Source organism: Salmo salar, chromosome ssa06, assembly GCF_905237065.1.
Source record: "Salmo salar chromosome ssa06, Ssal_v3.1, whole genome shotgun sequence".
In the NCBI taxonomy this organism is placed as follows: domain Eukaryota; kingdom Metazoa; phylum Chordata; class Actinopteri; order Salmoniformes; family Salmonidae; genus Salmo; species Salmo salar.
This window is the reverse complement of record NC_059447.1, coordinates 28,615,280-28,756,876: the sequence shown is the minus strand read 5'-3', so window position 1 is coordinate 28,756,876 and position 141,597 is coordinate 28,615,280. Positions and strand designations below refer to the sequence as shown.

The 141,597-nt window shown below is 44.0% G+C and overlaps 10 protein-coding genes, 1 long non-coding RNA gene and 1 pseudogene across 19 annotated transcripts in view; 7 read left to right on the top strand and 5 right to left on the bottom strand.

Moving 5' to 3' along the window:
- Window positions 1-2,566, bottom strand: part of LOC106606859 (mitogen-activated protein kinase kinase kinase 3) — a 23,475-nt gene extending 20,909 nt beyond the window's left edge. The window contains exon 1 of the mRNA XM_045720135.1: window positions 977-2,566. The gene's annotated coding sequence lies outside the window, so the exon portion shown is untranslated. The remainder of the gene's footprint in view (window positions 1-976) is intronic.
- Window positions 2,567-3,883: 1,317 nt separating this feature from the next.
- Window positions 3,884-21,276, bottom strand: LOC106606870 (LIM domain-containing protein 2). 2 transcript variants are annotated; one of them, XM_045720133.1, is made up of 4 exons: window positions 20,751-21,276; window positions 8,122-8,166; window positions 7,664-7,800; window positions 3,884-7,589 (listed from the first exon to the last, which is right to left on the bottom strand). In XM_045720133.1, the coding sequence occupies exons 1-4, from the start codon at window positions 20,751-20,753 to the stop codon at window positions 7,430-7,432; spliced, it is 345 nt and encodes a 114-aa protein (XP_045576089.1). In that variant the 5' UTR covers window positions 20,754-21,276; the 3' UTR covers window positions 3,884-7,429. The 2 variants fall into 2 exon arrangements, with proteins under 2 accessions (XP_045576089.1, XP_045576090.1); XM_045720134.1 differs by lacking the exon at window positions 8,122-8,166.
- Window positions 21,277-32,046: 10,770 nt separating this feature from the next.
- Window positions 32,047-39,008, bottom strand: LOC106606756 (ATP-dependent RNA helicase DDX42). Its single transcript, XM_014203118.2, has 18 exons — window positions 38,897-39,008; window positions 38,230-38,463; window positions 37,945-38,092; window positions 37,734-37,795; window positions 37,203-37,239; window positions 36,435-36,587; window positions 36,206-36,310; window positions 35,927-36,046; window positions 35,647-35,823; window positions 35,426-35,554; window positions 35,208-35,307; window positions 35,044-35,091; window positions 34,853-34,950; window positions 34,423-34,699; window positions 34,011-34,237; window positions 33,798-33,908; window positions 33,577-33,675; window positions 32,047-33,462 (listed from the first exon to the last, which is right to left on the bottom strand). The coding sequence occupies exons 2-18, from the start codon at window positions 38,454-38,456 to the stop codon at window positions 32,800-32,802; spliced, it is 2,781 nt and encodes a 926-aa protein (XP_014058593.1). The 5' UTR covers window positions 38,457-38,463; window positions 38,897-39,008; the 3' UTR covers window positions 32,047-32,799.
- Window positions 39,009-39,038: 30 nt separating this feature from the next.
- Window positions 39,039-47,431, top strand: LOC106606872 (STE20-related kinase adapter protein alpha). Of its 6 annotated transcripts, XM_014203281.2 has the most exons (14): window positions 39,049-39,142; window positions 39,469-39,548; window positions 39,729-39,786; window positions 40,853-40,881; window positions 44,297-44,399; window positions 44,524-44,645; window positions 44,909-45,017; window positions 45,213-45,336; window positions 45,410-45,581; window positions 45,683-45,787; window positions 45,929-46,179; window positions 46,265-46,307; window positions 46,429-46,605; window positions 46,855-47,431. In XM_014203281.2, the coding sequence occupies exons 2-13, from the start codon at window positions 39,537-39,539 to the stop codon at window positions 46,582-46,584; spliced, it is 1,284 nt and encodes a 427-aa protein (XP_014058756.1). In that variant the 5' UTR covers window positions 39,049-39,142; window positions 39,469-39,536; the 3' UTR covers window positions 46,585-46,605; window positions 46,855-47,431. The 6 variants fall into 6 exon arrangements, with proteins under 6 accessions (XP_014058759.1, XP_014058758.1, XP_014058756.1 ...); XM_014203280.2 differs by having other exon boundaries at window positions 46,429-47,431; XM_014203284.2 differs by lacking the exon at window positions 40,853-40,881 and having other exon boundaries at window positions 39,039-39,142; window positions 46,429-47,431.
- Window positions 47,432-47,468: 37 nt separating this feature from the next.
- Window positions 47,469-50,374, bottom strand: LOC106606873 (E3 ubiquitin-protein ligase RNF113A). The gene is made up of 10 exons (XM_045720132.1): window positions 50,215-50,374; window positions 49,828-49,907; window positions 49,643-49,741; window positions 49,386-49,493; window positions 49,120-49,229; window positions 48,904-49,010; window positions 48,682-48,771; window positions 48,482-48,575; window positions 48,293-48,399; window positions 47,469-47,649 (listed from the first exon to the last, which is right to left on the bottom strand). Exons 1-10 carry the CDS (start codon window positions 50,315-50,317, stop codon window positions 47,582-47,584), a joined length of 966 nt encoding a protein of 321 aa, XP_045576088.1. The 5' UTR covers window positions 50,318-50,374; the 3' UTR covers window positions 47,469-47,581.
- A 325-nt stretch (window positions 50,375-50,699) lies between these two features.
- Window positions 50,700-65,678, top strand: LOC106601606 (RUN domain-containing protein 3A). The gene is made up of 11 exons (XM_045720130.1): window positions 50,700-50,955; window positions 60,385-60,500; window positions 60,816-60,949; window positions 61,086-61,171; window positions 61,275-61,364; window positions 61,454-61,534; window positions 61,649-61,814; window positions 63,203-63,360; window positions 63,500-63,619; window positions 64,072-64,163; window positions 64,468-65,678. Exons 1-11 carry the CDS (start codon window positions 50,849-50,851, stop codon window positions 64,608-64,610), a joined length of 1,293 nt encoding a protein of 430 aa, XP_045576086.1. The 5' UTR covers window positions 50,700-50,848; the 3' UTR covers window positions 64,611-65,678.
- On the bottom strand, window positions 53,151-57,410 carry LOC123743420 (uncharacterized). Its single transcript, XR_006770190.1, has 2 exons — window positions 57,233-57,410; window positions 53,151-56,486 (listed from the first exon to the last, which is right to left on the bottom strand). It is a non-coding gene; the product is annotated as an uncharacterized lncRNA (long non-coding RNA).
- A 1,566-nt stretch (window positions 65,679-67,244) lies between the features above and the next one.
- Window positions 67,245-70,534, top strand: LOC106601596 (glycoprotein-N-acetylgalactosamine 3-beta-galactosyltransferase 1-like; annotated as a pseudogene).
- A 4,055-nt stretch (window positions 70,535-74,589) lies between these two features.
- On the top strand, window positions 74,590-83,145 carry LOC106601598 (protein FAM117A). Of its 2 annotated transcripts, XM_014193929.2 has the most exons (8): window positions 74,590-75,125; window positions 78,419-78,564; window positions 80,643-80,738; window positions 80,985-81,098; window positions 81,593-81,700; window positions 81,874-82,057; window positions 82,138-82,294; window positions 82,377-83,145. In XM_014193929.2, the coding sequence occupies exons 1-8, from the start codon at window positions 75,008-75,010 to the stop codon at window positions 82,636-82,638; spliced, it is 1,185 nt and encodes a 394-aa protein (XP_014049404.2). In that variant the 5' UTR covers window positions 74,590-75,007; the 3' UTR covers window positions 82,639-83,145. The 2 variants fall into 2 exon arrangements, with proteins under 2 accessions (XP_014049404.2, XP_014049406.2); XM_014193931.2 differs by lacking the exons at window positions 74,590-75,125; window positions 78,419-78,564 and adding an exon at window positions 79,484-79,949.
- Window positions 83,146-97,998: 14,853 nt separating this feature from the next.
- LOC106601597 (solute carrier family 35 member B1) lies at window positions 97,999-103,191 on the top strand. The gene is made up of 9 exons (XM_014193928.2): window positions 97,999-98,648; window positions 99,170-99,273; window positions 99,432-99,562; window positions 99,666-99,696; window positions 100,596-100,753; window positions 100,900-101,026; window positions 101,645-101,751; window positions 101,964-102,117; window positions 102,420-103,191. The coding sequence occupies exons 1-9, from the start codon at window positions 98,527-98,529 to the stop codon at window positions 102,470-102,472; spliced, it is 987 nt and encodes a 328-aa protein (XP_014049403.1). The 5' UTR covers window positions 97,999-98,526; the 3' UTR covers window positions 102,473-103,191.
- Window positions 103,192-107,156: 3,965 nt separating this feature from the next.
- Window positions 107,157-111,174, top strand: ndua4 (NADH dehydrogenase 1 alpha subcomplex subunit 4; the record flags this gene model as incomplete). The annotated part of the gene is given in 4 exon segments (NM_001146612.1): window positions 107,157-107,287; window positions 110,121-110,206; window positions 110,424-110,484; window positions 110,906-111,174. Coding segments are annotated over 4 exon segments (246 nt in total). The 3' UTR covers window positions 110,963-111,174.
- Window positions 111,175-141,487: 30,313 nt separating this feature from the next.
- The window catches only part of spop (speckle-type POZ protein), a 113,981-nt gene continuing 113,871 nt past the window's right edge, over window positions 141,488-141,597 (top strand). Inside the window, exon 1 of one of the 2 annotated variants that reach the window (XM_045719452.1) lies at window positions 141,488-141,571. The gene's annotated coding sequence lies outside the window, so the exon portion shown is untranslated. 2 annotated transcript variants of the gene reach the window in all.

Sequence of the window (141,597 nt, the reverse complement as noted above, 5' to 3'; positions counted from 1 at the left end):
GTTGCTGAGAATTTTCCTGCACAGCAGGGAATGCAAACTTGCAGTGTATTTCAGTTTTAAAAAGTATTCTAAAGTTTGTAATTTCCACGTTGAAAGGTCAGACTTGTTTTGCCCTAACAAAAAATGTAACAACCACTACAGAAATGTCCATTAAAGGAGCAAGATGCAGAAATTGCTCAGCCATTTTTTGTTTTTTTAAATTCTGATAGTTCGCCTAATTTCAGTTTATGTGGCAAAACAAGCAATGTTTTAGAGAATCATTGTACCATCTAAACCAGTGTGAAATATATTTTCAATAACCAGAAATATTGTATTTTCAGCTGTTTGAAGCTGGTGTACAAAACCAAAAGTAAAGGAAACAAAACAAGAGAATGGGAAGCATAGAAATAGTGCACATAGAACAGATCTACCGCTTCTTAGAATTGCTTTCAATGAGAATGACAGATATATAACTCAGATTTCTATGTGAATTTGGTTGGGCCACCCAAAAAAGTTACATGTTGCAGCTTTATTTATAATCCACATAATAATTCACTTTGTCTGTTGCTGCAGGGTAATTTTCCTGCTGTAGCAAACTGGCTCAAATTAAGATCCTACATCTGTTTCATTCTAAACTCCAGTTCTTGTGGGCCACAGTGTCTGCTGGTTTTCATCATTGCTTTTTAGGGAGTAATTCACTTTGACTAGGGGGACCAGAACTGGGGACTGTCCAATTGATCAAGTAATGTCATGGAGGAAAGAGAGAAACCATAGGCTATGAGAATTACAGGTGATGTACAACTAGGCCTTAAGAGGCTTAAGGACACTTAACTATTCATTAATTTGATAAAAAATAAATGATATCACTTTGAGTGGAGCTTATTGAGTGGAGTCCTTTAGCCATATTCAGCATATAAGGGTGTGAGTGTTTCTATAGGTTGGATTCCTTTTGAAATTGTTCTGTGATGTGATGTGTTGAATATACATGAGCTCTCACCTGTGCTGTTGCCCTGATGATTAACCTCTGTCTGGAAGATGAGAGCCGTTCCTTCTAGGGGGGCCCTGATTCAACTGCTAACTGGGTCGCTCAGGAGAAATGCTGCAGCGTCAGTTTGAACCGTTATCTCCAGAGCATCATCCTCAGCTTTGATCCCCCGTCTTTGTTGTTGATTCACTCACACAACCACACCGAGATACAGAGGGATGAGGGTGCCATGGTGGGGTTGCCCCCAGGTGCGGGGGCACTAGTGCGCGCGCTGGTCCACGAGAGTTTGTTACACACTAGCCAGTAAATATAAATTCTAATGAGCAGTAGGCCTAGAAAACACAATGTCGTCACATCGAGATCGTCACTGTACATGCGTATATATTTGGATTTCTCTAATGCCACATTAATTTAACAGAAATATAGTCCAAAATCCGATACATTAGACTGCGCTCAGAAAGTGACCAAAAAGAAAAGTGTCAACCTTCCGTCACCACAAAAACGTTCGACAACTTGCCCATATTTCCAAACTTTATCAAAAAATAAAAACGTCCGATGGCATTTCATTGTGGAACAAGAAGCCCAACTTACAGGCTAGAATACAAAAAAACGAACATAGGCCATCATAATTCTCTCTATTCAATAATCAATATTTCCCAGTGACATTTTGTCAGCATGGAAAGGGTGAACTAACACAAAAGATGTAACAATAACCGTGTTGCCTTTATGAAATCCATTTGCAACAGTGTAATAGTACACCAAAGGAAAAGGACGAAGCGATTTCCGTGATTTTGATGGCCTCTTTTCCTGCTAAATTTGCAGATTTTTCCTTTTTGTTCTATGCCCTTTTTCTCTCCTAACTGTATTGTTCCATCTCTATACAGAATAATAATTATTAATCCATAAACTGCAAACAGGCACCAGACTTTTTATAACAAAGAAATCAGGTGAAAAAAATGTAATTCAACACACAACATGGTGGAGATGGGAGATGAAGATTCAACTACGAAAGCAGGCTATTATTTTCGGAATAATGATGTAAAATTATAGGACACAGATGCAACACATAGTTGACCACACACAATTAATACATTTGCATCGATAACAAGTTATGATCGGATGGTTTTATCGAAAAAATATATTGTGCGCATAACTGAACTTTTACCATCTCCGCGGTGCCCGATATGCAGTGGAAGAACTCCAAAAAAGTGGAAAAAACTGTGCTTTCTTTGTGCAATAGAAGTGATAAACATGCACCAACTGTTCAGAAGACTTGAACGAAAGATATTCCATAAATTCAGGTCCTGATGCTCACCGACATAAAGTAAAATGTATTTTTAATGCAACCAATTTCCTGACAGAAAAAACAATCCGTCACCGGAACCCCTATAGAACGCTTCTTACAAAACGAGAAAAATGTGTATATTCCCAATGCTTTGTAGGCGTATGATTCAATATTCTGAATGCAGTGGTTGGTCATGGGCAAAGGTGCATCATAATAACTCAGATTTGTGTTCCATTTGGGTAAACCATACAGTAACTAAAACGACTCCGTGCTTTTCTCGGGGGCGCGCTGTTCCTCTGTCGATTTCTTGCTCCTGGTAGCGCGCACAATATTAATGGCGCGCTCAAAACCAGACTTGCGACCATCCACACGTACATTGATGACGTAGGCTGCATGAAAAGTAAAAAATTTCACTTATGCGTTCTTCATCACATAAGGACTTTTTAGACAGAGCGCTGACAATAAATACCATGAGCAGATACCATTATGAAAACCAAATAGTACCCTTAATTAAAATGATATGGCATTTGACTTCAACTTGACTGAACTCATGAACTTCAGTGACATTTGACAGATTAAATTCAATATAGGGTCTAACAAATCTGCACCCAGGGCTGTAATATAGTTTGTGTGAGTGTAGATTATTCCATAGAAGTATAGGGTCAGCAAGACTTGATGAATGATGCCAAAAAAGCCATACCTTATAGTGTTTAATCCATAATCCATCCATCCAATAGCAAAAAACAACATGGCCTATAAAAAGTGAAAGAAACTACAGGTGTTCTATTTTATTTTGATCAGTCTGTTCTCTCAGAGAATTTTCCTGCATGGTAGGAAATGCAAACTTGTATGTATTCAAGGTTTAAAAAGGCTTCTAAGGTTTGTAATTTCCACTTTGAAATGTCAGACTTGATTTGCAATAACAAAACATTTACAGATGTAGAATCTTAATTTGAGCCTGTTTGCTACAGCAGGAACAGAATCCTGCAGCAACAGGAAATGTGAATTATAATTAATGGACATTTTTGTAGGGGTTGATACAGATGTAGGATCTTAATTTGATCACCCTGTTGGAGGATCAATTTAAAATGTGTAGTGTATTTGAGATTTTAAAAGGATTCTTAAGTTTGTCATTTCCACTATGAAATTTCAGCCTTGATTTTCCCTTATGAAAAATGTAATGTAAAATCAAGGCTGAAATTTCAAAGTGAAAATTACAAACTTCAGAATCATTTTAAAATCTCAAATACACTATAGGTTTAAAATGTCTCCTCCAACAGGGTGATCAAATTAAGATCCTATATATGTATCAACCCCTGCAAAAAATGTTCACTCATTATCATCCACTTAATAATAAAAATGTCCTGCTGTGATGGAACTTGACGAATTAAGATAACACATCTGTACCAGTAGGAGATAATATTGATGCTCTATTGTGTTTTCTTCAGGCACCTTCTTCAGGCAGCTCCTGTTGTTGAGCATCTGAAAGAGTCTAACAACAGTATATAATAAACACACTAGCTCCTATACATTTCATAAAAAAGGCCTACCATTTACCCAACAAATGACTAGTATCAAATATGAAAGATGTACTGCCTTTACTCATCATGTAATAAATACAACCACCTCACTTATCAACACCAGCATCTTCATTTATTTTTCCAAAAGCATGTAAAAAAAAATTAATAAACTACTGAAAGAAAATGATCAGATAAAATACATTTGATTGTGTGCATGTGTGGGTGGGGAGGGAGGGGACACAAATCACATTATCTATAATCATGTTCTTCTACAACACAATTTAACTGGAGTAATAATTCAAAAGAAGAGAGGAGAGGAGAGTAGAGGTGAAAGACGAGTAAGAGCCAAAACGTCCTTTTGCTTGTAAGGCCACCATCCACAGGTCAAGTTATACAGAATGTTTTTGTTTTTAAATGCATACATTTACATTTTGACAACAGTGACACCTGCATTGAAAAATAAATGTTAAGTCTACATCCAATTTTGCACACAACTACATGACTCGCAGAACACACAGTCACACAGCTCTCAGAGACCTGAGCCTCCTGGCACCAGTATGGAAGTGCACCTTCTTTCTTTTTGTCTCTATACAAAGAAAGTTTATTCACAGGATAACGCCATTGTACCTTGGCACACTCCTCACACATAACAGACGATATGGACACAGTGTTATTTGATATGATGTTCTTGGTTACAAAGCATTCTGGGTGGTCTCGAGGACCGTTACAAAATCTTAAAAACAAATAGATAACTTTACAACTTGAGGAAATGTAATGAAAAAATGAAAAGCATTCAGCAGAGAGTGGAGGATGAGCGGGTACATAAACTTCTGGCTGAGTGAAGCCACTCATATCCACCACACGGACTAAGTGGAAAACAAGCAGAAAGATTATTTTCATTCACAGGGGATAGGCTGGAACAGGGAGAAAGGTATGTGCACTCAAAAAAAATAACAAAATTGTTTTGAAAAAGCAATAATGTTAGAAATAAATGGCTAAAACCATGGCCTAAGGCTTTATTTTCTATTCTGCACAGCATGCTCTGATTAAGCAATGAAGCCCGAGGAGGTGTAGTATATGCCCAACATAGCACAAACCCCCAAGGCGCCTTATTGCTATTATAAACTGGTTCCCAATGTAATTAGATCAGTAAAAATAAATGATTTGTCATACCCGTGCTTTCAGCCAATCAGCATTCAGGGCTCGAACTACCCAGTTTATAATTCACAGTAAACTTTCCATCACAATATACATTGTGTCATTCAAGTGTTGTGGCATTGAATACTTTCCAAATGATGTAATTCAATGGCTTTAGTCTCATTCTAAAGCAAGAATGAAGAAAATAGAAATCTTGTCTATTGAGTTTGTTGGCCAAAGCAGGTGTCGCTGTAGAACAGGCCAACCTAAAAATACCTGTAGCACAACCCTTTCATCCCGAGGCCACTCCCACATCTTAAAAAGTGAATAAAAGCTATAAAGAAGAAATGACTGAGGGCAAACGTGTTCATTGACAATTGTGTGATATGTAATATCTCAAGCCTTTACTGGGTCTGGCTGAACTGACTCAAGCATTTCCTACCTCTTCTCCCACCAGGAGGCGCTACTCAGGTTCAGGGCACTAGGCCTGGGCTTTACTCACTGCGTAGGAATTCCCCTGAACATGCCCCAGGACCAACAACATTCCCTGTTAGCACCCACCCCTCATATAGTACTAGGTCCTGGAGCTCAAAATCAGAGATGAAGAAGCAGCGAGACATCCCACTCTATCTTTCTGGTTACATTAGTCAATAAAGTAGACCAGACCCAGCTGCTATCTATCACATTGGTGTCGATGGGAGATCCACCATGTTCAGCAGACTGAAACTGACAATTCCCCCCTCCCCCCAGTAAACGGCCTGAAGTGAACGCTCTTCATAAATCCACTACCTCTGCTCAGAATCACATGATGCAGTCGAGACAAGAAAGCCATGAGGTATTTATCCCCCCCCCCCCAATTTATATTAGATATATTTTCGCAGACGTGATGTCATTGGAGAAGCACAATAATTATTTTTTTTACATTATGTGATTTCACTTGTAGCCCCGTCAGGACATCCCAGTCCTATGTGAATTTCTGCCGCATTCAGAACACAGAATTCTCAGACTTTCGAGCATTCAAGACAACCGGGAACTCAGAAAAATAAAAAAAATCCCATCCGTTTTTTTTCCCCCCAAACGGTCACCCAACTCATAATTCTGCGTCAGGAACCCTGGCCTCTTTCTAATGCCGACTTTCCCAACTGGCAGATCACAGACATCAGGATTTGACATTGTTCCCCCACCAGAGTTCACAGTTGTCTTGAAAGATCCGAAAGTCCCGCTTAGTTTTACACACCAACTTAGTACATGAACAGACAGCTCTGCATGGACAGGAAGCAGCAAGGGATATTAGCGTGACACTTGTGGTTTCCTGTTAGGCTATGCTCCCTGTCAATCTAACATTGACTTGTCTGGTTGACATGCATGTTCATATGTGCACAGTATAGTGCGATATGTTCACTAAGCACAAGCTATGTACAAACACCTATGAGATACTTGTCATTTTCAGAATAAAGACAAAAAAGCCTCTACGAGGGAGAGCAACTTATCGCACGACAGTCAAACCCAGCAAATAATAGCAAAGAGTGCATTTTAAAACCAGTAAAGTGAAATTAAGAGTCAATGAAGCAGATTAGTTTTAAAAAGTCATCCAGAACACAGGAGGGCAGTACAGACCAAAGGTAATACAGCTAAAACTCGTACAGGACAAACATGCAGAACTGAATCCTAGCAGCCATTCAGATCATAGGAGCAAAAACACATTTGAACAATAAGACAGAGTTCAACTCAATGTACCCAGAGAGAGAGAGAGAACGTGTGACAGTTTTACTGTACCGTGTTTGTTTCTCAGATAAGTGAACCCTGACAAACTCACAAATTGTCTTCCGCCGGTGCTACCGCAATGCAGAGGACTGGTCTTTAAAAATTGGTGTTAGATTTAATTGACTATATGGAACTAAAGAGGTCATAAAATAGTACAAACTAGCTAATGAACCTAGCTCAGTATGGTTGACCTGAATATGCTCTACAGCGTAGAGTGAACTCCAGCTTCTCTAACCATATGTTCACCTGAGCATACGGTCCTTGCGCCTGTTGCGTCAAAAGGGTGCAAATTTATCCGAAAAATAAACAAGAAAACAATGATAATGTAGTCCTCAAAAGGACAGCAAAAACATACCACTGGTTTGTGAATAAGCAGTTTGGTCACAATCAACCATTTCAAAAGAGCAAATGTAAAATAAAAATGATACTAAAACCAAATGAAAGGAATAAACACCCCACTAAATAAAATGTCAAGCGGCAGGGGGCGTGACTGGCCGGTCATGTGTCTGTCTTCCGTGATGTGGAGCGAGCGTACAGGAGCGTTGACCACACCCCTCATGACATGTTGGAGGTGGAGAAGAGGCAGCTTTGGGGATGAGATGGGAAATACCAGGAGGATACTGCTGACCTGCAAAACTACCCAAAATCTAAAACTAACCCTGACCTTTACCAATTCTGAAAATAAAAGTCGGTTTGCAGGTCAGGAGTGTCCGTATAGCCTTTCCCGTGGGAGAACGGTTGGGACACAGACAGGCGTGGCTACGCAGTCTTTGTTATGTTCTCGCCCTCCTTGGAGGTCCAAAGCTCCTTGTGCTGCTTGCGGCCAAAGCCCTCATCATAGTTGCCTTTGCTCTTGAAGAGCTGCTGGAAGTGCGGCTTGCAGTAGAAATCACCCGAAAGGGCAGCAAATGTGCCCAGGCTGCAGGGAGGGAGGGGCAGAATATAAACAAAAGAACAACACAGTTTGATATAGAGTGAGAGAGAGAGTCTCACCTGAGTTTGGTGTTGCAGTGTTTGCAGCAGAAACAGGCCGAGTGGAATATCAGGTTGTTAGCCACCAATCTCTCCATGGGGTAGACGGTCTTCTCACATGACGAGCACACCTCCCTCGGTGTCTTGAAGCTGAAGGACTACGCACATGAACAAAAACCACACCGTTACTATGACTTCAAACATGTGTTTCAATGGAGAAATGAGGCATCATATCAACTTGCTCAGTTGTCGATAAGCAATCTATCGAAATGAGTTGCTGTTGAGAGTATGTGAAAACATATACTGGTATATAAACTGTAGTTCCATTATGGATGACATCTGAGTAAAGTTCAGTAGGGTGAGACACACTGGGCCAGACAGACAGGTAATGGAGAAGGATAGTGATTAAAAGATAATGTCCTACTGGGTTGAAACCGGGACAAAGGAGGAGGGGGGAGTGATAATGGAGGTATATTTACTTTGGAGCGCTGGACAGGTTTATCTTCAGGGGCATTTCTGTTGTCCTGGAATAAAATGAGTAAACCTCAGTACTTTCCTATTTAGTGTTATTACAACAGAAGTCTAAGCATTCAGGATTTCCCCTGTTTCCCCAATACCATGTCCATAATATCCCTCTCATCCCAGTAGTTTCCACACTCCCGCTCTCTCCCTCCCGACAGCTCCATCTGTCAGTGTACTGTACTCCCCAGAGGGCAGGTCAGCTACCTTCTGTCTGGACATGTGAGTAGGTACACTGAACACAATCATAGGGTAGCACAACCATTTCAAATATTAACCCCAAGCATGATATTACGGACATCCTTAGGATGCTCTCGACTTGCACACAGCACAGAGGTTTAAGAAAGCAACCAACGCCAGTGTTACACTACATCACTAATCTGGAATTCTGATGTACAACTTGAGTCAATAAAAAAACGAAAAAAACATTTGTTCACAAACCTTACAACAGTTGAGTGTGAGAGCTTGGCCTTAACAGAGAGCACCATTCAGGTCTATAGAACTAAAGGCTTTATGTAATGGAGGCCTGTCTCATTTCTCTACACGTGGCTCCAAAGCCCTACTCTCTGACAAACATCCATGGACTTCCTGCTTCAACTTGTCTCTACAGAGAGACCCTGAACACTCATTCCTATCCATGACAACTGCATTACACCGTACACAAACAAGTTACTTTCAACATACACAAACTCCTAGACCCTACTGTTGGCACGGACTCCCTGTCAAAACCCACGAGGGCAGGATAGGTATCATATTGTCTGCCATATTGCTAACAGATGTTTACCTAGCAGATCATTGTGGAGTTGCTTAGAGTCGGTTTGAAACTAGGCCACAAAAGTCTGAACGTCCACAGGGCAGAAATGGGTCAAGCAATTGGTGAAAGGCGCCTAGGTCTCAGCTGTCACACCTGACTCCAAACACACCTGGTGAAGAACTATACTTCAAAACTATGTGACCGACAGGCTTCAGCAATTTCTCCACATTGACGTCCACGCCCTGAAGCTGGACTAGCAGGTCAATTAGCAGACAGACCGACACACGACACACGAGTTTAGGCAGACGCACTGAAAAGGCTGTGTACGCTTGTGTGCAGGCCAGACTGCTCTCTGGGAAAGTCCACTGCAGACATCTAAACCCTGACTGTTATGTCAGGAGATTGGTGGTAGTAGTCAGAGGGGGGGCTCCTCATTTGACAGACAACTGTGCGCCGCCACATTCTCGCTACAGCCCTTCCATGAAGCCTGTGCAGCAGAAAGGGGGACATTTAGGCTACATTCACACACATTGAAGGGGAGTGGACACAGAGCGCTGATCCACAGGGATATGGGTTGTTCACTACAAATCCAGCTCCTCATTGGGTCTGCTCAGTTAGAACGCGATGGAACGGCCAGAAAAACTCCATTAAACTGAAATAATGAGCTGTTACAAGCGGTTGAGAGCGAAACCCATCAGCCACTGATTCAATCATGTTGCACTTCACAACTGGCAGCCATTAGGGTCAAAGAAGAGCTCCCCAAAAGCCCTTACACATCATCTAGCATGTGCACAGATGATAGTTACCACAGAGACTTTGGGAATCCATTTTGTTTTCTATTAAATTGGCTTAACTGTCGCCCACTCACTACTGAACCCTGATGTGAAAATCATGTCAGATATCTTTAAACTGAATGATTGAGGAAGCTGGGGTGTTGCCTTAGTTTGTGAGAACGGAATGTCTGATGGAGGGACTGCAACTTCCTGTAGATGCAATCGCCATCCTGACCATCTTCCTCCTCACCAAGTCTCCTTCATTCTCATATTTGGGTAGGGTACAGGGTGCACTGCTTGGTTGGCTGCATGGTAAACTCACTTCCTGTTGCAACAGGAGAGCAACCATGAGTAACACTCAACAGGAGCTTCATATTTCATAAGATAAATAACTGCTTCAAAAGGCAATGGTTTCCTGTTTTAGCACAGCATGCAACGTACAGTACCTTACAGCAAAGTGAATCACCAATTCAGGCTGCAGAATTGCCATAGTCACTAAAAGATAATGAAAACAGGAATAGATACCATGGCAGGCAAGCACACAGTCAGTCCTGGAAGGTGCCATCTGTCTTCTTTTGCCTTATTTGTACATGAAGACACGCCACTGACTGCCGACCATAAAATGACGCTGTGGCAGGAAGTAGTGACGACAGACTTTAAGACTCCCTGTACAGCTAACTGCCACCCCACTGGGTTTAGAGCACAGGCTGATTACAGCAGATAAGAACTACCACAAGGAATGATCTGTGCACAGACCAAACCTCTCCTTAAATGGTGAGAAGGACAATATGAACATTTTGGTGTGCCAACCGTGCACAAAACTAAAGGTGCTCAAAAACAGTAGGCTAGATGCAGGCTGCCCATTAGATTAACACATAGTAATTCAATTACAATTTGGTGTACCCATTTAGATTAGTTTGAAGTTGGAACCACTTACTAAAGTCTCCAGCCAGAGAGAAATGAGCACTTCACCGATTTTGCTAGATCAGACTCCCACCTTTAACATTAATATTCAGTCTGTTACCTGTCATTTATTCACACTAAGCGGAAGAGACACCGCATCTCTGTTTGAGTTTCAGGCAGGCTACACTTCATGTATGTGAGATTCTTCCATGCAGCCATTTGAAGAGTTAGGCCCTGCTGTGCTGCACCCACAGTCAAATCAGGTTGAGACTCTCCCTCTCTGAAGAGGAGCTCCTAATCCCATTACAATAACAAATCCCATTGCCTATTCCCCTGAAGCTCAGACCACCCCAACAATGGCAGGGGGTCTGGGGGTGACTGCACCCTGCCTCGAAGTAAGAGGAGGCCTTCACCAGGGGATGTCTGTTCAGGCCCAGGGAATCCACACTGGGGCTAGCTCTTCCCTAATAAAAGTATTTAGGGAAGGGTTCTGAGCATCAAGTGCCTGCTTGCACGGGTATGCATCGTCTATGAATTCCATTTACGACTTTGAAACGATCAGCGTTAGAAAGCATAAACCAGACCTCTGTCCAATATTTGGGTATGTTTATACAGAGATAACTAGCCTAAAAATCATCCCCTTTTAGAAAGGTTACAGCTACAGACAGGAATATTAACAGTCATGGGACATCAATGTTTCCATCTAGAGTAGAAAGGCTAAGGGACTTGGTGCTGGTAAGTTTACTTAAAACATTTCACACCAGGCTGTGTGACACACGCTGTTCTTATGGTAACGTACACATAGTGAAACTGGCCCTAGAAGTCAGTGGCCATTAATTTCATTTAGTCTCTCAGCGCATCTTATTTTTAGAACGCTGACCTGCACCCCTTGATGAGACAGAGGGATGGAAAATAAACAGTAAAAATGCACTGACTACACCAGCCTGTTAAAGGGCCACCCATTCTGAATGTTATATTCAGAATAGGTGAAAGGCGCCATGAAAAAAAATGGCAGACATTATACATTCCCCCAACCAATTGTGTTTTTTTGTTTGTTTGCTTGCTTTTTTTTTTTACACTTATTTTGTACATAATGTTCCCACTAGTCTCTTATGACTGAAAATAACTGGACATCAGGACCACGATTACTCAGCATGGATAGGCAGAATCCTTTTTTCCTTTAACGAGTCTAACAAGCCCGACGCAAACAATATACTGCTTTCTCGGGAACAGGCCCAGATCCCCGTGACTTGCATGAAGAGGAGGCAGAGAAAGTAGCCAAAGGGCGGACTGCCTTCTGAGAATTTGTAGGCGATCGAATAAACCCCCACTTCCTTCCATTCTGCTAGCAAACATGCAATCTTTGGAGAATAAAACAGAAGAGTTACGCTGAAAATTAAACTACCAACGGGACATTAAAAACGAACATCTTAAACTTCACGGAGTAGTGGCTGAACGACGACACCAACATACAGCTGGCTGGTTATACACTGTACCAGCAGGATAGAACAGTGGCGTCTGGTAAGACAAGGGGCGGCGGACTATGTATTTTTGTAAATAACAGCTGGTGCACGATGTCTAAGGAAGTCTCGAGCTAGTGCTTGCCTGAGGTTGAGTATCTCATGATAAGCTGTAGACCACACCATCTACCTAGTAGCTGTTTACATACCACCACAGTCAGAGGCTGGCACTAAGACAGCATTGAATGAGCTGTATTCCGTCATAAGCAAACAAGAAAACGCTCACCCAGAGGCGGCGCTCCTAGTAGCCGGAGACTAATGCAGGGTAACTTAAATCCGTTTTACCAAAATTTCTATCAGCATGTTAAATGTGCAACCAGAGGGGACAAAAATTCTGGACCATGTCTACTCCACACACAGAGACGCATACAAAGCACTCCCTCGCCCTCCATTTGGCAAATCTGACCATAATTCTATCCTCCTGATTCCTGCTTACAACCAAAAATTAAAGCACCAGTGACTAAATCAATAAAAATTTGAAAAGTGGTCAGATGAAGCAGATGCTAAGCTACAGGACTGTTTTGCTAGCACAGACTGGAATATGTTCCGGGATTCCTCCAATGGCATTGAAGAGTACACCACATCAGTCATTGGCTTCATCAATAAGTGCATCAATGACATCGTCCCCACAGTGACCGTAGGTACATACCCCAATCTGAAGCCATGGATTACAGGCAACATTCGCACTGAGCTAAACCTGCCACTTTCAAGGAGTGGGACTCTAACCCAGGAAGCTTATATGAAATCCTGCTATTCCCGACGACGAACCATCAAACAGGCAAAGCGTCAATACAGGACTACGATTGAATCGTAGTACACCGGCTCTGACGCTCGTCAGATGTGGCAGGGCTTCCAAACCATTACAAACTAAAAAGGGAAGCACAGCCGAGAGCTGCCCAGTGACACGAGCTAAACTACTTTATGCTCGCTTCGAGGCAAATGGCACTGAAACATGCATGAGAGCACCAGCTGTTCCGGAAGACTGTGCTCATGCTCTCCGCAGCTGATGTGAGTAAGACCTTTAGACAGGTCAACATTCACAAGGCCGCAGGGCCAGACAGATTACCAAGATGTGTACTGCGAGCATGTGCTGACCAACTGGCAAGTGTCTTCACTGACATTTTCAACCTTTCCCTGTCCGAGTCTGTAATACCAACATGTTTCAAGGAGACCACCATAGTCCCTGTGCCAAAGAACACTAGGTAACCTGCCTAAATGACTACCGACCAGTAGCACTCACATCTGTAGCCATGAAGTGCTTTGAAAGGCTGGGCATGGCTCACAACAACACCATTTTCCCAGAAACCCTAGACCCACTCCAATTTGCATACCGCCCCAACAGATGGCACAATCTCTATTGCACTCCACACTGCCCTTTCCCACCTGGACAAGAGGAACACCTATGTGAGAATGCTATTCATTGACTACAGCTCAGCGTCCAATACCATAGTGCCCTCAAAGCTCATCAATAAGCTAAGGATCCTGGGACTAAACACCTCCCTTTGCAACTGGATCCTGGACTTCCTGACGGGCCACCCCCAGGTAGTAAGGGTAGGTAACAACACATCCGCCACGCTGATCCACAGCACAGGGGCCGCTCAGGGGTGCGTGCTCAGTCCACTCCTGTACTCTTTATTCACTCATGACTGCATAAGCAGGCACGACTCCAACACCACCATTAAATTTGCCGATGACAACAGTGGTAGGCCTGATCACTGACAACAACGAGACTGGCTATAGGGAGAAGTCCAGAGATCTGGCCGTGTGGTACCAGGACAACAACCTCTCCCTCAACGTGATCAAGACAAAGGAGATAATTGTGGACTAGAGGAAAAGAATAACCGAGCACACTAGAGGTCGACCGATTAATCGGAATGGCCGATTAAATAGGGCCGATTTCAAGTTTTCATAACAATCTGTATTTTTGGCCACCGATTTGACGATTATTATTTATTTATATATATATTTGTTTTTTTACACCTTAATTTAACTAGGCAAGTCAGATTAAGCACACATTCTTATTTACAATGACGGCCTAGAAACGGGGGTTAACTGCCTTGTTCAGGGGGGGGATTCGTTTTTGCAACCTTCAGTTACCAGTCCAACGCTCTAACCACCTGCCTTACATTGCACTCCACAAGGATTAACAGGCTGACTACCTGTTACGCGAGGGCAGCAAGAAGCAAAGGTAAGTTGCTAGCTAGCATTAGACTTAAAAAACAATCAATCTTAACATAATCACTAGTTAACTACATATGGTTGATGATATTACTAGTTTATCTAACGTGTCCTGTGTTGCATATAATCGATGCGGTGCCTGTTAATTTTAATTGAATCACAGCCTGCTTCGACAAACGGGTGTTGATTTAACAAGCGCATTTGCGAAAAAAGTACTGTCGTTGCACCAATGTACCGAACCATAAACATCAATGCCTAACAGGAATATTTAGACTTAGCCACCCGTTAGATAAAATACGGAATGGTTCCGTATGTCACTGAAAGAAAAAAACGTTTTGTTTGAGATGATAGTTTACGGATTCGACCATATTAATGACCTAAGGCTCGTATTTCTGTGTTTATTATATTATAATTAAGTCTATGATTTGATAGAGCAGTCTGACTGAGCAGTGGTAGGCAGCAGCAGGCTTGTAAGCATTCATTCAAAGAGCCCTTCACTGTGCTTCAAGCATTGCGCTGTTTATGACTTCAACCAGGGTGGGTATAATTTGTGGAACGTTCCAACAGGAATCTATTCCAAAAACTTCGTAAATAACAAGGTTTCCAAAAAACAACGCATACAAAGTTGTATAGCGGCAGAATAAGATACCGGGTAGGGAGTGGTCTATTTCATTGCGTTTTTCACTCATCACGTTTATTCCGAAAAATGTCTGTCCTCACTCTGGTTGCCTATGGACAAACATTAAGAATAAGCTACGTGGTGAGTTGATGCCCATTTGGCAGCTAGTTAGCTAGGTTTGAATGCGTTGCTACTTTGTATGCGTTGTTGGTTGGCAACCTTTTACTTTAAGTTTTTTGGAACAGATTCCTGTTGGAACGTTCCACAAATTATACCCACCCCTTCAAGCCTGTCAACTCCCAAGATTAGGCTGGTGTAACCGATGTGAAATGGTTAGCTAGTTAGCCGGGTGCACGCTAATAGCGTTTCAAACGTCACTCGCTCTGAGACTTGGAGTAGTTGTTTCCCTTGCTCTGCATGGGTAACGCTGCTTCGAGGGTGGCTGTTGTCGATGTGTTCCTGGTTCGAGCCCAGGTAGCAGCGAGGAGAGGGACGGAAGCTATACTGTTACACTGGCAATACTAAAGTGCTTTTAAGAACATCCAATAGTCAAAAGGTATATGAAATACAAATCGTATAGAGAGAAATAGTCCTATAATTCCTATAATAACTACAACCTAAAACTTCTTACCTGGGAATATTGAAGACTCATGTTAAAAGGAACCACCAGCTTTCATATGTTCCCATGTTCTGAGCAAGGCACTTAAACGTTAGCTTTCTTACATGGCACATATTGCACTTTTACTTTCTTCTCCAACACCTTGTTTTTGCATTATTTCAACCAAATTGAACATGTTTCATTATTTAGTTAAGGCTAAATTCATTTTATTGATGTATTATATTAAGTTAAAATAAGTGTTCATTTAGTATTGTTGTAATTGTCATTATTACCAAAAAATTAATCGGCCGATTAAATCAGTATTGGCTTTTTTTCGGTCCTCCAATAATCGGTATCAGCGTTGAAAAATCATAATCGGTCGACCTCTAGAGCACACCCACCGTTCTCATCGATGGGACTGTAGTGGAGCAGGTCGAGAGCTTCAAGTTCCTTCGTGTCCATATCACCAACCAACTAACATGGTCCAAGCACATCAAGACAGTCGTGAAGAGGGCACGACAAAACCTACTCCCCCTCAGAAGACTGAAAATATTTGGCACGGGTCCTCAAAAGGTTCTACAGCTCCACCATCGAGAGCGTCCTGCCTGGTTGCATCACTGCCTGGTATGGCAACTGCTCGGCCTATGACCGCAAGGCACTACAGAGGGTAGTGTGTACGGCCCAGTATATCACCGGGGCCAAGCTTCCTGCCATCCAGAACCTCTATACCAGGCGGTGTCAGAGGAAGGCCCTAAAAATGGTCAAAGAGTCCAGCCACAATAGTCATAGACTGTTCTCTCTGCTACCGCACAGCAAGCAGTACCGGAGCACCAGGTCTAGGTCCAAGAGGCTTCTAAACAGCTTCTACCCCTAAGCCATTAGACTCGAACGCCTAATAAAATGGCTACCCAGACTACTTGCATTGCCCCCCCTCTTTTACACCGCTGCTACTCTCTGTTGTTATTTTCTATGCATAGTCACTTTAATAGCTCTACCTACATGTACATATTATCTCAACTAACCGGTACCCCCCCCCTGTATATTGTCTCGCTATTGCTCTTTAATTACTTGTTACTATTATTTGTTATCTGTACATTTTTTTTTTTTTTTTTAACAGCACTGTTGGTTAGGGGCTTGTAAGTAAGCATTTCACTCTAAGGTCTACACCTGTTGTATTCGGCGCATGTGACAAATACAATTTGATATTTGTGACCCGAGTGATGTTCTATCGATTCCCTGGATCATTTCATGTTTTCATATGCATCAGAGTTGATGGCGTTCAAGCAGGCAGAAATCCATCTGGTATGACGTAGCAGTGATAAAGTCTCACTACACTGGAAGTTAATAGGAATATGACTTTTAGATTTCGAAAACATCTATCATACATGTCAGATTTCAAAATTCAGGAGGACGTCTTCTCTCAAATGAGCCAGTCGTGCCAATTCATTTTTTTTTACTGGAGCCCAAAAGACTCCCAGTCACTCCTTGAAGGAGAGCGCTCCTTGTCCCAGAATCGGACGCGTGGCCCACTGACGTAGCATGGACAACTTTTGCACTGTACATCTGCCGTTGTGAATGTCAGTCTCCACTCTGAGGCACATCGATCTGCAGGTGGAACATGGTGAGATTGTAGACTCCTAAATTGATAGTGGAGTATGTTAAGGCGATTTCACAGCTACTAGCTAGAGATGGATGGTACTGGGGTGAGAAGGGAAAATCAGTGGACGTTTCTGGTCACAGGTGGATCTGTAACAAGGCCACCATGTCCAATGAACAAGCCTCAGCTAACAAATAAGTGAGGCAGTATCGAGGCTGTAAAACCACTAAATTAGCAAGTTTCTTTCCAACCTCTGTCAGTTGACAAGTCTTTCTTCACTTTCACACGTCAGGGGAGGCCATTTCCTGTGAGGCTGCGGTGAGAGATGTTGTCCTTATATGACTAGTGACAGAGAGCCTCAATGCCATAATCACGGATGCGAAACCTGTCTAGGGAGGCAACAGCTGAGACTGAAAAACAGGGGTCAGGATTGTCTAAGGAAAATTTCGGAATAACATCTACTCTCAGCTTTCACACATTCCCACTGGCATAACCGAACATTTTACGGAGATCCCATCTCAAAAAGGTGAACGAGAAATGTTTAATCTGAGATTTGAACCCACAACCTTTGGCTCGAGGTCAGCCTTTAACAATATTGCTCTCTATTGACTTTAGCATGTAGGGACCCAGCGAGAAGCCGCTGATCATGCATTTAATGAAGTCACTCAAAAAACAGCCCTCAGCGTCAAACCTCAGAACTGATACGACATATCGCACAGAGAAGAGAAGGTTGCGCAACCAAAGCCTGTGGAGGGACAGGAATTCATGGAAGACAGGTCCCATCGCGTTGACCAAAACACATGCAAATCTGAAGTCTACCATTCCATTGGAACTTCACAAAACATGGGAGATTTTACAACTACAGCGCAAGATACCTTCTGCCCCCTTTGCCTGTTGTGTCAGGCTGTGTGACAGCAGAGGCAGGAGACAAAAGCATGAACTTTTAAGCCTACGCATCCCAAGATATGAGAAGTGGGTGGTGTGATGCAGTAGGCATTCTTCAGTAAACCAGGATGCCCACAGTATATACTGCACATGTAGACACTTTGCTGCTGTCATTCTCACGTGAGGCGAGGTTGCTGTGGAAAATGTTGAATTTTTTACTGGGCAGTGTGCACAGTTCGTCCTTGGGTCCTCCCAATGTGATTGCAATTGCTTGGTACTAGGTTGTAAGAACAGCCATTTGGAAGGTTATTTAACCGATGGAAACATTTAAACGTCTTGTTGAGTTTGCATCTAAAAAAAATTATAATAATATTCACAACAAGCAACGATACAATAGAGCAGGTGTAAACAATGAACCGTTAGTGCCATTTAGGAAGTTTGTTTTCAAGAGGCTTCCATGTCACAATAATAAAGACAGGAGCGGAAAAGTTTGGGGCAGAAACGGCTGGGATAAATCCCATAATGCTGTGTGAATGAAGTCTTACATCCCTCCAGGGCATTAAAAACAATGATTATTGGATTATTTCTGACATGTTTCTTTCCCCGACTAAGGTTCATTGCTAGTTAACTATATTTGGGACTTCTACCCAAGTGTGCTACATAATGACTGAATCAAATTAAATGTTTCAAAAAAACATTAATTTTTAAAAAGCAATCTACAAGGGAATGGCATTTGTCATTATGCCATGTCTTAGTTTATCTTAGGTCAGGCTATTGTATTGTTCATTGATACCCTGACTTAAAGACTGAGGTATCAAAAACTATGAATAATTTAACTGCACCATTAGGCTAGCTAAAATGGCCATAACCAACTGGGCAGCTATGACTACCTACCTTTCCTCATTCATAGTCTACCTCCCACTCACACCCTCCATTGATCTGCACCTAAAACATACAGCACCTGACCGTTCTCTTTTTGCACTCCCTGTCCAATGACTAGTAAAGTACTGTCATCTACACCATCCCAACAGACCATCTCTGTGACCGTCTGTAAAAAAATTTATCTGACACCATGAGGACCCGCCAGCTATGGAGGAAAGCTCAATGAAGTGCATATGGAGCTGTTCACTCAAAAACAAGTGTAAACATTTCCCATAGTTGTATAAAGGAAACATGTGCACTATATGGTTACTTCAATTAGACCTGCAAGTAGTGTAATGAACACATTTTACATTGTGACTAAAGCCTCGCCTCAGCTCAGACAGACAGACGAGTCATTGGGCAATGGTGCATATGGCTGTACAATGGAAATGTTTCAAGGAAACTGTAGGTGCAATTCTCAATGCAGCCTAGGTGTCAATACAAGCAGACAGTCTTGGCGCGTTCAACGTAGACCAGCTTCTCTCCGCGCAGAAATCAATCACTCAGAACAAACGTCGTCTCGCCACAGAAGCTTGCCCCACAAATCCGCCAGCATTGACGTAAATCTGTCTTCAAACCATGTGTCAATTCTCGGCCAAAATTACAGACAGCACATCTACATATCCCCAGTCTGTACCCACAAAGTGGCGGTAAACGAAAGTGATCATATGCCAAGGCAGTAATTATAGAGATCGGCGTCTTGATTTGATAGAGAGCTGGTCTGGCAAGACCGCAGATAGCACAGTAAATGTGTTCTCCAAGGTCTCAACTTGGTGAACATTATGCGGGAATGGAAGAAAACACCATTTGAAACAGGTACTTTACCCACTCTGCTAGTGCTGGGCCATGCTGCTACTGTCATGAGCTCGCAGGGAGCCAGATAATTCCCAGGGGTGTTACAATAAATCAATATATGATATAATTGATGCATTTCTAGGCTAATACCGTTCACCATGACACAGTGTTGGCTTGCAATGATGCGGTCGGCTCATTGCCTTCCAGTTCTAACAACCGCCATGCGCCTACCACACCAGAATCCCTTCCACAGCCCTTTATGTAACAGGGGAGAGACGCCAGGTTCTGTGCACCAAATAATGGCTGGCATGATTAGGTAATAACAGTACGTAGACATTAAGATTGTCATCAGCCAGCCAGCGCTTCTGAAGCCAAACTGGGTGATGCATATGATTGGCAGGCGTTAACTTCATAAATGGTCAAAATAAAAACATTTATACTATGCACAGCCACAATCTGTTGAGAAAACCAACAAAGGCGATCGACATTGCACATTTCCTTCTGATTCTACATCAGAATGATCAAACTAAAGTTAAACAAGTGCACTTTATCCTAAAAAATGACAGACAATATGACTATTTAAAGCTTCACTTGAGGCAAAACATAAAACAAAGCCTCAACCAGTGAGAATAGTGTTCCGCTATTGCGCTAGCTCGCAAGCTAACGTAACCAGTAAATATGTATCGTTTGAGATAAGCTCATTTTGAGTGAAATGCTGGGAAGCTGCACAATGCCGTAGATAATGCCGGATTGATTATTAATTAGCGTGCAACAAAAAAATGATCAGAGATGGCAAGTTGGCACAGTGCAATAAAATAGCGTTACATTGCACGTTTTTGCCCTATTTAAAAACAGAACAGCAGGGTAAACATGAGCCATTCCGCAAAAAAACGGAATGGATGGCTAGCAACCTTGGTAGCTAGCGAGTTAGCATCGAGTGGACATCACCGCATCACAAAAAGAGAGGGAGGGGGAAGAGAGGGTATGCTGTCGCTAGCTAGCCATCTCTGTACAAGAAACGCGAGCAATGGTCGAGAAGCACTTACCATCTGTGTACTTTTGTCAACGTTTAAATAGAATGACAATTTGGTGCTCAATAGGCTGTGATCGATTGCTTTCTCATTCGTTTCCCCGATTTCTGTTGTCAGGATTCTTCCTACAGACCCGGCGAGTTACCTCAGCTTGGCTCCCCAGCTCTTGTTTTTCAAGAGTCGTTTTTTTTTTTTGTTCTTTATATTAGCAGGATGTTGCACGCTATTGGTTCCAGTCACCCCCCGGGTCTCTCCCCTCCACCCGGCTCTCTCCCCTTCACCCCACCCCGCTCTCTTACCCCACCTCCCTCCACTGAAACGGTAAAAAGGGATTCAAAAAAAGATTAACAGTGTAAATCAGTCCTAGGTTTAAAATTTAAAAAAGAAACTAACACAGATGAATATGCCTACATCACAACTAATTGTCATCCCTTTTGCTGACAGGGAAGAAAAAAAAGCACCCTTCGGCTCTTTAAAAAAAATTATTAACAAATCAATACAAGATGTACATGGGGGAAACACCTTTCGACTCTCATCTACACATAGTCTGACTGCACTGCCACTAATGTTTTGTGTGCTGCAGATGACAAAGAACCCAAAGTGCACTGTACATGTAACAAGTCTCAGCACATTTCTGTCCAAAGTCCAGTGACTGTTGAGGTTTATGTCTGGGTAGGTAGGTATGAACCACTCTTTGGCCTGTGGCCCAGCATAGAACAAGTTCCACATTTAAGAGGCTGAGAAATCCTGCCGAATTCAAATAATTTGTAACAGCTCGAAGAATAGCACCCTCAACCATTAATTCCTGCTCAGTTTAACTAACATTCACAGCACACGTCTGTTATGCCCAGTCTTGCCAACAGTTGGCTTTGTGATGGGAACCTGTGTTTAAATATGACATACATGCAAAAGTTGAGCATGATAATAGTAGCGCTTAATATACCATGAAAGCAATTGGTTGTGTATGATAATAAAAAAAAAAGACTAAAGAGTTAAGTGTGAAATGGCTGTGTCGTTTGCTGCTGATGTCTTCATTAACTGTTAGGTCCATGTAAGTGCATTTTGTGTGGAGTCAAGGGTGACCCAGAGTCCAGTTATTGAAAACAGATGTTGAGAGGCCTTCATCACACTAGAAGTAGAAGGGTGTGTGGGTCTAAGTGGGGGATGGTGTATAGGCTATTCTGTACTGAGAGAAAAGGGTTGGGGTAGTTACTCTTGAGACTGGAAAACACCTACCATCTAGTGGGGGGTTATTGTGATTGCATTATGGTTGTTGTTGGTGGTGTGGGATCATTTACCACATTACTTTCAGTATCAGACATACTGTACGCTTTAACTAACTGTTTTTTAGGAGACTCAAGTCTGAAGACCCTGCAGGTCTATGGCAATGCCTGCAATAGTATTGCATGTAACACATAAGGTCTTTGTAAACAAACACATGAATGTCACTTAGTAAATGCAGAAACAGCCCGTATCCACCACCTTTTCCTGTCATCCATCCAGCTAGTTTTTCACCCTGTATTTGAATACTGAGTACTGACATTAGTGCACCATTGACTATGAATCCTGCTAACCTTCAGAAAGCACGGCAGTGGGGTGTTTAGTTACTTCCGTGAGGAGTCTGTCACCAAGGGTTTTGCTGGAGCCATTCAGTGCCGTGAATGACTCACTACATACAGTGAGGGAAAAAAGTATTTGATCCCCTGCTGATTTTGCACGATTGCCCACTGACAAAGAAATGATCAGTCTATAATTTTAATGGTAGGTTTATTTGAACAGTGAGAGACAGAATAACAACTACAAAAAATCCAGAAAAACGCATGTCAAAAATGTTATGAAATGATTTGCATTTTAATGAGGGAAATAAGTATTTGACCCCTCTGCAAAACATGACTTAGTACTTGGTGGCAAAACCCTTGTTGGCAATCACAGAGGTCAGACGTTTCTTGTAGTTGGCCACCAGGTTTGCACACATCTCAGGAGGGATTTTGTCCCACTCCTCTTTGCAAATCTTCTCCAAGTCATTAAGGTTTCGAGGCTGACGTTTGGCAACTCGAACCTTCAGCTCCATCCACAGATTTTCTATGGGATTAAGGTCTGGAGACTGGCAAGGCCCCTCCAGGACCTTAATGTGCTTCTTCTTGAGCTACTCCTTTGTTGCCTTGGCCGTGTGTTTTGGGTCATTGTCATGCTGGAATACCAATCCATGACCCATTTTCAATGCCCTGGCTGAGGGAAGGGGGTTCTCACCCACGATTTGAAGGTACAAGGCCCCGTCCATCGTCCCTTTGATGCGGTGAAGTTGTCCTGTCCCCTTAGCAGAAAACCATCCCCAAAGCATAATGTTTCCACCTCCATGTTTGACGGTGGGGATGGTGTTCTTGGGGTCATAGGCAGCATTCCTCCTCCTCCAAACACGGTGAGTTGAGTTGATGCCAAAGAGCTCCATTTTGTTCTCATCTGACCACAACACTTTCACCCAGTTGTCCTCTGAATCATTCAGATGTTCATTGGCAAACTTCAGACGGGCATGTATATGTGCTTTCCTGAGCAGGGGGACCTTGCGGGCGCTGCAGGATTTCAGTCCTTCACGACGTAGTGTGTTACCAATTGTTTTCTTGGTGACTATGGTCCCAGCTGCCTTGAGATCATTGACAAGATCCTCCCGTGTAGTTCTGGGCTGATTCCTCACCGTTCTCATGATCATTGCAACTCCACGAGGTGAGATCTTGCATGAAGCCCCAGGCTGAGGGAGATTGACAGTTCTTTTGTGTTTCTTCCATTTGCGAATAATCGCACCAACTGTTGTCACCTTCTCACCAAGCTGCTTGGCGATGGTCTTGTAGCCCATTCCAGCCTTGTGTAGGTCTACAATCTTGTCCCTGACATCCTTGGAGAGCTCTTTGGTCTTGGCCATGGTGGAGAGTTTGGAATCTGATTGACTGATTGCTTCTGTGGACAGGTGTCTTTTATACAGGTAACAAGCTAAGATTAGGAGCACTTCCTTTAAGAGTGTGCTCCTAATCTCAGCTCGTTACCTGTATAAAAGACACCTGGGAGCCAGAAATCTTTCTGATTGAGAGGGGGTCAAATACTTATTTCCCTCATTAAAATGCAAATCAATTTATAACATTTTTGACATGCGTTTTTCTGGATTTTTTGTTGTTGTTATTCTGTCTCTTACTGTTCAAATAAACCTACCATTAAAATTATAGACTGATCATTTCTTTGTCAGTGGGCAAACGTACAAAATCAGCAGGGGATCAAATACTTTTTCCCTCACTGTAATCTGGTAGAATTTGCAGTCAGAAGAGCCATGGCTCTTACCTCTGTCTCCCTGCACCACACTGATGAGTCCACCAGAATATCTTTGGCCAACCTCTCAATCTCACGGAGCTGAACAAAAGAACTGAAAGGACAAGAGTGACGTTTAGGTTCATAGGATGGGGTTGTCTTTTCTAAATGCAAAATAAAAGGATGGGTGGGAGGTAACGCCATGGGTAGCTCTGCAAAGCTTATCGACATGGACACTAAATTAAATCCACTTGAACAAAAAGGGTTTAGATGTTACAATGCTATTCGATTAGCAAACGAGTAAAGTGCAAAAGTATGCACAGCAATAGGTTAAATCAGGGGTTCTCAAACTTTTTGGGGCCGTGGACCCCTAATATTAGCAAATTCATCAGGGATCCCCCACAATCTGAACACAACTCTAGTGAGATAACAATAGCATACAAGGAGGTTTACTATGACTTCGGGCAGTGAATGGCCAGACAACGCAAGTCTCAGGCCCATGGAAGGAAGATTTGAAAGGCCCATCTCTTGGCATCGGAGAGAACATTTAGCAGTTTAAGCTAATTTCCTGAAGTTCTACAGATTGTCATGTGGCAAAGAGATTTTGTTGTTGTTGCAGTTTTAAAACTAATATCCTGCAAGAGAGAGAACTTAGCAGTTTTAAAGCTAAAATTACAGTGCATTCATGTAAAAAAAAATGGGAGAAGGGGGAATACAAGTATTGAGTTGAAAAATGTACCTTTGGTGGAGAACTGTGGATTACCAATATTCCTGTGAGCCTCCCAGGCCCATGTTGCCCAGGGTTAAGTTAAAGTTAAGTTAAATTAATAATATTACATTGTATTACACCCTCAATTTATTCCGTGGATCCCTTGGCCAAAATTAGTTTAATCGGTTAGTAATATTCATAAAAAAATAAAGTACATTTTTGATATACACTGAACAAAAATAAACTCAACATGCAACAATTTCAAAGATTTCACTGAGTTACAGTTCATATAAGGATATCAGTTAATAGAAAATCATTAATTAGGCCCTAATCTATGGATTTCACATAATGGAAATCCATAGATTGTCCGTAGTTTATGCCTGCCCATACCATAACCACACCACCACTATGGGGCACTCTGTTCACAACGCTGACGTCAGCAAACCGCTCGCCCATACAACGCCAAATACACTGTCTAGCATCTGCCCGATACAGTTGAAACCGTGATTCTTCCTTGAAGAGCACACTTCTTCTTTGACGAAAGATCATGATCATTAGACTCCTCTTTAAATCTGCGTATTTCTCCAAAGCTCAGTTGTCCTGAGTCTGCACAACACTGCCAGGACCTATGATCAAGAGAGACACTCAAGTTTTTTAATACTATATCTCTTGACACATTGATGAAAATAGTCTTGGCCTCTAAACCTTCAAGCTGCATACTGGACCCTATTCCAACTAAACTACTGAAAGAGCTGCTTCCTGTGCTTGGCCCTCCTATGTTGAATATAATAAACGGCTCCCTATCCACCAGATGTGTACCAAACTCACTAAAAGTGGCCATAATAAAGCCTCTCTTGAAAAAGCCAAACCTTGACCCAGAAAATATTAAAAACTATTGGCCTTATAGAATCTCCCATTCCTCTCAAAAATGTTAGAAAAAGCTGTTGCGCAGCAACTCACTGCCTTCCTGAAGACAAACAATGTATATGAAACACATCAGTCTGGTTTTAGACCCCAATCATTGCACTAAGACTGCACTCGTGAAGGTGGTAAATTACCTTTTAATGGCGTCAGACAAAGGCTCTACATCTGTCCTCGTGCTCCTAGACCTTAGTGCTGCTTTTGATATCGTCGATCACCACATTCTTTTGGAGACATTGGAAACTCAAATTGGTCTACACGGACAAGTTCTGGCCTGGTTTAGATCTTATCTGTCGATGGTGGGTCTTCTGACAAATCAACTGTACATTTCGGTGTTCCTCAAGGTTCCGTTTTAGGTCCACTATTATTTTACCTCTTGGTGATGTCATTTGGAAACAATGTTAACTTTCACTGCTTTGCAGACGACTCGGCTGTACATATCGATGAAACATGGTGAAGCCCAAAACTTACCCACCCTGGAAGCCTGTGTTTCAGACATAAGGATGTGGACGGCGACAAAAGTTTTACTTTTAAACTCGGACAAAACAGAGATGCTAGTTCTCGGTCCCAAGAAACAAAGAGATCTTCTGTTGGATCTGACAATTAATCTTGATGGTTGTGCAGTCATCTCAAATAAAAATGTGAAGGACCTCGGCGTTACTCTGGACCCTAATCTCTCTTTTGATGAACATATCAAGAATATTTCAAGGACAGCTTTTTTCCATCTTCGATACATAGCAAAAATCCGAAACTTTGTCCAAAAATTATGCAGAAAAATTAATCCATGCTTTTGTCACATCTAGATTAGACTACTGCAATGCTCTACTTTCTGGCTACCCGGATAAAGCACTAAATAAACTTCAGTTAGTGCTAAACACGGCTGCTAGAATCTTGACTAGAACCAAAAAATGTGATCATATTGCTCCAGTGCTAGCCTCTCTACACTGGCTTTATTGAAGACTCATCTCTTCAGTAGGTCCTATGGTTGAGTGTAGTCTGGCCCAGGGGTGTGAAGGTGAACGGAAAGGCACTGGAGCGACGAACCGCCCTTGCTGTCTCTGCGTGGCCGGTTCCCCTCTCTCCACTGGGATTCTCTGCCTCTAACCCTATTACGGCGGCTGCATCACTGGCTTACTGGTGCTCTTCCATGCATCACTTGAGTGGGTTGAGTCATTGACGTGATCTTCCTGTCCGGGTTGGCGCCCCCCTCGGGTTCGTGCAGTGGGGAAGATCTTTGTGGGCTATACTTGGCGTTGTCTCAGGATGGTAAGTTGGTGGTTGAAGATATCCCTCTAGTGGTGTGGGGGCTTTGCTTTGACAAAGTGGGTGGGGATATATCCTGCCTGTTTGGCCCTGTCCAGGGGTATCGTCGGACAGGGCCAAGGTGTCTCCCAACCCCAACTGTCTCAGCCTCCAGTATTTATGCTGCAATAGTTTGTGTCGGGGGGCTAAGGTCAGTCTGTTATATCTGGAGTATTTCTAATGTCTCATCCGGTGTCCTATGTGAATTTAAGTATTCTCTCTCTCTCTCTCTCTCTCTCTCTCTCTCTCTCTCTCTCTCTCTCTCTCTCTCTCTCTCTCTCTCTCTCTCTCTCTCTCTCTCTCTCTCTCTCTCTCTCTCTCTCTCTCTCTCTCTCTCTCTCTCTCTCTCTCTCTCTCTCTCTCTCTCTCTCTCTCTCTCTCTCTCTCTCTCTCTCTCTCTCTCTCTCTCTCTCTCTCTCTCTCTCTCTCTCTCTCTCTCTCTCTCTCTCTCTCTCTCTCTCTCTCTCTCTCTCTCTCTCTCTCTCTCTCTCTCTCTCTCTCTCTCTCTCTCTCTCTCTCTCTCTCTCTCTCCCGTTTGAGAGAATTTGGCAATATGTCCAACCGGCCTTACAACCGCAGACCACGTGTATGACATTATGTGGGTGAGCAGTTTGCTGATGTCAACGTTGTGAACAGAGTACCCCATGGCGGCGGTGCGGTTGTGGTTTGGGCAGACATAACGAACACAATTGCATTTTATTGATGGCAATTTGAATGACAAACTCGAGGCCCATTGTTGTGCCATTCATCCGCCGCCATCACGTCATGTTTCAGCATGATAATACACGGCCCCATGTCGCAAGGATCTGTACACAATTCCTGGAAGCTTAAAATGTCCCAGTTCTTCCACAGCCTGCATACTCACCAGACATGTTGCCCATTGAGCATGTTTGGGATGCTCTGGATCAACCTGTATACTTTGGACGCTATCAATACACAGCAGTCACTGCAAAGATACAGGTGTCCTTCCCAATCAGTTGCCTGAGAGGAAGGAAACAGCTCAGAGATTTCACCATGAGGCCAACGGTGACTATACAACAGTTACAGAGTATAATGGGTGTGATAGAAGAAACCATAGATGGATCAACAACATTGTAGTTTCTCCACAATACTAACCTTAATTGACAATGAAGAGAAGGAAGCCTGTAGAGAATAAAACAATATTCCAAAACATGCATCCTGTTTGCAACAAGGCACTAAAGTAATACAGAAAAAAAGTGGCAAACTAATTAACTTTGTCATGAATAGAAAGCGTTATGTTTGAGGAAAATCCAATACTATACCAAGTACCACTCCACATGTTCAAGCATAGTGGTGGCTGCATCATCTTATGGGTATGCTTGTCATTGTGAGGATCGGACCCTTTTTTTACATTTTCACCTAAAATGACATACCCAAATCTAACTGCCTGTAGGTCTGGACCTGAAGCAAGGATATGCATATTCTTGATACCATTTCAAAGGAAACACTTTGAAGTTTGTGGAAATGTTAAATTAATGTAGGCGAATATAACACATTAGATCTGGTAAAAGATAATACAAAAAAATAAACATGCATTTAATTTTCTTTTTTTAACCATCATCTTTGAAATGCAAGAGAAAAACCATAATGTATTATTCCAGCCCAGGCATAATTTAGATTTTGGACACTAGATGGCAGCAGTATATGTGCAAAGTTTTAGACTGATCCAATGAACTATTGTATTTCTGTTCAAAATGTTGTATTAAGACTGCCCAAATGTGCCTAATTGTTTTTTTAATACATTTTCAAGTTCATAACTGTGCACTCTCCTCAAACAATAGTATGGTATTATTTCACTGTAATAGCTACAGTAAATTGGACAGTGTAGTTAGATTAACAATAATTCTGCCAATATCAGATATGTCTACGCCCTGGGAAATTCTCTTGTTACTAACAACCTCATGCTAATCACATTAGCCTACGTTAGCTCAACTGTCCCGCAGGCAGGACATCAATTTATAACTGAGCTAAGCACAGGTAAAATCCTAGAGGAAAATCTGGTTCAGTCTGCGTTCCACAAGACCTTGGGAGATGAATTCACCTTTCAGCAGGACAATAACCTAAAAACAAGGCCAAATCTACACTGGAGTTGCTTACCAATAAGACAGTGACTGTTCCGGAGTGGCCGAGTTAAAGTTTTGACTTAAATCTACTTGAAAATCTATGGCAAGACCTGAAAACTAATTTGACAGAGCTTGAAGAATTTTGAAGAGAATATAGGTAAATGTTGCACAATCCAGGTGTAGAAAGCTCTTAGGGACTCACTCAGAAAGACTCAGCTGTAGTCAGTGCCAAAGGTGCTTCTACAAAGTATTGACTCAGTGGTGTCAACAACTTACGCAAATTAGATTTCTATATTTCATTTTCAATTCATTTGCCAAAATAAATTTTTAATATTTTTTCCTTGTCATCATGAGGTATTATGTTTAGATGGTAGAAGAAAAAAAATCCTCACCTATTTTGAATAACAACAAAATGTGGAATAGGGTATGAAAACTTTCTGAATGTACTGTAGGCTGCGACTAGCTGGAGGAGGAGCACTCTGGGCGGTTTGGTACACTGACCACTGGAAGGAGAGCGCCTTGGCGGGGTGTAGCTGGTAGCCTGCGGCGAGGGGAGCAGGTAGCCTGCGGGTAGCCGATTGGCAGGTCATTTAGTAGACCATATGGTACGGCGCTTGTTAGGCCTCCTGCTTTATTGGCCACTTGGTAGGCCAGGGTGGCTGCGTGGTATGCTGCTACACTCCCCCCATTGTGTTACCATCCCAGGTTTTGGCACCATGAAAAATAGCTTAAAGTCTGATTCGGCCGGGTGGGAGTAAACACAACGGGTAGGTCTTCAAGAAAACAGGGAGATGGTAGCCTTTGGATATTTTAAAACAGGCTTGGTCTTCATGGCTTCATTTATGGGTAAGTGTTCCATGCTGGTTTGGTTTGAAAGGGGCTAGTTATCGCAGGTGGGGATATTTAAAGAGGTAGTCCCGCCTCTTTCAGGTGGACGTGATTTGGTTGATTACATTGACTGAGGTGTGTGGCTACCAATAAGTAGCAGACTCCCCTCCAGGTAGGGGAGATTTTGTACACAAAGGCTGCGTTGAGACAGGCAGCCCAATTATGATATTTTTTGCATTAATTGGTCTTTTAACCAATCACCAATCAAATATTTTCACATCAGGAGGCGAAAGAGGTGTCACACTCTGTCCTTTTGAATCAGTCTTTACCTGCCAAAGTCATGTTACGATATATCAGTTATCCTGTTAGAGCTTTTGTGCCGAATCCACTGCAGTGTTTCAGGTGCCACATTTATGGTCATGTCACACCAGTGTGTAGGAGGGAGATTCCAAGATGTGGGAAGTGTGCAGGAGGGCATGGGACAGAGGATTGTGTAGATTCTGTGGAAAAAGTTGTGTGTGCAACTGTAGGGGTGCCCATGTTGCTAGGGATCGGAAGTGTCCTGTGCGAGAGAGGCAGGTTGAGGTGGCCAGAGTCAGAGTAGTGTAGAAGGTGTCATACGCTGAGGCTGTGAAGAAAGTAGAGGAGGATGGGTCAAGGTTGAGGGATCCTGGCAGGATCCCTGTGAGTAGTAGATCTGTGCCAGCAAAGAGGGATATGCCAACAAGTGATATATACTTCAGTAACAAAAAATAGATGTTCTGGTGGCAGCTGCAGAGAAATATTTGGTTGTATGAGATTTGACTTCAGAAGAGTTACAGTGTGTGTTGAGTGGCGGTGTCCTGTCCTCTCAGGCCGTTGGCATGGTGTAGGAGCAGATAGGGTCAAAGTAGTGGAATGGGCTAGTGGGTTTTTAATGAGTGTAGGGTTAGTTGAAGGGTGTTTTTATTTTATTTAGTATTTTCTATCAGAAAGTATAATGGATTTATACTATAGTCCAGTTGGGGGCGGTAAGGCAACATATTGGATGCCAACTGCCGTTAAAACCCACCGAAGAGGAGGGGACGCGAGGAGTATGCAATTAAGATTCTTCCTTACACAGGCACATACTTACTCTGCCGATAAGGCTGGACATGGCGGGCGTTAGACCTCACTTGATACTCTGAAAAAGGATACCAAAAGAGTATATAAATAGGTGACAAAATACAGACCAGTCTTTGGTAAAGTAAAGGCAGTCAACTTACCAAAGCCCATATCAAACATGGGATCTGCCTCACAAACACCAGTAACCAGCAGAGTGTGTTAATCTAAACAGGAGGCCTGTCCTACTCTAGTTCAGCTGTAAGCAAGTGGGTCGGATCTGCTAGCTAAAACACCAGGAATATCACTCTCTTCCGGGTGGTGGCATTCTTTCTCACATGGTCAATCAGAAGAACATGGCCTTTTCTCAATTGCATACTCCTTATGCCCTCCCTCTTCCTCAAAACCCATTGGAAGAAAAGGTCAGCGGGGAGGGACCTCTGGATTTCTCATCCAATGGGTTTTGAGGAGGTGGCAAGGAGAGCGGATACAAGGAGATTGCAATTAAGATTCTCCATATGTGTGAGGAAAGAGATGCACCCAGAGTTGTGGCTGGCTCTGGATACCTTCTAAAAAAGGTACCCTACAAACCACCCAAAACCACATGATTTTATTAACAAAAATTAGACCATTGTTTTTTCACATGTATCTGCTCAGTCTTAACCCTATTGTCTATGGAAGTTACATGTACACCGAGGAGCAAAAATGCATCAAGGGTTAAATACAAAAAGGAATTGCCAATTATATCCTCACAATGACAGCTGTTCGTGTCACATCTTGTGTGCAGATTACAGATATAGAAAACATGAGAACCTCATGGGTATTTTCATGCCTAAGACTAGTCATTTTCAAGACAGAAGCCAATTCCAAAATGGAAGCTTTTGAAACAGAATGTTATGGAGTTTGAGTTCAGTTTTTCTCATATAACCACTTCTATAATAGCAGGTGTCAAAACGTAGTGAGTGGTGACAAATGTGGGACCAAGTGAATTTATGTTTATTATAGTTCAGAACTGCTGTGTCAGATGTAGCTAAGTTTAGAATGCACTGCCATTGACAAATTACAAACAAAAGGAAACTATAGACAAACAAAATAAACTGCCAAAGCCATTTTTTTAATCAAAAATACTTGACATCCTCCTGTGAATGAACTCAAGCGTAGCCTCACACAAAAATTAACAAATACATTTTACATACACGCCACTTTCAAAAGCATATACTTTACTAAGAAGTGAATACAAGATGCAAAGTTCACAAACACAGATCGATTCACAGGAAGTAGTACACATAAAAAAAGGAGATCTGTCATTAACGTGGGTTGATAATACACACTCACATTTAGTCCATTAGGGCTGTGTTGGGTTACTCGGGGCTAAGAGTTTAACTAGAACGACAGGGGGGTGTCCAGTGAGAAAGGACGTAAGAATACAACAGACATCTCAATCACAGGTGTTTTCTGTGGCTTCAGGACTGCACAACAGCTCCACTGCTCCCTTCTATTGACCAGAAAGATTGATCATCTCACTTATGGTGAGGTTAAAACTATCTGGATGGTATATTTACAGTAGATTTCTTTCTCCATGCACAGTAGATTGGAACTCTATCCAAAAACTCAACACTTCTTCAGACAAACTGACAATCAGGAGCCATGTTACTGAATCCCCAACCAATGCAGGATAGCATATCTTTCCCCGCGCATTTAGACCGCGCAGTAGGGTCGGTTCACACATTAACCCTTGATTTTCTGTGCATGTTTCAGCTGAAATGACCAGCTGTGCATCTACAGACTAGGCATGCTCATCTAAGAACAGTTGGTTGGTTGCTTTTCAGGTGATGTGTTTTGTGCTTTAGTTGTCCCACCTACTCTTTTTGCGTTTTGGTGGATCTGGGACTGCAAAGCTGTCTTCCTCTCGGTCTCCTCTCCCCTCAGCTCTGTCCCCCCTTCCTTCACTCCCTGCCCTGTCTCCACTCTCCCTGTCACCTCTGCAATCGTCTCGCTCCCTGTCCCTTCTACTTCCGTCTCCATTACGACTATCGCCATGGCGCCCGCTGCTGCCATGGCGATCCTTGTCCCCGTATCTGTCGCGGTCTGCGTGGCGGTCCCGCTCCCCATGGCGGTCCCGCTCTCCCCCGCCACTGTGCCGCTCGCTCCTGTCTCTCCTGTCACGATAGTGGCCATCTCCATGGCGACTCCTGTCATCACCATGTCTGTCACGGGGCCCTTCCCTGGGTGAGGCAGCATACCCCTGAGGAGCAGTGGCCTGGCTGTCTGACACAGAGCTCAGGGAGCCGGCGCTGGTGAAGCCTGCCATCTTGGTGCCCATGCCGAGGGCTGCTGGAGGGGCCATGGCTAAGGAGGGGGGCACACGAGGCCGGTCTGGGCCCTCAGGGGCCCCAGTGGGGACAGAGCTCAGACTTCCAGCGCTGGTCCAGCCTGAAGAGCTACTGGACTTTGTGGTGAGTTTAGGAACCATGCCGGATGCCGCCACAAAGTGGTTTTTATACTGAGACTGGGGAAAATAGACAACGATTAAAGAGAGACTTCAAGACGTACAGAAATAATTAATGAGAAAAATAGATAATTTAAAGCTAACAGAATAGATAGTGAGTGACAGTTTAGTTACCTGGAAGGCTGATTTCATTGCTGACATGCGGTCTCCCATGGCTCCGGTAGGCTTGCTGTAGCCCTCATAGTTACCCATGGCAGCACCACCACTACGCTCCTGGAGAAACAACTAACTGTCAACAATCACCAAGAGTTACACTATTATGCCACTGAACTACCAACAAGATAATACACTAAAAATAACACAATTAATGTTACAAATAGACATGGCCAACTCACAGAACTTTCAGCTCCCAATCCTGGCCTCTCTCTGTAGCCCAGACCACCTCCTCCAATGTTTAGCTTCTTCCCTTTGCCGCCCTTGAAGCGTGATTTCCTGAACCAGGGATTCTGAGAGGAATACGTCAAAGGAGGTCAGTAAAGACATCATATAAAATGGATCTTTCCATAGCCGTCCTCAACAGTCAGTCAGGGACATGTAGAATGTCTTACCTGCATTGCCAAGTCCATCAGTTCCTTAGAGACGCTTTGATTGGCTCCCTCCAGGTTACGCACAAGGTCTCCTGCAAATGATGTGTCTTTACTGGTGAGAAGGGTGTAGGCAACACCCTTTTCTCCAGCACGACCTGTTCGGCCAATTCGGTGTGTGTGTGTGTCGATGTCCCGAGCCACGTCATAGTTCACTACTGTGCGTATTGAAGGGATATCCAGACCACGGGCTAGGGAGGAAATGACAAAGAAGGAGTGAATGATAGAATGACAAGTATGTAGGAGCTCTGGAATTCAGGCAAAAACAATCAAATCATTGTCAGTGTCTGTGTAAACATAGACAGATCTCTGATGATTGGAATGTTGTGCCACATTCATTCCCCACCCCCTCGTCTGCAGCCCACCCCCACCTCACCTGCCACGTCGGTGGCCACCAGCACGGGCAGACTCTTCTTCTTGAAGTCAGCGATGACCTTGTTCCTCTCACTCTGGTCCATGTCTCCGTGCAGCAGGCCCAGGCTGTGGCCCTCCTGGGTCAGGTTGGTGGCCAGCTCTTCACAGTTGGCCTTCTTGGTGACGAAGATAAGTACAGAGCCAGAGGAGGTAAACTCCACCAGGCGGCGGGTCAGCCAGCCCCACTTCTCCACCCCACTGGGCATGATCTCCACTACCTGGGTCACATCCTCATTGGCCTGGGGAGGAAGGATGGAGGATTGAAGAGCTTTAGATGACTAAACTCCAGAAAATGTTCTGCTGCCAGCTGGTTGACTGTTCTGGCAATGTAGAACTTTAAACAAATGGTAGAAGTTGCAATCAGATGGTGTGAGAAGAGCCACGGGTCTTACCTCCCCGATGTCTCCCTGCACCACACGGATGGGGTCCACCAGGATATCTCTAGCCAGCCTCTCAATCTTCTTACGGAAGGTGGCGCTGAATAGAAGAGCTGTGAGGACAGGAGTAAAGTTAAGGTTCATAGGATGAGGTTGTCTTATCTAAAGCCTCTAACAAGTGTACATGCACACATACACACACTTACTCTGTCGATCAGGTCGGACATGGCTGGCAATGGATCTCACTTGATACTCTGAAAAAAGTTTCCAAAAGTATATGATATAAATAGGTGTCAAACCAACTTCAGTGAACAATCTTCTGGGCCTAGTGGTCATTGGGAACAAAATAAAGATGGGAAAGCCAACTTACCAAAGCCCATATCAAACATTCTATCTGCCTCATCAAACACCAGGTATGTCACTCTCTGCAGAGAGGTGGCCTTCTTTTTCACATGGTCAATCAGACGACCCTGTGTGAACAACAACATACACAACCCAATAAGTGAAATGACCTCAGGGAATTATTTTCCTCTAATACATTAAGACTAAACACAGTCTACCACAGTGATTGTCAACTAGAGCTCTTACCGGGGTGCACACAACTATCTCTGCCCCCTCCTGAAGAGCCTTGGCCTGCTCCCACATGCTGCCTCCTCCATACACCGCCACCGAGCGCAGGGAGTAGGCTTTCCCAAAACGCTTACACTCCGCGTGGATCTAGGGAGCACAACCATCATTTTTAGGGGCCCAATCATCATTTTGTCATGGAAATGTTTTGTTCCTGACCCATCTCTCCCTGGCTGTCTTACCTGCTGACAGAGCTCCCTGGTGGGGCACACGATGACTGCGATGGGCCCCTCTCCAGTCTCCAGTTCCTTCTGGTCCATGATGTGAACTAGCATGGGCCAGATGAAGGCTGCAGTCTTGCCACTACCAGTTTTCGCAATGCCAATCATGTCACGTCCACTCAGGGCAATGGGAACTCCCTACAGGACAGATGGGGAAGAAAATACAGGTGAGGCCTATTTGCTACTAAAGGAATATATAAGTACCAAAAAGAAAGACCTAGGAAACAAGCTACTTAGGTACCTGGCACTGAATAGGTGTTGGCTGAGTGTACTCCGACTTGCGGATTATGTGCATCAGCTGCTCGTCAAACCCAAAGTGGGCGAAGCTGGTGGAGAGTTTAGGAGGGGCGGCACCAGACACCTGCCAAAGTCAATGAAGCAAAATAAATAGACAAGAGGCTTTCGGTTAAAGACACAATGGGATCATACAACAGTTGTCTGTAAGTGGTATGTTGGCTAGGATTGTGTGGTTGGGTTTAGATGTGGTTGTATGTGTGCGTTTCCTTCTCCGGACACTTACCCGCAGGTTGAGTTTATGTCTCAGCTCAAACACCTCTGTGCCTGTCAGGCTGAGAAGCTCCTCATGCTCGTTGTAGAAGTTCCTCTCAAAAGGTGGGTAGTCAATCTATAAAGGGGATGATATAAATGTAGGACCTCAGTCACTAAAATAAAATGAAAAACTCCACTTGACAAGATAACATATGACTTCTTGCCTCTTGGCTCAGATAGGTGCAGTATGCAGCTGTTACCTCAGAGTGGTCCATCGGGGGCAGGGGCATGATGATCTTCTTAGTGGTGGGGGCAATGGGATTCCCATCACTGTCGTAGTCTATGTTCTCATCCTCATCCTCTGCGGTCAGCCCAGCTGTGGGATTCTCTGCCATGTAGCGGAAGTAGGCTTCCTGCACAGAGCACAGCCGCATGAGTCAACCAGAGTCAGCTTAAACGCCTAATGTAGCACACATTCATGCAGGCACTCTTACCACTCTCATAACCGGGGGATATACATTCAAATACAGTCAATGACAAAATGCTCTGATGATCGCCCATATCGATGTCGGAGTCTAAGCCATGTTATGTTTTAACACTCAGTTTAAACCAGTCTTTACGTTATTCGGGCTGAAATTGATCAGTGTCAGATTTTATAACCCCCTCTTCACAAAGTAGTAAGAACAGCACCAGTTAATAGTAAACATTCATTACAGTATGGCATATTTGAAAAGAGATGATAAACTATTAATCAACATGCTTAGTTTAGGCATGGGTATATTTAAAGAATATATAGAATTGACACCACAAGTATGCATGTAGATATCCAAGTAGGATAGGGTGAAGGATTCAACCTGCAATTGGGTTTGTTAGCATAGTGTGAGAGAGCGAGAGAGTAAAAGAGAGAAAAAAAGAGTGAGAGATGTGGTAGGTGGTGAGACTTGGCCATAGATGGGTCGGGAGGGGAGGTTGGGGTCTGGAGGCTCTCTGATCAGTAGTAAATTAGGAACGTTGGATGGATCACTTACTTGTTCATCTTCCTCTTCAATGTCATCACGTATACCCCTGTAAAAACAAGCGGAGAAAAAAAAACTTCCCTGCGACTCGTTTGTTCACCCATGATTCCCCACAACCTGTCTAATGTCACGCTTATCCCCTCCCTACAAAGTCGCCATGCAAGGCAGGCTTGATTAGTTACCTACAGTATGGACCAACTGGGGAAATTTAAGGTAATTGAACGGCAAGACAGATTATTTCAAATGAGACATATCTTTGCTCCACAGTGGTGAATGATTGCAGTTGAAGTGGGAACTTTATATCTACAGTATCTTAATAACACGCTAGAGTTTTGGGATGAGAATAGATTAATAATTTGGACACTTGACTAATTACCATGGAATACGTGCAAATCAATACACAGGTGCATGGGAAGAATGTACTACACCTGCCTGCCTGGTGGCCTTGAATAGGGCCTTTGCTAATAATATTTTTGCTTATATTATTGACAAGGTAATTTTGAAGGCCCTAAGCTTAAGGGGTAGAAATTGAAGGGATCTTACTTTTCAACCTTCTTTTCCTTCTCTTTTTCCTCCAGTTTCTTCATGTCTTTAGCTGCTTGGTCCTAAAGCAGACAAGAGTGTGAACAATATACCCCTCTGCAATATTTCCCAAAAGCTCTGACAATAACCCCTGATTTTAAACAGACGAACTACGGAGAAAATGTGTATCTTCCTACATGATCCAGGTCTAAGAGGGGAATCCTTGACTCACCTCCACTTGGGCCATGAAGGCATCCAGAGGATCATCCTCACTGTCTGAGCCCCCTCCAGACTGGAATTGTTGCCGTGTGGGGGAGTTCTCAGCTGGGATATATGGCAAATCTGTGATGCTTGACTCCTCTTCATCATCTTCAAAATACCTGGAAATGAGTTAGGAAAGTTATCACCAGTCAAATGTCATTGAAATCAATGTAATACATCCTGCATAACTGGTTGATCATACAGCATACGAAGCACACCAAACCCAACCCTAAAGGAAAGATAAGTCTATACTCACGCATTCTCTTCATCAAAATTTGCTCTTTTTGTTCCTATCTTGTAGAATGCAGGGAGTTGCTGGTTATTGCCATAACCTCCAGCTGTCCCTGCGCCTCCGAAGGACGTGTGGGATTTCTGAGGCACGCGCAGTTCTTCTTTCTTTCCTCCTCCTCCACCACCACCAAGGGAAAATCCTCCAAACCCGAACCCTCGCTTACCACTTGGGCCACCCTTGCTCCAGTTCATAGCTGTCCTACAGAAGTAAGGGGAAAATAAAGATAATCACATTTGGTATTTGACTGTGTACATTGCTGTTGCATTCCAGTCCATTCATCGCAGGCCTTGTGTGTCACCCACAAACGTCTGCTAAATGCTAATCATCTCGTAAATCAATGTCTGTGGGATGTCAAAGATTATCTGTGGCTTCTGGCAAATGAAGATATCAAATATTGCATTAATCTGTGTCTAGCTAATGTTTGGATCTCATTAATTGGCTAAATTAAACTAGCTAACGTTAGCATGCTACGCTTCTCTAGGGCCGCAGCAGCACGGCGAAGAAGTGGGTGTGTGACAAATGATTGACTGAGCAAATATGGCTTGTCAAAGGATATTTGCAAAAGCAGTTAAATCTAGTATACGTTATACACTATAAACTAACCTCCTGGTTTCATGATCTGTTTATTTACCTGTTTTCACCACCAAGAAAGATATGTTTACCACTGCCAAATCTCACAGCGCGACTCGAAAGTGTTTTGCGTCATTACCGTGTGTAGACGTAGATTACGCGCGACGGATTGCTTCTCACAACAACCAACGCAAACATGTGACATTAGTTACCGCCCCTTTTCGATAATAGTTGTTTGTTGAAAACGGTAGCTAACAAACTCGTTCCACCAGATACTAGCTAGCTATTTTTTCAAGTTAACATACAGGTAGGTTACTAGCTATCGTGGTTTATATAGCTACCTAGCTAATCTGTGTTGTTTAATGTAATGAAAAAGATAGCGTAAGCTAGCCACGCTAACGTTCGTTTATTTTATTACATAGCTATATGTTACTGTAGCTTGCTAACGTTAGCTAGTAGTCCTGCTAATAACATGTTTTTGGGCCTATCTATTATACTATTTGTGAAATGGTTTTCACATTAGCATTACAACTTAAATTATTATTTAGGCAATAGGTAGGTTATAGTAAGCTACATGTCTTGTTCATAGCGAAGTAACGTTAACGTGTTACCTTTCCTCTGTTACTGTGTTAGTATTTATTTTGGAGGAATTTTTTCCGGATGGGGTTTCAGCGGTTCTAGCTGCCACAATCGACAGATCCATGTCTTTTCTTGTGAGTGAACTCTGTTAGCGCTCCCCTCCCTGTTTGGCGTTAGAGCTCAGTCTAGGACATGTATAAAATACTTGTGCTGAATCCTTACCAGTCAGTGTCACAGCAATGATCAGTTATTGGAGAAGTGATTGACCTGAGGGCAGATACCAATCTGTCTCTTTCTCCCTCTCTCAATCCCAGCGTTGGGTCTCAGAGAAATTGAGTGTGGAGAGCCTGAGGGATTTTGAGTTTTTTGGAGGTAAGGTCAAAGGTTATGCTGAAAAGGCTTCCCCAATCAACTGCTGCTTACACACAAGACCTATCATCAGCTATGAAGTTGCCCAACCCTCATACAGAACCTGCTAGCTATATCCTAAGTGCAGCTTTGTTTTCAAAACAAGATATTGCATTGCGCAGTTTTAAAAAAACAACACACTCTAACAAACAATTGGCATAATACAATTTAAACCTACAGGAATCCAATTGGTTCTTTGGCAATATGTGGCTGGAAACCTCTGTCTCCCATATAGATTCAGGACACATAAGAGCTACTGCTTGCTTCAATGCTCTGCAGGTGTCAAATGTCTCACTGTACCTTACATGTGTGCCATGAAGAGAGTTTGTTCCAGTGTGATGTCTCCTTGTCTGGCAGACTTGATCAATGCAGTAAATGTGCAGCCTCAGAATACTGCATGTCAGATTAATATTCTGTTGCGCTGTCGGTCTTTGTAGTATATATGAAGTTGAAATGATACCTAGGTCAAATATTTATTAAGGAAATCATATTTTAAGGGTAACAAGTACGGCAGGTTCAAAGAGATGTTTCTACAGTATGTGGGTCTTATTAGACACTAACATGAGGACAGGAAAGCACTGTCAATTTATCAGTGGTTGAAGAATCGGTTTACATAGAGAAACTGAATAGCTGGGGGTCTTCACTATCAAGCTTTGCATTATCTTCATATTTCTGTGTGATCAGCTCACATTGCATAATTGTTCTGTGTTTGTTCATACGCTTGATTTCAAGTTTGATTTTGGCTGCTTCCTGTTCCCATGGCAATGCATAATCACTCAATCCCGCTAGACTGAATCCTCAGATTCCTGATTTAACAGATGCATCAGCGGTATCTAATTAGCCTAAACTGAATCCTCCTTGTTATGGGAGCCAGCTAGCAGCATTGATCTGACTCCTGCAACAAACACCACATGCTATACTTTACACTTACAGTGTACCTAATGGTTCCTGAGCTGCTCTAAACACAGATCCTTCTCTTGTGTGTGTGTGTGTGTGTGTGTTTGTCATTGATGTGGTTTCTCTACCACAGAGCAAGCTCAGGGAAGCTCTCACAGGAAAGTAAGTGTGGTACTCCAGTCATGGCTCTCGATTGTTCCATCTGCCTGTGTGAGGGTGGAGCCAAAGTGAATGAATTCACAAGCCCTGTGTGCTTTTGTGCATGGGCATCTGATTCACAATGCTGTGCTGTATGTGCTTTGTATTTTGAGGCCCATCCTACTTCACCCACCAGGGTTTCCTATTGGGGGAGTTCGGAGATTGGTGGAGCTTACAGTAGTGATGTCCTCTTGATGAGACATGGTTGGGTTGGAGAGAGCAACTGAGGTTGTCAAGTCTGATTGAAAAAATGATGTGATCAGTATAAGTGCATAATACTACTTGTTACCTGATGGCTCCATCGGTTCCTCCAGAGATCAAAACAGTCCTTCATGATTCATAAAGTTGACCACAGTTTGTGTCTTTTAGAGTGGGCAATGACGGGTCATCTGTAATTACCAGGCTTAATTGACCTGCACTTGTCTTTTACGGCTGTCACGGAAACGGCTGTTTGGTCTCAGCTGACAGATAATCTCCCTGTAAAGCCGGCCTTAATGGGCCCTTAGGAACCTCAGTGTGGTCTTAACATGGTGTTACTATTTGATTTATGGTTTCTGTTGTTCTTCACTGAAAGTCCTCACTAATTTTGACCAAGCCTGTTTCATGTTTGTGAAGTAGTTTAAGTCTGAAGTGTGGACACTGTCTGTTGCCTGTGTTCACTGTAGTTCTCCCTTACTAGAAAGCAGAGGGCATGTAGGTGGGTGGTGGGAGGGTATGAGCAACTGGTTATTTGTTCATGTCAAATGTGTCACTGTTGTGGAAATCTCTGGATCCACCAATGGTTGTGAACTGGAGTTGAATGGAATGGATCGAGTTCCATGTGTTCCATTTTTGGCAATGCATGGCAACCTGTCTGAGTGATTTAATGTGAAGGGCATCTACCTCGCAATGCTGGCTGGAAATTGGTAGAGAAATGGTTATTAAGCTGTTAATGCATTTTTAAAAAATTAATAATGTAATACAGTTGAAGTCGGAAGTTTACATACACCTTAGCCAAATACATTTAAACTCAGTTTTTCACAATTCTTGACATTTAATCCAAGTAAAAATTCCCTGTCTTAGGCCAGTTAGCATCACCACTTTATTTTAAGAATGTGATGTCAGAATAATAGTAAAAAGTGATTTATTTCAGCTTTTATTTCTTTCATCACATCCCCAGTGGGTCAGAAGTTTACATACACTCAATTAGTATTTGGTAGCATTGCCTTTAAATTATTTAACTTGGGTCAAACATTTTGGGTAGCCTTCCACAAGCTTTCCAAAACATGTTGGGTGCATTTTGGCCCTTTCCTCCTGACAGAGCTGGTGTAACTGAGTCAGGTTTGTAGGCCTCCTTGCTCGCACACGCTTTTTCAGTTCTGCCCACAAATACCTTGACTTTGTTGTCCTTAAGCCATTTTGCCACAACTTTGTAAGTATGCTTGGGGTCATTGTCCATTTGGAAGACCCATTTGCGACCCAGCTTTAACTTCCTGACTGATGTCTTGAGATGTTGCTTCCATATAGACACATCATTTTCCTACCTCATGATGCCATCTATTTTGTGAAGTGCACACCAGTCCCTCCTGCAGCAAAGCACCCCCACAACATGATGCTGCCCCCCCCTGTGCTTCACAGTTGGGATGGTGTTCTTAGGCTTGCAAGCCTCCCCCTTTTTCCTCCAAACATAACGATGGTCATTATGGCCAAACAGTTCTATTTTTGTTTCATTAGACCAGAGGACATTTCTCCAAAAAGTACGATCTTTGTCTCCATGTGCAGTTGCAAACCGTAGTCTGGCTTTTTTATGGCAGTTTTGGAGCACTGGCTTCTTCCTTGCTGAGCGGCCTTTCAGGTTATGTCAATATAGGACTCGTTTTACTGTGGATATAGATACTTTTGTACCCGTTTCCTCCAGCACTGTAACAAGGTCCTTTGCTGTTGTTCTGGGATTGATTTGCACTTTTCATACCAAAGTACGTTCATCTCCAGGAGACAGAACGCGTCTCCTTCCTGAACGGTATGACGGCTGCGTGGTCCCATGGTGTTTATACTTGCGTACTATTGTTTGTACAGATGAACGTGGTACCTTCAGGTGTTTGGAAATTGCTCCCAAGGATGAACCAGACTTGTGGAGGTCTACAATTGTTTTTCTGAGGTCTTGGCTGATTTTCTTTTGATTTTCCCATGATTTCAAGCAGAGGCACTGAGTTTGAAGGTAGGCCTTGAAATACATCCACAGGTACACCTCCAATTGACTCAAATTATGTCAATTAGCTTATCAGAAGCTTCTAAAGCCATGACATCATTTTATGTAATTTTCCAAGCTGTTTAAAGGCACAGTCAACTTAGTGTATGTAAACTTCTGACCCACTGGAATTGTGATACAGTGAAATAATCTCTAAACAATTGTTGGAAAAATGACTTGTCATGCACAAAGTAGATGTCATAACCGACTTGCCAAAACTATAGTTTGTTAACAAGGAATTTGTGGTGAGGTTGAAAAATGAGTTTTAATGACTGCAACCTAAGTGTATGTAAACTTCCGACTTCAACTGTATGTTTAGGACAACACCCCATACCAGGGCTCTACAGTGGTACTATTTTGGTCACATATGCATCAAAATATTTTACTGTTACCTGGAAAAAATTTTGGAGGGGGAAACTGCCCCTTGGGGGGAAAAAACAACTATTTTGTAATTGTTGGCAATTCCTGCCATTGTGCCCCTACATTTCTATGTGCTCCTTGTTAAAAAATCTTTGTATAGAGCCCTGCATACATTTTTGTCCAGTCAAACATTTTGACAGTGAAAATAGTTTTATTTCTGAGCGTCTTTTAAGACTGTTATTGGATCCCTATTTTGTCTTTTGAGATGATACACGAGATGTTCACGTCTCCGCCCAACAATGGGAGTCATTGTTCCAAAGGTGGGAAGGCAGGAAACAAGCCTAAGCCCATAGAAACGCATTGGGCTTATTTTGGACACATTTTGGCAATAGTGCAACCTCTTGCTTCGCCTCTTCCGCTCTGAACACATATTATTATTTTGGGGTACCCACTCTGCATGTATCTTACCATGAGTGTTAATATTTCAAGCACTATGGTGTGATGAGGTTTACAGAAGGCATGATTCATAAATGATGTAGCTTCTTGCTTATAATTTGCCACCAACAGAATTCAAACCTGAAGTTAGATCTTCTCCACTCAGGTTCCACAAGTACTGCTCGTACACACTCCGTTCTGTAGTCTGACTGTATATGATTTAGCATTAACCATCACGTCTGACCAAGCCTTTGCAGGCCACTCTCACAATGCCACTAGTAACGCCCAACACTAAGGGCCAATATATGCTATCATTTCCACTGCTAACTCCTTCCCTGCTGCCGCCTCTCCCCCCAGGCCCATGAAGACAGCCACGAGAGCCTGACCTCACTCCCACGGCGGGACACCATGGGAAGCTTCCTCCCTGACAGCAGCGCCTATGAGCTCCTGACCATCATAGGTCAGTCAGTCTCAGGCTTCCAACCCCAGTGACTTGGCTGCCACGGCTCTTGTGTGTTTGTTGTTGAATACATTGTTTGTGCGCCTGTCTCGAGTCTAATTTGGTGTGTTTTTTGCTGTGCTAGGTCGAGGCCTGGAGGACTTGATGACCGTCAACCTTGCCAGATACAGACCCACAGGGGAACACGTAGCAATCCGTCGGATTGACCTGGAGTCCTGCACCAATGAAATGGTCAACTACCTGCAGGTCTGGACCTGTCACCATCCATCTATCATTCTACAATCCATCTGTCACATTTCCCTTTGCCAGGCAGACAGACATCAGTCAAATCATCTTTATATCCCTCTTTCACTCCTCCCCACTGAATGCATTCATCCCTTGCTTTGACATCACCTGTTATGAAATCCAACCTCCCATCTGTCTGTCTAATTTGTATCTATTAGATTACATTGAGTTATCTCCCTCTCTGTCCATTAAACCTAACCCAGTCTAATCTGTCTCTCTCTCAGGCTGAGCTCCATGTATCTAAGCTGTTCCACCACTCCAGCATCCTGCCCTACAGGAGCATCTTCATAGCAGAGAATGAGCTGTGGGTCATCTCTCCCTTCATGGCCTATGGTGAGGATTCACAGACAGGAGAGCACTGACTGTAAGACTACACCACTCTGGTCCTAGTCAAATGTAGTCAAAAGCTAAATGTAGACCAGAGGACTCTAGTTACCATTCCCACACTAAGGTAATTTGTCTCCACCTAACCCTACTATTCAGTCCTCTGCTTTCTCAATGACTAATGTAGTGTCTAACATGTCCTAGGGTCGGCCAGAGACCTGATCAGCAGCCACTTCACTGATGGGATGAATGAGCTGGCCATCGCCTACATCCTATTGGGCATGCTCAAAGCCCTGGACTACATCCACCACATGGGCTATGTACACCGGTAAGTAGAAAGTACACACAGGCCCAGGGCTTTTCATGCAGGTTTGTGACATGGTGTCTAATTGTGTGTTTAGGAGTGTGAAGGCCAGCCACGTGTTGATCTCGGTAGACGGTCAGGTGTGTATGTCTGGTCTGCGGAGCATCATCAGTCTGATCCGTCACGGCCAGCGGGCGAGAGTGGTCCATGACTTCCCCCAGTACAGCATCAAGGTGCTGCCCTGGCTCAGCCCAGAGGTGTTGCAGCAGGTAACTCCATACCACACCTGGCTAACATGCAATACCTTGCTTTTAAACTATAATACCTTGGTTTGTTTCTATCGGTCAACCCTGGTGTGTGTGCATGTCAGAATCTGCAGGGATACGACTTCCGGTCAGACATCTACAGTCTTGGCATCACAGCCTGTGAGCTAGCCAATGGACATGTGCCCTTCAAAGACATGCCAGCCACACAGGTGACTAGTGGCCTGATCGCCTGATCAACCCCTTACCCTATTTTGATTCTGAAAGATCTATATTATGCTCCTCACTTGATTGGCATCTCTCTCCATTCCTCTTCCTCCCCTCTGTCCTATTCGTGGTCCTCTGTCTTTTAGATGTTGCTGGAGAAGCTGAATGGGACAGTCCCCTGTCTGTTGGACACCACCACCATCCCCCCAGAGGAGCTGACCATGAAGCCCTCCCGCTCTGGGGCTGACTCTGGGATCTGTGAGGGCCCCAGCACCGGAGGGGCCCACCACTCTAACGGAGAGCCCTCCTCCTCGGGGAGCCACCCCTACAGTCGTACCTTCTCTCCCCACTTCCATGCTTTTGTGGAGCTGTGTCTACAGAGGGACCCAGAGAAGAGGTGAGCCACTCCAAGCTAGGCTGCTGGTCCTCACATTGATCGTCTTATGAATTTTAGCTCATTTAATTGTTTATTCCCCCCCCAGACCCTCAGCCAGTGCTCTCATTGGTCATTCCTTCTTCAAACAGGTCAGTAGGATCGAGTTCCTCCCCCCTCAACATCAATGTACAACATTTAAGTCATAATGGCTTCATTCAGTCACACATTTGATTATTAGAATCCCAATGATTTCTTTCCTTTCTTCCCTAGATCAAGCGTCGGCCATCGGAGGCTCTGCCTGAGCTGTTCCGGCCCGTAACGCCCATCACGGGCTTTGAGAGTACCCAGCCTCAGGACGCTGCCTCTGGACTGGCCAGCCTGGAGTCTGGCCTCAGCCACATGGATGTGGATGACTGGGACTTCTGACCACAGAGGAACAGGAGAGAGGTGTGTGTGTAGTAACCTAGAGGTTAACAGGAGATGCTCTGAGAAGACTTCGGACTGGATTTACGCTTTGTTCTTATTAAATGGCCCATGTAAATAATTCAAACTAAGCAGTTTCTCTTCCCTTTGACTGGGTTTAAAAGCCAGCTGCCATCTCACCTCCTTGCTATCGCTCTAGTCTGAAAGATGCATGAGCAGATAGACCCTTGCACTGACTGACACCCAATTCCTCTCACGCACACATCTCTCCAGATTCTACTAAAGCTCTGGACCCATCGAAGAACCGTATGGGGGAGTATGTCCAGTCAGCTCTTTCACTTGCCAATGGAGATGTTCCATTACAGCTAGAGCAGAGAGACTCTACCTCTTATTTGATCTGAGCTGTACTTGACCCTATCTAGAGCCATCTGTTGACATTACCAAGACCAGGAACTGACCGCATTACCAAGGGTTGATCCAATCAGCCATCTAGCCAGCACAACAGATGGAAGATTCCAGAAGTTTGTCCAAGGCTATCACGAACCAGACAGTGTTTGTATTTCCTCACAGCTGAGAAGAGGCTCTCATACTGAACCATCAGTTTTACAGGAGAGGGAAGAAAAAAATCTGTTTCTACCTGAAACCCTGAACTGAAGATGGCAAAGCAAGTTAACACTAGACTGTGCCAACTGAGGTCCATGTATTTGATTAACCTTCCTGTTATTTGCCATTTGTCCTGCAAAAAAGTGAATGTTACAATGGTGCTTGTTTCAGAGTTTGTCTGGGTTTCACGAAGGGAAAGTGTTGGGAGTGTCAACTATTTTACTTGATAATAAATACCTTTCACCTCGTGGCTCTCACTGTATTGTAAATAATCACTCAAAAGCTATTTAAAAATCGAGTTTTATTCCAGAAGGCTTGACATTGACAATGAAACAACACAGTGGTGAGGAGACAGACACTGATGGAATTGGACAGGTACTGTATTTACAGTAGATTGCTAATCTTCTTCATCAGAGGGTGGCTGGTCTAGCATGGCTTGGTGTTTGGCGATCTTGGCTGCCAACTCTGTAGAGAGAGAACACTTAGGGCTACTGCCTGGAGCTCAATAACTCCACTCTGCCTTACACAGCCTCGGGCATGAATATTCAAGGAGCAGTGAGCTTTTTCTATTTGACTGACTAGAGACTAGTCCTTTACCCGATGTGCATAAGCTCTTGCCTGTCTACCAAAACTCCTTGCTCCGGCCAAACTCCACGCCAATGGACATGAGTTTCTGGAGCCGAGTACCTCCCCTAAGATTTCTAGAATGGAAATACATTCTAGACTGTCTGATTGGACCCAGAAACCTATGATTGGGCCAGAACACACGTGGGTAAAGCAACATTTAGAAAATGTGTCATTGATACTCTGATTGGTAAGAGATTATCCAATTGCTGATGACCTTGTTTTGTACAACACCACTCATTTTAACGTCACCACAAACGACTTCAATGATTGTGGTCTCAGACTGAAGTATGTAGCGAACGATAGAGGAATTCAGCTTGAGGAGTCAGGCAACATAAGCTCCATGGTCAACAACAAACTACTGTAGCTTTAGTTTTGTTTTCTTCGCTCAAAGTGATGCTTTGGTGGACCATCCATGGCCATTCCCTAATGTACATGCCATACCACTATGCTGACCATGGTAATTGAGATGCATTATCCTCACCTTTAGCTGGGTTGAAGACGCCGTTGGTCTGGACGTTACACACATAGCAGCGCTGGGACTTGCGGTAGTGCTGAAGCGCGCAGGTCTCACAGAAGTAGTGCCGACACCTGCGGGAGACAAGACATGAGTGGTTTGATTAGCTGGAAGTTTCTCTACACACAATGGAGTTCTTAAGGAGCATTGTCTTACTTGGTGATGACGGGGTTCTTAAAGGACTCCCGGCAGATGAAGCATTTGAAGGGCATGTCCTCCTCGTCACTGCTCACCTCGTAGTTCTCATCATCTACATACAGACCACACATTACTGAACAGCTGTATCACATCAATTCTCTAATCTGATGAATCTTAAATCTACACAGCCCTGTGTTTCTCCCCTGTTGTGAACGCACCGTTGGCCCCATAGCGCCCCTCGTCCAGCTCCCTCTCAATCTGCCAGCCATGTTTGTAGTCTGAGCGGTCATGGAGGAACTTGCAGCTGTCTAAGAGGGGAAAAGAAACACACAAAGGAGACTTTCAGAGACTTCCACAGATGATTAATTCATGTTGGGAAAGGAGGACCTATGCAAAGCTCGACATTGGGGGAGGCAACCTTCCAGCAAAGTCCCACTCACCTCCAAAGCCACAGAAGCCAGTCTCTTTGTAGTCCTTGCAGATGTCTGGCTGGTAGTCCCACCTCACTGTAGCCCTCAGGTGCTCTGGGGCCCGGATTGGGCCCTTCCTGACAAAAGAAAAGAGAAAACACAGATGATGCAAATACATAGCAAAAACAATTTAACCTTTCCCCAAGACATTTCAACTTTACTCTGTCACATAACATGCATCCACACCTGACCATGCCAGAGGATGCATTTCCCATGGTGGAGTCTTTGGGCTTGATGTGCTTTTTGTAGTTGTTCATTCCTCTGTAGATCTTATCATCCTCTTTACCGGTCAGCTCCTGGTGAGGGAGAGGATATAGACCCTAATTAAGCATTTGCGGACCAACGCTGTCCCAATTTACAACAAAACTGGGGGAAGAATGCAAATGATAAAATACTAAGATGTAGATACACGAAGGAAACAAAGTTCCTCCAACAAGGGACAGATGTCTTGCCTCCTGGATCTTCTGACTCCTCTCAAAGATGGCCTGAGCATCATTGTCCTTTGCTGTGTCCAGCTCATAGATTGCAGTTGCTCCCATGTCATCTGGCCCCTCTGGTTTCTATACACAGCGAAGGGAGGAGGACGAGATTGATAGCTTTATACGGGGCTGAGCAATAAAGGGGTAGGTAGGGTATAAATACAAAACATTGTTAATAGATTAATTAATGAATAGATTAATGGGTAGAGGTCTTTTTCAAAATAACTCACCGCTGACCGTGTGGACTTGTAAGCGACAGTGACTTTTTTTCTTTCTTTCTCCTCGTCACTTTCAGCAGATGACAGCTCCTCTCTCTCTACTTTTTTGGTCTGGGGAGAAGAGAAGAATGATTTCACACTATAAAAAATGTTTCGTATAAAGACTGATTCGTTTGTAGTCAGTCATGCGTCGTTACCCTTTGAATCATAGGGTTTGCTGAACCCGTCTTTTTTTCTTTTCTGACGACGGCATTCTTGTCTTCGTCACTGTTGCCATCTGACAATGGAGGATGCAATGAGGCAAACATCAGCATGTGAGTGGGACATTTCCGTGTTTACAGTACTCGGCCACCTGCACAATCATTTCCATGGCTTGGGTGTTTTATAGTTGGCAGTAGTTTTGCTTTTACTTAGCCCAATCTTAACGCCTGACTAAATAAACTTCAAATGTTAGCTAACTAGGTTAGTTAGCTACTATAGCTAGCTCAATGACTATTACTAATAGCCATTGTTTTCATGCACAATGCAGTCTTTTGGTTAGCTTTTGAAACAACACTGAGCTGGACTCAAACACTGTAGCTCACCTTTGTCGCTGTCACTGGCTTTTCTCTTCCGAGCGTTGCATTTTTTGGTAGATTTTTTAAATAGAAAAGTACATGTTGCCTTGGGTTCCCCTGACTCCGCCATCTTTCATTCTGTTTACAAAAACATGGTGACGTAACGACTTTAGAGCGACCTCTAGCGTAGAGGAGCCACAGTATTCCACCCTGTGGCCACTTATCTACAGCACAACATATACAATTAACTAGACTACATTAGCATTTATTTCATGCCAATTTCTAATTGTTTTCATACATATTATTTGTAGATATGTTGTGGCGCAACTAAATAATATCCTATATAGTCAGTTATATTTTTCTATAGTGTTATAAAACCGCAAAGCACATTATGATAAAATGTAGGATTATTAAATGATGGGATATTTTATGTAGGCTAATTCAACATTATGTGCATTGGGTATCTTGATGCAGAGGGTATTTTAATTATATTCTCTGTCTATTCACCCTGCACAACTCCATCGTTGGTAGTTGAGAGAGCCCACTAATTAAGCATCTGCTTCTCGCGGAGAACTGAGGACAGCGGAATATATGGCATAGGCCTGCGGAGGGAGGGGTCTTGGTGGTGCTGGACTACCGGAAGGCTCCGTACCGCCGCTGAATGGAATCCGGCTGTGTCCGAAAAGCAATGGCTATGGGTTTGACATCGAAAAAGGCATCTTCTCGGAGCGTCGGCGTGGAGCGAAGAAATCTCATCACCGTATGCAGGTAAACACAGGGGAGCAGAGGTTTCGTGTGGTTGGCACGTCATGTTAACCACACATATTAGTGAATGCATGCATGGAGATACATGTGTAATGGTTTAGGCTGCAATGTATGAAGCGTTCGAATAATTTGCTGCTGCAATAGTTAAGCGTTAGTGCCAGCTCTGTCCTGTGTTGTTTGTTCCCAATCATACATTCTCATAAAAAAACGAAAAGAAAAACAAAAGGCAACATATTTCACAGATATGGGCACTGTGGTAGCCTATACATTAGGCTACTTGTGGAAATTTAAATGGATAAATGTTTAACGTTTTTTTTATCTTGGTAAATAACGGTGAGAGAGAACCAGATCGCCTTATACATTAACAGCCACATATGCGGTTTCACCTTGGTGGACACCCCGCTGTCTCCGCCGCTATGTCGGCCTATTTGAAAGGAAAGTGGATTAAAAGGGGTGTGTGAGGCCTATGTTGGAGAGGGCATTGGTCCACCGGAATTCCCCAGGTCGGTGATGTAGCAACGACGACAACCTTCTTGGAACGAGGACATTATTTACCGCTTATAGAAATGCTGCTCCGAGATAATGACATCACAGTGAAATCGGATGTTTATTATGGTCATTGAATGCTGCTGTGCTGTACTCATTATGCACTAAACACACCCAGAGGAATTTCACCCGGTGGCCTGAGAGAGCTCTCAGAAAAAAGTATAGGCCTACAACATTTTTGCCAGCTCATCTATACCAGAGTAACTGATACCTACAGCTGATACTGCTGATAATATAATTGCATAGCAGTCATACACCTGTGTCTGGTTGTCATGGGAATGCTATTTGATAACTTCTCCTTCACCAAGTTATGTTTTATCCAATGTAGGCTAATGTATCATCAGTGCTCCATCCTAGAATATTCCTATTTGTAAAGGCATAATTAATGTGAATACTTCATGATGATAAACATTTGTCATGTAAATTAATATAATACTATATTCAATTGTATGTATGTATATATTTTGCAAAAATACATATGCACTCTTGAATTATTTCAAGAGTGCATATGTATTTTTGCAAAATACCCAAATGTGTCTTATCTCTGAGTCCTTATGCATCTATACTGTAAGCTTCCTCTTCACTGTGTGTCTTCATGTCCGTTGTGTGTTAACATGTACCATGGTGAGTCATCATGGTTTATATCCCTGTCTTCATGTCCGTTGTGTGTTAACATGTACCATGGTGAGTCATCATGGTTTATATCCCTGTCTTCATGTCCGTTGTGTGTTAACATGTACCATGGTGATTCATCATGGTTTATATCCCTGTCTTCATGTCCGTTGTGTGTTAACATGTACCATGGTGAGTCATCATGGTTTATATCCCTGTCTTCATGTCCGTTGTGTGTTAACATGTACCATGGTGAGTCATCATGGTTTATATCCCTGTCTTCATGTCCGTTGTGTGTTAACATGTACCATGGTGAGTCATCATGGTTTATATCCCTGTCTTCATGTCCGTTGTGTGTTAACATGTACCATGGTGAGTCATCATGGTTTATATCCCTGTCTTCATGTCCGTTGTGTGTTAACATGTACCATGGTGAGTCATCATGGTTTATATCCCTGTCTTCATGTCCGTTGTGTGTTAACATGTACCATGGTGAGTCATCATGGTTTATATCCCTGTCTTCATATAAGGAGCTCCAGTAGGAACATCAACTGGATTGTTGCCTCAGAAACGTGTGGGTCTGTGGCTTGTAGCTTGTATGTTAGCGATGTGAATATATTATCTGTGGGCACCCTCATGATGAGACGTGAACCTATCAGATGAGGCATGTATGTGTCCAGTGTGTGCTGTCACTCTGAGCGGCCAGGAGACCCATTGTCTTGCCGTCAGGGACACATTTTATCTCCTGAGGGAGGCATTGTTTGACAGAGGACCAACGGGAGTGACATCACTCAAGCTCCTGGTGCTCTCACTAAATAATTTCTAGACAAAGAAATTAGCAGAAAAGGAGTTACGCATTCTATGTGTAGTGTTGGTAGGCTTATATGGTTCATGACATTGTTTCTAATCATGGATATCTTGCCATCCTTCCAATCCGATGACATCGACATTGGCCACATCCTCATGATATGACATGTTGAGTTTAGTGTTTGTTTGCTGCTTGGATAGAAGAATAAAGAGACAAATGAAAACTCCAGGAACACGATCAAGCACTTTTAATTACAGCACCTCTCTGTCAAGGGTTCTGTCTGCATTTAGTGGAACACAGTGTAATGGAACACATAGAACAGACATAGATCATGACCAGAAATAAAGAATGTTTTCAAAGACAGACTTCAGACTCCAAGAAGGATTAGTGAGAGAACAAAGAGACATTTGTTGCAGTTCGGTCATTTTTCAGACACAGACCGTGCCAAGAACATTTAATCCAAGACATTTAAAGACACAGGCACAGGACACAAAACAAACCAAAAAATGTTCACAACAGTTTTTCATCAGTAATGCTAATCATACAGTTTTCTCCACTGGGAAAGACATGAATTACTTTTCAATGAGAGCTATGAATTAAGTTTAATGCAAGGGTAATACATGTATTCCCCAGGCTTTGAATATCTGAAAGCATCTGTGTCGATGTCAAGTCTACCTTTTGTATTGTGCAGTCTAAGATGGGCTGTAAGTCATAGAGGCCTCTTTTCCTGCCAGACAGATGTGTACCACTTCCATGTTTCAGCCAATGACAGCCCTTGTCCCAGGTGGTGTTCAAGTTGACAAAGGTTGTGAATGTTTGTGACCTCAGGACCTCTGGCTGTGCATAGAGTCAGGCTGATGTTGTGTGTGTCTCATTGTATAGGCAGGGCTACCAGCAGGACAGAGCAGGGCAGCCTTGGGGCAAAGAATAGAGGGTGGATCTGTGCTCCAGACTAATGCCAAGAGTAACGGAGGGAGTCATGAAAAAGGTTTGACTGATATGGACACAGTTATCTTCAGATCATTAGCCATCCCTCCCAACGAAGCCCAAATTAGTGTTCAGTTAGCACACCAGCCCAAGCATGATCCTTCTTCTAACACTAATGCACGTGTACATATTCAATTTGAATACAAAACATTTCCTCCACTATCACAACATACACATTTACCAGACATCGACACACATAGATTAACATGTTTGGACTTCCTATTTTTCATTTTTTGGAAGTAAATCCTTGTCTTGAGGCCTATTTGTGAATGCTCTATTATCATACAGAGTTGTTCTTGATTACTGAATTTGAATCCGTTTACTGTGTCATTGACCCTTGGTGAAATGCTGGACCCAGAGCTTCATCCCCATGTCAATTTGTCATCAGGGATCATAATTGATTTTGCCAAACTGGCATCACACTCCCATTCAAAGCTCTTCCTCCAAGTCATTAACATGGTTGTTTTAGTGCTATACTGATATAGTAGGGCTCAGTAATACTAGTAGACCTACTCTGTGATGGCACATCTCATGGGTTGGCCCTGTTTTTGACACCAAAGCCAAGATATAGTGACTTCTAAAATGCAGTGATCTGATGTGTCAAAGTGACCTCCCCATTACATCATGTTTCATCGACTGAACTTATTTTGATGACAGAGATTTCCATGCACAGCAATAGACAGTACAGTGACAGAAATCTGGAAATACTCTCAACATCACAGGGAACTATTGTTGCTTCCCTGGGTCAAAGGTCTTAGGTCAATAGTTAAGTCAGCAGAGGTCATAGATATATAGTATGGTCCAGCTGGTACTCTCCAAGTGGAAAAGTCTCATGTATTCATGTACTAATTTGATGTGTGTTTGAAAATGACTGAAGAAATCTCAGTTGGAACTTGGCACCATCAACTTTTCAAGTCCTGAGAAAAAATTACTTTTGAAGGAGATACCACTCATGCCTTAAGCTGGCTTTCATTTATAAGTATTTACCATGGCCAGAATAATAATAAAATGTCAAGAATAAAATAAGTCTTACATAATAGTATAGCTGTTGCTATGGGCTACATATGTTTTTAAAACATGGCGGGACCAGAGTGTCATCTGTACTTGGTTCATCTGAGAGAAACAGACTGTACCAATAGCTGCTATTTTACCTTATTGAAAAGAGGCCAAACCAGGAGAAACAGCTATCACTAGGGAATGTTGTTACAGGCCAGTTGATATATTACTTTGTTGTTGCATATTCTGGCCTAAGAGCTCTCATGACGAGGTCCATGACTGGATGAACACTGTTGGTGCCAACACGTTGAACCTAAGAAAACATAAATAAGATGGTTAAAGATTTGGAGGTCCTACCCTCTTGCTCGCTGTAAATAAAAGTGGGTGAGATGAGAAGGAAGAGCAAGTCATCTTTTGTCTGTTGAAGCCTTTAATTGTTTTGGGTGTGGCTGGGGAGAATGTGCCATTACTGTCTCTGTTGCAATATCCCGAGGAGGACATATAAAGTGGAACCAGCTGCACAATGATTGTAAAGTATTTTAAATTTGAATGTGTGTTCTGTGAGGGACTGTACAGTATGGTTCTTCACTCTGAGTGTGTCCTTTCTTGTGTTAAACAATGGCAAAGCACCACAAATGGTCCCACTCTTCACCCCTCTCTCTCTGCCCCTCTCTCTGCCCCTCTCTCTACCTACCTCTCTCTGCCCCTCTCTCTACCTCAGCCTCTCTCTCTGCCCCTCTCTCTCTCAGCCTCAGGGTTCCACTGCTCTACTTTTTTCCTCATAAAAACCCTTCTCATCCACTCAGAAGTGGCTGTCCCATTGTTCATTGTGCACATTAAAGCAGCACTTGGAGCCTGCCATCCTAGAATAACAAATTATGATCGTAATATTGGTGTTTTTTCAGCCTAATTATCCTCTTGTTTCCCTCTTGTTTTCACATATTTCTAGCATATTATTGCACAGATGACCTCTGCCTTACTAAACATAAGCAAGGTTCATTGGCATTGCAATGTGAACGTTACCAGCAGGACCAACCACTTCACATTACAGTATATATACACTATTATACAAGTTCAGATGTCACTTGAACCTTTCCCCACCTTCCTCCTCTCCTATTACCATATCTACTGTCTCTGTGACATACTATATCCTTCATATCACATCCCCTCATCATGTTCATTATTATGAATTATGCCTTCAGTTCTTCCCAGCACCTCTATTTTTCTACTTTTTGTACTCCTCCAAATTCACATTCACTTCACTGAGATGTGAGGCACACCCTTCCATCTATCGATATTGCTTGATGTGACACATTATTTTGGTCATAACGTTTGTAATCTCTCCGTCAGAGCAAATAAGTCAACTAATACTATCTCCTCCCATGATATTGCATGGTGCATAGACACAGGGCTTGCATCTCCTCCCCTGGCTGAGCTCATCTCCCCTATGGGAGGGATCCTCCAGGTGCACACACACCCAGTAGAGAATCTGAAACACAGCATCACACCAACAGTGTTCACTTCACATGGCCGTGGCCAGGGAGGAATCCTCCAGTGTCAGCTGATCCTGCTGGTTAGGCCAAGACTGGAGAGGGAGAGAGGAGAGGAGAGGAGAGGAGGGGGCGATGAGGGAGAGAGTTAGTCAGAGAAAGTGGGGAAGAGATAAAATTGTGATTGAGAGCTGTCAATCCTAATCTTCTGAGATTATTTTGGACAAATTAGAGAACCCTGATCCTAAATTGTATTGTAAATGAAGCACAACTGAACGTAAGTACAGTAGGAAAGGTAGCAAAAAGAACAAGAGGACGTTTGAAGAGAGCTGAGACTGGGTTTGGCTGAGATCCAAGAGGAGTGAGAGGAGGCACAAAAGATGTTTGTTTTAAGGCCGGGCAGTTGTTTTTCAGTGTCAAATCGTACCAAGTGTATCTTGCTGTGGCACTCAATCCATTATCATTTAAGGCATATCAGTTATTACCGCTCTAACTCCACATCCAGAGACATTATCAATTTCTAATCATTCAACTACAGTATTAGATTCTGATGTTGTAATCACAAACTGATTTTACTGATAATCAGAGATGACCATCTTGCTAACTACTGATTTCCTTGACATATCAGGACTGCAGAAATACCTAAAGTGCCTAATTGTCATAGAGTATTGCAACAATGTAGCAGGCCAAATGTTCTCAAAGTTTTGTTCTAGGCAACTGAATAGGGTGTCCAACAGTAACATGTACAACAGACATTGACTTCTGCACAACCCATAACTCAAAGACTCACCTGGAATCATGGGTAGAGTAGAACACATCTATGAATTCTAAAACCACTGACCTGTTTCCTTGATAAAATCCTGTTTGATCAAAAAAGTAAAATGGTCCAAAGCAAAATAATCCAGTGTTTTAGAAGTCAGTTTAGATATAGCCTGTGTAGATGTTGCGGTGATGTCCTTATGTCCCCTGTGATGGTGTTGTATGTTGTCTTTATGTTTTGTTGAGTTAGCCACCAGTCCCTCCACCCAATGATGTCCCTTCTCATCTAGAGGGTCTTGCGTTTGGCGAAAAAGGCTTTTCGAAACGAGGTGGTGGTGGTGCCCCTGCTGAAGGAGGCATTGCCCATAGTGAGCTTGGTCTTGGCACTGGCGATGGTGGAGGCGCCCAGAGAAGTGGTCTTCTTGCCCCTGGTGATAGACGAGTTGCCCACGGTGAGCTTGGTCTTGCCCCTCTTGATAGTGGTGTTTCCCAGGGAGAGGGCCGTCTTCCCCTCGGTGATGCTGGTGTTGCCCATTGAGAAGAAGGTTGAATTTCTGACCCTGCTGAGGTGGTGGATTTTGGGGTTCACTCGGCGCGACACATCTCACGCTCATGCAGCACACCCCGCTCAGTAAAGCTTGGGTGTGATAGTAACAGTAACGAGAGTCCAGAGTAGACCAGAATGCTAAGTGTGGATAGTGCTACCCCCGTGTCACATAATGCCTTCGTTGAGCTTGTAGACGTGGGCTCTGGAAGGCCACATACCACCCATGTGTCCCTGTGAATGGACAGAGGCAGCCGTAGGTGGCTGTAGCCTATCTGAGGGCTTGGTACAGTGGAACGATTGTCCCATCACCACCACGACGCGGCTGAAGGAGACATTGTTGCCCAGAGGACAATATGTGGTGACATCACTTGATCCTGCAGCATTCTTGCCTATATCCCCTGATTGTAAATCCTTGGTTCTATGTGAAGCTGTATGGATCATGTGCATCATGAAACATATAATGTGAGACATTATTATATAGGCAAGGATGTTGACGTAAGTTCATGTTTTCCATCAATGGCCTATGTCTGCTCTTCTCAAATGTGCAATGTGCATCTTGGCTTCGGTCTCCAATATGGGTGTGGCTCTTAGGATTTTTCCAAGTGTCTGTGTCCGTAAAATTGTTTATTCCATGTAGAGATGATCAGATAATCTTATATTGCATTTGTCTATGGTCCTTTAGTATGAAAATAATTCATTATTCCACTTCAGGACAGTACATATCATTTGTTTCCTACTACTTGTATGTTATATAATAAGTCAAATTTGCAAACAAACAAAATCAAGCCAAGCAGTGTTGAAGCAGTTATTTTATAAGCATCAGGTTACATCAATCAATCAGTTATGACAGACACATTTCCTAGTTTAAGACTGTCCTTATAAACTGAACATAGCATAGTTATTGTAATGTGTTCAACTTTGAAACAGACCAATTTAATCAGCATGCAATTGTTGTTTTATAACAAATGGGGACATTTAAACTGTATTTTTGCTTCAGAGAATTACCGTTGAGGTTCTCTGTTGAACAGCACACTGATGACACATGCTCTGTCCAGTGTCTCCACATACACCACACACAGCTGTGTCCTCCTGCCTCCCTGCCAACACACCACCAACCTCATCTCCTCTGTCACACATCTGAATATCTCATTTCAAGCCTGTTAGATCCGTAACACATCCTAACAATAGTCTCATCATGTGGAATTCATTTTGAAAGACATGCTAAATGTTTTTCTTTGAAAACATGAACGCTTCATTGACACTCGAGCTGCAGAATGCTGCACATTGATCAGACACATGGAATAACTGATTACAGATGGACATGATTTAAGCTACTACTGACCTGCTAAAACTGACCAGATAAAAGTCCCTCTGTTTTGAGTGTAACCGTATACAATAATCACAGATGGAAATCCCAGTAGATGTTCCGTGTAGTTTGTCTGCCCCTAGTGAGGCTGGATTTGACCACAGACACAGACTTCTCTCCATGGGTGAAGGTCAGAGTGGTCAGAGAGCTGGTGGTCTGGTCTCGTGTCACGGAGGTCTTTCCCATGGTCACAGTGATCTTTCCCAGGGTAACGGTGGTTCTGCTCCACGAGACAGAGGACTTGCCCCAGGAGATGGCGTACTTAGTCTTCAGAATCAAGATCCTGCCCTTAGTGAAGCTAGTCTTGCTGGACAGGAAGGTGACTTTCCACTCCTCCTCTTCAGTCAAGTCTTTTTTTGACGTCCTGGTTGCTTTGGGAGTCTTGGCCCTGGCGTCTGAGCTCCTGTCCATTTATTCTAGGTGGTCCTGCGCTTTGGCATCAGAGCCTTCCGGAAGGAGGTGGTGGTGGTTCCCCTGGTGAAACTAGCTCGGCCAAGAGCTACTGTGGTCTTCTCCCTACTGATGGTGGAGTCCCCCATGGAGGTGGTGGTCACTCCTCTGGAGACGGAGGTGTTGCCCATCGCGACCGTGGTCTTGCCCCTGGCTATGGAAGTTTTGCCCACTGCCAGGGCAGTCTTGCCCTCGGTGATGCTAGTGTTTCCCATGGAACAAGAGGCAGTCAGCCCTAGTCTGTGCCTGGACTCTCAGCTTACACTCAGCAGGCACAGCATAGCCTCTAGCGCTTAGCTCTCAGTGGGATGTGCAGTGGAATCTCGAGGTCATCAGCCAAACTAAATCAGTGGCTTCAGCTGTCCTAAATAGATCAGACCACCGTGTATAGAGGGGGGGGGGTCGTATTTGGTCATACTCTGATGTCGGCTGGTTCCTTACAGGGAACAGACCAAGGGACGGACAGGACCTGGGAGCCCATACTGAACAAAGGCTGCCACGCCGACAACCGTGTCATCTGCCATTGGTTGAGACAAGGGGGTTAATTGTGTTGTTGTCACGGACACTTTGCGGAGCATCTGAAGGGGGACATTGTGTTGCACACAAGACAATTGGGGGTGACCTCAGATGCATTCGATGGCATTGCTCCCAAAGAACTCCTCTCAGCTATTGTTTAGCACAAGTCAAGTACAGTAGTACATTTGTCTCTGCCTGTCTGCTTCTAGTGTTGTTTTTTACATGATTTCTTTACTTTCAACATACTGTACCTATTTGCTACTTGGATTTTTATTCCATATATAATAGTTTCGCAAATACGTACGTAGTTATCTTGTTTCTCATTCCTCTGTCTCTCTCTTCTCCTCTCTTTTAGATTCTCGGTGAAGACACTCCTGGAAAAGTACACAGCTGAGCCCATCGATGACTCGTCCGAGGAGTTTGTCAACTTCGCTGCAATCTTGGAACACATCCTCAGCCACCGCTTCAAAGGTAACATGGCAGGTACAGGACATGGAAGTGTCCATCAGTCTCTCGGTCTTCTAATTCAGGATACGGAAGCCTCAAGGCTTACCCTAGTTTCAAATGTTACTATTTACTTATTTACATAATAAATAAATATATATATATATATATATTAGGCAAATGTAATGATTTTTACATGAGCTCATGGCATGCCCATCTGTTTTGACTGAGTTAAAGTGCTGGATGCAAAGCCAATCTGCTGTGGTGCGTTGAGCGACAGGGACACTGTGTGGGCTGTTGTAGGAGATGGGAGTCATTGTCAGTGTTTTATCTTTGGACCAGGTCCAGGAAGCTGGTTCATCTCAGATGGACAGCGAAGTTTCTGGGACTACATCCGGCTGGCATGCAGCAAAGTGCAGAACAACTGCATCACCAGCATCGAAAACATTGAGAACATCAGCACCTCACGAGCCAAGGCAAGGACGGGGATCATCTGTGTGTGTGTGTCTCACCAGAGCTTCAGAGTAAAAAATCCCTTAGCTGGCACTCACGTTCTCATTCCCACTGACTCCCCCTTTCTCTCTCTTTCTCTCCTTCCATTGTTTCCTGCAGGGTCGGGCATGGATCCGTGTGGCGCTGATGGAGAAGCGTCTGTCTGAGTATGTGGCCACGGCCCTGAGGGACACACGGACAACCAGGTCAGATATACCACAAAATAGTATCCCATCTAGCCTATTAACTACCAAGCTACCTTAGAAACAACATGCAAAACATAACTAATCATAAGGCTTTGCACTGCAGGAGGTTCTATGATGACGGAGCCATCATACTGAGAGAGGAGGCCACTGTTCTGACAGGCATGCTCATTGGCCTCAGTGCCATAGACTTCAGGTGAGGCAGCATTACTCAGGCCTGCATAATCATAGCATTATTATTTGTTACATTGTTATCTTAAAGTTCACAATTCTTTCTCTGTCCAGTTTTTGCTTGAAGGGGGAGGCGCTGGATGGGAAGTCCCCTGCAGTGATTGACTTCACACCTTACCTGAAGTTCACTCAAAGGTGAGACAACCACATGCCCACTTCGTGAATATATGTCATACTAGTCAGTAGCTTAGCCATAGATATGACTACAAGCAGTGTGTAACTCCCCTGCTATATGTCCCCTGCTTACAGCTATGACTACCTGAGTGATGAGGATGACCGGTGCAGTGTGGACAGCAGTGCCAGTGACGAAAGTGTCCCAGAACACCCCTACATCCCCCTGGTCACCGACGAGGAGAGCTGGAGGAACAAGTGTCGCAAGATGGAGCAGAGGTTTAAGATTGTGTACGCCCAGAAGGTGACCTTTTGACCTCCTGATAACCTTACATTCCTAAAGACATGAGGCATAGAATCTCTTCCAGCTTTTCAGGTCTCTCCAGAGATGTTCCATCGGGTTCAAGTCCAGGCTCTGGCTGGGACACTCAAGGACATTTCAAGACTTGTCCCCGAAGCCACTCCTGTATTGTCTTGGCTGTGTGCTTAGGGTTGTTGTCCTGTTGGAAGGTGAACCTCCACCCCAGTCTGAGGTCCTGAGCACTCTGTAGCAGGTTTTCATCAAGGATCTCTCTGTACTTTGCTCTGCTCATCTTTCCCTCAAACCTGACCAGTCTCCCAGTCCCTGCTGCTGAAAAACATACCCACAACAGGATGCTGCCACCACCATGCTTCACCGTAGGGATGGTGCCAGGTTTCCTCCAGACGTAACGCTTGGCATTCAGGCCAAATAGTTCAATCTTGGTTTCATCAGACCAGATAATCTTGTTTCTCATGGTCTGAGAGTCTTTAGGTGACTTTTGGCAAATTCCAAGTGGACTCTCATGTGCCTTTTACTGAGGAGTGGCTTCCATCTGGCCACTCAACCATAATGGCCTGATTGGTGGAGTGCTGCAGAGATGGTTGTCCTTCTGGAAGGTTCTATCTTCACAGAGGAACTCTAGAGCTCTGTCAGAGTGACCATTGGGTTCTTGGTCACCTCCATAACCAAGGCCCTTCTCCCTCGATTGCTCAGTTTGGCCGGGCGGGCAGCTCAGGGAAGAGTCTTGGTGGTTCTAAACTTCTTCAATTTAAGAATGATGGAAACCACTGTGTTTTTGGGGGCCTTTAAAGCTGCAGACATGTTTTGGTACCCTTCCCCAGATCTTTGCCTCGGCACAGTCCTGTCTCTGAGCTCTACGGACAATTCCTTCGACCTCATGGCTTGGTTTTTGCTCTGCACTGTCAACTGTGGGACCTTACGTAGACAGGTGTGAGCCTTTCTAAATCATGTCCAATCAATTTAATTTACGACAGGTGGAAACCAATCAAGTTGTAGAAACATCTCAAGGATGATCAATGGGAACAGGATACATCTGAGCTCAATTTCGAGTTTCATAGTAAAGGGTCTGAATATTTATGTAAATAAGGTATTTCAGTTTTTAAGATTGCCTACATTTTCTAAAATGTGTCATTATGGTGTATTGGGTGTAGATTGATGAGGAATTTATTTGATTTTAACCATTTTAGAATAAGGCTGTAACGTCACAATGTGGAAAAAGTCAAAGGGTCTGAATACTTTCCAAAGGCACTGTATATAGAGTAATAACTTTATGTACTTTTGGGGTATGCAGAACACAGTCTGTGTGCACTCCAGTCCCATCTTCTAACTGTGTGTCTGTGTCTGGGTCTGTGCCTGTGTCTGTGATGCAGGGCTACCTGGAGGAGCTGGTGCGTCTGCGGGAGTCCCAGCTGAAGAACGTGGAGACGGAGAACAAGAAGCTGAGTGCCAGGCTAGAGGAGCTCAGAGTCCAGAGCCTGCAGGAGAAGAAGGAGCTGGAGTCCATTGTACTGGAGCTGCAGGCACAACTGTGAGAGCAGTATACAAATGCACACACACTAGTATACATTGACGGGGACACATACAAACATCATAAACAGACACACACAAATGCAGTACATAACATATCAGATGATGTTAAGAGTTAATCACAAGCGTGTTCCTTCCAGCACTGCCCTCATCCCCTGTGATTCCTCCCACCTGACTAAGGATCTGTCCATCCCTCTGGTCAACCAGTGGCCCTCCATACGAGGCTACAACAACCAGGGGGACGTCAAGCTCTTCCGCAGGTATATCTACTGTATGAGTGTGTGTATATGTGCATGTGTGTGATTTTGTGATACTGTACATTTTAAAGCTGCAATATGTAACTTTTTGGGCGACCCAACCAAATTCACATAGAAATGTGTGATATAGACATGTCATTCTCATTGAAAAGAAGTATAAGAAGTGTTTATCTGTTCTATGTGTGGTATTTCTATGCTTCCCGTTCTTAAGTTTCATTTTTGCATCTTTTACTTTCGGTTTTGTACAGCATATTCAACCAGCTGGTTTTGGTTATGGAAAATATATTTCACTGCAGTTTAGATGGTACAATGATTCTCTACACTATACTTGCTTGTTTTGTCACATAAACTAAAATTAGGCAAACTATTATAATTTTAGCAAACAGGAAATGTCGACGCAATTTCTACACAGATGTTATTGTAACAGTATTTCATGATGTCACTCATCCTTTCAGGAGAAGCTTCCACAGTTTGGAGCAGCTCTCAGCTGACGTCAGTCTGAACTCTGATTCCCAGAAGACAGATGGGCAACAGAACGGAGATACAGGTTGGTGCTCGACAGATAAATGTACATTATACAAACACATTTGTAGACGCACAGCAATGCATACTGATAATGCAGAAATATGTGAACCGAGTCACCCACTGTCATACGTGCACCAACACAAAACCACACAGAAACAGAAACCCACTTAGAAGAATGCATCCACATGTCCTCACAAACACACACATACAAAGGCATGTTTGAACAGTGTCTATGGTGTATTTTGTGTGGGTGTTTAAGTTATGCTGATAGCCAAAGTGTGCTTTAGGGACAGAGTTGTATTGTGTTTTGTCTATTCTCTCTGTAGGAAAAGACTACACCCCTTCTATGATAGGTCTCTGTGGCTCTCTGGCCTCTCTCCCCAGCTGCAAGTCCATGTCCAGCCTCAAGTCCAGTGAGTGTCTGGTCAACATCAGCATGGAACCCAGCCCTGCACTCTCCCCCAGCTAGGGGGCGCCATGCCAACAGAGCTCTGTCTGCCCAGCGCAAAGCCAACAACCAACCAACCCCACCCGCCTGCCTCAACCTGGAGACACTCAATAGATCATGAACATCTACCTACCTACTGTCACTATTAACACAGTTACCAACAAAACCCTTTTTCAACCAAACCCTTCTCCAACCAACTCCACTCAACCCACTGCTTCATGTCTGCAAAGATTAGAGGGGGAAAAGCTCTTTAATATTTCTGGATTTTTGTGTGGATTAAATTAAAGTTATAATGAAACTTAAAGGATCCTAGTTCTTCTGTGCCCCTCCTCACCCACACCCTCTCTCATATCCTCACACTGTCCATCCTACTCTTTCACTGTGTGTGTGTGAATTCCTATGTCAAAATGTTGGCCTGTATTTAATGCCTTTTGGACACATCTAACTAGCGCAATTCAAAGCTACAAAACTATCCAAAAGCATGTATTTATTTATCTATTTAAATTCTCCTCTCCTCTAGATCTCCTTATCTAACTCTTTCTCTGCACCTGACACATCTGGTCATTGTACTGTCTGTGTGTCCCAGCCCTGCCTCAGCCTATACAATCCTCCTGCCTGCCTGTCAAAATGACAGACAAACTGGAATGACGCACTTGCGATTAAGTCAGAACACTTGGAGGAGAAGGCTGAACTGAATTCTAACAACAACATCAGCTATTCTTAGGTGTTTGTGAGTGGATGCAGGTTGAGTGTTGCTAACATAGTGGCTAGATGTGTATTTGATGCATGTGGCTGAATGATATTGGCATTGTTCCTCCATTATACTGGGTTTTGGATGGCCTGAATCTCCAAATCATTGACCTGCTTGAGCAGTCAGACATTACTGTTTCAGTATGTGTTCATGTGTGCAGCAATTGGTTACGTCTGTCTATCAACAGTTTTATTGTCACTTTGCTTTTTATATTTTGTTGATGAATCTGATTTTATAAATCAAGTGTTCTGTTATTTTTACACGTGCATATTTGGTTATTTTTGTTCAATGACCTATGCTATTAGTTGCAATAAACAGCCTTATTTTTGTTATGTCAATCCCTTTACAGTGAGTATTTTTTTCTCTGCAAGGTGCGTAAATGTTATTAAAGTATGTTTACCCTCAACTAATCCACTGATTTCAACAGTATACATCTGTAATACTATGATTTTCTACTAATGAAAGGATTCCATTTAAGCAGACCTTGATTAGTTGAGACAAGTGTGTTAGTAAGCTATTGGGCCAAGAAAAAAGTAATTGATTTCAGTACATTGTGCTGCAAACCTGCAGGACCATCGCCCAGATTTTGCCTATCGGCTTTGATTAAATGCACAGAAATAGAATAAATAGAATGGACAAATCATTACCTTGAATGTGGATACCTTTCCATTCAATATATTTCTATGCATTTAATCCTGTACAAAAGGTGAAATCCAGATGGATCAATTTTGATAAACTAAGCCCAGGTTTGAATGTTTACAAGGTGCTCTATGGCACCATCTAGTGGTCCATTTACTAATGTGTCCCCAATCAATCAATTGGTGGGCAGTGTGTCTGCAGGGGGGGGGTGTCCAATTAACAGTCACATCAGGTCATTGTTCTGTTTCTGGAAGGCAGAGGGCTGGTATGTTTGATAGAACTTTGTAAAACCAAATGTAAGATTTAGGATTGATTTGTAGGTCTATGCATGTTGGTAATGGGACATTTAGATCACTAAAGTTCATATTTAGTTTAGAGGGATTAACACTATGTTTAGCATATTTATATTTTCCCTTTCGTAATACACATGACTTCCAGTGTTTGTGACACTCAAGGTGTGGGTTGATGGTCAATAGACTGTTATGTTATGGATTACTATCATATCTGTTGATAGTGGGTGATGCCAGACGATGTACAAGGACACACTTATTATTCACTCTAGTATTGTATTTATAACACTGTGTGATTCTGTAGCAGCTGACCAAGTCACTGCCTTCTGTTTTGACGAACTACAAGCTTCTTGGGCTGGTGTTTCCATAGCTTAATAAATCAGACTTTGATACCAATTCTTGGTATACAGTCTGAAGCAAAGCACTGCAGAATCATGTACATCCATCTCGTGTGTTCAGTCATGAGCAAACACATCTTGATTGCCACACACGGAGCCATGTTTTGAAGTCTGTTTAATACTTTCCTGTGGATATTTTGTAATATTCTGACTAGCTGAACGACCAACACCCAATCATCAGAGTACGTTCCAATAATTGTATTCAACATTCGTGACAGACGAGGGACGTTTAGTTTTTTTTTCTTCTGTGTGTGTGGTATTGCCTACACAATTGAATGCCCACGTTTGTGACTCGAACATTTGGTGCTGTCTGATTAGTATATAAAGGGCCAGTCTCCAAGATGTCAGTTAGACATTTTCTGTGCTGGATGTGTCTCCTTGTTGCAACTTCTTATAAACCAGATTGGTTTTTGTTTGACTTAGTCTGCGAATGCTCTTTTTTGTAAACCTAGACATTACTTTTACAATATGATTTTGTCTTGTGCAGATGATTATGTCAAAGTCCACTTCAAAGCCTTCCAGGCTCTTGGATTTTACGTTCTGTGCTGGCTTTGTGTTGGGGTTCTGTCTCTGTTTCATGGCCATTGCTTACTACAGAGCTTATCAGATCTCTCAGGAGACAGTGCCCTTGCCCTCACGGACCAGCAGCCTCTTGGGTGAGCTCCCTTCAGGTAAATTGGAGCTACAGTATTTTTTACACCTCTCTGAATATCTCCAATACACTCAGCCACATGATCATATTTCTCTCTCTCTCTCTCTCTCTCAGTACACGACTCTGCTGTTGCCACTAATGCCTCAGTCCTCTCGCCATTGCCCCCCTCCCCCTCTTCGGGTTGACTGCTCTGCTGGGTGTTTACCTCACCCCAGACTCTGTGGACCAGAGCTAAACACATAGTGAACACCTGGGGGCCTCACTGTGACACACTGCTCTTCATGAGCTCTAAGCCGGACCTCCTGTTCCCTGGGACCGTGCTGGGTCTGGCAACAGAGGAGGGACGGGCCAACCTGTACAATAAGACCATGGCCACTTACAACTAATTGCATGACGGGCAATGCTCCCACAACACCAGTATGTTCTCCTAATCTCTCTCACATTGATGGAGGACATGATTCTGGTGGTCTAGTGGTATCCATGTGATATGGGAGATCTACAGTGCATTTGGAAAGTATTCAGACCTTTTACATTTTTCCACATTTTGTTCTGTAACAGCTGTATTCTAAAATTGATTAAATTAAATATACACACAATATCCTATAATGACAAAGTGAAAACAGGTTTTTTAGAAATGTTTGCAAATACCTTAAACTGAAACACCTTATTTACAAAAGTATTCAGACCCTTTGCTATGAGACTCGAAATTGAGCTCAGGTGCATCCTGTTTTCATTGATTATCCTTGAGATGTTTCTACAACTTAATTGGAGTCCACCTGTGGTACATTCAATTGATTGGGCATGATTTGGAAAGCCACACACCTGTCTATATAAGGTCCCACAGTTGACAGTGCATGTCAGAGCAAAACCAAGCTATGAGCTCGTAGGAATTGTCCGTAGAGCTCTGAAATGGGATTGTGTTGAGGCACAGATCTGAGAAAGGGTCACAACATTTCTGCAGCATTGAAGATCCCCAAGAACACAGTGGCCTCTATCTTTCTTAAATGGAAGAAGTTTTGAACCACCAAGACTCTCACTAGAGCTAGCCGCCTGGCCAAACTGAGCATTCGGGGGAGGTGACCATGAACCCGATGGTCACTCTGACAGAGCTCCAGAGTTTCTCTGTGGAGGTGGGAGAATCTTCCAGAAGGACAACCATCTCTGCAGCACTCCACCAATCAGTTATTTATGGTTGAGTGGCCAGATGGAAACCACTCCTCAGTAAAACACACATGACAGCTCGCTTGAAGTTTTCCAAAAGACACCTAAAGGACTCTCAGACCATGAGAAACTAGATTCTCTGGTCTGATGAAACCAAGATTGAACTCTTTGGCCTGAATGCCAAGCTTCACGTCTGATGGAAGCATCATGCTGTGGGGATTTTTTTCAGTGACAGGGAGACTAGTCAGTATCGAGGGAAAGGAAAGATGAACGGCGCAAAGTACAGAGAGATCCTTGATGAAAACCTGCTCCAGAGTGCTCAGGACCTCAGACTTGGTCGAAGGTTCACCTTCCAACAGGACAAAGACCCTGAGCACACAGCCAAGGCATTGCAGGAGTGGCTTCGGGACAGGGTCTCAATGTTCTTAAGTGGCCTAGCCAGATCCCAGGCTTTAACCTGATCGAACATGAATATAGCTGTGCAGCGACGCTCCTCATCCAACCTGACAGCTTGAGAGGATCTGCAGAGAAGAATGTGAGAAACTCCCCAAATACAGGTTTGCCAAGCTTTTAGCGTCATACCCAAGAAGACTCGAGGCTGTAATTGCTGCCAAAGGTGCTTCAACAAAGGGTCTAAATACTTATGCAAATGTAATATTTCAGTTTATATTTTATACATTTGCAAATATTTATAAAAATCTGTTTTTGTTTTGTGATGGAGTATTGTGTGTAGATTGATGAAGAAAATAAACTATTTAATCAATTTTAGAATAAGGCTGTAACGTATGAAAAAGTGAAGGGGTCTGAATACTTTCTAAATGCACTGAATGTATGTAGTGCAATGTGGATGGATGGGCTGATGACAGACTGTCAGTCAGGTGACCTATGTAAAGATGCTCTTTTTTTGGTCACCCATCTACACACAATGTCACATAAATTTGCAAACATTTCTAAAGACATTATCTCGTTTCCATGAGTAGTCACACACCGGAGTCAATACATGTTAGAATCATATTTGGCAGTGATTACAGCTGTGAGTTTTTCTGGGTAAGTCTCTAAGGACTTTGTACACCTGGATTGTACAATATTTGTACATGATTCTTTTTAAAGATCTTTAAGTTTTGTTGATTGTTGATCATTGCTAGACAGCCATTATGCCATTAAGTCTTGTCATAGATTTCTAAAAATATAATTCCACTAAAACATTATGGTGTTGTGTGTAAACCAGTAACACACAATCTCAAATTAATCCATTTTAAATTCAGGCTGTAACACAACAAAATGTTGGAAAGGTCAAGGGGTGTGAATGTGTTCTGAAACCACTATGTGTATTTGTATGTGCTGGTGAAGGAGACAAACTCTACCTTCTGTCTTTGACCGCTCCTCTTTCCCTCCATTTCCAGATACCTAGACAAGGCTGACTGGTTCCTCAAAGCTGATGATGACACCTATGTAATAGTGGAAAACTTGCGTCTGCTCCTGTCTCGGTTCAGCCCAGACCAGCCTGTGTATCTGGGCAGACGTTTTCGCCGCTTTGTCTCTCAAGGCTACATGAGTGGTGGTGCTGAGCCGCGAGTCTGTGAGCCGCTATGTCAGGGCCCTGCATCATGGAACCTGCAGCCAGTCCACCTCTGCAGAGGACCTACTGCTGGGCTTCTGCCTCCAGAAGCTGGGAGTCCCAGCAGGGGACTCTAGAGACCTCCAGCACAGGGAAACCTTCCACCCCCTGTGGCTGGGTAAACTTCTCTGTACCAAAGACACACTGCCCAAATGGTTCCACCAGTACAACTATTACCCTTCCAAAGTGGTAAGTAGGTCTACACTCTCAGTACAACACATATCAAATGACCTCCCTTCAGTGCCATTGAGCTTCCTGCTCATCTGTTTTTAATTTCTTTCTCCCTCTCTGTCAGGGTCCAGACTGTTGCTCCAATTCAACTGTATCCTTCCATTACGTCGAGCCAGTCAGAATGTGCATGCTAGATTACTTCCTGTACCATCTCAGTCCAGTTGGTGGCCACAGCCCAAAGCTGGGTGAGACCAGAGAGGGATAAGCAGAGACCCCTTTCTATGGATTTGACAGTGACATCCCTGATAATAAATAATAATATACATGCTCACACTGTAATTAATGATGTCATTCTCTTGTAAAGAGGTGTCTTGCAAACATTAAAACCAATATTGTTACTAAAGTCTTTGATAAGGTCCATGCTAGTTCAAACCAATTCATCATGATCTAGTCTGGATATTTGCCTAGTTACAGTATGTATTCATACATTGAGTCTGTCATTAAAGGCATAGAGATCCTATTAAATACTATTCTAATTCCTAATTATATGGTTAAAATACTGTCTTCCAGCGACATACTACGTTAGCTGAGGTTACAAATTGGTTTGTGCGATTTAAAAAAAGATGATATACACTGCTCAAAAAAATAAAGGGAACACTTAAACAACACAATGTAACTCCAAGTCAATCGCACTTCTGTGAAATCAAACTGTCCACTTAGGAAGCAACACTGATTGACAATAAATTTCACATGCTGTTGTGCAAATGGAATAGACAACAGTTGGAAATTATAGGCAATTAGCAAGACACCCCCAATAAAGGAGTGGTTCTGCAGGTGGGGACCACAGACCACTTCGCAGTTCCTATGCTTCCTGGCTGATGTTTTGGTCACTTTTGAATGCTGGCGGTGCTTTCACTCTAGTGGTAGCATGAGACGGAGTCTACAACCCACACAAGTGGCTCAGGTAGTGCAGCTCATCCAGGATGGCACATCAATGCGAGCTGTGGCAAGAAGGTTTGCTGTGTCTGTCAGTGTAGTGTCCAGAGCATGGAGGCACTACCAGGAGACAGGCCAGTACATCAGGAGACGTGGAGGAGGCCGTAGGAGGGCAACAACCCAGCAGAAGGACCGCTACCTCCGCCTTTGTGCAAGGAGGAGCAGGAGAAGCACTGCCAGAGCCCTGCAAAATGACCAACCGGCAGGCCACAAATGTGCATGTGTCTGCTCAAACGGTCAGAAACAGACTCCATGAGGGTGGTATGAGGGCCCGACGTCCACAGGTGGGGGTTGTGCTTACAGCCCAACACCGTGCAGGACGTTTGGCATTAGCCAGAGAACACCAAGATTGGCAAATTCGCCACTGGCGCCCTGTGCTCTTCACAGATGAAAGCAGGTTCACACTGAGCACATGTGACAGACGTGACAGAGTCTGGAGACGCCGTGGAGAACGTTCTGCTGCCTGCAACATCCTCCAGCATGACCGGTTTGGTGGTGGGTCAGTCATGGTGTGAGGTGGCATTTCTTTGGGGGGCCGCACAGCCCTCCATGTGCTCGCCAGTGGTAGCCTGACTGCCATTAGGTACCGAGATGAGATCCTCAGACCCCTTGTGAGACCATATGCTGGTGCGGTTGGCCCTGGGTTCCTCCTAATGCAAGACAATGCTAGACCTCATGTGGCTGGAGTGTGTCAGCAGTTCCTGCAAGAGGAAGGCATTGATGCTATGGACTGGCCCGCCCGTTCCCCAGACCTGAATCCAATTGAGCACATCTGGGACATCATGTCTCGCTCCATCCACCAACGCCACGTTGCACCACAGACTGTCCAGGAGTTGGCGGATGCTTTAGTCCAGGTCTGGGAGGAGATCTCTCAGGAGACCATCTGCCACCTCATCAGGAGCATGCCCAGGTGTTGTAGGGAGGTCATACAGGCACGTGGAGGCCACACACACTACTGAGCCTCATTTTGACTTGTTTTAAGGACATTACATCAAAGTTGGATCAGCCTGTAGTGTGGTTTTCCACTTTAATTTTGAGTGTGATTCCAAATCCAGACCTCCATGGGTTGATAAATTGGATTTCCATTGATTCTTTTTGTGTGATTTTGTTGTCAGCACAATCAACTATGTAAAGAAAAAAGTATTTAATAAGATTATTTCTTTCATTCAGATCTAGGATGTGTTGTTTAAGTGTTCCCTTTATTTTTTTGAGCAGTGTATATATATATATATATATATTATTATTATTATTATTTATTTAAAAAAAAAAAAAATTAATCTCAACCCGGGTAGTTTGAACTGTATAAGAGGCCCTTTGGAGCCCACAGATCACTGAAGCGTTACTGGGCATTTGATTTTCATTTTCTTCTCCAACGCAGGTCTTTTGCGTCATGTTTTTTCAGAATATATGATAAGAGCTCTGATTTTCAATGTCTTACTTCAGCAGCATCAGCTAACATAAATTGGTAGATCTATGGGCAAGTTGCAAGATCTGAACAGAACTCCAAATCAGGTCATGAACATTCTGGCTTGTATATAGGCCTTTTTAACACTCAAGTTGATCCAATATTGACAATGTCTTGATAAATTATATACAAAACAAAAATATAAATGCAACATGTAAAGTGTTGGTCCCATGTTTCATTAGCTGAAATAAAAGATCCCAGACATTTTCCATATGCACAAAAAAACTTCTCTCTCTCAAATGTTGTGCACAAATGTGTTTACGTCCCTGTTAGTGAGAATTTCTCCTTTTCCAAGATATGCCACACCTGTCAGGTGGATGATTATCAAGAAGCTTATTAAACAACATGATCATTATACAGGTGCACCTTGTATGGGGACAATAAAATGCCATTCTAAAATGTGCAGATTTTACACACAACGCAATGCCACACATGTCTCAAGTTTTGAGGGAGCGTGCAATTGCCATGCATACTGCAGGAATGTCCACCAGAGCTGTGCCAGAGAATTTAATGTTCATTTCTTTACTATTACCCACCTCAACGTCGTCTTAGAGAATTTGGCAGTATGTCCAACCGGCTTCACAACCACAGACCACGTGTAACCACACCAACCCAGGACCTCCACATTCGGCTTCTTCACCTGCGGGCTCGTCTTAGACCAACCAACCGGACAGCTGATGAAACTGGATTTGCCCAACCGAAGAATTTCTGCTCAAACTGTCAGAAACCATCTCGGGAAGTTCATCTGCGTGCTCGTCGTCCACACCAGGGTCGTGACCTGACTGCAGTTTGGTTTCGTAACCGACTTCAGTGGATAAATGCTCACCTTCGATGGCCATTGGCACGCTGGAGAAGTGTGCTCGTCATGGATGAATCCCGGTTTCAGTTGTACCGTGCAGACGGCATGTATGACGTTGTGTGGGTGAACGGTTTGCTGATGTCTATGTTGTGAACAGAATATCCCATGATGGCGGTGGGGTTATGGTATGGGAAGGCATAAGCTAAGGACAACAAACACATTTGCATTTTATCGATGGCAATTTGAATGCACAGCTATACCGTGACGAGATCCTGAGGCCCATTGTCGTGCCGTTCATCTGCTGCCACCACCACCTCATATTTCATCATGATAATGCATGGCCCTATGTTGCAAGGATCTGCACACAATTCCTGGATGCTGAAACTGTCTCAGTTCTTCCATGGCCTGCATACTCACCAGACATGTCACCCATTGAGCATGTTTGGTATGCTCTGGATCGACGTATACGGCAGTGTGTTCCAGTTCCCGCCAATATCCAGAAACTTTGCACAGCCATTGAAGAGGAGTAGGGTAACAGGCCTGATCAATTATATGCGAAGGAGATGTGTCACTCTGTGTGAGGGAAATGGTCACACCAGATATTGACTGGTTTTCTGATCCACACCCCACCCTTTTTTTTAAGGTATCTGTGAACAACAAATGCATATCTGTATTCCCAGTCATGTGGCATCAATAGATTAGGGCCTAATTCATTTATTTCAATTGACTGATTTCCTTATATGAACTAACAAACTAAAATCTTTGAAATTGTTGCATGTTGCTTTTATATTTTTTTTTATCAGTGTTGATAAGGATTAAATCCATAATGTTCGAACATTAAAGAGGAATGTGTGTGAATGTATTGTGTGGGCGAAGGTAGGAGTGGGAGGCCCTGGTGTACGCTGCTGGTTTGAGATTTAATAAACTGGGAGGGAACATTATGACTTTCGAGGGCAGACCCTTGATAGATAGATAGATAGAGAGTTTATGACCAATAGAAATTAAGTCGTATTTTTCAGTACCCAACCAGATCAAGAATGTGTCATTCGCCTCGCCCACTTGTAAGTAAATTGGACACGAGAATTTAGCTGTTGTCAGTTTCAGATACAAGATTTGGCAATATTTTGTCAACTGTGTAGCCTGATAGTTTACATAAAGTAAAGTTATAATAGCCAACGGTGGATGATCAGGTTGGGCATTTAATAGTTTAATTGTGAACTAAATGCAGGGCTAATATTTTAGAGATTATTTATTTATTTTAGTTCGAGAGAAAAGTTGGAGGAAATCATGGTCATCACAAAAGAAGGCTGGCTGCTAGCGAGAAGCTAACCATGTTGGATACTTACCATAAATAAATATTGAAATACTGGCCAATTTAAACTGAAGAAGAGGTCGCTAAAACTACTGATTGTGAGCTTTGATACGGTTGCCTGTTGAAGTCGAAGTGTTTTCGGCTGCTTCATTTTACACTTGGGGGGATGTCGTGCAGAAGTGAAGCGGCTCGGGGGGGCACCCCTTGTCTACAACCACTTCGAGCCACTGTCCCATTCCAGCTTCACAACAAAGCACAACCGCGCTGCAAAGATTCCAAGACTGGTAAATAAAAATTCTCATTTTGGTGCCAAATAATGTCACTTGCCAAATATTACACTATGGTGGGAATGTCGCTAGAGTTTGCATTGTTATTGCTGTCTATCACTAGTCTAACGAGTATGTGGACTATCTATTATGATTAACTGTTATAGTATCTTACGGCTTAGCTACATGGGTCTAGTTTACGTGCAGGAGCCTCTAGCCTCAATTTTTCTAAACAGACCACCGACTTTCAGTGAATATAGCCTAATTTCCACCATGCGTCAGCCATCCCCCATCCTGCTCAAGCATGTGTTTTGATGTGGTTCTCTGTAGGACCCTATAAAAGCAGAAATGTGCTACTTAATTTGAGAATACTGTCATGTTTTTTCCAATTCATTATTACAGTTCCACCACAACTGGAACATCCTCATATAAAGAGTTCTCAGTCAGTTACATCCATGTTTTATTACATCACAAATGATTGGAATGGCATCAAAAAGAGTTCTCAGTAAAAGGAACACCTATGTGAGAATGCTATTCATTGACTACAGCTCAGCGTTAAATACCGTAGTGCCCTCAAAGCTCATCACTAAGCTAAGGACCCTGGGACTAAACACCTTCCTCTGCAACTGGATCCTGGACTTCCTGACGGGCCACCCCCAGGTGGTAAGGGTAGGTAACAACACATCCGCCACGCTGATCCTCAACACAGGGGACCCTCAGGGGTGCATGTTCAGTCCACTCCTGTACTCCTGTTCACGCATGACCAGGCACGACTCCAACACCACCATTACATTTTCCGATGACACATCAATGGTAGGCCTGATCACTGACAACGATGAGACAGCCTATAGGGAGGAGGTCAGAGACCTGGCCGTGTGGTGCCAGGACAACAACCTCTCAACGTGATCAAGACAAAGGGGATGATTGTGGACTACAGGTAAAAAGAGGACTGAGCACGCCCCCATTCTCATCGACGGGGCTGCAGTGGAGCAAGTTGAGTGCTTCAAGTTCCTTGGTGTCCACATCCCTAACAAACTAACATGGTCCACACACACCAAGACCGTCGTGAAGAGGGCACAACAAAACCTATTCCACCTCAGGAGACATGGGTCCTCAGATCCTCAAAAGGATCTACAGCTGTGCCATCGAGAGCATCCTGACTGGCTGCATCACTGCCTGGTATTGCAACTGCTCGGCCTCCGACCGCAAGGCACTTCAGAGGGTAGTACGAACGGCCCAGTACATCACTGGGGCCAAGCTTCCTGCCATCCAGTACCTCTATACCAGGCGGTGTCAGAGGAAGACTCCAGCCACTCTAGTCATAGACTGTTCTCTCTGCTACTGCACGGCAAGCGGTACCGGAGCGCCAAGTCTAGGTCCAAGAGGCTTCTAAACAGCTTCTACCCCCAAGCCATAAGACTCCTGAACAGCTAATCAAATGGCTACCCAGACTATTTGCACCCCCCCCCTTACACTGCTGCTACTCTCTGTTGTTATCGTCTATGCGTAGTCACTTTAATAACTCTACCTACATGTGCATATTACCTTGACTAACCGGCACACCCGCAAATTGACTCTGTACCGGTACCCCCCTGTGTATAATCTCGCTATTGTTATTTTACTGCTGCTCTTTAATTACTTGTTACTTTTATTTCTTATTCTTATTTTTCTTAACTGCATTGTTGGTTAAGGACTTGTAAGAAAGCATTTCACTGTGAGGTCTACACCTGTTGTATTCGGCTCATGTGACTAATACGATTTGATTAACCACTTTTCCATCCACAGTATTAATGCGACTAAAGTAGTACCATAAAAAATAATAAGTCACTACAGGTTGTTTCGGTACAATTTTATAAATGCCGACAGGTTATTTGTTCGTTCGACATGGTGGGATCTTTTTGTCAGTAAAATGTATTATGAGAGAAATACTGGTTGAAATGCCTTTATTAGCAAATATTGATATAATAACCACAGTGGAGGCTGGTGGGAGGTGCTGTAGGAGGACGGTCTCATTGTAAAGACTGGAATGGTATAAATGGAACAGTATCATACACATCAAATATATGGAAACTACATGTATGACTCTGTTCCATTCATTCCGTTACAGCCATTACAATGAGCCCGTCCTCCTATATCTCCTCCCACCAGCCTCCACTCAATAACCATCATATTGAAGTGAACTTGGAGTCGAGATGATATGTTGTGTGGTCCTCCCATTATTACTCGGGGAAACCATAGTTTATTAGGCTACAGATGGAATAAGTTCTGAACTTCACAAGGTGATGGAAGTGCATGGTGATCTTGATCCTCCATTCCAGTAGATAGAGGATTTTATTCTGGTGACGTGATTGATGCTTGGCTGCCGTTTGACAAATACAAATATTCTCGCTCTTATCCATTTTAATCCCATTGTGTAGACCACCCTACCCGCACTGTATCTTTGAGCTGTTGGCTAGAGCCAGAGTAAGCACATTTTCTATTTAACGCATCAGTTTTGGTGACACCTATCAAACATCGCATATATTTTGTATAGAATACTTATCGTGATTATTTTAATCAGTAAAATATCCTTGATAAGTGGTCAGTGTTATTTTTCTTTTTATTTCCCCAGCTCTAATTGTTCCTGAACTCTCTAAAGGTGTTTTAAGAGTGTAATATTTTATTACACTACCTACCTCTGTGCCCTCTCATGTGCCAATGTCAATAGAGGTTTAAAGGGACCTTTGTTTTGGGCCCTGTGGCCTGTAATTCCACAGTGTGTTTCAACAGAACACTGTAATGATGCACCAGTAACTCGAGTGCTTGTTCTGTGGTGTTTATTTATACATCCTGTCTGCCCTGGGAAGTGGGGTGGAGGGAAGTGGTATGAGTTGGGGAATAGGTTTCAGCAGTAGAATCATTGCCAGTCTTGTGCAACATGTCTTTGGAGGGCTTTGCTGTAGGCTCAGTGGCTTGGCTCACACCTGCCAGAGATTACTTACAAAGAGCTGCCAATACACACCTACTTGTACTACGAGCTTACCAAACCTCTGCAAGGGGGGGCATTTTATGAACTCCTGCTGGTGCTAAAGTAGTTTTGAGCCTCCTTTATGTTGTGACTATTTGTTCCAACTACGTTGCACCGGTAGCCTGAGCGTTGAGTTTGTCAGACCAATATGCTGTCAAACTGGGGCACCGTCGCACAAAACAGCCCTCCATACAAGATTAGCATCTGTCTTCTGTTACAAATATTGACCTCATCACACACTCACAGTATAAAGCAGACACGTTTCATATCAGTAAATGTGATGTCTTTTGGCTGTTTCCTTAAGGCGACAGGAGCAAGTCTCGCCCCCCAAAGCCGACCATTCGTCGCACCCTGTCCCTGGATACAATTGTTGGACCATATCTGCAGGGCCGGTGGCCCAAGGAGGCAGAGAGCCAAGGAGTCACCTGTGTCAATGACAAGGCCACGCAGGTAAACTCACCGGACTCAGTCACAGCCCAAATGTGAATTTAACATTAACAGCCATTAACTCCCATAGATCTGAAACAGAGAGGAATATACTCTTGTCAAGCCTGTATTGATATTGCTTAAAAGCCGTTTGTTGCTCCCCATTCAATTTGTCACCGTTGTTGCTTACAATGGCCAGACTTCTAATCTATGAAAATGTGTGTTATAAACACTGTTGTCCTATTGTGTAATATAAAGACCAAGTGAGCTATCTGAGGCTGGTGCTGCAGGTGTCTAGCAGTTCCATTCTGAAGCTGAGGAGCAGTGGAAGGCAGCCAACTGGAAACAGTTGTTTTGTTCTCTTCATCCTCTGCTGTCTCTTCAACCTCCCCCCTACTGTATCCACCCCTCATCTAGTGCACAAAGCCTGGGCTAACCTAACCACACTCCACCACTGTGCCCTCAATCTTGACACAGTTTTATACTGAACAACCCCCCTGTCCTCTATTGTACAGAACAGACCCCTCCCCCCCTTATTGCTTTATTTAAGATGATATAACTGTCTTCTATTGTCTGCCATTATCTCCTTTCTTCAGTAATGAAACTGTCACTTTTTCCCCATACAACCAGCTTCTTGTGGATTTGGGGGAGTTCCCCTCTGCCACAAACACACAGACTTAAGAGATACCCAATCTAAAGAATTTGTAGTAACAGGTTCAAAACCCCTTTGTAATATTTAAAAGTAAATATACATCAAATCAAACACAAGGCTGAACTGGCATTCAAAGCGTTAGACACCCAGAACATTCCATCACCTTTTGACCGGATCTTTTTATAGCCTTGTGTCCCGTGATCTCTCCGGTCATGTTTGGTGGAGGGGGAGGGGGGGGGGGGGTTTAGGGAGCAGTAACACTACACCGACAAGGTTGGGTAACTGTCTGTCCCTCCGTGACACATTTAGCCACGGTGTCTGACCACGGCTCCACCAGATAGGGCGGAAGATGGCGTCAAGGTTTTTTGTCGTTTATAGCCCGGGACCGACTCTGTTACACTACTGTGTGTCATGACATCAGTGTGGAACTCTGTGAGAGGATTGAGAGCTCTAGGAGACTAGACCCAGAGAGAAGACTGCATTTTGGGGAAACGTGACCTGGAGAGGAACCTGCATTTGGAGGAGAGGAGACCCAGAGAAAATAGCTAAGTTAGGGGGAGGCAGAACAGAAAAAAGAAATTGATGTTGAGAAATTGGGCATCAGCAAGAGGATCCTGTCCAGGCTGTGTGTGAAGCAGGAGTGTGGAGACGAGGGAGGGCAGCTCAGCAGATAGACCGCCACACACCCACATCCTCCCGTCTGCCAGCAACGCTCACCCCAGGGCTTGTGGGCATTAGAGGAGTGGGGCCTATGTCGGTAGGAACGCTCCACTGTCCTCTCTTCTTCCTCCTCCTCAGGCATGTGAAGACATGGAGCTCAGTTGTGATGAATGAAGGAGGGACAGCACAGGATGTCACCATGTTGATTACCCAAACTCTGTGGCGGTCTCCTATTCTGTGTGAATACAGCTGTCACCACATGTTTTGTGTTAAACTGTGTCTGTGCTGTTGTAGTCATTTTTGCTGTAGCTGTTGTGTGATACTTGTGTATTTGCATTGCTGTGGTTCTTGTTTTACTCATTTGTAGGGGGTGTTCTCAGCAACAGTGGTTTACTCCTCGCCTGCATGTCTGCCTCTGCACAGCTGTGTGACTGGCAGGTGTGCCTGACAGCTGTAGGGCACCGCTTCTGTACTCTAGTCAAATCATGTAGCTCGGGTGCTGTTTAACTTCCATAGGTGTAAATTGTACTGTGAGAGAAGAGTAAAACGGGTTCACTGCTCTGTAATGTTCTATTGAAAGGTCAATCTTAGAACTCGTAGATAAAGTTACCAGTTGTGTAGTTAAATGATCGACAAGAACATAATGCTGTCTGACTTCAATCCAATCAGCAAAGTTTCCACAGCAAAAAACTATTTTCAAGTCAGTTTAGTTTTTCAGAAAGTGTGTTGTGTGCAGAGTTGTATAAGAAAGGTGTGGCTGGTTACTAGAACAACCCTGCTCCTTCCATAGACTCCCAGCTCCTGGGCAGAGGAGACTCGGGGAAGAAGAAGTGTTGGCGGACACAAACGCTCAGCATCATGGGGCAGCGCGGAACACTTGAGGGATGTGAGTACTTCCTTTGAATGTAAATGTTTACTAAAAAAGGTCCTTTAACCAGGAGCTTGTCAATCAAACATCATTCTCACAATACACCAGTAAAACTCAGATGGGACTATTTTTACTCTCCTGTTGTCCGCGGTGACTCGGCCAGTCACACCCCTCAATCCCAGTTGAATTATTCCTCCCCTCATTCTTTCCTCTGAAAGACAAGCGTCTCTTCTAAGTCCTTTCCCCTCTATGACTTGGCCTCAGGTGGTTAAGCTCAAGCACCAGCTGCAGAAGCGCTCCCGACACGCCCCTCCCTCTGGGGGATATGAGCGTCCCCACCACCCCCTACCTGGAGGCCATGTACCAGGCGCTACACAGGTACGTCCTATACAGCCCTCCCCATAATACTGTGGATTTGATTTGCACTCTGAACCCGTCCTTATTGATACTGCAACTTGTTTACTTGAATTGAAAATGTTATTTTTGAATTTGAATGTCCCCTGGATGACTGTAACGTAAGGTCATGTATGCAGACAGTGGGACCCAGGAGGTGTTCAGAGTATTTACTGACACAGAACACTGATGGTTGGCCTTCTGAGTTTCTCAGGCAGAGTAGAGAGACGTTAGCAACAGGGCTAGAAAAACAGCACTGCTTTTCTTAGGAGCTGGTGTCATCAAGCTGCCTGGTTGCACCATCGCCACGCTATGACAGGAATGCACATTGACAGGAATACACTCGTACTCATACACGTAGCTACATGGCCTTTGGTACATACGCTTACACTCAAGCCCCTTTGTGTGGAACAGATCAAATCAGACCATACACACTCCTGTGCTCCATTTTCATGTGTCTTGGGTGACCCCCCCCCCAGACGGTGCCCCTGAGCAGGTTGGCCCCTCGGCTGCGGCGCAGTGTGGAAGGTCTGAACCTGGAGCTGGAGGGGGTCTTTGTGTCAGAGACACCTGAGGACCAGCACAAGGTGAGCATGTTTAAATACAGCCAATCTGCTTGGGTACCGGCTGGCTTAGTTTCATTATCTCAACCCTCTATGGATCCACTGGATTCCCCTATTGACCGCCAGTTAGCCCATATTTCTCTCCAGTGGCCAGTGTCCCATAGCCTCACCGTACCCTCTCCCTGTTCCCCTGTTAGATCCTGGATGTCCCAGATGGCCACAGAGCCCCAGTTCCTGCCCAGAGGTGCAGCAGTGGTACCCAGAGTGAGCCCTCCCCTGCATCGTTCGACTCTGCTTTGCTCTCTCCATCTGAGTCTCCCTGTGCCCTGAACACAGCTCTACTCTCCCCATCTCAGTCTCCCTGCCCCATGGGAGAGCCAGGTGAGTAAATGGATGGTTTGTTGAATGACTTAAATACCGTAGTGGACCTTTTTAAATCATGTTTTTTCCTCTCTGTGCAGACCCTGTGGACTGTGAGACCGTGTGCCCCTCTCCAGTTGTTCTGGACCCCTCTCTGTTGCAGCCCTCCTCCTCCCCTCGTCCCAACAAGACCTACTCCTTCCAGAGGGAGCCTCCTGAAGGCTGTGAGCGAGTACGCGTAGTGTGTGAAGAGACTATGTGAGTGTTGAAACGCACACAGACTTTGTGTAATTAGAAATGATTTGGGCTAATCGTCTCTCTTTCTGTCCTTCAACCCCAGGTCTCCCTGTCAGAGAGAGCCTCTCCTCCAGGTATCCTGCCCTGACCCCAACAAGGTGAATTTCACTCCCCATGGAGGCTCTGCCTTCTGCCCTGTCAGTCTGCTCAAGCCCCTGCTGCCCTCCATGGACCTCCTGTTCCGCGGCCTGTCAGTCTCGCCTGTCACAGGCTGCTCAGGTCAAGGCTCTGCCCCCTACCAGACAGTTGGGCATTCGGTTGGTGGCTACATGAGTGGACCCCTCCAGGACACAACCACCATGTGACTGTGGAGATGGGGTTGTTCTCAGACTAATGAGGATGGATTTATCCTAATAGGAGATTAAATCAAGATGGCTGCCACCACCTTGTCTGGGACTGTTATGACAAGCCTCCAGATCTATTCACCTAAGATCAACAAAAAGAGAGACCTCTATAGTGGGTTCTCTGTGGGATCAGGATCAAATCTGTCATTGGTGTTCTATCCCGATTCTCAGAGGGACTTGCTGCTCTGGGTACAGTGATAGTCACTTGCCCCCTTGGTTAGGGGGGGGAAATAAGTTGTACAAATGTTTGTGTGTGACATTATTTTTATTCTACACAACTTGGCCTTGCTCTGATACTCTTAGATTTGTTATAGCTAGAGCTTGGAGTCAGAGATGTACTAATTAGTGATGCCCGGATTGACTCATAACCTGCGGTTATATCCGCGGGGTGGACGGGTTTAGAGTCATTAAATATTGTGTGGCGGGTGGGTGGCAGGCTGGTTGAATAAAGAGAAACAATACCTTAAATCCATAAATGTGTAATTATTGTGCAATTTATAAAGGCTACATTGAGGTTCATCTTTCATTATTTTAGGCTATCTGGTATTAGTGCATAAACCTAATCTTCAGTGCTTAACTGTAGGCACGCCAAATAGCCCACACAGCCAATCACCAAATAATACTTTTGGGAACAGGCAGAAAAAGTTAACATCAATCCACGGAGGCAAAAAGGACATTGTTGAAGTTCAAATTCAATAAGACAAAAGCTACGACAGGACAGTTGAAAACAAAGAGAAGGGAGGGCCAGAAAAGTAATGTTTGGAAAATATTTGGTTAAGTGGTAAAAGAGGATGACAGGGGTGTTATGTGTGATTGTGAGGGTCATTACAAGACAGGACTTCAAATAGGCCTATGGCATGTCAAGGGAACTGTGAAATCTGGGCACTGACTTGTAGGTCTATAACCTCTCACATAGCCTTAATAATAACTCCTGCAGAATTAAGCATTTCTTGCAGTAAAATTATACACTAAATGTAGGGCTAAATTTGGAACAGGAGTGCAGAAATATGATTTATTAATGCATCTTGAGAGAATGCAATGCTCAGATAACATCTGTAGAGGTGCTGTCTTCATCATAAAAGCTGATAGTATTTCAACTACATAAAAAATGCATCAAAGCCGAACTGAAATCTTATCAGAAACACGGGTCGTTTTCACAGCTTTTTTCCCATGCAGCTGGTCAAACTGATGTCATTTGGACGGAAAATCTTTCCCTTATAATTTTTTTGTTGCGTTATTGTATTTTCTCCCCAGTCCCTAAATGTCTTTTCTCCGCGAAAGATGACAGAGAACTGTACCAATGTCAACTAGATTGAAGCATTCATTCTATCGATCTATTACATTATTCTGTTGAGCAAGGGTTTATTTAGTCTTCTAGGGCAACATAAACTCAGCAAAAAGAAACGTCCTCTCACTGTCAACTGCGTTTATTTTCAGCAAACTTAACATGTGTAAATATTTGTATGAACATAAGATTCAACAACTGAGACACAAACTGAACAAGTTCCACAGACATGTGACTAACAGAAATGGAACAATGTGTCCCTGAACAAAAGGGGAGTCAAGATCAAAAGTAACAGTCAGTATCTGGTGTGGCCACCAGCTGCATTAAGTACTGCAGTGCATCTCCTCATTGACTGCACCGGATTTGCCAGTTCTTGCTGTGAGATGTTACCCCACTCTTCTATCAAGGCACCGACAAGTTCCCAGACATTTCTGGGGGGAATGGCCCTAGCCCTCACCCTCCGATCCAACAGGTCCCAGACGTGCTCAATGGGATTGAGATCTGGGGTCTTCACTGGCCATGGCAGAACACTGACATTCCTGTCTTGCTGGAAATCATGCACAGAACGAGCAGTATGGCTGGTGGCTTTGTCATGCTGGAGGGTCATGTCAGGATGAGCCTGCAGGAAGGGTACCACATGAGGGAGGAGGATGTCTTCCCTGTAACGCACAGCGTTAAGATTGCCTGCAATGACAACAAGCTCAGTCCGATGATGCTGTGACACACTGACCCCAGACGGACCCTCCACCTCCAAATCAATCCCACTCCAGAGTACAGGCCTCGGTGTAACGCTCATTCCTTCAACGATAAATGCAAATCTGACCACCCCTGGTGAGACAAATCAGTGAAGAGCACTTTTTGCCAGTCCTATCTGGTCCAGCGACGGTGGGTTTGTGCCCATAGACGACGTTGTTGCCGGTGAGGACCTGCCTTACAACAGGCCTACAAGCCCTCAGTCCAGCCTCTCTCAGCCTATTGCGGACAGTCTGAGCACTGATGGAGGGATTGTGCGTTCCTGGTGTAACTCGGGCAGTTGTTGTTGCCATCCTGTACCTGTCCCGCAGGTGTGATATTCGGATGTTCTGATCCTGTACAGGTGTTGATACACGTGGTCTGCCACTGCCAGGACCATCAGCTATCCGTCCTGTCTCCCTGTAGCGCTGTCTTAGGCGTCTCACAGTACGGACATTGCAATTTATTGCCCTGGCCACACCTGCAGTCCTCATGCCTCATTGCAGCATGCCTAAGGCACGTTCACGCAGATGAGCAGGGACCCTGGGCATCTTTCTTTTGGTGTTTTTCAGAGTCCGTAGAAAGGCCTCTTTAGTGTCCTAAGTTTTCAGAACTGTGACCTTAATTGCCTACCGCCTGTAAGCTGTTAGTGTCTTAACGACCGTTCCACAGGTGCATGTTCGTTCATTGTTTATGGTTCATTGAACAAGCATGGGAAACAGTGTTTAAACCCTTTACAATGAAGATCTATGAAGTTATTTGGATTTTTACATATTATCTTTGAAAGACAGGGTCCTGAAAAAGGGACGTTTCTTTTTTTGCTGAGTTTATAATGACCAAAGAGAAGCTACATGTATCTAATTATAGACAAGTTGACTAACAAATAGCTTACCAAAATGTCGGAAATTATAAGCAGAAACACACTATATATACAAAAGTATATGGGCACCCCTTCAAATTAGTGGATTCGGCTATTTCAGCCACACCCGTTGCTGACAGGTGTATAAAATCGAGCACACAGCCATGCAATGTCCATAGTCAAACATTGGCAGTAGAATGACCTTATTGACGAGCTCAGTGACTTTCAACATGGCACTGTCATAAGATGCCACCTTTACAACAATTCAGTTCATCACATTTCTGACCTGCTAGAGCTGCCCTGGTCAACTGTATGTGCTGTTATTGTGAAGTAGAAACTAAGAGCATCAACGGCTCAGCCGCGAAGTGGTAGGCCACACAAGCTCAAAGAACGGGACCTCTGAAGCACGTAAAAAAACATCTGTCCTCGGTTGCAACACTCACTACACAGTTCCAAACTGCCTCTGGAAGCAACGTCAGCACAAGAACTGTTCATTGGGAGCTTCATGAAATGGGTTTCCATGGCCAAGCAGCTGCACATAAGTCTATGATTACCATGTGCAATGCCAAACGTTGACTGGAGTGGTGTAAAGCTCGCAGCCTTCTCTGGAGTGATGAATCACTCTTCACCATCTGTCAGTCCGACGGACGAATCTTGCTTTGGTGGATGCCAGGAGAACACTACCTGCCCCAATGCATAGTGCCAACTGTAAAGTTTGGTGGAGGAGGAATAATGGTCTGGGGCTGTTTTTCATGGTTCAGGCCCCTTAGTTCCAGTGAAGGAAAAACATAACGCTACAGCATACAATGACATTCTAGACGATTCTGTGCTTCCAACTTTTTGGTAAGTTTGGGGAAGGCCCTTTCCTGTTTCAGCGTAACAATGCCCCTGTGCACAAAGCGAGGTCCATACAGAAATGGTTTGTCGAGATCTATGTGGAGGAACTTGATTGGCCTGCACAGAGCCCTGACCTCAACTCCATAGAACACCTGTGGGATGAATTGGAACGCCGACTGTGAGCCAGGCCTTATCGCCCAACATCAGTGACTGACCTCACTAATGGTCTTGTGGCTGAATGGAAGCAAGTCCCTGCAGCAATGTTACAACATCTAGTGGAAAGCCTTCCCAGAAGAGTGGAGGCTGTTATAGCAGAAAATAGGGGACCAATTCCATATTAATCCCCATGATTTTGGAATGGGATTTTCGACTATCAAGTGTCCACATACTTTTGTTCATGTAGTGTATCTATCTAAATCAGGCAAAAAAGAATCCTGCACCAACTGACAAAAAATCGTTCTGCCATGTTTGACTGTGGCCTATAGTGTGTTTTCTGTATTTGCGGGTTGAGTACGAGCCTCAGAATTTCCCTCTACATGATCGGTGGGTCCGGTTGAGCAAATGTAGGCTAATGTGATTAGCATGAGGTTGTAAGTAACAAGAACATTTCCCGTGACATAGACATATCTGATATTGGCAGAAAGCTTAAATTGTTGTTAATCTAACTGCACTGTCCAATTTACAGTAGCTATTACAGTGAAAGAATACCCTGCTATTGTTTGAGGAGAGTGCACAGTTTTGAACTTTAAAAAGTTATTAATAAACCAATTAGGCACATTTGGGCAGTCTTGATAAAACATTTTGAACAGAAATGCAATGGTTCATTGGATCAGTCTAAAACTTTGCACATACACTGCTGCCATTTAGTGGCCAAAATCTAAATTGCGCTGGGCTGGAATAATTCATTTGTGGCCAAAAGTTTTGAGAATGACACAAATATTAATTTTCACGAAGTCTGCTGCCTCAGTTTGTATGATGGCAATTTGCATATACTCCAGAATGTTATGACGAGTGATCAGACGAATTGCAATTAATTGCAAAGTCCCTCTTTGCCTTTATGGATATGTTAATGTTCTCGTTGTCATGCATGCGCCCATAAATGTTTAAAAAGCATGGTGGTGGCTGTTTAAAGCAAACCTAATTAACACTGCGTGTATGGTGATGGAATCCATGTCTGGAAGTTTCCCCCTGTTTGTTACGAGAGAGAGAGGAGCGATGTGCAAGTCTGTTTAAAGTGCTTCCATACTGGGCCTATTGACAGAGGAGTAGGAGGGGCATAGCAGCTACTACAGAGCTGTGGGGGGTGAGGTGTGTGACTGCGTGTACTGTGTGTGTATGCACATGTGCCTGTGTATGTGAGAGAGGCTTGGCATAGAGAGTACTTCCAACACAGCCCTCCCCAGTGGTGTTAGGCTGCTGGTTGGTTATAGTCCTGGGTGGCTGCCCCTCTCTTCTGTAAATCTCTGGTAATTACACCAGCTCCATTCATGAGGAAACCCATGTGGATTTGGCTGGGCGGTACACTGTATTTTACTACACTGCTCAAAAAAATAAAGGGAACACTAAAATAACACATCCTAGATCTGAATGAATGAAATAATCTTATTAAATACTTTTTTCTTTACATAGTTGAATGTGCTGACAACAAAATCACACAAAAAGAATCAATGGAAATCCAATTTATCAACCCATGGAGGTCTGGATTTGGAGTCACACCCAAAATTAAAGTGGAAAACCACACTACAGGCTGATCCAACTTTGATGTAATGTCCTTAAAACAAGTCAAAATGAGGCTCAGTAGTGTGTGTGGCCTCCACGTGCCTGTATGACCTCCCTACAACGCCTGGGCATGCTCCCGATGAGGTGGCGGATGGTCTCCTGAGGGATCTCCTCCCAGACCTGGACTAAAGCATCCGCCAACTCCTGGACAGTCTGTGGTGCAACGTGGCGTTGGTGGATGGAGCGAGACATGATGTCCCAGATGTGCTCAATTGGATTCAGGTCTGGGGAACGGGCGGGCCAGTCCATCGCATCAATGCCTTCCTCTTGCAGGAACTGCTGACACACTCCAGCCACATGAGGTCTAGCATTGTCTTCCATTAGGAGGAACCCATGGCCAACTGCACCAGCATATGGTCTCACAAGGGGACTGAGGATCTCATCTCGGTACCTAATGGCAGTCAGGCTACCTCTGGCGAGCACATGGAGGGCTGTGCGGCCCCCCAAAGAAATGCCACCCCACACCATGACTGACCCACCGCCAAACCGGTCATGCTGGAGGATGTTGCAGGCAGCAGAATGTTCTCCACAGCGTCTCCAGACTCTGTCACGTCTGTCACATGTGCTCAGTGTGAACCTGCTTTCATCTGTGAAGAGCACAGGGCGCCAGTGGCGAATTTGCCAATCTTGGTGTTCTCTGGCAAATGCCAAACGTCCTGCACGGTGTTGGGCTGTAAGCAAAACCCCCACCTGTGGATGTCGGGCCCTCATATCACCCTCATGGAGTCTTTCTGACCGTTTGAGCAGACACATGCACATTTGTGGCCTGCTGGAGGACATTTTGCAGGGCTCTGGCAGTGCTCCTCCCGCTCCTCCTTGCACAAAGGCGGAGGTAGCAGCCCTGCTGCTGGGTTGTTGCCCTCCTACGGCCTCCTCCACGTCTCCTGATGTACTGGCCTGTCTCCTGGTAGTGCCTCCATGCTCTGGACACTACGCTGACAGACACAGCAAACCTTCTTGCCACAGCTCGCATTGATGTGCCATCCTGGATGAGCTGCACTACCTGAGCCATTTGTGTGGGTTGTAGACTCCGTCTCATGCTACCACTAGAGTGAAAGCACCGCCAGCATTCAAAAGTGACCAAAACATCAGCCAGGAAGCATAGGAACTGAGAAGTGGTCTGTGGTCCACCCGCAGAACCACTCCTTTACTGGGGGTGTCTTGCTATATGCCTATAATTTCCACCTGTTGTCTATTCCATTTGCACAACAGCATGTGAAATGTATTGTCAATCAGTGTTGCTTCCTAAGTGGACAGTTTGATTTCACAGAAGTGTGATTGACTTGGAGTTACATTGTGTTGTTTGAGTGTTCCCTTTATTTTTTTTGAGCAGTGTATATATTGATTACAATTGTTCCCGAATGAGTGAGCGTTCATGTGCAAAGGCTTAGCATATCAATTGTTAATATTTATCAACTCTATAGTGTCTTCTCAGCTGCCCTTTATGACCCGTGGAGACGCCGTGGAGAACGTTCTGCTGCCTGCAACATCCTCCAGCATGACCGGTTTGGCGGTGGGTCAGTCATGGTGTAGGGTGGAATTTCTTTGGGGGGCCGCACAGCCCTCCATATGCTCGCCCGAGGTAGCCTGACTGCCATTAGGTACCGAGATGAGATCCTCAGACCCCTTGTGAGACCATATGCTGGTGCGGTTGGCCCTGGGTTCCTCCTAATGCAAGACAATGCTAGACCTCATGTTGCTGGAGTGTGTCAGCAGTTCCTGCAAGAGGAAGGCATTGATGCTATGGACTGGCCCGCCCGTTCCCCAGACCTGAATCCAATTGAGCACATCTGGGACATCATGTCTCGCTCCATCCACCAACGCCACGTTGCACCACAGACTGTCCAGGAGTTGGCGGATGCTTTAGTCCAGGTCTGGGAGGAGATCCCCAGGAGACCATCCGCCACCTCATCAGGAGCATGCCCAGGCGTTGTAGGGAGGTCATACAGGCACGTGGAGGCCACACACACTACTGAGCCTCATTTTGACTTGTTTTAAGGACATTACATCAAAGTTGGATCAGCCTGTAGTGTGGTTTTCCACTTTAATTTTGAGTGTGACTCCAAATCCAGACCTCCATGGGTTGATAAATTGGATTTCCATTGATTATTTTTGTGTGATTTTGTTGTCAGCACATTCAACTATGTAAAGAAAAAAGTATTAAATAAGATTATTTATTTCATTCAGATCTAGGATGTGTTGTTTAAGTGTTCCCTTTATTTTTTTGAGCAGTATATTTATGCTCAGTGTGTCGTCGGGATCCTTGTTGGAGAGTTTTTGTCCTGTTCTCTCTCTCTCTCTCTCGGTTAGGATGGATCTTTCAAAGCGACATTCATTAATGTCGTTATAGAATGGATATTTCGGCGGTCTTCGCGTTCAATGATATAATTTACTTAGCTGCCGACTAATAAATAATATCAAAGACTTGTTCTTATTCTGTCGGTCTCGATAGTCTAAAAGTTAACTTTCAGTAGAGGAATTGGATGGTCAAACCTATTGGCCAACTCGCAATGGAGTGGAGGCCTGGTCTGATGAAAGAAAATCAGGGTGGGGGTTTTATACGTGAACATAGAACAGGCTTGTCACATGATGCCTGGTCCTGTCTGTGTCCCTGGGGGCGTGCCGATGACTGATTTAAGCTTTGAACAGAAATACATTCTATCACATTAACATCAGTACATAGCATCTCAACGTATTCCAAATAGCTTTATCCTTATTAATACATTTTATACAACCATTTAGATGCAAGTCCCATAGCTGAGGCTATTATATAAACAGTTTTATGGTAATATGGCTATATTGTCTCTTCTGAGTATCACAAAATTGTACCAAGCGGACCAGTTTGTAGCTGGATTCTTCACCGATCTTTTATACCTTCTCCAGAACATAAATGTCGTTCGGTTCCCCAATTCTGGGAGTTGGAAGAATTTCCTTGGTCTCTCTATGAAACCCCTCTGTGTCTCAACTGGGCCAGGCGGCAGGACATTCTCCTTTAGAATTTTACGACCGTTTTCACAGGGCCTGGGTAGGGAGAGGTAGGCAGGGGGATGGTGCAAGGGGGAGGGGGTCAACTGTGCTCCCTGTTCCCAGAGAGAGGGCAACGTCATGACACTCTACATACATGCACACACACTCACATACAATCATAAACAGAGTAGCAGCAGTGTAAACGATCATACACTGAGTATACAAAACATTAAGGACACCTGCTCTTTCCATGACAGACTGACGAGGTGAATCCAGGTGAAAGCTATGATCCCTTATTGATGTCACTTGTTAAATCCACTTCAATCAGTGTGGATGAAGAGGAGGAGACAGGTTAAAGAAGGATTTTTAAGCCTTGAGACAATTAAGACGTGTGTGTGTGTGTGACATCATTTTTAAGTGCCTTTGAACAGGTTATGGTAGTAGGTGCCAAGCGCACCGGTTTGTGTCAAGAACTGCAACGCGGTTGGGTTTTTCACGCTCAACAGTTTCCTGTGTGTATCAAGAATGGTCCACCACCCAAAGGACATCCAGCCAACGTGACACAACTGTGGCAAGCATTTAGGTCTACATGGGCCAGAATCCCTGTGGAACTCTTTCAACACCTTGTAAAGTCCATGCCCGATGAATTCAGGCTGTTCTGAGGGCGAAAGGGGCAGAGCGGGGGCGCTACTCAATAATTAGGAAGAGGTTTCTGATGTTGGGTATACTCTGTGCATATCCTATGCCTAGTCACCTTACCCCTATACAGTTGAAGTCGGAAGTTTACATACACCTTAGCCAAATACATTTAAACTCAGTTTCACAATTCCTGACTTTTAATCCTGGTAAAAAATTCCCTGTCTTAGGTCAGTTAGGATCCCCACTTTATTTTAAGAACGTGAAATGTCAGAATAATAGTAGAGAGAGAGAGTGATTTATTTCAGCTTTTATTTCTTTCATCACATTCCCAGTGGGTCAGAAGTGTACATGCACTCAATTAGTATTTGGTAGCATTGCCTTTTAAATTGTTTAACTTGGGTCAAACGTTTCGGGTAGCCTTCCACAAGCTTCCCACAGTAAGTTGGGTGAATTTTGGCCCATTCCTCCTGACCGAGCTGGTGGAACTGAGACAGGTTTGTAAGCCTCCTTACTCGCACACGCTTTTTCAGTTCTGCCCACAAATTTTCTATAGGATTGAGGTCAGGGCTTTGTGACAGCCATTCCAATACCTTGACTTTGTTGCCCTTAAGCCATTTTGCCACAACTTTGGAAGTATGCTTGGGGTCATTCTTCATTTGGAAGACCCATTTGCGACCAAGCTTTAACTTCCTGACTTCCAGAGTGATTCTCTCGTTAACACAGATGTGAGTGTTGACGAGGACAAGGCTGGAGATCACTCTGTCCCCTCCTGCAGCAAAGCACCCCCACAACATGATGCTGCCACCCCCGTGCTTCACGTTATGGATGGGGTTCTTCGGCTTGCAAGCCTCCCCCTTTTACCACCAAACATAACGATGTTCATTATGGCCAGACAGTTCTATTTTTGTTTCATCAGACCAGAGGACATTTCTCCAAAAAGTACGATCTTTGTCCCCATGTGCAGTTGCAAACCGTAGTCTGGCTTTTTTATGGCGGTTTTGGAGCAGGGGCTACTTCCTTGCTGAGCGGCCTTTCAGGTTATGTCAATATAGGACTCGTTTTACTGTGGATATAGATACTTTTGTACCTGTTTCCTCCAGCATCTTGATTTTCACTTTTCGCACCAAAGTACGTTCATCTCTAGGAGACAGAACATGTCTCCTTCCTGAGCGGTATGACGGCTGCGTGGTCCCATGGTGTTTATACTTGCATACTATTGTTTGTACAGATGAACGTGGTACCTTCAGGCGTTTGGAAACTGCTCCCAAGGATGAAACAGACTTGTGGAGTTTTACAATGATGTCAAGCAAAGAGGCACTGAGTTTGAAGGAAGGCCTTGAAATACATCCACGGGTAGACCTCCAATTGACTTAAATGATGTCAATTAGCCTAACAGAAACCTCTAAAGCCATGACATCATTTTCTGGAATTTTCCAAGCTGTTTAAAGGTACAGTCAACTTAGTGTATGTAAAATTCTGACCCACTGGAATTGTGACACAGTGAATTATAAGTGAAATCTGTCTGTAAACAATTGTTGGAAAAATGACTTGTGTCATGCACAAAGTAGATGTCCTAACCGACTTGCCAAAACTATAGTTTATTAACAAGGAATTTGTGGTGTGGTTGGAAAACAAGTTTTAATGACTCCAACCTAAATGCATGTAAACTTCAACTGTACGTACAGTCGTGGCCAAAAGTTTTGAGAATGACACAAATATTAATTTTCACGAAGTCTGCTGCCTCAGTTTGTATGATGGCAATTTGCATATACTCCAGAATGTTATGACGAGTGATCAGACAAATTGCAATTAATTGCAAAGTCCCTCTTTGCCATGCAAATGAACTGAATCCCCCAAAAACATTTCCACTGCATTTCAGCTCTGCCACAAAAGGACCAGCTGACATCATGTCAGTGATTCTCTTGTTAACACAGGTGTGAGTGTTGACGAGGACAAGGCTGGAGATCACTCTGTCATGCTGATTGAGTTTGAATAACAGACTGGAAGCGTCAGTTTGTCAGTAGGGCTCAGGTCAGACGCTGTAGTGTTGGGCTAGATTATATCCCCTGTTATTACTAGGCTGTAACAGAGGGGGTAACAGAGGTCAACCATCTCTCCATCTCTCTCTCTCTCTCTCTCTCTCTCTCTCTCTCTCTCTCTCTCTCTGTGTCGCCCCCCCTGTTGGATTGGGGAACAGAGTAGAGGTTAACCATCTCTCTCTCTCTGTGTCGCCCCCCCCCCTGTTGGATCGGGGAACAGAGTAGAGGTGAACTTTCTGGATATGTTAATGTTCTCGTTGTCATGCATGCGCCCATAAATGTTTAAAAGCCCTGCGGGTATGGTGCTGGAATCCATGTCTTGAAGTTTCCCCCTGTTTGTTACGAGAGAGAGGAGCGATGTGCTGATTGAGTTCGAATAACAGACTGGAAGCTTCAAAAGGAGGGTGGTGCTTGGAATCATTGTTCTTTCTCTGTCAACCATGCTTACCTGCAAGGAAACATGTGGCGTCATCATTGCTTTGCACAAAAAGGGCTTCACAGGCAAGGATATTGCTGCCAGTAAGATTGCACCTAAATCAACCATTTATCGGATCATCAAGAACTTCAAGGAGAGCAGTTCAATTGTTGTGAAGAAGGCTTCAGGGCGCCCAAGAAAGTCCAGCAAGCACCAGGACCGTCTCCTAAAGTTGATTCAGCTGCGGGATCGGGGAACCACCAGTAGAGAGCTTGCTCAGGAATGGCAGCAGGCAGATGTGATTGCATCTGCACACACAGTGAGGCGAAGACTTTTGGAGGATGGCCTGGTGTCAAGAAGGGCAGCAAAGAAGCCACTTCTCTCCAGGAAAAACATCAGGGACAGACTGATATTCTACAAAAGGTACAGTGATTGGACTGCTGAGGGCTGGGGTAAAGTCATTTTCTCTGATGACTCCCCTTACCGATTCTTTGGGGCATCCGGAAAAAAGCTTGTCCGGAGAAGACAAAGTGAGCGCTACCATCAGTCCTGTGTCATGCCAAAAGTAAAGCATCCTGAGACCATCCATGTGTGGGGTTGCTTCTCAGCCAAGGGAGTGGGCTCACTCACAATCTTGCCTAAGAACACAGCCATGAATAAAGAATGGTACCAACACATCCTCCGAGAGTAACTTCACCCAACCATCCAGGAACAGTTTGGTGATGAACAATGCCTTTTCCAGCATGATGGAGCACCTTGCCATAGGGTAAAAGTGATAACTAAGTGGTTTGGGGAACAAAACATCGATATTTTGGGTCCATGTCCAGGAAACTCCCCAGACCTTAATCCCATTGAGAACTTGTGGTCAATCCTCAAGAGGCGGGTGGACAAACAAAAACCCACAAATTCTGACAAACTCCAAGCGTTGATTATGCAAGAATGTGCTGCCATCAGTCAGGATGTGGCCTAGAAGTTAATTGACAGCATGCCAGTGCGGATTGCAGAGGTCTTGAAAAAGAAGGGTCAACACTGCAAATATTGACTCTTTGCATCAACTTCATGTAATTGTCAATAAAAGCCTTTGACACTTATGAAACGCTTGTAATTATACTTCAGTATTCCATAGTAACATCTGACAAAAATATCAAAAGACACTGAAGCAGCAAACTTTGTGGAAATTAATATTTGCCTCATTCTCAAAACTTTTGGCCACGACTGTACATTATGGCCTTTCTCTTGCATTTCAAAGATGATGGTACAAAAAAAATACAAAAAAACGCATGTTTTTTTCTTTGTATTATCTTTAACCAGGTCTAATGTGTTATTCTCCAAAATTCTTTTCACATTTCCACAAACTTCAAAGTGTTTCCTTTCAAATAGTATCAAGAATATCCTTGCTTCAGGTCCTGAGCTACAAGTAGTTAGATTTGGGTATGTCATTTTAGGCGAAATTTGGAAAAAAGGGGCGGATCCTTAAGAGGTTTTTAATCACATAAAAGTTGGGCGGTTGCGGATGGGTTATTAACAATTGCGGGAGTGTACGGGTGAACGAACAGCTGACCTGCACACCACTTGTACTTATTGTAGCAATACGCATGCCCCGCACACCAACATTAAAGATTTCTACTTTTTCAGACATCTATTTCCTGTGTTTGACGGGTGTAAAACCCCATTTGTCACTTAAATTTCCTTGGATTGATTGCTTTCGTTTTACTCTGGTGACTTTTTCCCACTCTTGCTTGTGCCATTCGTTTTTCCCTGTTAACGTAACCACCGCGGAAATGTTTGTATTGACCTGTGAAACACACTCTGGTGATGCTGAAATGGGTTCAATGTTATACATTGGCTTTACGTTGCATCTATAAAAAAGCTAACGCTTTGTTAAGCACCATCTCGACAGTTGCATCCCAAGAAAGATAACTGTATCATTGTGGGTGTGGATATTTTTGTGCAATTTAAAAAAATGAATGAATTAATGCAGTGTAAATATTTACACATGTGATGCGCTAAAATAAAAGCAACTAGAGAAAAGGAACACTCGGACTATAGTGATATTATGTATGATCTCAAGAACAATGTAAAGAATGCATTGATCGGTGTGATCTAGAGACATGCGTTTTGATTTTAAATGCATTTTTGATTGCGGCCCTGTTCCTACCCTTTATATCTTTATATAAATGTATTGATGTATGCAAATACACCCAGTGTATGTATGCAACTGAGGCACATCCAATGATATTTTTTATCACCATTTTCTTTTTTAAATGCGTGATGTACAAAAAAAAAGTACATTTTGTTCACAATACCTAAGTGCTCATTAGACTTCCATATGTCTATTTAACATTCCCATAAGTTAGCAAGGGTCGGCAAAATTGTTAAAAGGTTTAAAAATATATATATAACAGTTGGACAATGAATGAAGATACTCCAAACATTTAGAAATGTTTAATCAAATCAGATATTGTTCAGACATTTTGGTGGGAAATCAGGTATTCAATTTATTGCAAAATGTCTAATTTTTTTTTCTTATAATGTATTCATATACATGGAGTATACAAAACATGACAGACTATCCAGGTGAACGCCATGATCTCTTACTGATGTCACTTGTTTAATCCACTTCAAATGTGTAGATGAAGTGGAGGAGACAGGTTAAAGAAGGATTTTTAAGCCTTGAGACATGGATTGCTGTGTCCATTCAGAGTGTGAATGGGCAAGACAAAAGATGGAACGAGGTATGTCCATTTCTGGGTCCCAATGTTTATAATGAATTTGGATATTGTCTTTCTATTCTCTTGTCCCATTGATGGGGGTGAATGTATTGTTTTTTAATCTGTTTGTGAGGTAATTGTAAATTATGATAGACATGTCCCATATTTAGGGCCTAGTAGAATGTCTTTACAGTTGGTTTGTGAGTGTACCTAGTGAGTACTCACTTTGTGACTTGACCTATCCCTTGCTCAGGTTGATGATGGCAATATAGTGGCTGTTCCTATATCAGTTTGAAATGCATGTAGTGTCACGCATGAGCATGAACCTCTGCTCTCTTCTGATGTAAAGGTAGAGTCTGAATCATTTGGACATAGCTGTCTTTTCCCCCAGCTTCGGATACGTTTTACCTTACTGTTTTGTGATGTAAAATGACATGGTATCACCAATATGTAGGTGTTCTTCCATTACTTTCCTGTATAATTTCACGTTTTAAGCATTGAAGTTGTTTAAACATGTTTTTAGTTTGACAGTGGACACTAACACTAAATGGACATTAAACCAATAGTGAATGGTTCAGTCATGATTATTGAACAATGCTCAAATGTGGTGGTGCATTATTTCATTGTTGTCAAATTTCCCTTTGACACGTGTAGCTGTGTCTCTGGAGTAGAAGCCCCGCCCTTTCACTATTCTGTCTGTTTCAATGGCCGAATCTAGAGGTTTATTACCTTATTTGGACCAATAGAATCCATCCACATCCCAGTACGAAAAAAGACACGCGACAAGTTCGAGAAAGCCCCGCAAATGTTTTCAATAGTCGTCTGTGTGAACTGCCATTTAAATGAACAATAAATCAAAGAGTATAGATCACATATATATTACAGATGAATATTTTGATACATCAACAAAAATAAGAACATTTTCGAGCTACCTTGTATGCTGCATATAAGTTGATTCAAAGGAGAAAAACAAATCACATGGTTCATGCATAGTTATAAAATTGTAGCATCTGCGTTCTGCCAGCACTGTTTTATATGAATGGTATAGTAGCTACAAGCTCAGGCATATCCGTTGAGGGCTCTTAATGAACCACTGAGGTCTTTGAGACAGCTTGTTTTCTGACGTCTCTCAATGAAAACAACTACACTCCGGTATCCTTTCCACCGGGAAAACTGTCTGAATGGGATGCCTTTGACAGAACCTGGATCGGGACAGGAGTAACGTTTGCTAGTACGAGAGACCTGCAATTAAGGACATATATTCCGGATTCAACACTATACTGCGACAGCTGGATTGACAACAATGGTGGATTTTGTTAATTGCTAGCTAACAACCAACCCACCAATCTAACGTTGTCTAACTAACGTTAGCTAGCTAGCTAACAGGCACATTTAGCTAAATCTTTGAAGAGGAACCACAGACTGATCTGTAGTCACATTAGCAACTGTCTGCCCAGTTAGTTGAACGTTACAGCGTCACAATTTCCGGGCTTGTGATATCTGGGATTGTGGAGCGGGACGTTGCTTTGAGGGGTACGGGGATCGGATCTGTATCGGTTTCCATACCCGGACAGCTAGAGGACAGCATGGCTGCAGGAAAGGGAGCGGGGAAGCCCTCGCTTTTGCAGAACGATCGTGTACGATTCATTGTCTGTTTCCTCGGAGTCTTCGTTTGTTATTTTTACTATGGCATATTACAAGAGACAATGTAAGTCGTTTTCTGGTCTGACATCCGAGCGACATCATTGATTTCAAAACAGGCTCTTGATGCACATTGCTTTTATTGGCTGTTTCTTTGTGCACATATGTTAGTTGCTGATGCTATAGTGCAACAAGTTCATGTCATTATTGAATGTAGGCGAGCCAACTCTACAAAGCTGAAAATGTTCAAAAAACTATATCCCTATGGCATAAGCTTTCTACATACTGTAGATATGTCTTGAATGGTATGTCACTCAAGGGTGAGGAATCTCATCTTGTTTCCAGTGATGATTTGTATCTGTAGTCAACCAGAGCAGACTACTAGTACCTCACACTGCTCTCTCATTCTCTTTTTATAGCCTACAGATACTCCACAGTTTAACAAATAATTCCCTTGCTGAATATCAAGGCCTGTGTGTTGTGTGTCACACCTGTCTTATATGTGTAATAAGAAGTGGATTAACTCTGGATTAACATGAGTGGTTGCACTGATGAATTGTCATAATGCTGTTTGTCTGATATACCCAGTACCCGAGGACAATATGGTGAGGGGGAGAAGAAGGAGAAGTTTGTTTATGCCACAACGCTGGTATTCATCCAATGCATCATCAATGCTGGGTTTGCCAAGATCTGTGAGTAAGCCACACATAGTCATCAGTCATGGCCTTTCACCTTCTGCCCAACACAGTCATCTCCAACATGTCTTTCCCCCCGTGGGTGTTTCAATGGTCTGTCGGTGTTGAATCTCCATGTATTATAGATGTCTCTTCTCTGCCTCCTCCCCATTTAGTGATTCAGTTTTTTGAGGGTTCCAGACCAGACCACACCAAGAGCTGGCTCTATGGAGTGTGTTCCCTGTCTTATCTTGGAGCCATGGTATCCAGCAACTCTGCCCTACAGTATGTCAACTACCCCACACAGGTCAGTCTTATCCCTCAGCCCATACAGTGCCTCGCTGTCATCATCATCATTTGTGATATTTTAGGATTCTAATATCTAAACATCCTCTCTATTGTTGTCACAGGTGTTGGGGAAGTCTTGTAAGCCCATCCCAGGTAGGTGTAATAATTATATTATTGCTCATCCTGACCCCACTCTCAACACCTGAATATGTAATAAACAAGTCGTATGCAGCCTTTGGCTTGGTGACCAGGGCAGGTCTGAGGGGTTAGTTTGCCTTATTGTATTGCAGGGCCTCTTACTGCAGCATTGTGTCATGTTTCAGTGTCAGCCAGACTCCCTTATCTGCATTTCCAATGCCATTTTTAAAGTTGCAATATGTAACTTTTTGGGCGACCGAACCAAATTCACATTGAAATATGAGTTATAGATTTGTCATTCTCATTGCAAGCCAGTCTAAGAAGCGGTGTATCTGTTCTATGTGCACTATTTCTATCCTTCCCGTTCTTAAGTTTTGTTTTTGCATCTTTTACTTTCGGTTTTGTATGGTACAATGATTATTTACACTATACGTGGCTTGTTTTGTCACATACACTGAAATTTGACAAACTATTTGAATTTTAGCAACCAGGAAATATCTGTGTGATTTCTGAGTATTGCACCCTTTTTAAACTACACATCCCATCAGCCCTTCCAAACTCAGTGTCCCTGTTTAATGAACATACATTCTATTTGCATGCACCTGCTGTGAGTCTCTGACTCCTCATGTAGACTACCCTATGACTGCAAGTGTCATGCTAACAATAAGTACAGGAGCCTAGTCTTCTGTCCTGCCCAGTATGTTGCAATATGTAAACACTGTCTAAGGTTAGTGTGTTCTATAGTAATACACTGACCAGTCTTATCCCTTGAGCACGTGCAGCCCATTAATCTACATAACCATGGTTTTTACCCCCTGACTGAATTGTCTTTCTATGTGCACATCAACCTAATAGACCAGTGATGGCTGCTGCTGATAACCACCCCTCGCATCCCTTTGCCTTTGGTTCCACAGTGATGATTCTGGGTGTATTTGTACTGAGGAAGAAATACCCACTGGCCAAGTACCTGTGTGTGCTGTTGATCGTCAGCGGGGTGGCCCTGTTCCTCTATAAACCCAACAAGAGTGTCACTTCCACAGAATCTGCTTTTGGCTTCGGGGAGATCCTGTTGGTGAGTGTAACTGTCCTCATCTGCCTGTGGTATTATCTCTGTGACCTGGTCAGTGTTTCTCTGTGTGTGTCTCTGCCTATATGTGTATTTGCTGTCTGTGCCTCTGTGGGTTTGTAAATGTGACCTTCTCTCTCCCTGTATCCTAGCTGCTATCTCTGACCATGGACGGTTTGACTGGTGTGGCCCAGGACCACATGAGGAGTCTCTTCCAGACCAGTGCCAACCACATGATGCTCAACATCAACATGTGGTCCACCCTGGTGCTGGGACTAGGTGAGACACCTGTTTCCCCTCACTAGTGTGAAAATATACACTTTGTCTGATCTCTCTGCTTTGTGTTTCTTCTGTATCTCTGCCAGCTCCACGTCTCTACTAAATACACCATTATTTATTCAATAAAATATCTTCATCTCAGATCTTCCTTCTCAGTCTAAGTGTCCCAATCTCATGCTTTTCTACAGCCTTACTTTTATCAGAAACCCTTTCTTCGGTTTTGGCCAAAGCAGTCCCCACTTCCCCAGTTCTATTCAACCCAATCAAACTGCTGTTACTGCTCTGTACCAGTAGGGGGAGCCCTTAATCCACTGTTGATTTTGAGTTTGGAACAGGCATTTTCACCATAAAGTCATGGAACCAAATCTCAGCATGGGTTTGATTCCAAAAGAATTAAAGTAATTAATTGACTTCTCCCCCCATTTGTAGCAGAAGAAAAGGCTAACCAATCCTATAACTTGAGATAAAAAAAATAAGAATCAAGCAGCCTAGTTAAATAAAGGTTAAATAAAAATTTTAAAAAAATTAAAAAGCAATTGTTACATGCAGGATAAAATAAATCAATTTATGCTGAATTGTGTCACTTTCAGTAAATTATCCCATGTGTTTTTCTTTCAGGGGTGTTGTGGACAGGTGAGGTATGGGACTTCCTGAGCTTCACAGACCGTCACCCCAGCATCTTCTGGAACATCCTTTTGTTTGGAATAACTAGTGCTTTAGGCCAGGTGGGTCTCACATGGGTGTGACTGTGTGTGTTAAAAGGAAAACATTTCCATGTCTGCAAATCACATTATACATTTTAATTGGTTCACATGCGTGTGATTCTTATGGATAAGTGCCAGTATGTGATTTACAGTGGTCTTTCGTTATTTTGCTCTCATTTTCATTGCAGAGGGTCTTTTATAGTAACAGTCATTCACTCCTCTTCCCCTCTTAGACCTTCATCTTCATGACTGTGGTGTACTTCGGCCCTCTCACCTGCTCCATCGTCACTACCACACGGAAGTTCTTTACCATCCTGGGCTCTGTCCTTCTGTTCGGCAACGTCCTCAACACCATGCAGTGGGTCGGCACTATCCTGGTGTTCCTTGGTGAGTAACAACATTAACTTGTTAACTCTTAATATCTCTCTGATGTTGTGACTATCTCTCTGTTTCAATCTCTCTCTCTCTCTCTCTCTCACACTCGCCATCTCCCTCCACCATGTGCTCCTGTGTCTGTAGTAACTTTATGCTTCACCTCATAGTTGAAATACTGAGCTGCTCTTCAGCTGCTTATGGAAATGTTCCATTAGAGCTCAGAGGCCTCAACTAGTAGTGACGTCTCTTTTTGGTTGATGAGGTGACTAAACACCTCTACTGTCTTAATTGTATCATGTGCTTTCTCATTTAAGGTCTCGGGTTTGATGCCAAATTTGGCAAGACACCAAAGAAGACCACACACTAAGGAACCTGGAATATGTGTCATGCAAAACTGACAAACTGAAAGTCCAGTGGACAGAAATCCATATCTCTCTGATTTTCTTACCACATCCTGCCAAGGCAGTACACCTACATACACTTAGTCATTGTTAGTTACCATATTTTTTTTATTTTATTTTACATAATCATGAAAGAAGCCCCTATGTTTTCAAACGTCCCCATTCTCCTGAACCTACTAAGAGAGACAAGCATCATCTACTTAGACCACATCCACATGAAGAGGAAATGGGGCAGAATGAGATGGGTGGGCAGAGGAAAGATGACAACATGCATGTCAAATCCCTTGTGGTTGTTGAGGCTGCTCCTCCCTTTGGACTACATCTAAACCACACAGGCCTATGAATCTAAGCTCCAAGATTTACCTCATGAACTCGTCACCAAGGAATGCCTGGTTTTCACTGGTATTTGTAACTGTAGTAAAGAAATTGGTTACAGAAAAACACCCTAATAAACGAGTCGATTGACTTGTCAGTTAGTAGAAGTTTTCCAAGTAAAACTCTATTATCAGATCTCAAGTTGTTGAGACCTGCACAAGATTCTGAAAGTTGACATGCTGTAGATGAGGAGTTTGAAAACTTCCATGTAGTTGACTCGGGATGTTAGTCTTCATTTCCATTATTATCTTGGCAGACAACTAGCCTCTCTGTATTATGGAAATAATAAACATAAAATACTGTAAATGAACCAATTTGTTTATGATACTGATGTCCAGTCTGACAGCTAAATGTTGCTGCTTTTTAAAAATACAAGTAGGATATTCCATAAACTACATAGTAAAAGGGAAACCATAATATGGTATCAGCCTATCTATACAGTGAGGGGAAAAAGTATTTGATCCCATGCTGATTTTGTACGTTTGCCCACGGACAAAGAAATGAGCAGTCTTTAATTTTAATGGTAGGTTTATTTGAACAGTGAGAGACAGAATAACAACAAAAAAATGCAGAAAAACACATATCAAAAATGTTATAAATTGATTTGCATTTTAATGAGGGAAATAAGTATTTGACCCCCTCTCAATCAGAGACCTACACAAGGCTGGAATGGGCTACAAGACCATCTCCAAGCAGCTTGGTGAGAAGTTGACAACAGTTGGTGCGATTATTCGCAAGCGGAAGAAACACAAAAGAACTGTCAATCTCCCTCGGCCTGGGGCTCCATGTAAGATCTCACCTTGTGGAGTTGCAATGATCATGAGAACGGTGAGGAATCAGCCCAGACCTACACGGGAGGATCTTGTCAATGATCTCAAGGCAGCTGGGACCATAGTCACCAAGAAAACAATTGGTAACACACTACGCCGTGAAGGACTGAAATCCTGCAGCACCCGCAAGGTCCCCCTGCTCAAGAAATCACATATACATGCCCGTCTGAAGTTTGCCAATGAACATCTGAATGATTCAGAGGACAACTGGGTGAAAGTGTTGCGGTCAGATGAGACCAAAATGGAACTCTTTGGCATCAACTCAACTCGCATGTTTGGAGGAGGAGGAATGCTGCCTATGACCCCAAGAACACCATCCCCACCATCAAACATGGAGGTGGAAACATTATGCTTTGGGGGTGTTTTTCTGCTAAGGGGACAGGACAACTTCACTGCATCAAAGGGACGATGGACGGGGCCATGTACCGTCAAATCTTGGTTGAGAACCTCCTTCCCTTAGCTAGGGCATTGAAAATGGGTCGTGGATGGGCATTCCAGCATGACAGTGACCCAAAACACACGGCCAAGGCAACAAAGGAGTGGCTCAAGAAGAAGCACATTAAGGTCCTGGAGTGACCTAGCCAGTCTCCAGACCTTAATCCCATAGAAAATCTGTGGAGGGAGCTGAAGTTTCGAGTTGCCAAATGTCAGCCTCGAAACCTTAATGACCTGGAGAAGATCTGCAAAGAGGAGTGGGACAAAATCCCTCCTGAGATGTGTGCAAACCTGGTGGCCAACTACAAGACACGTCTGACCTCTGTGATTGCCAACAAGGGTTTTGCCACCAAGTACTAAGTCATGTTTTGCAGAGGGGTCAAATACTTATTTCCCTCATTAAAATGCAAATCATTTTATAACATTTTTGACATGCTTTTTTCTGGATTTTTTTGTTGTTATTCTGTCTCTCACTGTTCAAATAAACCTACCAATAAAATGATAGACTGCTAATTTCTTTGTCATTGGGCAAAACTACAAAATCAGCAGGGGATCAAATACTTTTTTCCTCCACTGTATGTTTAATAAATTGCTCTTATTGAAAGTTTTGGCCAAATTGGATGAAAATCTGCCAACGTATAATTATTTTCCAGAGAATTAAAACCAGATGAAATTAAACAGAAGGAGTCATGATTTGGCTTGAATCTGTGTTTTGATATGACAATTAAACATGTTTTCCATGGTTCTAGGATTGTAACACCAGGCTGACAATGACCTAGTTCTTTCTCAAAATTATAAATGTATCATGTAAGCATGTCATGGGAGTGCATTTGTTTTACATAATACTGAAAGACTTTTGGAAGGTTTGTTCGTTGTAGTCTATCAAATTAGGTCTACTTCACTGGTTGGAACGTTCCCACACAGCATCATAGACAGGCTGTGCAGAAACTCTTATGAGATGTTAATGACCAATTTTCAGTGAAAATACAATTCAGAGGAAACTAACGTTGGTAGATGTTGGCGAGGCAATCTGATTAACAGGGTGAGCTGCAGGACGCTGGCAGAGCACACAGAAAACTAAATTGTCCAGCCCACTGTTTGGGCAAGCCATCCCGAGGTCCTGCTGATAGAGACAGATGAATTACAACACGTAGTGTGAGGATGCTGTTCTCTGATGTAGCATCACCCTTATAATATACAAGAATGCTGTCAAATAGCAATAGTTCAACAGAACTATACTGTTTTACAGCCCTCTTCGTTCAACACCAAAGGACCTGATGGTGCAGTGGTTTGGACGCAGGTTTGTGTCCCGGTCGGCTACCCAACAAAATTGCTGTGTTGTTATCAGAAGTGGGATGATGTCGTTGTCCGCTTCCTAGGGGATAGTGTTGCATCCCACCTAGTTTAGAGCTTCCGACAGCTAGGCATAGTGGCTCAGGTATTGGATGAACAAGGGTTAGTTTGAGTCAAGCTTGGTCTACCCCTGAAGACGCTGGAGTATCATTACTGAAAGTACTGTAGGTGTGTGAGACAGAGTCAAGTGAAAGTAATCTGACATCCCTCTACAAATATTCTCCCATGAATGCTTCTGTTGTATGACTGGTGGGATTCATCTTCAAACCTACTGAGGCCCTGTTCAAATACTTTGAAAAAGCATCCTTCCTTATTCCCTTCCTTGAAGTAAGCTAATCAGTGATGGAATATAATCAGATATAATTGGACTGGTAAAAGCTTTAGTAGGTTGAGGTACTTTATTTACTGCCAGATGACAAACATATTATGTGGTGGGATGAACTAAACCTTCTCTGCCTACTGGTTGAAAATGAAAATAAAACTGCAGTGTAAAATGTTGTACTTTGTTGAGAAGGAGGAGAGGAATGGAGACTTTGATCAAGGGAGAAGGAAAGTGAGTCCCTTGAGAGGATAAAAACGAGATGTATGTTAGGAGAAGTACACTGTTATCACATGGAGGCATATTTTTGGAATATGGTGGAATTATGGAGGGAAAGAGAGGTGTCGGATGAAGAGAGTGAGGGTGGCAGAGGGTGAGATTGAATCTGATGGTGAAAAAAAGGGAGATGGTAGGTCGAAGAAGGCTGGTGGCAAGTGAAAACAGAGTGAGCCATACACTGGATCCAGTTCTGGAGATGAAATGGAAGTGAGTAGTAGATCTGCGCCAGCACAGAAGGATAGGCCTATGAGTGACATATGCTTCAGTTAGATTGGCTTCTTAAAGTTTATATCAATGGTTATCAACCACGGCGATGGAACATAAGTCACAGAAAATAGAGTTTCTGGTGGCAGCTGCATTGAAATATTTGGGTGTAGGAGAATTTACTTCAGAAGAGTTACAGGGTGTGTTGAGTGGTGGTGTCCAGATAGGGTTTTAAATATTGGAATTGGGTGTTGGGTTTATAATGGTTAGATTACAGTTTTTTCTTCATATTATTGTATTTAATTTTGTTCCGAAAAGTATAAAGGGATTTAGACCCGAGCGTAGTTAGTGGCAGTATTGCAACATAAATATGAATGATGTCAACCGCCGTTAAACCACACCGAAGAAGAAGAACGAGTTGAGGACTCAAGGGCGTGAGGAATCTCCACAGATAGAACAATGAGACAGATATTTCACCGGATGTATAAATGTGAAGCATCCGGTTGGCGTTTCCACTCACTGCCAAATATGGTGACGAGAGGAAGCTTAGCGGCCGGCAGTGGGAGAAGATTGGACTTTGGCCGAGATTCTGCAAATTTTCTCATCGCTGAAACATTTTATCTCCATACAGGTTTCTGTTTCCAAAACTAGAATCTGTAGACTTTACCCTTTGCCAAAGTAAAAAAAAAGAAGCATTGTTTAGGAGCGCAAGGGCGAATGGATCTCACTGGCTCGTGCTTTGCTCCCACCTCCTTGCTTGTTCGACCCACTATGATTCGTTCATCTGCTCCCATTGGAAACGACAGACTGTGGTCTATCTTGGGTTAGTTATAAGAATCATTGATATCTCTGAAACGCGTCTGAAAATACGCTCAGTTCCTGCCTGGCAAGGCCTACATTAATCCGGTTATTGCTGTACAAATTGGGAGAAGTAAACCCTCACAATGCTGAGCACAGTTAGCCGGCAACTTAAAAGCCACCCAGCAGTAAGTACATGTGAAATCGGGGAGTTTGCTAAATCGTATAGATTATTTGGGGGGGATTTGCGTCGTGCTAACGTTAACTTCGAAGCTAACCACATTCGATTTTTAATACGTTACTCGTTTCCCCCAAATGTCGCCTTTTTGTCATGTATTGTTTCGTGTTTGGAAAAAGACAAGATTGAATATAACGATATGGTGTTTACTGCATTGATCGTTGATTGACAAGTGGTGGCATTTACCACAGACCTAAACGGCCCTGTTTGCTAACTAGTTAGCTAGTTGGCGCCAGTGTGGGTTATGTACTTGAAAGGGCAAGGTCTTTAAAATAATTGAATGTATAGTTACTATTATTTAAACTTTTTAAGTGGCTGTCCAAGGGAGGGAGCGAGCGTGTTTAGCTAGATGGTTAGTTGCTGGAATTGTGACCTGCCAAAAAAGGCCTCAACTCAGTCAAGGACGAGGCGGTTAACCGAGGACATAACGTTAGTATACCAGTGTCACAGAACGACCTAGTGTAGTGGCCCTTTCTTGAAAAAGGTTAACTAGCTATGAAAGTACTTTTTATTTGGTGGAAATCGGGTAACTGTGGTCTCGGGACTTTGGCGAAAGTATTTTTTGGGGGAGGAAAGCAATCCAGTTTACAAAATATTTTTTATAGACGACCCTCCTCGGTCCTGCCATTATGCTCCTGAAGTTGCCGGAAATAGGCTACACCAGTGGCCGGGAGTCTTTTTCATGTGGAGTGCCAATTTACAATTTATCTAACCAGTTATGTTTTTCATCAAATCAAAATCAAATATATTTATATAGCCCTTCTTACATCAGCTGATATCTCAAAGTGCTGTACAGAAACCCAGCCTAAAACCCCAAACAGCAAGCAATGCAGGTGTAGAAGCACGGTGGCTAGGAAAAACTCCCTAGAAAGGCCGAAACCTAGAGAGGAACCAGGCTATGAGGGGAGGCCAGTCCTCTTCTGGCTGTGCCGGGTGGAGATTATAACAGAACATGGCCAAGATGTTAAAATGTTCATAAATGACCAGCATGGTCAAATAATAGTAATCATAGTGAACAGGTCAGGGTTCCATAGCCGCAGGCAGAACAGTTGAAACTGGAGCAGCAGCACGGCCAGGTGAACTGGGGACAACAAGGAGTTATCATGCCAGGTGGTCCTGAGGCATGGTCCTAGGGCTCAGGTCCTCCGGGGGAGAGCGAGAGAGAAAGAAAGAAAGAATTAGAGAGAGCATACTTAAATTCACACAGGACACTGGATAAGACAGGAGAAATACTCCAGATATAACAGACTGACCCTAGCCCCCCGACACAAACTACTGCAGCATAAATACTGGAGGCTGAGACAGGAGGGGTCAGGAGACACTGTGGCCCCGTCCGCTGATACCCCCGGACAAGGCCAAACAGGCAGGATATAACCCCACCCACTTTGCCACTTCATGCACATTTTCGTGGAACAGTTTAATTTCCATTACAATAATGTATTTTTTAGTATTGCCAACTTGGTAAAAAGAATCAATGTAAAGCCAACAAATAACATTGCAAGTAAATAATATCCTGATAAAAATAAATATCCTATAAATAACATTGGCTATGCATGGAGGTTTGTTCATTTCATGTTCTTCAATAGTTAATCTCTCTACTCCATCTGCAACGAACTTGAAACATTGTATTAACTGGGTCTGGCCCACAGTTTGCACTGGCAACTGTATCAACTCTTATTGGTCCTCAGAGTTTAATGAGCCACTGGACCAGAGCATTACTTTTATATTTTCATGCTGAGGCTCGGTGGTTATCGTAAGTGAGCAAGCTGGAAAGATTCTTTGAATACAGTGAGGAACTATTGTCATTCTCAATGGATGTAAAGTAAAGACTGACTTGCTGTTTGAGGAAGAAGAAAAATACTTTGAGGAGCTCCACAGCTCATTAGTGGTGGTGAGTTAAGACCATCAGTAATACTATCGGACATCCCCAAATGGGCACATTCATACATTTGCGTGTAGGCCAGATAGCCTAGATTTACTTCTGTGTAATCAGGTGTGCCTCCTTACTCAACATCGACAGGAGCGCTCCGAACAAAATACAATGACTAAATTGACAAAACTTGTAAATGGAATGAAATAAGTGTAGCATAAATTGTGAGCTCTGCAAATGTGTTCGCTCCGACAATGAGAATAATAATAATAATATATAGAATTAGCATAAATTACTGTAAACAAACGTATCTTAGAAATGGTGGGAATGAACCGTATATGTACCACTGGTCATGTATGTAATGGTGACTTGATGGACACCATTACAAACCAATTCACACAATGAATTTATGAAACAATGAATGCACACGAATTGGCGGGAGAGAGCAGATTCTGGAGAGATGCAAACGTTGTACATCTAAGCCACACTTACCTTCTTCACGCAACATTTTTTAATTATACCTAAGACACATTTTCTTCACACACACTGTAGGCCTAAGGAATACTCTCACAATCAGCTTCAGGTCCAAAGCAGTAGTCATTTATGGAAAACCAATGGAATTTCACTTGTTTTCAAAATGTTCTCAAATACCCTCACGGCACCCTTGCGTTGCCGATGCTCATCTTAGTATGATGGACTGTGCCATCCCCAGCGGCCTCCGCAATGGATTAGTCCACTGAGACGGGCACGAATCAGACAGGAGTCTACTGTGCCATGAAAAATAAAAAATGTATCGACCAAACAATCGCTCAGTTGACTGAATGGGGTCAGCCCTATGATAGCCATATTTCCCTTGATTGCCACCTTACCCTGTCCTCTATTGTTCCCCCTAACTCTTTTCTATTCCCTCCAGCTGGTCCCCCTCTTCATCTTCATCGGTGGTGGGACGGTTATGTCTGGGGCGTATCTCTTGCGCCTGGCAATGGGACCCCATGTCAGGTAAGGGTCCTTGTAAAACACGCCACTAATAAGGCTCCAGTCCAAATGGAAACCGTCTGAAATGAGAACCGCATAGGAACTGGATTGACCTTGAGTGTTTTGATGTAACTTTAGCAAAAGTTAGTCGTAAGTCAGACACCGGTGTCAATTTCAATGTGCAAGACGGGTATATTGCTATTAGTTAAACTTTTCATTTCAATATGTATGTTGTCTGTAGTTGGAATCGTAATGGCAACCCCGAGCCATGGAACAAGACGGAACCCACACATCAGCACAAGGTAGGTCAATCACTTGCAGGATGATCCGTTATGTCTGGATAAATATATCACAATGGTCAGTGCATTAAACTTGGTCCCTGCTGCACATGGTAGTGAGCAGAGGTTGTACAGCGCAGTGAGGGAACATGTTAATGTAGTGGCTTGAGCCAAAAATGTCATTGAGCTGTCGTCTGATTCCACTCATCCCATAGTTTAATTAATTATACACTATAATCCTGTTAGTTTAGTAAGTCATCTGATCAGCCAATCTAATTGTCAGTCACAACAACAAAGCAAGTTTGACACTGACTGAATAACAAACCTGGGAATGATTCAGAAAGTAAAGGCAGATTTTTGCTTAGAATATCTACTGTTATTCATCAATATTTAATCTCTGATGGTCTTTTCCTTAATCTTTATTGTTCTTTCATTTCATTCATAGTTTTACTCGGTGAACATGGACTACAGCAAGCTGAAGAAAGAGGGTCCTGACTTCTAAACTCTTCTGCTGGACCAAAGGCTTGAGGAAAGAAATGACTTATATCTAACACTGATGTCCCTTACACCTGTAACTTGAAACCAGTGGATGCAAAGAGGCTAAACCGCACAAGTTCCGTCCCCTTTGACCTTTTAACCATCTCTTTTTTTCCCCCTCATACCTCATGGTTGTGCAGCAATAAAGTTAAGGAGTATTTTCTCCTGTGTACAGAGAAAATTATGTCTGTATTTCTTTGTAGTCGGTGTTAAGGGGTTCAGGACTGATTTTAATCCTAAAACATAATATTCTGGTACCACATTATAGGTTTGTTGTGGTTTGAAATAATGAAGTTAGTCATTTGTTTCCCCACACTGACTTGACTCAATATTTTGCTCTTGGTTTTTGCCTCATGCCACCTTTTGTCTTCCTTGCCCTCCTTTTCCACCTGGCGGCTTTGTCTGCATACATGTATATCATAATACGCTTGACTATGGTCCAGTGTAATTTACAGTATGACAACATGCTCGGTACTGCATATGCTCACCCACAAGTTATCAGATGAGCCGTTGATAGATCTTCACATGGTCTGACCATCTGTTCAAGCTGCACTGCACTGTTGTCTGAAGGTCTGCAATCACTCACTGACTAAAACCAGGCAGGTGGGAGTAAAGGATAACAGACTGTAAAGGTTGGCATTGTATTAGCAACCAATAAAGCAATGATAATGTTCCCGAGAGTAATTAACGGAGCAGATAAAAGCGGGTTCTCAGGGAGACTGGTGCGGAGGTGTTTCTCCTAGAATGTCATGGCTCTGCCTGATGAGTTTGTGAATGTCATCAGGTCACACTGCATCTCTCAGGCTGGGAAAACTCTGAAAAGGATGTGCAGCCAACACAACACTGGAAATGTCAAGGATGGCTTCACATTGGAATAAAATGCCACATATAAGAACTTCCCCCACCCTCTTAAAGGTTGGGACAGGCTTTGTCTCCAATACAATAATTGTTTTAGTTGAGAGATGAAACGTTTTCCTTCACAACTTTAATTTGTTTTACAAAGAACCCCTTCGATTATGCTGAAATATTCAGGTTGTAGAAAACTAATCTGAAGACTACTTTCTGTGCTTTATCAGAGACCACTGTAATTGGGGCCATGAGTATTTTTTCTGACCGTGAGACCTCTGCTTAGTCATACAAACTATTGTCACAATATAAAATTGGATATATATTATTGGTCCTCTTTATTACGTGGTGACGGCTCCCTAGAACTTGAAGAACAGACAATAGTGAGAAACCGGCTGTATAAAGAAAAGTTTGCATGAATTCTTCAAGGGTCCTGGCTCACCTTAACCACTGGACAGCATTTTTACCGTTTTTCACATGACACCTGACCTCTTGGTCACATCGGCCAGCAACACCAAAGACTAGCAATACACTGTCCATCCAGAATTTACATGTTTTTTTATTTAACGAGGCAAGTCAGTTAAGAACAAATTCTTATTTACAATGACAGCCTACCGGGGGACAGTGGGTTAACTGCCTTGTTCAGGGGCAGAGCAACAGATTTTTACCTTGTCAGCTCCGTTAGTTGATCCAGCAACCTTTTGGTTACTGGCCCAACGCTCTAACCACTAGGCTACCTGCCGCCCCATATACCTATCCCCTGCTTCATATTTTCTGACAATCTGAGTAGGTACTTGGAATGCTTCCACCACAGTTTGTGTGTGTGCAAGTTTATGTGTGTGCACACAGGTACTAATTACATATTTACATTGTGTACTTTATGCTATGCAGACAAAGATCATTTTTTATTTATCGTACCAGTCAAAAGTTTGGACACATCTACTCATTTAAGGGTTTTAATTTATTTGTACTATTTCTACATTGTAAAATAATAGTGAAGAAAAATAATCAAAACTATGAAATAACACATGGAATCATTTAGTAACCAAAAAAGTGTAGCCACCCTTTGCCTTGATGACAGCTTTGCACACTCTTGGAATTCTCTCAACCAGCTTCACCTGGAATGCTCCTTGGTAATGACATTATTTCATATGTGTTATTTCATAGTTTGGATGTCTTCACTATTATTCTATAATGTAGAAAATATTAACAATAAAGAAAAACACTTGATTGAGTAGGTGTGTCCAAACTTTTGACTGGTACTGCATGTCTGTACTCGATAGACATTAGCTCTGTCACACAGGCATGTTTAGGTTACATTGCAGTTTAGCCTGGTATAATGTATAACTAACTGGATGGCACTCAGCATTTGATGCCAATCCCAGACACCCAGGCAATCTGAGTCACATGTTAATATATGCATGCACACACAGGCTAGCAGGGTTTCAATAACAGCATGCACAATACAGAGATCTTTCTCCATGTTTGGTGAGTAGTGAATCTGAAGGTATTACGAATCGGTGGTTTCACTGGTAAACACAGCAACACTGTGGTCACATAGTTGACATGCCACCAGCCCACTTTCATTAGTTTTCAGCTTCAATATACAACAGCAATAATTCTGCAATGCCCCCCTCCCTCCCTTGCTCATTCCCCCAACATCACTGTGGTTCACAGAGTTCAACCGCAATTTCAAATCTGAAGTAAACATGACATTTAGTCTTCTGATATTAATCATGTTTTCTTTGACAATTTATAACCCATTAAGGCAAAGAGCCGGGGTTTCTATCTTTACCAGAACAGTCACTGCTCTCTCTCTGGCTATATGAATGTTTACCCAGGATCATAGCATTCTTAGTAGAAGGATCCTCTGGTAAATCTGGGATATGAATATCTTATATTAGATATATTTGCCGAGATATTTAGAGATTTAGATGGCTTCAGCGCTCTGTGCTGTGTATTATTATTCAATTAAAACAATGAAGAATAGGAATCATGAGGTGGATTTTAATGATAAACTGTACAGTATATCAAGATTTATTGCACTACCAATTAGGTTTGACAGGCAGCAGGTGACCCCTCACACCTACAGCTGTGTCGTACCGACCCCAGTGTATAACACCAACGACACACCCTCATCTGACACGCACTGTGTGGTGATGACAGGTGGCAGGGGCTGCTAAAGGGGAAACCAGGCTCATGACTGAGTTACAGGCTGATGGTGCTAAAACCTGATTAAATTAGAGTGATGGATATGCTCATGTGTTGACAGCCCTCTCTGTCTCCAGAACTGTGGTTTCACAGGCACACTACACACCCAGACCAGAAACAGCTGTAGTTTACCACTCCGTACATGATCACTCTCATAGTCACCTTCTAAATACCTGTCTTCCTTTGGCCGAGTTTCGTTCATTCCGAGAGAAAAGGGGCGAGGTTGTGGAGAGGTCATCTTAGCTATATTTTTCCTGTCGAAACAAAAGTTTGGCTCTTTCTCTGCTCCTTTTCTCCCACTGATCACTATCGTTCTTCCTCTGCCATCATTTTGTTATCTAATAAAACTCAATCATGCACAGACAAACCCATAGGCATGCACATGCACAGACAAACCCATAGGCATGCACATGCACAGACAAACCCATAGGCATGCACATGCACAGACAAACCCATAGGCATGCACATGCACAGAGTGAAGTCAATGCTGTTGTATACCAAGACAATCACATTGATCCTAGGGCTCCTTCACTCCCTCTGACAAAGTGCCATTTGCTGCAGACACCCAGAAAGGTCAGGGCTGTCCATGTAGTTTTGAGTGATAGATTGAGTAAGGACACTGCAATTTAACAGCCAATTCAAAGGAAATACCATTGGAATGAATCAGGGACTGTGCTGGAGTCTAAGGTGCCTAGTCACTTTGGAAACATTTCCTGATTCTGAAGTTAAAGGTCAGCTACTGTCTGTGTGTTATCAACACCTTTACTCAGAGGGGTAAGATACAATAGGAGAATATAGAAAACAAAAAAACACAACACATAAACATCTATATCCAAGTTCTTATCATCCATGGCATCTGTGTGTTGATTGAAATCTAATCTAATCTTTTCTTCAACCGTGGAAAGAAAGCAGGTCAAAATTTAAATAGCTGAAAATAGAACATCTGGCTGGGCCTTGTCAGTCACCGGTGCGTAATGAAATATGGAAATGAGGGCGCTCTTCAAAGAGATGCGGGCCTTCCGTGCCGTCTTGGGTCTCCAGCAGGCCCCTCAACAGCCCTGGTAGAACCCCGCCCCCCTGAAACACACGGTGCATTTTCAGGTGCTGTGGCCCAAGCCACCAGTGCTGCCAGCTCGTTAGCGCTTGCAGACTGGCAAGGCTGGCAGGTGGCATCATTAAACTTCAAACCCACTTTCGACCTGGGGTTCAGCCGCAAGGAGACCGCCCGCTCACACGCTTGCCAGCAGCTGATTAGCGCCACACCACCACCCAACACCCAACACACCTTACCCCCCTCTGCTACCATCACCAGCCCAAATAGAAAGCACCCTGTCTCTGGCCAAGCATAATATCTTTATCAATAACACCAGTCTGTCTTCCTTTTGTTGTCCCCAACATCACTCTTCTCTTTTCTTCTCCTCCACTGAAGGCTGACGGCATGTCTTCCCCTGGCAATTTCCTCTGTGATTGAGTCATGAATGATAATGGCCTTGTCTGTCTTGATAGTAGGAAACTGGTGAGAGAGACGGATCATATGTCTTTGTAGGCAGCCTTTGTATTTTCATTGCCAAATTGTAGAATCATCGATGTATTTTTATATTTTGTGTAGTGGTTCAACCTATGGACGACAGGATCCATTTCCACATGTTCTACTTTATTACCACAATATCTAAGAGTGACCAGAAATCCTGTGAGTCTTTCAAACTTCTACTTCGAGGTCCACATTATCTCGCCATCCATTCAGAACCCAACAGGATGTGTCACTGACCTCCCATCATGACATGCAAAGCCCCAGAGTGTTGTCAGGGATCTGTGGCCCTCCCATTGGCCCCCCTGGTCAATCTACGTAGCACAGTCTGTCACTCTAACAGCCAGAGCCTTGAGGAGGTACAGTCTATAATTTTAAGACCCAGTCAGATTCCCTCAGTCCTGTCTCTTAATATAAATCACAGACATTTCAGTTGGGACTCTTTCTTTAATGCTGAGAGGGAGCTTTTGCCAACTGTACCTTTTTAACTGGACAGAAGAAGATCTGATAATATGCTCCAAAAGCACCCCCGGGAGATGTAAGGACTGCTGTGAGGAGAAACAACAGTTTTGCTGCTGTAAGACGATAAGAAAAGGGGCCTTACTCATAATTCAGATCTGTAGCTAATGAACACAGACACCCACACAACTGAGGCAGACTTCAGGAGAAACTGGAACAGGACTGAACCAAAATGTCCTCTGACGGGGAGGGAGACAGATGTAGGTCTAAGGAAGCCCTAGAGTAAAAAATAAACACATTTACAAATATGTGTAACTTGTTTCTCCATCTGCAAGGGAAACAGTTTCCAGTTTTTAGATTGTTATCTTTTATGCCACGTTGCTATCTTGGTACCAGTAATTAGTGTCCAGGACATGAACACAAACAAATGAGCATGAGGCTAATAGGAAGACCAGTAGATCAAGCAACATTTGCTTGTTTATGTCTTATAACACTCCACTCTGTATAGCTGTAAAGATCTTCTCCATTGATTTGCCACATGAGCAGTAGCACAGAGATCACACAGTTACTCTCATCAACTTCACAGCCTTGGGGCTTTGACACAATCCAGTGAACCCACAGTGAATCACACAGTGCACACAAGCCACACGTACAAAGAAGTCATAGGGGACCACAGACAGAAATGTTCCACTGCCTTATTGCAGAGGATTGCTGGGTATGTTACTGTAGCTCTCAACATGACCGCTGATGAAAATGAATGTACATTCATACACATTCTGTGAGTTTGGGTGAAAAGCATAGGCCTCCGAAGATATACAGCACTCTTCTCTAATAGGAGTACAGTCGTGGCCAAAAGTTTTGAGAATGACACAAATATTAATTTTCACAAAGTCTGCTGCCTCAGTTTGTATGATGGCAATTTACATATAATCCAGAATGTTATGAAGAGTGATCAGATGAATTGCAATTAATTGCAAAGTCCCTCTTTGCCATGCAAATGAACTGAATCCCAAAAAACATTTCCTCTGCATTTCAGCCCTGCCACAAAAGGACCAGCTGACATCATGTCAGTGATTCTCTCATTAACACAGGTGTGAGTGTTGATGAGGACAAGGCTGGAGATCACTCTGTCATGCTGACTGAGTTCGAATAACAGACTGGAAGCTTCAAAAGGAGGGTGGTGCTTGGAATCATTGTTCTTCCTCTGTCAACCATGCTTACCTGCAAGGAAACACGTGCCGTCATCATTGCTTTGCACAAAAAGGGCTTCACAGGCAAGGATAATGCTGCCAGTAAGATTGCACCTAAATCAACCATTTATCGGATCATCAAGAACTTCAAGGAGAGCGGTTCAATTGTTGTGAAGAAGGCTTCATGGCGCCCAAGAAAGTCCAGCAAGCACCAGGACCGTCTCCAAAAGTTGATTCAGCTGCGGGATCGGGGAACCACCAGTAGAGAGTTTGCTCAGGAATGGCAGCAGGCAGGTGTGAGTGCATCTGCACGCACAGTGAGGCAAAGACTTTTGGAGGATGGCCTGGTGTCAAGAAGGGCAGCAAAGAAGCCACTTATCTCCAGGAAAAACATCAGGGACAGACTGATATTCTGCAAAAGGTACAGGGATTGGACTGCTGAGGACTGGGGTAAAGTCATTTTCTCTGATGAATCCCCTTTCCGATTGTTTGGGGCATCCGGAAAAAAGCTTGTCCGGAGAAGACAAGGTGAACGCTACCATCAGTCCTGTGTCATGCCAACAGTAAAGCATCCTGAGACCATCCATGTGTGGGGTTGCTTCTCAGCCAAGGAAGTGGGCTCACTCACAATTTTGCCTAAGAACACAGCCATGAATAAAGAATGGTACCAACACATCCTCCGAGAGCAACTTCTCCCAACCATCCAGGAACAGTTTGGTGATGAACAATGCCTTTTCCAGCATGATGGAGCACCTTGCCATAAGGCAAAAGTGATAACTAAGTGGTTCGGGGAACAAAACATAGATATTTTGGGTCCATATCCAGGAAACTCCCCAGACCTTAATCCCATTGAGAACTTGTGGTCAATCCTCAAGAGGCGGGTGGACAAACAAAAACCCACAAATTCTGACAAACTCCAAGCGTTGATTATGCAAGAACGGGCTGCCATCAGTCAGGATGTGGCCCAGAAGTTAATTGACAGCATGCCAGGGCAGATTGCAGAGGTCTTGAAAAAGAAGGGTCAACACTGCAAATATTGACTCTTTGCATCAACTTCATGTAATTGTCAATAAAAGTCTTTGACACTTATGAAATGCTTGTAATTATACTTCAGTATTCCATAGTAACATCTGATAAAAATATCTAAAGACACTGAAGCAGCAAACTTTGTGGAAATTAATATTTATGTAATTCTCAAAACTTTTGGCCACGACTGTACATGCAACATGGTATTCATCTTCATCACAATTATTTCTCTCTCTGCAATGTTGGGAAGGGCCTGTCAGTAAGCATTTCACTGCTAGTGTACACTTGTTGTCTACGAAACATGTGACAAATAATATTTCATTTGAATTCACAGATTGCTTTGACAGAATAATTGATTTGTTGTTAGAGTGAGTGTGTGTGTGTGTGTGTGTGTGTGTGTGTGTGTGGCAGCAGAGGTGAGCACTAGGCAGGGCGACCCCTCTCTGTAAGCGGTTGACCCCCGGGGTTGGGCATGGCCACCATGTTCCCCTGGCTGCTGGCCCTCATCCAGAGCAGTCAGAATGGTGGAGCAGCGCGAGGACTGGAGCAGAATCTTCGGACTCCATCTGTCGCCTTCTCCACAGTCACAGCAGAGCAGAGGGAGACAGAGAGAGCCACAGACAGGCGTGCCCACCCCCACCAGCTGCCAGCACTCCCAGCATCTGACTTTCCTTCCTCCTCATCTTCTCTATCACATCCTCTAGTTCTCCTTCCCGCTTTGCCTCATTCTGTTTAAGCTCAAAGTGTCTTCACCCAGGATGTTATTATTTTTGGGGCTATTTGTGATAACCTACAATTTCTACATTTGGAGAAAAAGTATTCGTAGAAAGCACCAGGTTAGAGGGGAAGTGTTCTTGCCCTTCTAGATGTTGCTACAGTGAGAATATGAGTGTGTGCAATATATGACGCTGACCCTAGGGGGCGGTGTCACCTCTTCTAGATACCAGCCACTGTATTTTAATTATGTGAAGGTCCCAAACACTGCTGGGACACAAGAGTCGTGCTCTGCTACATTGGGACTGGTTTTTGTATTCTGAGCTCAAGTGCTTCTAAATGGTACCACAAGGTTTTAACATAGGGATTCACAATTCACATTCTGTTCTTCCCCTGTCTTACAGCCTACTGCAGAATGAACCTGTGACCACAGATGTGTATGACTGAGACAGAGAAAAAAACACGACTAATTCTGATACATCTCTGGTGGACCGTTCCCATTTAGTTGCAAATTGATACAGGCTGGAGAGGAATTTTCAAAACAGACAATCAGCCAGACCTGATTAGGCTGTATGTAGCCAATTAACTCAGCCTCAGCAGCTACACACAAATCAGCTTGCTGTAGTTTTTGGTACGTATGCTACCCCGGTCCCTATAACACACTGGACATTCAATTGTATGGATATGTAACTCCTTGTTATATCAGATTTAATTTGTCAAGCAAGGTTTATGTTACTTATTGAAAACTGGATCATATAGTCAAAGCAAAAATGTTATGAGACCTGGAGACTTGTAGCATGCTTAAAACCAAAACATTATGCACAGCTAAAGTGAAAACTCATCAGGAGCTATGCTGGTCATTATAGCTGGCGCCTCGAGGCAATGATATGAAAACTATTAAATAAACTAAACTGTTTGTCTAGCCTTTCATATCACTTTTTCCTTCCTGACAAATGCGTACGTGCATGAGGCAGAGTTGAGATGATCACAATATCGTATTCATGCTGGCAGTATTTTGATGAGAGACAGGGATATAACCTAGGCCTGCTTCCAAACCACTGTGCGTAGACTGCTGTTTAGGGTCAGACGCCACACGGGGGACACGAAATGCACGCTCTCCTAAAACCGGAGAGCTAAACAATAATTTGTCCGTGCAAATATCCTCAGCAATAGCATCCACAGTCACGTAGTCCATTAAGCAACACATTGTGACATGGTGCGAATATGGCCTCTGATTTCTTAGGGCCTCTATTCCCCCAGACAGACCTGGCACTGATTGTGTCCCTGCTGGGTCACTAAACTCAGCGCTTTGTGAAACCTGCAGGCTATCAATTGCAAGAAGATTGATGGATGTGCAGCAGAGCATTTATTCAATGGCCCAACATGACATTATTTGTTAAAACATGCCTATGATGTGATGGTCATCCTCATAAAATCATTTAAAACATATGTCTATGCTGATAGGTGCTTATACCTCTTCTCTAAACTCATTGATCTCTCTTACAGTGACAAATATTTGCCTATCCTCCCTGTCTTATTGACACACGGGTGGTTTGATATGTGGGTGAGGTGAAACATTTTCATTTTCTACCTTGGTTTGCTCTAACGTCCCGGGAGACGGCAGACGTTTGGGCCGCGACTCAGCTCACAATCACACTGAAGAAATGGCCAAGCGCGCTATTGAGGCGATTACCGCCTACACCTTTGACTTTCCGCTCCGGGCCTGCTGTGATGCATCGCATTTGGAATTCCGACAGTCGTTTTATAAAGCTATTTCAGCCACCCAGGTGCTTTTATACGCATGCTTCCCCCCTACCCACACAGCAGAACAACCATCCAACTAAAACCCCATTTTATCATCTCTCCGCGTGAGGATATTGGGCCACATATCAAAGAAGTCTGTCTTATGTTTAGCCAACTGAAAAGAATATGGTGGATGTGTAACCAACCAGGCTAGCCTAGTACAGCTTGGTGTGAAAAGGGTAATAGGCTAAACAGCAAATGGGAGCGAGTGCTAAATAGTAGCATAGCCATATGCTTTTCTTGTGTATTCTGTTAGAAATCTGTCTATAAGTGACATCACTTATTTTCAATGAACATCTCCCCGTGTGTTTTACCTGAGTTGAGTAACAGCTGATGCAGGAATTCTGCTCTGGACCATGCGAATAATTGTCTATTCCTCATTTTTAAAGCTCCAGGCTCGTTAACCATATGAGCCTACTGTATTGCTGCCATATTTGCACAATATAGTGGAGACGAATGCCCCAAATCGCCCATATTTGCACTTTCATAGGAAGTATAATCTCATTGCAAGTTATTGCCTTCATTTGTCTCCCGTGTTATCATTACTGTGCATGTGATTGACACTCCCGCGAGAATCTATTTGGCAGGCTCACCTTCTGTTCCTCTCCTGTAATGTGCAAGCCCCGCGTGATGGACGCTTCTCTCGGGGCCGATGCACCTTTCTTCTGATCATCCTTTATCTCTGACTGAACATATTGGATTATTGATTTTGCGAAAGACTCGGCGTGTCGGGAGTGTGTGGTTGTGAGCGTTCAACAGACCCACATTCCTCTGTTGCAAGTTGCTCATAATAACCCTGACATCTATCAACATACAGACACAAAACGAGACATAAAGAGCAGGTTATTTATTATTTATTCCATCGCAGTTTAAATTCCATTCGCTATATAATTGGGCTTATGTAATAGGGGACATAGCTGTCCATGGTGCTGAAATGTCTCACACGCAATGTCGAATCTCAGATAAGTGGCAAAAAGAGATTGAGAGCAGATGATTAAGGAAACCCTTCCTTCCAAACCGTACTCTGCTCTCTGTGCCGTTGTTGGGTTGACTCGTGGGTGTTTTTTTACGCAAGGTAGGCACACATATGGCTCCAATGTGGAAGTGGATTAGGCAAAGTGGAGCGAGGTCATTAAACAGAAGTTAATAATCCAATGAAACAACACACACACACACACACACACACACACACACACACACACACACACACACACACACACACACACACACACACACACACACACACACACACACACACACACACACACACACACACACACACACACACACACACCATAAGAGACAGACCATCTGGAATCTCACTCGTCCTCTGAAGAGATGAATTACTGGACTGTAGCTCCAGCGCCAGCAGCATCCACAGGCAGTCCTCCTCAGCAGTACAGTGGAGGGAGGAGGAGAGGGGAAAGCTGGGAAGAGAACACAGACAAAACAGGTAGCACTTTCATGGCTCCTCAGGAGACTGTGTGAATTAGGCCAGTCTGATGGGGAAATCAGCAGGAGGAGGGAGGAGGGAGGAGGCTTCAGTCAGGAGACTGTGTGAATTAGGCCAGTCTGATGGGGAAATCAGCAGGAGGAGGGAGGAGGGAGGAGGCTTCAGTCAGGAGACTGTGTGAATTAGGCCAGTCTGATGGGGAAATCAGCAGGAGGAGGGAGGAGGGAGGAGGCTTCAGTCAGGAGACTGTGTGAATTAGGCCAGTCTGATGGGGAAATCAGCAGGAGGAGGGAGGAGGGAGGAGGCTTCAGTCAGGAGACTGTGTGAATTAGGGCAGTCTGATGGGGAAATCAGCAGGAGGAGGGAGGAGGCTTCACTCAGGAGGAAGACATCAACTTGGGACATGGATTTTATTGATATTAGTGTGTAAACTCGGTGTTTGTGTGAGAGAGGGAAAGAGGCAGAGAGAGAGAGAGAGAAAGACAGAGTCAGATGGAGAGAGAGATGGAGAGAAAGTGAAAGAGGCCGAGAGAGAGAGTATTTGTCTCCAAAGGCCTCCCCAAGTGGGACGCCTCTCGCTGTTCACTGACGTCAATGGAGCAGTGACATGTGACTCATTAGAGCAGCAGACACGTGACTTGTTTGCTAGCTGTTCAGTTTCAAGGCCCCCACCCCACCACAACCAGCACCCTGTCCGCTACCCTCTCCCAGACAGCTTGTGGCATACAGTGTGTAAAGCAGAGAAAGCCCCAGGGACCCGCTCCCCATGTCCCCCTGCTGTCTAAATGAATTAGTAACATGCAATGCTACAAACACTAGCAGATCACAGATTCATGCAAAGCAACATCTGGGCACACCTGAGCATCACAGTGACAGTGGGAGCCCCCATGAACTTACTAGGGAAGTACCCCTAAAGGAAACTTGTAACTGTCACCATATGGAATGTATAATTATTTGAGTACAAACACTCACATGATGTGCCAAAACGGAGTGTCTCAGCATAACTGCATAGACAATATGGTTGTCCTCCCTGTACTGTGTTTACCAGTGTGGTTGTCTTGTCTTGTCATATTTAGAACTCAGATAATTGGTGTGTGTTCAGGTGAAGTCATTCCCACTTGATTCACTGACTGTGTGTATAGCTGGCTTGTGTTGACAAAGCCCTACCCCTCCCACTGCTTCCTCAACACTTCCGTTAGACTGCAGAGAATCTCAATATCTCGTCCCCTCTGCCTGGCTCTCTGTTAGGACTCTTTCTCTCTATCTCTTCTTGCTATCTCTCCATTTTCTCTCAACATTTCCACCTATGTCATGTTTCTTCTCCTCTCTTCCCCTCTTTCCTTCTCCCGTTCTCTCTCTCCTTCAGACAAATGCCACCAGTGACAGAAACAGCTCTGCTGGTTTGCTCTGAATTTGCATACTGTATGTAAATGAGTGCCAATGTTGTTCATAGATCTGTAATTAACCAAACAGCCGAAGCTTACAGACAAACGTCGGTCTCCATTACTTTTCCAATAATAGAGTTTCTGGTGCGCTGCTTTTCAGTGGCTAACCCGATTACCTTCGCTCTCCTGCCATTCCACGATTGGTTGAAACTAATGTCCTAGACGGGACTGCAGGTCTTTGACTATTGGAGCTCGAGATTGTTTCAGGATGAAAAGAAGCTCCCCCCTCTGAATGCCTGAACGGATGCAATTATATTCATTATTGGTTCTTGGGCCGAGCGTTTATATAATAATGTGATACTTTCATGTTTTTAATAAACCACTGCCTGAGAATATGTGTCATCTATATGAATTATGTGCTGTACAAAGAAGACTTAAGCCATTCCCAGTCTGTCAGTTGATTTGAGGAGGTAGGACACAGTTTGATCTGGTGATGCAATGTGAGAATGGCCCTAGGAGTGTGTCACCCCCCCCCCCTCACACACACACACACACACACAAACACGTTTTTTATTTTCATATACACCAGATAAGTGCAGTGAAATGTGTTGTTTTACAGGGTCAGCCATAGTAGTAGGGTGCACCTGGAGCAAATTGGGTAAAATGCCTTGCTCAAGAGCACATCAACAGGTTTTTCAACTTGTCGGCTCAGGTATTCAAACCAGTGACCTCTTGGTTACTGGCCCAACGCTCAAACCGTTAGGCTACCTGCCAACCTACCAACCCTCTATTTGTCAGTATCATGTGTGATGATGGGTCAACCCAGGTCCTGCTAGTTCAGACTATGCATGAAGATTTGAGGTCAGTGTGACCTGTCCCATGTGTGAGGTCTATGAAGGTTTTCCAATAACACCTTGACCCTGGATAACTTCTCTACAGACTGGGATTCAAAGGATTCAAAGGCCATTTGTGCCTCTGAGGAGTCAACGTCTGAAGCTATCCAAATCCAGGTCATGCATTTCTGATCTCTCTCTCTGAGAGACGACTCCAAGACCTGTGGCTTGGAGTCGTTACGCCCTTTCAATGTCAGGAAAACAGATTGATAAAGACAAGTACAAACCCATACTGAGCTGATTGGTATCTACTGCAGTGAGCAGACACAGTATGGGCTAAACAGTGTGAAGAACATGACTTGTGTGCCAGAATGTCTTAGTTGGAAGTGCAGCAGTGCAGGTACAGTATATGGCACATAGCCCTGAGATTCACCTTGCTGAGAAGTGAATCATAGCAACAACAAAAAATATTCCAGGCTTTATGAAGCAATTATCATTCCAATTGCATAGTGCTGGCTACAGCCTAACTGTGTCCAAGCAGCTTCCACTTCAAATATTTCTCCCTCACTTTTCATCTCCTAGTAGCTAATTAAGATATTAGTAATTGGCTCCTTTGACAAGCAATGTGGGGAGAAAACTGAAATAGCAAATAGGACATCTATCTGGGAAGCATTATATTGGTTTGATTTAGAAAAGATCCCCTTCCCATCTTGGGCAAACTGAGAATCTGGTTCCCACAAATGTATGCTAATGTCCCAGAGCACACAAACTATCTTGTTATGCTCTCAGCCCTCAAGAGGCCTTTCTGGAAATTTTCAAACTATCTTTTCAACTTAATCATTTCATTGCAGGACTCTTTTCCACCCTGCTGACTGATTGACTATGCATTTCAAGCTCGTCATAAGAGAGGTAGCAAGCACAAACAGCCCTGATTTCTTCTGTTCAATAAAGAAAACTACCTCCGTTTGGAATATGGGACCGTCTCTAATTGGAGGAGAAAGAGTCCCTTTCTAACAGCGTTGGGATTTTGAAAAGTCCATTTGCCAGAGTAAGGAATCATTAAACACACCATTAAAGCCTTCTCCTTTAATATCGTTGAAGGGAGTTTTAGCCCATTTAGTCTGTGGATTGGGCGTTGTGAGCTTTTTCTATGCATAATTTCATTTCCTTGGCAGGGAAGTCAAGGATACAAGCCTGATCAAGCAAACACACACACTGAATATTTAGTCTTACAGTCTGCATTATCCATTGAGTGTAGGCCTAAAGTCCAGCATTCATCTTCACACAAACCACAGTGAAATAAAGTAGAATACCCTGTAACATCTAAATGACAGACTGACTTGTAGTTTTCTGTTTCTGTCTTTACAGTAGAGTTTTTTTCACTCAGCGGTCTGACTTGGCCTGCAGCGAGGGGCTGGTGAGTCTCGGTGGATATGTTGGCCTAAGCAGCCGGGTCTGAAGTGATTATGTGAGTGCGGTGGGAGAGATTCCTTCAGGGCCTGTGGGAAGACTACACACAAGGCTACACGGCCTCTATGTTGACGAGAGAGAGAAAGAGAGAAAGAGAGAGAGAGAGAGAGAGAGAGAGAGAGAGAGAGAGAGAGAGAGAGAGAGAGAGAGAGAGAGAGAGAGAGAGAGAGAGAGAGAGAGAGAGAAAGAAAGAAAGAGAGAGAGAGAGAGAGAGAGAGAGAGAGAGAGAGAGAGAGAGAGAGAGAGAGAGAGAGAGAGAGAGAGAGAGAGAGAGAGAAAGAGAGAAAGAAAGAAAGAAAGAAAGAAAGAAAGAAAGAAAGAAAGAAAGAAAGAAAGAAAGAAAGAAAGAAAGAAAGAAAGAAAGAAAGAAAGAAAGAAAGAAAGAAAGAAAGAAAGAAAGAAAGAAAGAAAGAGAGAGATCTGATCTGTTCTGATCTGTGGTCTCAAATCCAATTCTAATTATTATTATGCAAAGCATGTGGACAATGGACATATCATTGCAGGCCTATTACTTCCTAAATTAGTACAGGAGGCTAATATGCTTCAAGTCATTCCTCTGTGTCTGTTCACACATTTTGTCTAGGGATATATCAAAAAATCAATCATTTTTTCTTTCATTAATTATGATATATTATGATATAAGTTTGACTGAAGAATTTTAAACAGATTTTTGCCACTGTATTGCCTCTGTTCAAGTTATCCCTTTGAAATGTTTTAATCTGAGTCTGTCTTGATTGTGTAAACAACACAAACAGTAATTAAGCAGCAAAAGCCTGCCATAATGACCTGTAACAATTAATTATTCATATTATCTCGCTTTGTCTTTTAAAGTGCAGCCAAGCAAGCAAATTAGTTTATTTTTCCTTTTTGCCATTGCCTTGTTTACTCTATAAGCACGTCCTTCAACGATCTCGTTTTCAGAACTGAGGAGCTAATCCGAAGAAAGGCAAGCTGTCGTTTATCACTGCCTAACAGACAAATCCACTCTAAATGGCCGGAGATATTCACTCATTGGCTCAATAAATCCATTTGTGAATTTACCCAGGGACTCCGGCGGATTGTTGTGGTTGATGTTGTTGTTTACTCTCCTTTTTTACTGACTTCTCGGTCTAGACTCTTCAACTTTAAGGATAATTATGTAAATAAACAGCACATAAATGGAAAATGGGGAGATAAACACTTCAACAGGCAAAAAGTCATCACTGTTGGACTGAGTGGTTGGTATCCACTTGCTTTTAATAAAACGTAGAGAAGTGCACTGGGAATGTATTCAACTCTGCTCAATGTTTCATAATTCTCTTAATTTCTTAGGGTCTTCCTTTTGCCTACCCCATCTATTATTTATTCTCACTCTCCTCACATGTCCTCAGTACAGTCCCCTAAACTGCACCTCAGCCCCTCATCCTGTCATAGCCAACCTTCCTCATTTCCTCCTGTACCTTCTCTCTCCTAACCCTAACCCTCCCGTTCCCCCTCTCTGCTGTCCCTCCTCCCATGGTGTGGTTGGTGTAGTAATTGAGTGAGAGCGGTGACCCTGGAGAGCTACGTGTAATCCACACTCTATAAGCACTCTAATTAAAGTGCAAATTCAATACTCCCTCATTAACATTTTACTGGCTGCACATTTGCTCGCCTGACACCCCTCAGGTAATTACAAGGAGACTGGCAGTTCAATCATTCACCAGAAGAAAACATGAGCAAAAAACATGAGCAAAAAAAAGACAATGTGCTGCCTTTTTATTGTGTGGGGATAGGAGTGCACAACTGAAGCACACTGACTGTACCACCACTTGACCTGCCTCCTGGAAATCTTGCCTTCACTTTTTTCCACATTCAGGTAATCTAATTCCTTTCTTTCTAATGATAATGATTACATTATCAAAACCAATGAAGTGATAAGTGTGGCCACATGAGAGGATATTCTCCAGATGCTACACATAATGAAAGCCTATCCATGAGCACACACATGCACGCACACACAACGATTTTTCGCCAGTATGTGTTTGTTTGTGTGTTTCAAATGTGTGTGTGTGTGTGTGTGTGTGTGTGTGTGTGTGTGTGTGTGTGTGTGTGTGTGTGTGTGTGTGTGTGTGTGTGTGTGTGTGTGTGTGTGTGTGAGTAGGAGTATGGTTTTGCAGCTTTAATTAAACTTCCACTATTTTCTCTCAGCTTGTCCCCAAAGGGCCCCGTCTTCTTCCCCACCACATGCTTATTTATTTATAATTGCATTAAACTCCTTCAGAGTGGAGCTACCGGAGAACATGGTGCCAACCCTGCAGACTGAGCAGACACTGTCACAGGGTAATACACTACTATGTGGTGACTGCATTCCATTGGCTTGGAATAACAAAGATTTTGCATAACTCATGAACATGTGTGTTATGCTTGGTAGTAAAAATCACAAATTAAATATGTAATGGTATTCCTGTCAAGGCTGTTCCCCTTGCTATGAATGGAAAAGAGCAAACATATCCACTGTTTCGGGAACATCACGAATGTTCAAGCCAACATCCAAATGCTGGTGCCAATGCATTTTTTTTATTTTAGTAAGAGTTCAATAAACATTTAAAGTTATCTTTTTTCTTCTTGACAAATATTTTACATTTCTTTACTATATTTCTATAAACTTCTTCTGCCTTCAAAACCATATATCCCGGTAGACAACTGCTTGGAAGATGATCACAGAAATAGAATCTAAGAACTTCAGTTCAAGATGAATAATCTATGAAAGATTAAAGTCCACAAAATAATATGCAATCTGTCTGTGAAAATCACATCTTTCATTTCAACGCTGTGACATTGTCACTTCCTGCTTCAACAGTTTTCACCAGTTCCACGTACAGGAGGACACAACGTTTTGGAACGTTCAGATAGTAGAATAAGGAATCACATCAGCTCTATTTGTGGTATTTCTATCTACAACATTTTCGTAATGAACATGGCCCTGGAATGAGATCAAATGGCGGGAGTAGTGCGGACAAAGTGGAGGAAATGGAGAAAAGGTTGGGGAAGCAACAGCTGTGCTGGAATGCGTTCTTTCTGGGTGACAGTTCTGATGATATGGAGTGGAAGGATGAGGGTCAAGGATCTGAATGGTCTGTAGTGGAAAGACATAGGAAGAAGAGAGATCATGATACTGAAAGCAGTGGAGCATCTAGTATGGAAAGCATAAAGACACCATAAGGTAGGAAGTAAGAGTAAAAATGTGTCGGAGTGGAAAGTTGTGATGGTGTTTGATGAGAACACAGGGCCTTATTTACACCCTATCCGATTAAGAGAGATATAGAATCAGTCATGATGTTTCATATGCAGATTGGTGGAACTACAGTGAGGAGTCCTGTAGTAAGTGGACTTCCTCTCGGGACTGGTGCTTCTGCTGGTCCTGGTTTCAAGACCTGTTCAGAAATCTTGCGCTCTTGAATGTGCTTTGACTTCATAGCTTTCATTGGTAAGGTTATCAACACGACTTCGGTTGTGGAAAGCAGAAATGCCAGGTTCAAGGTTATTGTTGATATGACAAAATAGTTATTGGAGGTAACAAATGTTACTGTGTAAAAGGTTGCTGACATGCTGAATAATCCTAAAGGTGAATTGTTTCAGCATGATATAGATTAAGTTTAATTGGATTGGGGGGCCTGGGAGGGATTTTGGGGAGAGGATGTGCTTGAAGTTAGTAGGGATTTATTTGATTATTTTATTTTATACCTAACAAAAATATAAACGCAACATGTAAAGTGTAGGTCCAGTGTTTCATGAGCTAAAATAAAGATCCCAGAAATCTACAATATGCAGAAAAAGCTTATTTCTCTCAAATGTGGTGCACATGTTTGTTCACATCCCTGTTAGTGAGCATTTCTTCTTTGCCAAGATAATCCATTGATTGGTGTGGCATATCAAGAAGCTGATTAAACAGCATGGTCATTACACAGGTGCACCTTGTGCTTGGGACAATTATAGGCCACTCTAAAATATGCAGTTTTGTCACAAAACACAATGCCACAGATGTCTCAAGTTTTGAGGGAGTGTGCAATTGGTATGATAATTGTGGGAATGTCCACCACAGCTGCTGCCAGAGAATTTAATGTTAATTTCTGTACCATAAGCCGCCTCCAATGTCAATTTGACAGTATGTCCAACCGGCCTCACAACTGCAGACCACGTGTAACCACGCCAGCCCAGGACCTCCACATCCGACTTTTTCACCTGCGGGATTGTCTGAGATGAGCCACCCAGACAGCTGATGAAACTGTGGGTTTGCACAACTGAAGAATTTCTGCACAAACTGTCAGAAACCGTCTCAGGGAAGCTCATCTGCGTGCTCATCATCCTCAACAGGGCAAATGCTCACCTTCGATGGCCACTGGCACACTGGAGAAGTGCGCTCTTCACGGATGAATCCCAGTTTTAACTGTACAGGGCAGATGGCAGACATGGTGTATGGCACGTGTGGGCGAGCAGTTTGCTGATGTCAACGTTGTGAACAGAGTGCCCTACGGTGGCGGTGGGGTTATGGTATGGGCAGGCAATAGCTACGGACAACGAACACAATCACATTTTATCAATGGCAATTTCAATGCACAGAGATACCGTGAGGAGATCCTGAGGCCCATTGTCGTGCCATTTATCTGCCGCCATAACATGTTGTTTCAGCATAATACACGGTCCCATGTCGCAATTATCTGAAAACAATTCCTGGAAGCTGAAAATGTCCCAGTTCTTCCATGGCCTGCATATTTACATTTACATTTAAGTCATTTAGCAGACGCTCTTAACCAGAGCGACTTACAAATTGGTGCATTCACCTTATGATATCCAGTGGAACAACCACTTTACAATAGTGCATCTAAATATTTTAAGGGGGGGTTAGAAGGATTTCTTTATCCTATCCCAGGTATTCCTTAAAGAGGTGGGGTTTCAGGTGTCTCCGGAAGGTGGTGATTGATTCCGCTGTCCTGGCGCCGTGAGGGAGCTTGTTCCACCATTGGGGTGCCAGAGCAGCGAACAGTTTTGACTGGGCTGAGCGGGAACTGTGCTTCCTCAGAGGTAGGGGGGCGAGCAGGCCAGAGGTGGATGAACGCAGTGCCCTTGTTTGGGTGTAGAGCCTGATCAGAGCCTGAAGGTACGGAGGTGCCGTTCCCCTCACAGCTCCGTAGGCAAGCACCATGGTCTTGTAGCGGATGCGAGCTTCGACTGGAAGCCAGTGGAGAGAGCGGAGGAGCGGGGTGACGTGAGAGAACTTGGGAAGGTTGAACACCAGACGGGCTGCGGCGTTCTGGATGAGTTGTAGGGGTTTAATGGCACAGGCAGGGAGCCCAGCCAACAACGAGTTGCAGTAATCCAGACGGGAGATGACAAGTGCCTGGATTAGGACCTGCGCCGCTTCCTGTGTGAGGCAGGGTCGTACTCTGCGAATGTTGTAGAGCATGAACCTACAGGATCGGGTCACCGCCTTGATGTTAGTGGAGAACGACAGGGTGTTGTCCAGGGTCACGCCGAGGCTCTTAGCACTCTGGGAGGAGGACACAAGGGAGTTGTCAACCGTGATGGCGAGATCATGGAACGGGCAGTCCTTCCCCGGGAGGAAGAGCAGCTCCGTCTTGCCGAGGTTCAGCTTGAGGTGGTGATCCGTCATCCACACTGATATGTCTGCCAGACATGCAGAGATGCGATTCGCCACCTGGTTGTCAGAAGGGGGAAAGGAGAAGATTAAATGTGTGTCATCTGCATAGCAATGATATGAGAGACCATGTGAGGATATGACAGAGCCAAGTGACTTGGTGTATAGCGAGAATAGGAGTGGGCCTAGAACAGAGCCCTGGGGGACACCACTGGTGAGAGCACGTGGTGCGGAGACAGATTCTCGCCACGCCACCTGGTAGGAGCGACCTGTCAGGTAGGACGCAATCCAAGCGTGGGCCGCGCCGGAGATGCCCAGCTCGGAGAGGGTGGAGAGGAGGATCTGATGGTTCACGGTATCAAAGGCAGCAGATAGGTCTAGAAGGATGAGAGCAGAGGAGAGAGAGTTAGCTTTAGCAGTGCGGAGAGCCTCCGTGACACAGAGAAGAGCAGTCTCAGTTGAATGCCCAGTCTTGAAACCTGACTGATTAGGATCAAGAAGGTCATTCTGAGAGAGATAGCAAGAGAGCTGGCCAAGGACGGCACGTTCAAGAGTTTTGGAGAGAAAGGAAAGAAGGGATACTGGTCTGTAGTTGTTGACATCGGAGGGATCGAGTGTAGGTTTTTTTCAGAAGGGGTGCAACTCTCGCTCTCTTGAAGACGGAAGGGACGTAGCCAGCGGTCAAGGATGAGTTGATGAGCGAGGTGAGGTAGGGGAGAAGGTCTCCGGAAATGGTCTGGAGAAGAGAGGAGGGGATAGGGTCAAGTGGGCAGGTTGTTGGGCGGCCGGCCGTCACAAGACGCGAGATTTCATCTGGAGAGAGAGGGGAGAAAGAGGTCAAAGCACAGGGTAGGGCAGTGTGAGCAGGACCAGCGGTGTCGTTTGACTTAGCAAACGAGGATCGGATGTCGTCAACCTTCTTTTCAAAATGGTTGACGAAGTCATCCGCAGAGAGGGAGGAGGGGGGGGAGGGGGAGGAGGATTCAGGAGGGAGGAGAAGGTAGCAAAGAGCTTCCTAGGGTTAGAGGCAGATGCTTGGAGTTTAGAGTGGTAGAAAGTGGCTTTAGCAGCAGAGACAGAAGAGGAAAATGTAGAGAGGAGGGAGTGAAAGGATGCCAGGTCCGCAGGGAGGCGAGTTTTCCTCCATTTCTGCTCGGCTGCCAGGAGCCCTGTTCTGTGAGCTCGCAGTGAGTCGTCGAGCCACGGAGCAGGAGGGGAGGACCGAGCCGGCCTGGAGGATAGGGGACAGAGGAAATCAAAGGATGCAGAGAGGGAGGAGAGGAGGGTTGAGGAGGCAGAATCAGGAGATAGGTTGGAGAAGGTTTGAGCAGAGGGAAGAGATGATAGGATGGAAGAGGAGAGAGTAGCGGGAGAGAGAGAGCGAAGGTTGGGACGGCGCAATACCATCCGAGTAGGGGCAGAGTGAGAAGTGTTGGATGAGAGCGAGAGGGAAAAGGATACAAGGTAGTGGTCGGAGACTTGGAGGGGAGTTGCAATGAGATTAGTGGAAGAACAGCATCTAGTAAAGATGAGGTCAAGCGTATTGCCTGCCTTGTGAGTAGGGGGGAAGGTGAGAGGGTGAGGTCAAAAGAGGAGAGGAGTGGAAAGAAGGAGGCAGAGAGGAATGAGTCAAAGGTAGATGTGGGGAGGTTAAAGTCACCCAGAACTGTGAGAGGTGAGCCATCCTCAGGAAAGGAACTTATCAAGGCGTCAAGCTCATTGATGAACTCTCCAAGGGAACCTGGAGGGCGATAAATGATAAGGATGTTAAGCTTGAAAGGGCTGGTAACTGTGACAGCATGGAATTCAAATGAGGAGATAGACAGATGGGTCAGGGGAGAAAGAGAGAATGTCCACTTGGGAGAGATGAGGATTCCAGTGCCACCACCCCGCTGGCTCGATGCTCTAGGGGTATGCGAGAACACGTAGTCAGACGAGGAGAGAGCAGTAGGAATAGCAGTGTTATCTGTGGTAATCCATGTTTCCATCAGCGCCAGGAAGTCTAGGGACTGGAGGGTAGCATAGGCTGAGATGAACTCAGCCTTGTTGGCCGCAGACCGGCAGTTCCAGAGGCTGCCGGAGACCTGGAACTCCACGTGGGTCGTGCGCGCTGGGACCACCAGGTTAGAGTGGCAGCGGCCACGCGGTGTGGAGCGTTTGTATGGCCTGTGCAGAGGGGAGAGAACAGGGATAGACAGACACATAGTAGACAAGCTACAGAAGTGTCACGTCCTGGCCAGTATATAAGGTTAATTGTTTTGTAGTTTGGTCAGGGCGTGGCAGGGGGTATTTGTTTTCTGTGGTTCGGGGTGGTGTGTTTTGTGTAAAGGGTGTTTGATTTAGTAATTCCGGGTTTTGGTTTATGTTTAGTAATTCTATGGTTAGTCTAGGTTGTGTGTTTCTATGTTTGGTTGATTGGGGTTGGGACTCTCAGTTGAAGGCAGGTGTTGTCTATCTGCCTTTGATTGAGAGTTCCATATATTAGGGTGTGTTTGTATGTGTGATTTGTGGGTGATTATTCTGTGTATAGCCTTGTGCCTTACCAGACTGTTTATTTGTCGAGTGTTCGTGTTTTGTTATTTTGTATGGTCATTTTTGAGATTAATTAAAAATCAAGATGAGCATTCACGTACCTGCTGCGTATTGGTCCTCATTCACCGACAACAGCCGTGACAGAATCACCCACCACCAAAGGACCAAGCAGCAGAGGAAGGAGCAGACGGAGTTCGAGTTGGACTGGCGGGAGAAGTGGACTTGGGAGGAAGTTCTGGACGGGGCCGGACCCTGGCATCAGGCTGGGGATTATCGACGCCCGCAGGGGGAAATTGAGGCAGCCAAGGCAGAGAGGCGGTGGTACGAGGCCAAGTACGCGCTGAAGGAGAAGCACGAGAGGCACCCCCAAGAAAATTTTGGGGGGGCACACGGGTAGTTTGGCTAGGCGTAAGAAGAGCCGGAAGCCAGCTACTCGTGGTTATATGGAGGAGCGTATGGGGTGGAGAGCGCTATGTTTCGCTGAGGAGCGCACTATCTCACCCATACGCACGCACAGTCCGGTGCGCGTTATTCCAGCCCCTCGCAGGTGCCGTGCTAGAGCGGGCATCCAGCCTGGTAGGAGGATGCCTGCGCAGCGCATCTGGTCGCCGGTACGCCTCCGAGGACCAGGCTACCCAACTCCCGCTCTACGCACGGCTACCATCAGGCCCCTGCACAGCCCAGTCTGCCCTGTACGAGCACCCCGCTCGTACAGGGCTACTAGTTCCATCCAGCCAAGGCGGGTTGTGCAGGAGGTAAGATCTAGACCGGCTGTGCGCCTCCATAGCCCTGGGTTTCCAGCTCCTGTCTCTCGTGCGGACCCGGAAGTGCGTCAACCCAGTCCGACTCGTCCTGTTCCCGCTCCCGCACTAGCCTGGAGGTGCGTGTACATAATCTGGTAATCCCAGTACCAGCACCACGCACCAGGCTACAAGTGCGTCAACCCAGCCTCGCCAGTCAACAGTCTTCATCAGAGCTGCCCGCCAGTCAACAGTCTTCATCAGAGCTGCCCGCCAGTCAACAGTCATCATCAGAGCTGCCCGCCAGTCAACAGTCATCGTCAGAGCTGCCCGCCAGTCAACAGTCATCGTCAGAGCTGCCCGCCAGTCAACAGTCATCGTCAGAGCTGCCCGCCAGTCAACAGTCATCGTCAGAGCTGCCCGCCAGTCAACAGTCATCGTCAGAGCTGCCCGCCAGTCAACAGTCATCGTCAGAGCTGCCCGCCAGTCAACAGTCATCGTCAGAGCTGCCCGCCAGTCAACAGTCATCGTCAGAGCTGCCCGCCAGTCAACAGTCGTCAGAGCTGCCCGCCAGTCAACAGTCGTCAGAGCTGCCCGCCAGTCAACAGTCGTCAGAGCTGCCCGCCAGTCAACAGTCGCCAGAGTGGTCAGACTGCGCTGAACTGCCGGAGTGGCCAGACTGCGCTGAACTGCCGGAGTGGCCAGACTGCGCTGAACTGCCGGAGTGGCCAGACTGCGCTGAACTGCCGGAGTGGCCAGACTGCGCTGAACTGCCGGAGTGGCCAGACTGCCCTGAACTGCCGGAGTGGCCAGACTGCCCTGAACTGCCGGAGTGGCCAGACTGCCCTGAACTGCCGGAGTGGCCAGACTGCCCTGAACTGCCGGAGTGGCCAGACTGCCCTGAACTGCCGGAGTGGCCAGACTGCCCTGAACTGCCGGAGTGGCCAGACTGCCCTGAACTGCCGGAGTGGCCAGACTGCCCCGAACTGCCGGAGTGGCCAGACTGCCCCGAATTGCCAGACTGCCCAGACTGTCCCGAATTGCCAGACTGCCCAGACTGTCCCGAATTGCCAGACTGCCCAGACTGTCCCGAATTGCCAGACTGCCCAGACTGTCCCGAATTGCCAGACTGCCCAGACTGTCCCGAATTGCCAGACTGCCCAGACTGTCCCGAATTGCCAGACTGCCCAGACTGTCCCGAATTGCCAGACTGCCCAGACTGTCCCGAATTGCCAGACTGCCCAGACTCTCCCGAATTGCCAGACTGCCCCGACTGCCCCCCGGCGAAGCCAGAGTGGCCCGACAGCCTGGAACGGCCGGAGCCAGAGCCACCTCCAGAAATAGGTGGGTTGGGGAGGGGGGGTGTAGCACAGTGCCGTCGTTGACGGCAGCCACCCTCCCTTCCCTCCCTTTAGAAAAGGGGACTTTTTGTTGGTGTTGCTTGGGGTTATTTTTTGTTAAGGTGCTTCTGGGGTAGCACCTTTAAGGGGGGGGTACTGTCACGTCCTGGCCAGTATATAAGGTTAATTGTTTTGTAGTTTGGTCAGGGCGTGGCAGGGGGTATTTGTTTTCTGTGGTTCGGGGTGGTGTGTTTTGTGTAAAGGGTGTTTGATTTAGTAATTCCGGGTTTTGGTTTATGTTTAGTAATTCTATGGTTAGTCTAGGTTGTGTGTTTCTATGTTTGGTTGATTGGGGTTGGGACTCTCAGTTGAAGGCAGGTGTTGTCTATCTGCCTTTGATTCAGAGTTCCATATATTAGGGTGTGTTTGTATGTGTGATTTGTGGGTGATTATTCTGTGTATAGCCTTGTGCCTTACCAGACTGTTTATTTGTCGAGTGTTCGTGTTTTGTTATTTTGTATGGTCATTTTTTAGATTAATTAAAAATCAAGATGAGCATTCACGTACCTGCTGCGTATTGGTCCTCATTCACCGACAACAGCCGTGACAAGAAGAGGCTACGCTAATGCAAAGGAGATTGGAATGACAAGTGGACTACACGTCTCGAATGTTCAGAAAGTTAAGCTTACGTTGCAAAAATCTTATTGACTAAAATGACGAAAATGATACAGTACTGCTGGCTGGTGGAGTAGGCTAGCTAGCAGTGGCTGCGTTGTTGACTTTGAACGTGTAGCTGGCTAGGTAACCTCGATAGTTTCAGTACTACACCTTGTCATGATAGCTAACATAACACTAATCAAGACGTTCCTTGTAATGTATTTAGTTTCTACAATGCTGCTCGTCGGTAATAGTTAGCTGGGTTAGGAAAAATGGCGTCGCGGGGGACGGAAATAGCTGGCTAGCTAACCTCGATGGCTGGCTAGCTAACCTCGGTAATTGCTAAACTACACAATTATCAAGCTATGACAAAGACAACTAAGTAGCTAGCTAGCTAACACTGCACTAGTCAAATCGTTCCGTTGTAAAGTATTAGTATCTACAGCGCTGCTAGTCGGTAACGGTTGGCTAGCTAGCAGTGGGTTAATGATGACTAGGTGTGTTGACTAAGTCTGGCGCCGCGTCGCGGCTGGCTAGCTCACCTCGATAATTACTCAAACTACACAATTATCTTAGATACAGAGACAGCAAAGACAACTATGTAGCTGGCTAACTAACACTAACACCACACTAATCAAGTCGTTACGTTGTAATGTAATAGTTTCTGCAGTGCTGCTAGTCGGTAGAAGTTGGCTAGCTAGCAGTGATGACTAGCTAGCTAGCAGCTAGCAGTGTTGACTACGTTAGGAGGACGAAGATAGCTAGCCTCGATAATTACTCTAATTACTCTAAACTACACGATTATCTTTGATACAAAGACGGCTATGTAGCTAGCTAAGAAGAATTGCTCAGATCAAACAAATCAAGCCGTTGTAATGTAGTGAAGTGTAATATTATCTGTGGAGCGAAGCGTAGTGCGACTGCTCGCTCCAAACCGGAAGTAGCATTTCAAGGTGAGGGTCTGTGTTCTGTTCAAGTAATGATCTGCACATCTATCACTCCAGTATTAATGCTAAATTGTAATTATTTTTGCCTCTAGGGCCTATTTATTGCCTCCCTACTCTTCTACATGTGCACACACTGTACATATATTTTTCTATTTTTCTTTTCTTTTGTGTTATTAACTGTACATTTGTTTTTGTGTAACTCTTTTGTTTTTGTCACACTGCTTTGCTTTATCTTGACCAGGTCGCAGTTGTAAATGAGAACTTGTTCGCAACTGGCCTACCTGGTTAAATAAAGGTGAAATAAAAAAATAAAAAGAAAGTTGCTGCTACTGTCTCTAATGACCGAAAATAGCTTCTGGACATCAACACAGTGATTACTCACCTAGAACTGGACAAAGGGTTTTATTTAATCAGTCAGACACAAAGGATATACTGCTTCCCGGAGACCAGGCCCAAATCCCTAACATTCGCGTGAAGAAAAAATACAGGGGGCGAAGTTCGGGGTGCCTTGTGAGGATTCGTAGGTTAGTGAGTAAATCGCCACCACCATCGGTTCTGTTGGCCAATGTGCAATCACTAGAAAAGAAACTGGATTATCTACGGTCAAGACTATCCTACCAGCGGTACATTAAAAACTGTAATATCATATGTTTCATCAAGCCATGGTTGAACGACGAAACTGATAATATAGAGCTGGCTGGGTTTTCCGTGCATCGGCAGGATAGAGCAGCTACATCTGGTAAGATGAGTGGCAGGGTTGTGTGTCTATTTGTCAATAACAGCTGGTGCGTAATGTCTAATATTAAAGAAGTCTTGAGGTATTGCTCGCCTGAGGTGGAGTACCTCATGAATAAGCTGTAGACCACACTATATACCTAGAGAGTTTTCATCTATATTTTTCATAGCCGTCTATTTACCACCACAAACTGATGCTGGCACTAAGACCGCAGTCAACTAGCTGTATAAGGCCATAAGCAAACAAGAAAATGCTCATCCAGAAGCAGAGCTCCTAGTGCCTGGGGACTTCAATGCAGGCAAACTTATATCTATTTTACCTCATTTCTACCAGCATGTCACATGTGCAACCAGAGGAAAGGAAAACTCAAGACCACCTTTACTCCACACACAGAGATGCATACAAAGCTCTCCCTCACCCTCCATTTGGCAAAACCATAATTCTATCCTCCTGATTCCTGCTTACAAGCAAAAACTAAAGCAGGAAGTACCAGTGACTCGCTCAATGCGGAAGTGGTCAGATGATGCGGATGCTACGCTACAGGACCATTTTGGTAGCACAGACTGGAGTATGTTCCAAGATTCATCCAATGACATTGAGGAGTATACCACCTCAGTCACCGGCTTCATCAATAAGTGCATCGATAACATCGTCCACACAGTGACCATATGTACATATCCCAACACGAAGCCACGGATTACAGGCAACATCCACACCGAGCTAAAGGCTAGAGCTGCTGCTTTCAAGGAGCGGAAAACTAATCCGGACACTTAAAATAAATCCCGCTATGCCCTCAGACAACCATCAAACAGGCAAAGCATCAATACAGGACTAAGATTGAATCCTACTACACCGGCTCTGACGTGGCAGGGCTTGCAAACTATTACGGACTACAAAGGGAAACCCAGTCGCAAGCTGCCCAGTGACGCAAGTCTACCAGACGAGCTCAATTACTTTTATGCTTGCTTCAAGGCAAGCAACACTGAAGCATGCATGAGAGCACCAGCTGTTCCGGACGACTGTTTGATCACGCTCTCCGTAGCCGATGTGAACAAGACTTTTAAACAGGTCAACATTCACAAGGCCGCGGGGCCAGATGGATTACCAGGGCTTGTACTCAGAGCTTGCGTGGACCAACTGGCAAGTGTCTTCACTGACATTTTCAATCTCTTCCTGACCGACTCTGTAATACCTACATGTTTCAAGCAGACCACCATAGTCTCTGTGCCCAAGAATGCAAAGGTAACCATACAAAATGACTACCGCTCCATAGCACTCATGTCGGTAGCCATGAAGTGCTTTGAAAGGCTGGTCATGGCTCATATCAACACCATCATCCCGGAAACCCTAGACCCACTCCAATTCGCATACCGCCCCAACAGATCCACAGATGACGCAATCTCAATCGCACTCCACACTGCCCTTTCCCACCTGGACAAAAGGAACACCTATGTGAGAATGCTGTTCATTGACTACAGCTCATCGTTCAAGACCATAATTCCCACAAAGCTCATCGCTAAGCTAAGGACCCTGGGACTAAATACCTCCCTTTGCAACTGGATCCTGGACTTCCTGACTGGCCGCTTCTAGGTGGTAAGTGGTAGACAACAACACATCTGCCCCACTGATCCTCCATACGGGGGCCCCTCAGGAGTGCATGCTTATTCCCCTCCTGCACTCCATGTTCACCCACGACTGCATGGCTAAGCAAGACTCCAACACCATCATTAAGTTGGCTGAAGACACAACAGTGGTGGGCCTGATCACTGACAACGATGAGACAGCCTATAGGGAGGAGGTCAGGTACCTGGCAGTGTGGTGCCAGGACAACAACCTCTCCCTCAATGTAAGCAAGACAAAGGAGATGATCGTTGACTACAGGAAAAGGATGGCTGAACAGGCCCCCATTAATATTGATGGGGCTGTAGTGGAGCGGGTCGAGAATTTCAAGTTCCTTGGTGTCCACATCACCAACAAACTATCATGGTCCAAACACACCAAGACAGTCGTGAAGAGGGCACGACAACACCTTTTCTCCTTTCGGAGACTGAAAAGATGTGGCATTTGTCACCAGATCCTCAAAAAGTTCTACAGCTGCACCATCGAGAGCATCCGGATCGGTTGTGTCACCTCTTGATATGGCAACTGCTCGGAATCTGACCATAAGGTGCTACAGAGGGCAGTGCATACGGCCCAATACATCACTGGGTCCAAGATTCCTGCCATCCAGGACCTATATACTTGGCGGTGTCAGAGGAAGGCCCAAAAAATTGTCAAAGACTCCTGTCACCCAAGTCATACACTGTTCTCTCTGCTACCGCACAACAAGCGGTACCGGAGCGGCAAGTCTAGGTCCAAAAGGCTCCTTAACAGCTTCTACCCCAAGCCATAAGACTGCTGAACAATTAATAAAATGGCTCCCCGGACTATTTACACAGTTTTTACACTGCTGCTACTTTTCTGTTTATTATCTATGCATAGTCACTTTATCCCTACCTACATGTACAAATGACCTCGACTAACCTGTATCCCAGCATATTGACTCGGGACCGGTACCCCCTGTATATAGCCTCGTTATTGTTATGTCATTTCATTGAAGAAGAAGAAGAAGAGGAAGAAGAAGACTGTATCATCAGAATTTTTCACATACTGACTGTCCTATCACAGCATGGTAATTATATAAGTTATACTTTATTGTAAACCAATTCAAAATATATAGAAAAACAATGAGTTTAAAACAGAGTATACAAGCATTACAAACGACAGTGAGGGGAATACAGACAATACATTATAAAAAATAACGTGTCTTGATTGTTTTTTTTTGCTATGAGAAGAATGAATTGTGTTTATTTAATGTTCAATTTAATTCTCAAAAAGAATAAACAGAGGTTTTTGACTCTTATATTTACATGAATAAATGTATTAATAAGACATGTACATTCATGAATAAAGTATTTAGCTAAAATAACAAAGCATGGCAATGTTTTGGTATGGGCGTGCATGCTTTCGTCACAGGCATAACCCGGATGTAGAGTGCCAGTGCTGACAAAAAAAATCCTACCCTGTCGTGGAACAGACTGAAAAAAGGTGAGTTTTAAAACAAAAGGAAACAT

What these genes read in the sequence shown, in the direction of transcription:
- LOC106601606 (XM_045720130.1), top strand. Translation starts at nt 50,849, where the DNA reads ATGGAATCCGGCTGTGTCCGAAAAGCAATGGCTATGGGTTTGACATCG. An exon ending in AATCTCATCACCGTATGCAG is followed by an intron (nt 50,956 to 60,384) that starts GTAAACACAGGG and finishes CCTCTCTTTTAG; the next exon opens with ATTCTCGGTGAAGACACTCC. An exon ending in AGGGACACACGGACAACCAG is followed by an intron (nt 61,172 to 61,274) that starts GTCAGATATACC and finishes TTTGCACTGCAG; the next exon opens with GAGGTTCTATGATGACGGAG.
- LOC106606873 (XM_045720132.1), bottom strand. Translation starts at nt 50,317, where the DNA reads ATGGCGGAGTCAGGGGAACCCAAGGCAACATGTACTTTTCTATTTAAA. An exon ending in CAAACCCTATGATTCAAAGG is followed by an intron (nt 49,742 to 49,827) that starts GTAACGACGCAT and finishes TCTTCTCCCCAG; the next exon opens with ACCAAAAAAGTAGAGAGAGA. An exon ending in CGTCTTCAACCCAGCTAAAG is followed by an intron (nt 47,650 to 48,292) that starts GTGAGGATAATG and finishes CTCTCTCTACAG; the next exon opens with AGTTGGCAGCCAAGATCGCC.
- LOC106601597 (XM_014193928.2), top strand. Translation starts at nt 98,527, where the DNA reads ATGGCTGCAGGAAAGGGAGCGGGGAAGCCCTCGCTTTTGCAGAACGAT. An exon ending in CACCCTGGTGCTGGGACTAG is followed by an intron (nt 101,027 to 101,644) that starts GTGAGACACCTG and finishes TTTTTCTTTCAG; the next exon opens with GGGTGTTGTGGACAGGTGAG. An exon ending in CACTATCCTGGTGTTCCTTG is followed by an intron (nt 102,118 to 102,419) that starts GTGAGTAACAAC and finishes TTCTCATTTAAG; the next exon opens with GTCTCGGGTTTGATGCCAAA.
- LOC106606870 (XM_045720133.1), bottom strand. An exon ending in AACCTGTCCAGCGCTCCAAA is followed by an intron (nt 7,801 to 8,121) that starts GTAAATATACCT and finishes TCATGTGCGTAG; the next exon opens with TCCTTCAGCTTCAAGACACC. An exon ending in CACTGCAACACCAAACTCAG is followed by an intron (nt 7,590 to 7,663) that starts GTGAGACTCTCT and finishes CCCTCCCTGCAG; the next exon opens with CCTGGGCACATTTGCTGCCC.
- LOC106606756 (XM_014203118.2), bottom strand. Translation starts at nt 38,456, where the DNA reads ATGAACTGGAGCAAGGGTGGCCCAAGTGGTAAGCGAGGGTTCGGGTTT. An exon ending in AATGTTTGATATGGGCTTTG is followed by an intron (nt 35,092 to 35,207) that starts GTAAGTTGGCTT and finishes AACTTTTTTCAG; the next exon opens with AGTATCAAGTGAGATCCATT. An exon ending in TGTCCGACCTGATCGACAGA is followed by an intron (nt 34,951 to 35,043) that starts GTAAGTGTGTGT and finishes CTGTCCTCACAG; the next exon opens with CTCTTCTATTCAGCGCCACC.
- LOC106601598 (XM_014193929.2), top strand. Translation starts at nt 75,008, where the DNA reads ATGTCGTGCAGAAGTGAAGCGGCTCGGGGGGGCACCCCTTGTCTACAA. An exon ending in CACCTGAGGACCAGCACAAG is followed by an intron (nt 81,701 to 81,873) that starts GTGAGCATGTTT and finishes TTCCCCTGTTAG; the next exon opens with ATCCTGGATGTCCCAGATGG. An exon ending in CTGCCCCATGGGAGAGCCAG is followed by an intron (nt 82,058 to 82,137) that starts GTGAGTAAATGG and finishes CTCTCTGTGCAG; the next exon opens with ACCCTGTGGACTGTGAGACC.
- LOC106606872 (XM_014203281.2), top strand. An exon ending in CTCTCCCTTCATGGCCTATG is followed by an intron (nt 45,018 to 45,212) that starts GTGAGGATTCAC and finishes AACATGTCCTAG; the next exon opens with GGTCGGCCAGAGACCTGATC. An exon ending in CAGAGGGACCCAGAGAAGAG is followed by an intron (nt 46,180 to 46,264) that starts GTGAGCCACTCC and finishes TTCCCCCCCCAG; the next exon opens with ACCCTCAGCCAGTGCTCTCA.